The sequence below is a fragment of the Eriocheir sinensis genome, chromosome 8 (genome assembly GCF_024679095.1).
Source record: "Eriocheir sinensis breed Jianghai 21 chromosome 8, ASM2467909v1, whole genome shotgun sequence".
NCBI classification, from domain to species: domain Eukaryota; kingdom Metazoa; phylum Arthropoda; class Malacostraca; order Decapoda; family Varunidae; genus Eriocheir; species Eriocheir sinensis.
In genome coordinates this window covers 8,803,582-8,947,760 of record NC_066516.1, presented here as the reverse complement: position 1 = coordinate 8,947,760, position 144,179 = coordinate 8,803,582, and the positions used below count along the sequence as shown (strand labels likewise).

General features: G+C 43.1%; 4 protein-coding genes across 9 annotated transcripts in view; 1 reads left to right on the top strand and 3 right to left on the bottom strand.

The window, feature by feature from the left end:
* LOC126995460 (protein trapped in endoderm-1-like) overlaps positions 1-17,865 on the bottom strand; it is a 110,755-nt gene extending 92,890 nt beyond the window's left edge. For 2 of the 5 annotated variants that reach the window (XM_050855022.1, XM_050855018.1), the window contains exons 1-2: positions 17,735-17,859; positions 16,215-16,971 (exon numbers count right to left, since the gene is read on the bottom strand). The gene's annotated coding sequence lies outside the window, so the exon portion shown is untranslated. Of the gene's footprint in view, positions 1-16,214; positions 16,972-17,734 lie in introns of all 5 variants that reach the window. The other 3 variants (XM_050855019.1, XM_050855020.1, XM_050855021.1) reach the window with 3 other exon arrangements.
* Positions 17,866-39,985: 22,120 nt separating this feature from the next.
* LOC126995459 (G-protein coupled receptor moody-like) lies at positions 39,986-105,268 on the top strand. 2 transcript variants are annotated; one of them, XM_050855015.1, is made up of 7 exons: positions 39,986-40,922; positions 87,335-87,974; positions 92,393-92,510; positions 98,993-99,102; positions 100,072-100,201; positions 101,282-101,481; positions 101,662-105,268. In XM_050855015.1, the coding sequence occupies exons 2-7, from the start codon at positions 87,739-87,741 to the stop codon at positions 102,332-102,334; spliced, it is 1,467 nt and encodes a 488-aa protein (XP_050710972.1). In that variant the 5' UTR covers positions 39,986-40,922; positions 87,335-87,738; the 3' UTR covers positions 102,335-105,268. The 2 variants fall into 2 exon arrangements, with proteins under 2 accessions (XP_050710972.1, XP_050710973.1); XM_050855016.1 differs by lacking the exon at positions 87,335-87,974.
* An 11,767-nt stretch (positions 105,269-117,035) lies between these two features.
* On the bottom strand, positions 117,036-120,208 carry LOC126995339 (uncharacterized). The gene is made up of 3 exons (XM_050854819.1): positions 119,535-120,208; positions 118,913-119,149; positions 117,036-117,982 (listed from the first exon to the last, which is right to left on the bottom strand). Exons 1-3 carry the CDS (start codon positions 120,131-120,133, stop codon positions 117,325-117,327), a joined length of 1,494 nt encoding a protein of 497 aa, XP_050710776.1. The 5' UTR covers positions 120,134-120,208; the 3' UTR covers positions 117,036-117,324.
* Positions 120,209-141,066: 20,858 nt separating this feature from the next.
* The window catches only part of LOC126995458 (uncharacterized), a 122,233-nt gene continuing 119,120 nt past the window's right edge, over positions 141,067-144,179 (bottom strand). The window contains exon 5 of the mRNA XM_050855014.1: positions 141,067-144,179. This exon is cut by the window's right edge and continues 5,326 nt beyond it. The gene's annotated coding sequence lies outside the window, so the exon portion shown is untranslated.

Here is a 144,179-nt window from a genome sequence, read left to right as displayed (position 1 = left end):
AAAAAAAATGGCAAGGCGGGGACACAGGGAAGAAAAATAGAAGACAAAAAATAAGGGAAACGAAGAAAGCGAATGGAAGAAAGAAAAAAAATGGGTGAGGAACGGAAGAAAGAGAGAAAGAAGAATTGAATAAAAGAAGGTTAGAAGAAAATAAACTGTTATACGGAGAAGAAAATGAAGGGAAGTGAGTCTGGTTGAAATAAAAGGCAAGATTAAAAGAGAAAGAAAAAGAAAACAAAAGAGGAAACATGGAGAAAGGAGCTAAATTAAAGGATAAAATAAAATAGAATAAAACAAAAGCGGGAAACATAGAAAGGAAAGGTTTAAAGGAAAAAATATCGAAGGAAGTAAAGAGAGAGAGAGATAGAGAAAGTTTGCAGAGAGAGAGAGAGAGAGAGAGAGAGAGAGAGAGAGAGAGAGAGAGAGAGAGAGAGAGAGAGAGAGAGAGAGAGAGAGAGAGAGAGAGAGAGAGAGAGAGAGAGAGAGAGAGAGAGAGAGAGAGAGAGATAGATAGAGATAGAGAGAGAGAGAGAGAGAGAGAGAGAGAGAGAGAGAGAGAGAGAGAGAGAGAGAGAGAGAGAGAGAGAGAGAGAGAGAGAGAGAGAGAGAGAGAGAGAGAGAGAGAGAGAGAGAGAGAGAGAGAGAGAGAGAGAGCTGTGACGTAAAAGGGAAAATAAAAGCTGAGGTATTATGGATGACACGAGGGCCGCAGACTGTAAAAACTTGAACTCGGTAATTTCGTTTTCTTTTTTTTTCACACGCGCCCGGAATGTGTTCACGGCGCTCAAACTTTTTTTTTTTTCAGGTAGTTTTATGCAATTGTATTCCATTTGCATGTTGATTTATTTATGTTTTATTTATGATGTATCTATTTTTTGCATGACCTCTTCTTGTCATTCCAGTTTCTCTTTTTTTTTTGTTCTTACTTTTTTTTTCAACGTTCTTCTTTTTCTTTCATTTTCTTTCTTCCGTTCTTTCTTTACATCACTCATTCAATCTTTCTATTTTCTTTCTTTCTCTTTCTGTCTTTTTCTTTTTCATCCTTCCATTCTTGCTTTATTTTCTTGTTTCTCTCTTTGTTTCCTTCCCTTTCTCTCCTTCAGTCTTCCTTTTATGCCCCGGTGATAAAAAAAAACAAGCGTCAAAAATGATGAGTCAAATTTATTATGCGTAATGCTGGTGTGTTAAACTATTCGTGTGAAAGAAGGGAAAATGAGGAGGGAGGGAGGGAAGGAGGAGAGAGGGAGGAAGGAAAGAAGGAGAAGGCAAAACGTCAGGAGGGAGAGGGTAAGATGAATAAGCAATGATGGGAAGAGAGGCAGGGAGGGAAAGATACAGGAAAGGGAGCGAGGGAGGGAGGAAAGGGGGAGAGGCAGAACGTATAAGGGAGTGAGTGAGTGACAGAGAAGCAAAGATGGGAAGTGAGGAAGCAGGGAGGGAAAGATAAAGGAAAGGGAACGAGGAAAGGAGGGAAGGCAGAACGTTTAAGAAGGGAGTGTGTGAGTGAGAGAGAAAGAAGCAAAGAGGGCAAGGGAGACAGGCATGCAGGGAGAGATAGAGGTAAAGGGAACGAGGAAGGGAGGAGGAAAGGATAAAACAGGTGGGAGGAATATTTGCCAACTATCAATACTGTAAATACCACCACCACCACGATTCTTTTTCCCCACCACAATCACCACCATCACCACTACCACGCACCAACAACTTCACCTCACAAAATCAACAGCAACAATAGCAGGGTCAGCAGTAGCAGGAACAATAGCAACCAACACAGCTCGCGGAGATTAGCGGGCATGCAAAGTTTTAATTACCCGCCCCTCGACAACCCAGATAAAAATTTGGGTCTGGCTGGAAATACGAGTGCTAATGACGGCAGTCGGACGTATCAGTGACACTAAATGGGGGGTATTCGAGGCAGCAAGGATAGGAAGGCAGGAAAAGTGGAAGGACAGAGGCACGTAGAGGGAGACGGAAGGGAGTGTGTCGAGATGGGAGTGCAAATGAAGGCAGCTCGACGTATCAGTAAATCTTAATTTAGGGATTCGAGGCAGCAAGTTTAGCGAGGCATCGAGAGTGGAAGAACGAACAGGGGAACAGCAAAACAATAGGATAGAAGAGTAGAATGATGAGTGGTGTGTAGAGATGGAATGCAAATGAAGGCAATATGGCATATCCAGAATGAGGGGATTTGAGGAAGCAAGGACAGCAAGGAGTGGACAATCGGACAGACAGAAAGAGGAAGGGACAGAAGAGTAGAATGACAAATGGTGCGTAGAGCTGGGAATGCAAATGAGGGTAATATAGTGCATCAGCGACTCGTAATGAGAAATTCGACTCGGAAACAAGGCAGGGAGGAATGAACGGACAGAAAGATGGAGAAATTTGCTAGTTAAAGAGGCAGGGAGAGAAGGGTGATGACTCTGAAATGTATTAGCCGATGTACTACTTTAAGATTTTAGTGCTGGTCACGTACCCCTAACTCAAGACATGTATCCAGGAAAGGCATGAAAGAGACAAATGGTACATACATCAAGGCGCCACTATAAAATAATTCGCCCGCGCCTCTAATGAGCTGGGGCAAAGAATCATTTTCGTATCTTATCATCGCACCTCACGTACCGCTTTGATAACTCTCGCTGCACAGAGTATGTAGTGTATGACGAGCTATTGTTTATTACTATTATAGAGATCCATGAAAGAGCATCAAGGGAAAATAGAAAAGAGTAATATAGACCCAAAGAGTCCCTCGATGAGCAGATATAGAGATGAAAAAAATGAAAGAGGAAAGATTAGCACGCTATTTGTACCTCGTGTAGCCGCGAGGGAAGATGCTAAGAATAGTTACGTTTATTTACATTTTTATTAGGGTAGCCTGGTAAAGCGCGGGAGAGAGAGAGAGAGAGAGAGAGAGAGAGAGAGAGAGAGAGAGAGAGAGAGAGAGAGAGAGAGAGAGAGAGAGAGAGTGTGTGTGTGCGTGTGTGCGTGTGGGTGTGTGTGCGCATTGGCAAGAGGTAGAGAACATAGGATTATCATGTCAACTCAGGAGGCTGTTGATACTAAGTGAAGGTGTTAAAATCCACTTAGCACCAACATGGAGCTTGTTTTCCTTTCTTGTAGCGCAATGGCGAGACGGTAGAAGGGTTGTGAGGTGCTAAAAGATGTTACGAGATGGAGAATAGAGGAGTACATATCACGTTAAGCAGCAGGCTATTTGAATCTGACTAGCAATAAGGGCGTTTCATGTGACCTTGATTTTATTGGGGTATAAGAACGAGTGTGTAAAAATGTTGCGAGTTGATGCTAAAAGATGTTACGAGATGGAGGATAAAGAGGTATATAGTATGTTACACAGCAGGCTATTTGTATCACGTGGCACTAGACTAGCAATAAGTGCGAGAGGCCTTGAATTTCTTTGAGGTATAAGGACGAGAGTGTAAAAGTGTTGCGAGTTGGTGGAGGAGAGGGAAGGGCAAAGATCAAAGGAGCACAATAATTATAGCACGCCATATATCGGAATCTTTATACCACGTGGGGTTACAAGAGAAGGTTTATGGGTTTGTTTTATTTTAGTTCCTTAGGTTGTGGATGTGAAGAATGTGGAAGGTGTGAAAAGGTAGAGATTCAAGGGTTAAGTGTAGTACTGTGTGTAGCGTATACTAGACTCTATTTTTAAACTTATATCGTGTGAAGGTATACAAGGACGTGTTATAAGTTTGTTTTGTTCTTGAAAGCCTTGCAATATTACGTAGGAGGGGGGAGAGATTAAACACTGACACCTGCCTCCCTCTACACCTGTCCTTCCTTCCCCTTTCCTCCCTGCCTTCCCTCTCCCATGCCTTCCCTTCATCTTCCTCCCTCTCCCTGCCTCCCCCCTCTCTTATCACTTTGTCCCCCCTCCACACCTGCCACCCTCTACACCTGTCCTTCCTTCCCCTTTCCTCCATGCCTTCCCTCTCCCATGCCTTCCCTTCATCTTCCTCCCTCTCCCTGCCTCCCCCCTCTCTTATCACCTTGTCCCCCCTCCACACCTGTCCTCCCTCCTCCACCACCCCAGCCCCCCCCTCATCTTCCCTCCCCGTCCTTCCCTCCTTTTTTCCCTTCATTCCCTCTGCCAAATCCTTCGTGCGGACTTATGAGAGAGAGAGAGAGAGAGAGAGAGAGAGAGAGAGAGAGAGAGAGAGTGCAACTACTACTACTACTACTACTACTACTACTACTACTACTACTACTACTACTACTACTACTCCCACTACCACCCCCACCCCCACCACCACTATCACCAGCAAAAATCACTCTACACACCTGCATTCCCTATAGCAGTGCGTTTTATTAAAGTTAGGAAGATTTAAACTGAACCCTGACTGTGCCTGTGTCTGTCTGTGTGTACGGCGTTAAAGGTGAATGATGACCGATCTAATAAAAGGAACCGCCGCCACCATCACCACCTTGCCCTGTCTGCACCTCCCCCCCCCCCTTCACCTTCCCGCCCCCCTCCTGCCCCTCGCCCACCCCGTCCCCCCTGCCTGTACTCTGCCAAAAATGTTCAGGTCGTGAGTAAGTGAATGAGCGAGTGAGGGAGGAAGGGAGAGAGTGAGGGAGTGAATCGCGCTCATTTGATACGTCCAAGTACTTACGTCCTGTTTTCCTTCTTCATAACCACCCCTCCTTTCCTCGCCTCTGCTGTCTTAATTTTGCCTTCATTCCTCTCCTTCTTTCGCCCATCTTCCCCTCTCGTCACTTAACCTATTCTCTCTTATTCCTCCCTATTCTCCTTTGTTACTCCCTATCCTCTCACCTGCCCTCCTTTCCCCTCTCTCTCTTTCTCTCTCTCTCCTCTATCTTTCCTACGCTTTCTATGTTCTTCTCTTATCCTCTCTCAACACATCGCCATCTCTAGTTTCATCCTCCCCTGTTCTGTACATTCTTTTCTCCTTGTTTCCTTCCCTTCCCCTCTTCTCTTTTTCCTCTAGCATACCCTCTCTCCCACGCCCTCCCCACTCTTCCCCTCCCTCCCCACCTCGTCCCCCTCTCTCCCCCACCTTTCCCTTTAGCCTTTACTCGCCTCCCCTCGCCTCCTCCACCTCTCATCCCCTCACTGATGCAACAGGTGACCTCGAGACCCTCAGGTACGCCTTTTTGCTACAGGTATGGATCCGGTTAATTGCCCAACGCCCGGTCAGGTACAGTGAATAAAGGAGACGTTGTTTTTGGTGTGGTGTAGTTAGTCTTTTTCTTTTTCTCTTTTATTTCTTTTCTCTTTTTTCTATTGTTTCTCTCTCCTATACTTTTTTTTTTCTCTCCTATGCTCTTTCTCTCTGCTATACTTTTTTCTCTCTCTCCTATGCTCTTTCTCTCTCCAACACTTTCTCTCTCCTATCCTCTTTCTCTCTCCAGTACTTTTTCTCTCTCCTATCCTCTTTCTCTCTCCAGTACTTTTTCTCTCTTCTGTTCTCTTTCTCTCCAATACTTTTTCTCTCTCCTATGCTCTTTCTCTCTCCAATACTTTTTCTCTCTCCTATGCTCTTTCTCTCTCCAATACTTTTTCTCTCTTCTATTCTCTTTCTCCTTCCAATACTTTTTCTCTCTCCTATGCTTTCTCTCTCCAATACTTTTTCTCTCTCCTATCCTCTTTCTCTCTCCAATACTTTTTCTCTCTCTCCTATGCTCTTTCTCTCTCCAATACTTTTTCTCTCTTCTATTCTCTTTCTCCTTCCAATACTTTTTCTCTCTCCTATGCTCTTTCTCTCTCCAGTACTTTTTCTCTTTCCTATGCTCTTTCTCTCTCCAGTACTTTTTCTCTTTCCTATGCTCTTTCTCTCTCCAGTACTTTTTCTCTTTCCTATGCTCTTTCTCTCTCCAATACTTTTTCTCTTTCCTATGCTCTTTCTCTCTCCAATACTTTTTCTCTCTCCTATCCTCTTTCTCTCTCCAATACTTTTTCTCTCTCCTATGCTCTTTCTCTCTCCAATACTTTTTCTCTCTCCTATGCTCTTTCTCTCTCCAATACTTTTTCTCTCTCCTATGCTCTTTCTCTCTCCAATACTTTTTCTCTCTTCTATTCTCTTTCTCTCTCCAATACTTTTTCTCTCTCCTATGCTCTTTCTCTCTCCAATACTTTTTCTCTCATCATTTTCCTCTTCTATACTCTTTCTTTTAGCCGTTTTCTCTCTCCTATCCTCCTTCTTATTCTCTTTCTCTTATTCTCTCGTATTCTCTCTCATTTCTTATCTCTCTCTTATTCTTTTTTATTCTCTTTTTTTTTCTCTCATACACACATTTTTTCCTTTATTTTCACCCACCCTTTCCCATTACCAACATATTTCATCCCACACTTTTCGCTCCCTCTATCTGATCACTTATTTTTCTTTCATTTCAACACCCACGTTCCCTTCCCATCGAACCCATTTCATCTCATCTCCCGCAGCATCGATTCATATATGCTTCCTTACTTATGGGACTTTCTATACAACAAAATTAGGTCACTCTTTGTTGATTTATACCATAAGGTGTTGCCTCTCATGTGTTTGATGATACCTTAAACTTAACCTAAAGTAACCTAACAAAACCAAAAACAATTACTATAGGTCATGACTCAAAAAATTCATATAAGCTACCTTACCAATGAGACTTTCTATACAATAAAGTGAGCTAATTCTTTGTTGACTTATACCATAAGGTGCTGGCAATCATGTGTTTGAAGATACTCTTAACTTAACCTAACCTAATAAAACAAAGCCCCAAACAGTTAATATAGGTCTAGGACTAAAAAAAAAAATCATGCTTCCTTACTAATGAGACTTGCTGGACAACAAAGTGAGGTTATTCTTTGTTGATTTGTACGATAAGTTGCTGGCTATCATGTGTTTAAAGATACCCCAAACTTAACATAACCTAACAAAGTCATAAAAAGTTTCGATAAGTATTGACTTAGCAAAAACATAAATTCGTAATATGTGTGAAAATTTTGAAAATCTCCGAAAATTCCCAAAACTCCCGGGACCAGAAAATTCCTGGAACTTTCCGGAAACTTTCCCACCCTTTGCAACCCTACGTTTAACTAAAATGTACGCTTTTCCAGGAAGTAATCACGAAAGCAACAGGAACAACTGCAACTACTACTATTCATACTAATACAACAACTAAGGAAACACACTTACAACACCTATAACCAAACTGTACGCGATATCTTTGTCTCATGAATCGCTCAGCCACACTCATACAGACACGACCTGGTCCACATAGCCTTCACAGTCGTCTCGTGCGGCGCCTAAACCCGATTATAGTCAGGCCTTTCATTCCGCCGGGCGGAACGCTACTCGGCGGCATTCCTTGGCTGCCGTGCACTAACAAGGGTGGCAGCGGTGATCTTGTTTCCTCGCCTTTGTGGATGTGGATGAAGCTCGAGAAAGGTATATCCGTCCCCTTCCTCTCCCTCTCTCTCCCTTTTGTTTCCTTCCGACTCGTGTTGCGTTAGTCAGATTGATTGTTTGCGTTATTAAGGGGGGAAAGGGGTGGAGTGGGGCTGTAGTATGTATGTGTGCTTTATGTGTGTGTATCTGTGTCTGTGAATAGATGCTGGGTAGGAGATTCACAGTAGGAGATTAAAAGTCCTGAAGAATACTAAGTCGAGTGCTGGAAGAGCTTAGAATAGATGCTACAGAGGAGAGCCCGGAGGCTGTATGTCAAGGTTCTGTGTTGTTGAAAGGTGCCGGGAGGGAGGGATGAAAAGAGAGAGTGAGAGTGAGTGGTGGGGCGGACGTGAGTGCAGAAAGTAAGGGCTCCTCTTAACCGAAGGCGTAAAATGTAGGAAGGGATCTGTTGGTGTGAAGGGGTGAGGGGTGAAAAATGGAAGAAAAAAAGTAGTACTAGTGTCTGTGTGTGTGTGTGTGTGTCTATTTATTACCTAACAGCCATGAATGTAGTCTCGGAGCTGCGTCATGCTCTTTGATTTTCCACGAGGCTCGTTACGTTCCTGTTGCCGTCACTGTTTACTAAAAAGTCTCCTCGTCCAAAGTTTGGAAACACCGAACACATATTTTTTCGAGAATTTTCCTTCGTTTTAGCTTTATTTCACGTTTTGTTTCAGTGTGCTCAACTCTCACGTCTTAAAGCTGCATGACACACACGGGAAATAATGTGAGCTGAAATATTCATGTTTTCGACATAATTGAGATAATTTTTCTCGATAATAATTTACTTTCTGAATCATGAACCTTCGCGATTTTATGTGTGTGTGGGGAGGGGGGGATAAGGTGTTATATATATTTATTATTATTATTATTATTATTATTATTATTATTATTATTATTATTATTATTATTATTATTATTATTATTATTATTATTATTATTATTATTATTATTATTATTATTATTATTATTATTATTGTGATAAGCTACAAAAGCCTCCCTTCAGCGTGCAGATACAAGTTGAACCACACAAAATACCAAACGGTACTGGAGAGAAGCAACGGCAACGAATAATTAAGAAACTGGCCAGTCAAAGCCAAAAGGAGAAAAAATAAAATAAATGTTTCAAAAAGACATTCACACGAGACTTAAATGTAGAAATGTCTGCAGAAAGGACAATCTCATTGGGTAACTGATTCCATCGTGTCGTATAATAATTCATAGGATTAAAAGCAACATCGTTTTGACTTAGAACAAATCAGGAGTAAAAGGATCAGGCAAAGCATTGTGTAAGGGATGCCGATTATTCTTAAAAACTTTAAATAAAATGCTAAGGGCACCAACTTGACGCCGATGATCAAGATCAAGAACAAGTGCCGGAGAAATAAATTGAATTGAATTGATAGCTCTGTCAAGTAACTTTAAATGACAATTGGCAGCAGACATCCAAACAGGAGCACAATACTCAAAGTGAGGCAAAATAAATGCATAAAAAGATTTAATTACAGTTGAGTCACAAGCAAATATTTCGAAGGACTTACGAAGTAAGCCTGTCTTCTGTGCAATAGTGGAAGACATGGAACGGATGTGCTTCTCAAATGTCAGTTTAGAATCAAGAGTGACTCCCAACAAACGGATACTAGAAACATCCTTAATCTGTTCACCAAATAACAAAAATAAGGTGGATTCAAGGCACGAGATCTACTGATGGTAATGGAATGCTTTTTATTAGCATCAAGCTTCATGCCCCAAAGTTGACACCAAGCGGTGATAATTGCCAAGTACCTATTCAGAGATGCAGCAACTTCACCTCTGTTGCTAGGAGAGTGAACAGAGGAGTATAGAGTTATATCATCAGCATATGAAATAAGCTAATTTTCGAGGTTAATGCCCAAGTCAGATATAAAAATGTTAAAAAATAAAGGTTCAAGGACACTGCCCTGAGGAACACCAGAAACAACAGGCAGAGAAGCAGAGCAGGCACCATCAACAACCACACGCTGTAATCGATTAGTTAAAATTCTTTAAAAATACTGAGAAGACTTCCACCAATACCGAGAAGTTGCAGTTTATAAATTAGAGCCCTGTGATTCACAACATCAAAAGCAGGAATAAAATCAATAGCAACAACTCGAGACTCATGCCGACGATCCAAAGAAGACTGCAGGTCATGAGACAGAGTCAAGAGAGCGTCACATGTTCCCAAACCCTTACGGAATCCGAACTGAAAATCAGGTAACTGATTGAATTTATCACAGTATATGGAAAGCCATTTAGCCAAAAGCCTCTCAAAGATCTTAGAGAGGATAGGAGTAATAGAAATAGGGCGATACTCAGTAGGAAAAGTTGATGTTGGCCTTGCGCCAACAAGAAGGAAAACTACCAGACTTCAGCAGCAACCTAAATACTACAGCAAGTTTTGGTGCTAAGAACGTAGCAATCTTCTTAAAGAATAGAAGAAAAAAACAACTGGGTCCGTCCCACCATATATATCAATATCTAGAAAGTACTTTTTCAATTCACTGGATCTAAATGCAACTGAGCTAAGTTTTGGAAAGGGGAAACAAGTCAAAGGTAGGGATAAGTCAGCATCACACTGTTTGCTAATAAAAATATCAGAAAGTAAATCAGCCTTTCTTAAAGGATCAAAGGACATTGAACCATCAGACTCGCGTATTGGAGGCATGCTAGAATCGACACCAAACAAGGAGGATTTAAGAGAAGCCCACCATTTGTGTGGTAGAGTAGTTCCTGCAAGAACCTCCTGTATATGAGAATTATAAGCAGCTTCAGCTGCATTATAGATTCTCTGAGCATCAGCTTTAAGAGCAACATAATTATCCCATAGCAACTGGCATCGATTCTGTCTCCATAGGTGATAAGCAGCCTGCTTATCATCATTGGCCCGCTTACAGTCATCATTAAACCAGGCTTTTTCTCTCATACGAGATTTGATTATCTTAGATGGAACTCTGGGTCATTGGATCGAAAAATAGTATGCCACTGAATATTATCAATTTCAGAACAAACATTGTCCCAATTGACTCGAGATTTAAGATAGACCTGACGGGAAATGGTAATATCAGGCACAGTGAAGTCTAAACAGATCTTACAATGCATGGCATTATGGTCAGAAGTACCTATGGGAGCAGGGACAGAAGCCACTACAACACCAGGAATGTCAGTTAAAGCCAAATCCAGGCAGTTCTCAGAACTGTGTGTAGGTCCATGAATCAGCTGCTCACAACCAGACAGATTAGAGAAATCCAGAGCAGCAAGACCATTACTATTGGTTGGAGATACAGAACCCAACCATTCTTGGTGATGTCCATTTAAGTCTTCAACAAATATAAAAGATGCTTTGACTTTAATTGACTGTATTGAAGCCATAGCAGTTAAAAGGCAATCATGCAAGTCATTATTAGCATTTGGATTCCTATATAGGCTGAAAATATAATGATTATTGTATTTGCTAGAGACTTTGACAAGCTGCATCTCATGGCAATGATATACAAATTTAGTTAAGTGCCGTGCGCTGTAACCTGATCTAATATACAAACCCATGCCACGAGCACGAGGAAAGGAATCCCGTCTAATTAGAACTGGTTTATTAAAATTAGGAATAAGAAGCTTTGAAATATCTCTAATGTTAGAAACAAGAGTTTCTGCACAGAAACAATGTCATGGTTGACAGCAGCCATTGTAAAATCCTTCAAATTCTTATGAAGCCCACGAATGTTGGAGTAAAGGACACGGCAACTTTTAGCAGGTTGTCGGCTAAAAGTTGCTGTGTCCTTTACTCCAACATTCGTGGGCTTCATAAGAATTTATACTGCCTTCGTTTAGTTTGTTTTCAGTTACATGTCATGCAAAGAGAAAACTATCCGTGCTTCATTTATGTCCAGAGTGAGTGACAGACAGACAGGACAAAAGCTTTCACGAGTCTGATGCGCTGCTCGTTGTCCGCCTACTCCCAAACTTGTGCCGGGCGTCATTTGAGGAGACATGTGAACGTGCAGAGGCGGGAACATATCAGTTGTGGGCTGGGCAGGGAGCTAGGGATGGCTGGGTGGGGGTCTGCGTAAGGGGCAGGTTTGATCAGCCTGACGCGAACTCACACGCCGTTTCCTTGTCAGAGTGTTCATTAAATCATTGTTAACACAGAACTTAGAATCAGTATTGCGATAAAGCGCCACATTCTCAGACATTTTGGGGCTCACACACCCACACCCACACCCACACCCACACTCACATTTGATAAGGCTTTCGTGGAGCTTGTGGGTGTTTCCATGGGTAGTTTTATGAGCGTAATGATAGTTTGATAAGGCTTCTTCTGTACCGTGGACGTTAAAAACACTCATGAGAACCCGTCTAATCTCCTTTGTGGCATTTGGAAATATGGATCGTGAGAGCCGAAAGCTTCTGGGAACACGGGACTTTTTAAAGTGTCCACGTGGCCTCAGAAGCACTGTTTTTTAAGGACGCTTGAGCTGGCTGCCATTTGATCCTTTGGTACATATTACTAAACTCTTCGAAGCCTCAGTATATCCAATTCAAAAGACTCTCGCGGAAGTTGTCGGGGTGGTGGTTTCCTGAGCCTGGCGGTAGTTTTTCAAGGCTTCCGCGCCGTGAACGGGAAAAAAAAACAACACTCATGATTACCCGACGTAGCTCCTCTCCGATCTTAAAGAACAGCCGTAACGAGAACCCGAAGTGTTTGATAATAGCAGTCTTTGGCTCAGCTCTGTGCCGCTACCAAAGCTGTTACACCACATTTCCACCTTACACAGCTTTCATTTTTCTTTTTTCTCTATTCATTTCAACGTCCTTTTATGCGTGGAATTCTATGCATTACCATGAAATGCATCGATTCCAGTGCTCGCCATAAAATTTTCTCCCAGAATTTCTGACTCGATCGTATATTTCCAAAGTCATTATCCGTTTTCTGATACTTATTTTCTCTTCCCTGGAACGTGCGAGCTTTTTTCATTTTCTATCATCGTTGTAATTCTTCTTTAATTTTCACTCGAGCGATAAAAGATTCCGCAGAAGTCTATCATGTCATTAAGCCATATATCTCCTTAAAAATATTGTTATCCATAAGGTAATTACTAATCTTTTTTTTATGTAATTATTAGGATTGTCATATAGTTTTTCTCTTCGTTCCTTTTGTCGGATTTTTAAGTGTTTCAGCCTTGTGATCCCCTTAACTCACTAGAAAATTATGGAAACCTCCGAGTAATTAATTTTCCTTCATCCCTTAATTTCCTGCAGTGCGCCGCCTCTGGAAAAATGGCCTCCCGGAGCACAATCTCGTCTGCGGAGCGTTTTATTCGAATACTTTTCCCGGTGCTCCCAGCAGAAACACAATGGATCCAGAGAGCCAGCGAGGAGAGAGTTCAGTCGCGCGGGGCTAAAAAATAGTGAAGCGAGAGAACATGAAAGCAATCATATGCCACTCAAGTTCCAGAGGTGCCTTGAAGGGCGTTGTACGAGTGTGTAAAAAATACGGAAAACAAAACTCAAAGGTAACATGAAAAGATTATTACTGTTTTTATTCTTATTCTTATTATTATTCATATTGAGATCTATGAAATGGCATCAAGGTAAAATAGAATAAAATATATAAAATCAAACAGAATCCTCTCCATGAGCAGACATGGGTATGAAAAATAAGAGTCAAATAAAAATAACAAAAATAAAAGAGGAAAAAGGAAAGACAAATATAATTGCCAAGGAGTTAACAGGTGGGTGTTGACTTTTCCTTTAAAATTATCAATGTCAACAAGAGAAAGAATCTCATCTGAAAGCACATTCCACTTTCTATTCAAATTACGGATAAACGAACATGAAAATTGGTTAGTTGCGCAGAAAATTAGTTGAAGAACACACTTATTTTTTTTTTGTAAACTATGATGTGCACGGCGAACAGGAGACTGAGCCGGTAACGCGTCATGAAGTGAGAGCTGATTATTTATTAATCTGGACTTTCCTTCTGTTTTCCTTTGTTGGAGCGGCGTCTAGCAGGCCTTTTTGTTCCTGTTTTTTTTATTTTTTGCCCTCGAGCTGCCTCCCTTGCTCTCAGAAAAAAAAGTCAAGGCACCAAGCATTCGACGATGACAAAGTTGCATGTTGAGGTTGGATAGTCGAAAGTATATACAGTTGTTGAGGTTGGATAGTCGAAAATATATACAGTTGTTGAGGTTGGATAGTCGAAAGTATATACAGTTGTTGAGGTTGGATAGTCGAAAATATATACAGTTGTTGAGGTTGGATAGTCGAAAGTATATATAGTTGTTGAGGTTGGATAGTCGAAAGTATATACAGTTGTTGAGGTTGGATAGTCGAAAATATATACAGTTGTTGAGGTTGGATAGTAGAAAATATACAGTTGTTGAGGTTGGGTAGTAGGGAACACATACAGTTACACGATCAGCTATCAGACATTTGAGTGCGAATGCCTTGTGGCCCAGTGTGACGGCAGAGTGCTGGGTCGAGGGTAGCAAGCTCGGAATAGCAGTAACCATGAGACTATCAGTGTAAGATAGTAATGACGGAAAATTGCAGTAGATTGTGAGGGATTGGGGGTAATCCGCTTCTAGGAGCAGCTAAAGGAAGGGAATTTATGAAAGCAATATTCTCTGACTCCACCCTGTCGAGAGGAGCTTTGGGGCCAGAACCTTTCGGGAATGGATTAGAGACAGAACCTTTTCGAGATGACCCACTTAGATCGCCATATACTTATTAACATATATCTAAATACCAGACCGAGGGAGGCACACAACTTTTAATATAGTCAAGAGCGTTACAAATTGAGCTTCTTCTTTTTCTTTTTCTTGTTCGTGTTTTCCTTTTTGTTGTTATTGTTGTAGTTTCTTCTTCTTCTTCTTCTTCTTCTTCTTCTTCTTCTTCTTCTTCTTCTTCTTCTTCTTCTTCTTCTTCTTCTTCTTCTTCTTCTTCTTCTTCTTCTTCTTCTTCTTCTTCTTCTTCTTCTTCTTCTTCTTCTTCTTCTTCTTCTTCTTCTTCTTCTTCTTTCTTCTTCTTCTTCTTCTTCTTCTTCTTCTTCTTCTTCTTCTTCTTCTTCTTTAGACTTCCTTATATTCCCAAATGAGGTTGGTATGGACGGGTCGATGAAAACAAATGGACCGTCAGTGTAATCAGTAAAACAAAGCTAAGACGTAGTAAAAAAAAACGATAACATTAACCAGACCTTTTAGTGTCGTCAAGAGACTAACAGATCGATCGTGAGTGTAATCCATCAACTAAAAATTGAGTCACAGTAAGAAAACGTTCAGAAATCCTGCGTAGGTCTTCTCAGTACATCTAACACTGATACCAATGACGCAAGTTAGTGTGGCGCATATACTCGGGGGGGGGGGCGGGGGGGGAGGCAAATTATCGTGCGTGTCTAAGGGGAATGCGTCACAGTCACGACCTTTTATGTGTGTTTGTGTGTGTGTGTGTGTGTGTGTGTGTGTGTGTGCGTGTATGATTAGTAACTTTGGATAACAGTAATTTTAAGGAGATATATGGCTTAATGACGTGATAGACTGCTGCGGAATCTATTACCGCTCGAGTGAAAATTAAACGAAGAATTACAACGATGATAGAAAATGAAAAAGCTCGCACGTTCCAGGGAGGCGAAAAGAAAAGAAGAGAAGAATGTATGTAGGTGCATGTGTTCTCCGTCCACCAGAAGTACATAGGACAGGGGTCGGTATTCTGAGACACTTTTGGCACTCACAGCACATATTTCCAAAGGTCAGAAAGGAGATTAGTCGGGTTCCCATGAGTGTTTTTTTTACGCTCAAGGCACAGAAGGCTTGTTAACTATCACTAGAACAACAACAACAACAACAACAAAGAGAACACGAACAAAAAAAAGAAAAAGAAGAAGATCCATTTGTAACACTCTTGACTATACTAAAAGCTGTGTGCCTTCCTCGGTCTGGTATTTAGATATATGTTAATAAGTATATGGCGATCTAAGTGGGTCATAAAACTACCCTTGGAAGTACCCACACCCTCTACCAAGGCCTTACCAAATGTGGATGTGTACGTAAGCCCCCGAAATGTCTGAGAATATGGTAAAGGGAGTATAAAAAAGGATAATATTCATACTAACAAAAAAAGGTCCACAGGAATGTTGTTTTTTTACGGCTATAGACGAAAAGTAGACGAGAGAGAGAGAGAGAGAGAGAGAGAGAGAGAGAGAGAGAGAGAGAGAGAGAGAGAGAGAGAGAGAGAGAGAGAGAGAGAGAGAGAGAGAGAGAGAGAGAGAGAGAGAGAGAGAGAGAGAGAGAGAGAGAGAGAGAGAGAGAGAGAGAGAGAGAGAGAGAGAGAGAGAGAGAGAGAGAGAGAGAGAGAGGAGAGAAGAGGAAAGTAGAAAAGAAGAGAGAAAGACAGAGAGAAGAGAAAGGAAAATGGAAAGGAAAAAACAAAAGAATAGAGAAAGGAAAGGAAAGGAATGAAAGGGAAAAAAAGGAAAAAGAGAAGAGGCGAGAAGTGAAGTGAAGAGAAGAGGAGAAAAAGAGCGAAAGAGTCAACACATCCTCCAGCTCCCCTTCTTCACGCTTCTCGTCTTGCTCACCAGCACTCGACTCTTTTATGTAGGACGTAGCCGGTTAAAGAGAGAGAGAGAGAGAGAGAGAGAGAGAGAGAGAGAGAGAGAGAGAGAGAGAGAGAGAGAGAGAGAGAGAGAGAGAGAGAGAGAGAGAGAGAGAGAGAGAGAGAGAGAGAGAGAGAGAGAGAGAGAACGCTTACCAAAGACTCATACTGAACACACACACTTTGGTTCATACTCACTTCCTTTCTCTCTCGTAGTGGAGGCGTGGAGGCCGTCGCTGTCTTCCTTCTTACTCCTCAAAACACTCTCTCTTGGCCCGGCGTACGTTCCTCTCACAAACACACGCACAAACACACCCGCCAGCACACAGACGCACACTAGAGTTTGTTGTTGTTGTTATGGACACGGAATGCAGTAAGTGTTTATTATTAAGTATCTGTATATAGATTTTTTATATATGTTTTTCCACTGATGTTTTATTTCACAACGTATTCACTCCTTTGACGTGTTTTGGGTGTTTTTATGTTTTCCTTTTTTTCCTCGTAACTTTATTTCATGTTCATTTCATTACTTCATTTTTTTATCTCCATATTTAATTTCCTCGAGTGGATACTTTATTTTCTTATTCTTTTTTTAACTGCACAAGACTTTCTATATAACAATGGCTCTCCTTGTCTCTTTTTCCTCCTCCGCAGTACGCATAAAAAAGGAATAGCGGGGAGAAGGAGGAGAACCAAAGGAAGGGGATGGTGGGAAGAAAGGATAGAGGGAGGGACAGTGGTAATGGGTGAGGAGGGAAAGGAGGACCAAAGAGGAGGGAAGGATAGAGGAAGGGATGGTGGTGATGGGCAAGGAGGGAAATGAATTGTGGAATGGGGCTCTAGGGAGGAAGAAAGGCCTGGATGGTTTCTGGTAAGCGACGCGGAGAAACTGAAACAAGGGAGAGAGGAGAATGGTAGCGAAGAAGATAATGTGAGGTGAGGATGAAGGGGAGAGCTGCATGGAAGGATTAGCGAAGGGTGAAAGAGGAGGAGGAGGAGGAGGAAGAGGAGGGAAAAATGAGGTGATTAGAAGGACGTCACGAAGGGGAAGGAGAGAATATAGTCCATGATAGTTCGTGATGGAAGAAGGGAAGGAGGGAAGAAGGAGAAGAAGAAGAAAATGAAAAGACGAAGAAGAAGAAGAAGAAGTTGAAAAGAAAAGAAAAGGATTGAGAAGAAGAAACAAGAAAAAAAGAAGAGACGGAAACAAAAAGAAAAAGAAAAAGAAGAAAAAGAACAAGAAAAACAAGAAAAATGAAAGAGAAGAAGAAATGGAAGGAAGAAAGAAGTAACAAAATAGGAGAGAAAGATGGAGGGGTGTAGAAGGAGGAAAGATAGATAGACAGAGAGAGAGAGAGAGAGAGAGAGAGAGAGAGAGAGAGAGAGAGAGAGAGAGAGAGAGAGAGAGAGAGAGAGAGAGAGAGAGAGAGAGAGAGAGAGAGAGAGAGAGAGAGAGAGAGAGAGAGAGAGAGAGAGAGAGAGAGAGATATGAGAGCTTCTTCCAAGTATCAAAACTCGCACTCTCAATTTATCAACAAGTCTCAGGTCTTCACACACACACACACACACACACACACACACACACACACACACACACACACACACTAAAAAAAAAAAAACTTAAATCATTCAAACGTTTCTTATCTTTCCCTTTTTTTCCAAGTCTGTGCGATAACGTTCTTCTCTCTTCCTCCTCCTCCACTTCCCACGTTTCTCACCCCCTTTTCCCTCCTCCCTCTCCCTCCTCCTCCTCCTCCTCCTCTTCCGTAGCGGCTGGGTGTGTCTTGGGGAGTGTGAGGGAGAGAGAGGGTGGCGCAAGTGCTCCTACTCCTCTCACGGTCTCTGCAATACTGGGCCACGCCGGGCTCTGGCACTAACACTCTGGCAGCTGCAGGGCCTGTCCCGGCTTGGTTAGGTCTGACCCCTCCCTCCTATCCTACCCATCGCTCTCTCTCTCTCTCTCTCTGTCTGTCTGTTTGTCTCTGTCTGTTTCTTTTCTCTCTCTCTCTCTCTCTCTCTCTCTCTCTCTCAATTTGCATGTTATCTTCTTTCAGTGCCGTTCGGTTTCTCGTTTTCTTGCTCATCTCGGCCCTTTTCTATACCGGATTGCCCGTGTCTTTCTTCGTCGCCTGCTGTGCTTCTGTCTGCTTTGAATCATTTACCCCTGTGTGTGGGGTGGGGTGGGGGATGGGGGTCATATTTGCCCTCCCCTCTGAACAGACTCATTCATGCCTTTGAGAGAGAGAGAGAGAGAGAGAGAGAGAGAGAGAGAGAGAGAGAGAGAGAGAGAGAGAGAGAGAGAGAGAGAGAGAGAGAGAGAGAGAGAGAGAGAGAGAGAGAGAGAGAGAGAGAGAGAGAGAGAGAGAGAGAGAGAGAAATCTATTTTAGCCTTGTTTATGTTAAATATATCTCGGGGGAGCGACGAAAACTTGTGTTGCTCTCTTTTCGTGGGTGTGTCACTTATTCCCTCACAGTCTGATCACGTGCTTGGTGTGTGTGGGTGTGGGTGGGTGGGTGGGTGGGTGTGGGTGTGGGTGTGTGTTCAGTATTGCGATGAGGCGTTTCGTACTGTTCAGTAGGGACTTCTTATTTATGTTCTACGAAGAAAAAACGAATTAAATTAAAACTGAACATAATGAGCGAAAAAAATACTGAAATAAAAAATGCACAACTACTAAACAACAACAATTACTACTACTACTACTACTACTACTACTACTACTACTACGACTCTTACCCCAAAAGAAAACTAACTTCGATCCTAATCAAATCCTCTATATGCACGAAGGTCTGGTATCAGGAATTTCTTTGTAACAAGGTATATTATATTGCTGATACGTTTGCCTAAGCCCTCGAATGTCCTTCCCTTTTTTGGCTCCAGTATCTCTTTTTATCCCTACCCCTTCTCGTCAGCAGCTCCAGCATCTCACTTTTTTCTCATCCAGTCCCGTCCGTGTATCCAGCATCTGTCATTTTCCCCCTCCCTTCCTGTCAGTGGCCCTGCAGCATCACTTTTCCCCCTCTCTTTCCATTCGTGTCTCCAGCATCACTTGTTTGCCCATTCCTCCCCGTCCGTGGCCCCAGCATGTCTTTTTCCTCATCATTTCCCGTCCGTGTCTCCAGCATCTGTCTTTTTCCTCCTCCCTTCCCGTATGACTCTCCAGCTTCTGTCTTTTCTCTCATCCCTTCCCGTCCGTGTCTCCAGCATTTCTTGTTTTCCCATTCCTTCCCGTCCGTGGCCCAGCATCTATTTTTTCCCCATCCCTTCCCGTCCGTGTCTCCAGCATCTGTCTTTTTCCTCCTCCCTTCCAGTATGACTCTCCAGCTTCAATATTTTCCCTCATCCCTTCCCGTCCGTGGTTTCAGCATTTTTTTTTCCTTCTTCAAAGAGGATCGCTGTGGTAAAAATGAGAGAGAGAGAGAGAGAGAGAGAGAGAGAGAGAGAGAGAGAGAGAGAGAGAGAGAGAGAGAGAGAGAGAGAGAGAGAGAGAGAGAGAGAGAGAGAGAGAGAGAGAGAGAGAGAGAGAGAGAGAGAGAGAGAGAGAGAGAGAGAGAGAGAGAGAGAGAGAGAGAGAGAGAGAGAGAGAGAGAGAGAGAGAGAGAGAGCGGTAAAGGAATGATCTTAGGAGTGGAGGAAAAATGGGGGATAGCGGAGGGAAAAGTGAGAGGAAAGAGAGAGGCTTTTCCACTTCATTACTCATCCCAACCTCTTGCAAGAATACGCAGAAAGACAGACAGACAGACAAAGACAGACAGATAGAGACAGACACAGATAAGTATATAGATAGAGACAGACAGAGGGACAGGTAGACATATATACATATATACATACATACATACTTACATACATAAACAAACAGATAAAAAAAGACCGACAGAAAGATACACAGAGAGCTTTAGATATTTAGGAAAACGGACAGAAAACGTATAGACAATAAGCAGACAGACGGAAAAGCAGAAAGAATTACAAACACAAACAAGCACAGACATACAAATGAACACAGTCACAATTACACAAAAAAGGAAGAAAGGACATGAGGAAGGGAGGAAGAAAGAAAGAGAAAGGAAGGAAGGAAGGAAGGAAGAAGGAAGGAAGGAAGGAAAGAAGGAAGGAAGGAAGAAAAAAAGACTGAATAAAGTTAAAAGGAAACAAAGTAATACACTAAAAGGAAATAACTAAAGGGAAAAACACTGAACAAAAATAAAGTATAGAAAGAAAGAAAGAATTATGGGAGGGAGGTAATAAAGAAGGAAGGAAGCTGAGAGTTTAAGAAAGAAAGAGTGAAAGGGAAGAATATAAAAAGAAAGAAACATAAATAGATAGAAAGAAAAAAAGATAGATAGATTGATAGAAAGAAAGACATAAAAAAAGAAAGGAGAGAAAGAGAGGAGGAAGGTGTAAGTGGGTTTGGAAAGGTTGCTATCTGGTTATCAGCAAGAGAATACTTGAGGACGAGGGGAAAACTTTCTTGAGTTATCCCTCGTAAATCCTTTGTTTGTCCCCTCCCCTGTGTGTGTGTGTGTGTGTGTGTGTGTGTGTGTGTGTGTGTCTGTCTTCCTTCCTCTTTTCCTTTCTTCCTTTCATTCTTTCTTTCCTCTCTCTCTCTCTCTCACCATTATAAAAAGGCTATATCATCATCTCTCATCATCTTCCAACATCTCTCATTACGCCGCAGGCACCGGGGATGTATAATGTTACTGGAAGGCTGTTAAATGAACGAGGAGAGAGAGAGAGAGAGAGAGAGAGAGAGAGAGAGAGAGAGAGAGAGAGAGAGTACGGTGTACGGTGTACTGGAGTACGGTGCCCTGTGCTGGATGGCGAGTGCTGCCACCCACATGCAGAGGCTCGACGCAGTGCAGCGACGAGCACTGCGTCTGGTGGAGGCCAGCGAGCACCTGGAGGAGTCGTCTGCCACTGTGACATCGCTGGAGCACCGCCGTGATGTCTCAGCACTGGTGGTGTGTCACAAAGCCCAGGTGCAGGGGGTTCCCCACCTCAGCAGCTTGAGGCTCCCTCCACGCGCTGCTCAGAGGTTCACCCGGACTACACTCTCTGGTGACCAGCTCGTGGAGGTGCCTCGATCACACTCCAGGCAGCACCAGCGCACATATACAGCCAGGACCACACGCCTGTGGAACATGTTCACGGCAGCCACTCCCCAAGTGGAGAACATGAGCACGCAGCAGGTAAAGCTGGCTGCTCACAGGTGGCGTGAGGGACACCCAAGTGCGCTAGTGCTATAAACTATAAATATGAAGTGACAAACTGACGTTATTCCATATTGTTTTTACATGTTTTTCTTTACTTTTTCGTATTTTGTATTTGTATGCTTGAATGTTTCAACATTCGACAATTCAATTTGTCCCATACACAGGCTCTTAGAATAATTATACCTAAAAAGTGTAATTTTGAGCCTCCTTTTTTTTGTAAAAATTTGTTTAAATAAAAAAGAGAGAGAGAGAGAGAGAGAGAGAGAGAGAGAGAGAGAGAGAGAGAGAGAGAGAGAGAGAGAGAGAGAGAGAGAGAGAGAGAGAGAGAGAGAGAGAGAGAGAGAGGGAGAGACACGGTATTAACAACGCCGGAAGGAGGAAAAAACGGAGGACAGAAGGAGTGGGTACGAAAACGGCAGCTAATGAAGAAGCCGAGGTTATAATTATTATAAGTGCCTTGGGAAGCGTCTGTTGGGCTGGAGCGGCTCGGGTCTTGTGTTGGTTCTTCGGTGTCGCGGGTTCGTTAGCAATGACCTGTCCGATAGCAATGACCTGTCCGATAGCAATGACCTGTCTGATACCAATTACCTCTCCGATAGCAATGACCTCAATTTACCGATAGTGGTGGGCTTGAGAGTGTCGTCAAGCAGCTAAACCTCTTGGCTCATCATAAGTATCGAAAGTTTTGTTTTCCGTGACTTTTAGCTTCCCCTTTCGCCCTCCCCCCTCGGACCACCTCCAGAAGTGTTTTCCGCACTTCGAATTATTTTTCATTTTAACTCAATTTCTACCCTTATAAAATACTTTCATCCCTATATATAATGTATTTGTGGGTTTGTTTGTGGTTGTAATTGGACTTGGTAAAATAAAATACCGCAATCTTCAAACTTTTTTTGTATCGACGCAAGTTTATTATTGGCATTTCCCTCACGACCCATTGTGAAGTTTCGTGATAGTACTAAAAGACGTGTAATTCCCATCAATTGGCATTCTTATTTATCTATTTGTAAAGAAGTGGAGACCAACCTCGTTAGTATACTCTTGCTACCTTGTGATGGGATGCAGACGTACTTTGAAGAACAATGTTATAAAGTCACATTTATCATACCCGCCATAATACCTGTTATTACCTACTTCCCAGGCGTTCAATCGTCGTTTTGGTACGTCAACGTCAATTGAGATAAAAGAGACAATTTGGCACCTTTGACGATATTTTGTGTGTGTCCTCCGCAGACTGATGCAGAGCCGTTTGCACACCATGTCAGGCCGTGGGCGTCAGGGGTCAACGCGCCCTCGTGACACACCTGAGTCTTCTTCCGAGAAAAGGTATTTATCATATCACGCTCCTAGGTTTGCTCGCGTGCATGCATTCTGATGTCACGTATACTGATGACTTGATTTATACTTATTTAGGGATTCATGGCGTCCTAAGACTGTGTAGCTCTAGGAACACACACACACACATACACACATACACACACACACACACACCTCACACACACACACACACACACACACACACACACACACACACACACACACACACACACACACACACTATATCTAACTCTATCTTTCTATCTATCTATCTTTCCAATTGTTTATCTATGTGTCGCGTTTTCTCGGTATTTCTTTTTTTGTTTATTCCCAAACTTTCTCATCACGACCACAGGATGTCGCAAGAGATATTGATGGAAAATAATGAGTAATTCCTGCGGGGGAGACGAACGCGGTCAGGAATGAGAGCGTTAAAAACACTTCTCGGAATCTGTGTGCGTGTGTGAGGGGGAGGAGAGGTGTGTGTGTGTGTATGTGTGTGTGTGTGTGTGTGTGTGTGTGTGTGTGTGTGTGTTTTGTGTGATGCTAAACCTATCTGTCTCTCTCTCTCTCTCTCTCTCTCTCTCTCTCTCCGGTATGCTGCTCCGGCTTCGGACAATTGGTAGGGGGAGCCACAGCGACAGTACCGTAATTGTGCCTATCAATCGCTGGTGCAGGGGAAGTGGACACGAAATTTCCCCTGACATCGCTATCGCCTCGCCGCTTCACGAAGTTATGTGTCCCGCTGGATAGCCAGTGTGGTTGTTCGGGTTGCAGTTGGGGACGTACGTTGGCGGTGTAACAAGGAAAACTTTGCGGGAGAAAACTTGTTAATCGAGTTGAACCTCAGCCTGACGGAAAAATTGCCACTGCTGCACATGGTTGATTCTTTAAGGACCACGAACAAGGAATTTTTTAAAGCGTATGATTATTAGTTTCTTCATTACAGCCTTCTTCTGCAGTGGTGGTGATGTCTGTATAGAATCAAATCTGTGCTTCAAAATCTGACTTTGTTTTGCTAATGAAGCTGAAGTATTCTTTCTTTTATATCGGACCTGTTTAGAAATATTCAAGGGGGAAAATTTTTCATACTCTCATTTGTCTTCACGTCAAGACTGGTACGTACGTGATTAGTATTAGAATATGACGTTCCTGAGGTACCTAAAACTCGGCTCTCTCAACTGTCAAAAGCTTGTTGAAAGTATATTGTTATCTCTGAATTGGAGATTTCGTTCATCGGCCTTTAAGCCTTCACGCCAATGAGACTATTGTAGACTTCTGAAAGAAGGACTCACGCCAGTGAAATTTCTACTTGGTATTGTAATACTTATATAGTTGTGGATGCTTTCTGAGCGAATCGATCATGCTTCTTAGATGCCGCGCAAACATGTTAACTCTGTTGAGAAACTAATTCATCACGATTGCAGTTCATGGCTGTATTGGCTGCTTCGAGTTTAGTCAGACCAATGATCATGATTCAGGAGTGGGAGCGACGGTCAGGGTTATATATAGGGTATAACCAAGAAAGAGGTTTATGTACACATTTTGTAAGTAAACACACAAGTAAATACCTCCAGACTCCACCTGTAGTCAGCACGATGCGGCATATGTCTCCAGGCAGCACGTGAGGGTTCTGTTTGCGTTGGCGAGAAAATTCTGGGGCAAACTGTCGATGTTGAAGAAACGCCCTGTTGAGAAAACACGGGAGACACGAGTATTAGGACGCTGAGAAAGTGTGGATGTGGGTGTGGGTATGGACGGGTGGATGGGTGGGTTTTTGCGTTTATGTGTGAAATTTTGTCCTAGCACGAGTCATGCAATAATGCACATAACAAAACAATGTCCATGGTTATGTATGAAAAGTGGCGTCTTTATTGCGCAGAGTTTTATTTTTGGTGAGGAGATTCTGTTCTCTACGTGGCTGTGCAGAAATTCGTTTTGCACTAACGGTAGCGACAGCAGCAGCAGCATTAGCAGCAACAATGAAAACGGAAGAGCAGCAGCAGTAACAACAACAACAACAACAACAACAACAACAACTTTGCCATTTTCAACGCAATTAGACCCTCGCAACCCCGCCAACACATGTTACAAAGCACCCTGAGGAGGAGACGCCGCGGCAATGCTAAGCCTCTGGCCCTCCTGTTACTCCTCCTGGTGGTGACCCGCACCTCTTGAGTCGCCCAACAGTCAGTCCCTCCTCCTACCGGCCGACGCAGCAGCTTCCTCCCACACAAGTGACGTGATGGAGCGCTGACGTGGTGTTAAGGGAAGGAAGGCGACGTGAGGTGATGAGACGATGACGTGATGAACAGTGTAATATGTAAATGATGTAATGTGTAAATGTGTAAATGTTGAATGTGTAATATATGCGTAATTGTGTAATGTTTAAATGGCCTCTCGTTCTTTTTTCTTTTGTTTGGAGCATCGTCTAGCTGGCTTTTTTTAAGTTTTTTGTTCTCTGCCCTTGCTGTAAAAAATATGTGTTATGTGTAATGTGTGGTGTAAATGTAATGTGTAAATAAACATGTAAATCAGTCAAGAATCATAAAATATCAACTCTTGCTTAGCTGCTCTTTCTCTTAGATATGCATTTTCTTCCTCTTCCTTCCTCCTTCGATATTGGCTGACGTCACCCACACTGTCCGGGCTTGAGGTGCCGGAGCTACCTGGTTTGCCTTTCTTTCGTGGTCCAGATTATCATTCAACAGTAATTTCAACGACTTTGGTCAGGAGAATCCCCTGGGGGCAGCATGGACCGAGCAAGAGTCATATATCACGGCAGCTACCTGAGTTATAATTCACCCACGCCACTAGAGGAGTGAAGCCAACTACCAGACCCCATGAGAAAATCTACCGGCGCTATGGCCTGCACGTATACTAAGAAAAAATGATATATGAAATTATGAGGGGAAATTGGAATGAAGAAAAAGAAGAAAGTAAGGAAAAGAAATGGAAGGAAGGAGAAAAAACATGAAACAGGAAAAAAATATTAACGTTCAGTACAGAAAAAAAATGACAAAGAAGTACTGAAATATTAACCTTGAACTGGTATAGAGTGCAAAGGAGAGGAAAAATAACGTGAAAAATGTAGATGGAAGATAATTTTACTAAAAAAAAAAAGAAGAATGGACCTCCTAAAGAAAGATTATAGAAAAAAATATTATAGAAAAGGATGAAGTGAAATTGAGGAGAAAGTGTGAAAGTTAAAAAAAAATACACTAATAGAAAAAAAATATGTTGAAAATAGCAGAATGGCCGAGGAAGGGTATCAGGTGTAGTCCAAAGGTGTAAACTGCCATGCGAGGTGCCACGTGAGGCGGAGAGAGAGAGAAACACATGGATAAGGGAAGAGGGTGAAGGGGTCGGGAGGGCGGTGTTGTGGCGGCGTGGGTGAGGGGGCGGTAGGAGGGATGACGGGCAAGTTCCAAGGGTTGAGTGTTGTGGCGGAGGTTGTCACATGGCTCGGAGCGTGAAAGGTAATGTTTGTTTAGCACTCACCTGGCGGCCAATCACGTGCCGGCGGAACAGGTATAAGAAGGCTTTGCGTAGTGGGCGTCTTGCTATCAGTGTGTCAGAAAACTTGTCTATTAATTATTCCACCAGTTTGTGTCCTTAACTTTTTCTTCCTTTCAATCATTCTGCTTATCTAATATTTATTTTCTGTGTCATTCACTTTATCAGGGCTTGAGGTGTCGGAGCTACCTGGTTTGCCTCTTTTTCGTGGTCCAGATCATCAATCAACAGTAATTTCAACGACTTTGGTCAAAAGAATCCCTTGGGGGCAGCATGGGCCGAGAAAGTCATATATCACAGCGGCCATCTGAGGTATAATTCAGTCACGCCACTGAATGTCTGGAGCCAACTACCAAGCCCCGCAAGAGAACCTACCGGCGCTATGGTTGCATATATAAAAAGAAAAAATAAAATATGAAATTACAAATGGAGACTGGAGTGAAGAAAAGAACAGAGGAAGAAAAAAAAAGGAGGGAAGGAAGAAAGAAAGAAAGCAGGAAGGAATGATAAGATATAGTTCACCACAGAATAAAAGGAGAAAGGAATATTGGAAGATCAACTCCAAACAAATATAGCATAGAGAAGGAAAATGCCATGAGTGGACCTACCATAGCAGTGTTATAGAGAATGAAGAATAAAATGAGATGACGTGTGAAGGAGTTAAAAAAAACACGAATAGGGAAAAGTGATGCTGAGGAAGAAGTATTATAGAAAAAAGAAGAATGAAGTGAGATGAAAAAAACGGTGTGAAAAAGTTTAAAAAAAGATGCACGATAAGGAAAAAATATATATTGAAAATAGAAGAATGGGCGAGGAAGGGGAACAGGTGTAGTCCAAAGGTGTAAACTGCTATGCGAGGTGCCACGTGAGGCGGAGAGAGAGAGAAGCACATTGATAAGGGAAGAGGGTGAAGGGGTCGGGAGGGCGGTGTTGTGGCGGCGTGGGTGAGGGGGTAGTAGGAGGGATGACGGGCAAGTTCTAAGGATTGTGTGTTGTGGCGGAGGTTGTCACATGGCTCGGAGCGTGAAAGGTAATGTTTGTTTAGCACGCTCACCTGGCGGCCAATCACGTGCCGGCGGAACAGGTAAGAGGGCTTGGCGTAGTGGGGGTCTTGCTATCAGTGTGTCAGAAAGTTTGTCTGTTAATTATTCCACCAGTTTGTGTGTTTATATTCTTGACATTTTCTTCCTTTCAATCTTTCTGCTTATCTATCTGTTTATTTTCTGTCTATATATCTATCTCTGCATTGTTATATCTATTTTTTCATTCTATTCTTTGTTCATATTCTTAACTTTCTTTATCTATCTTTCTGTTTATCTATCTATGTATTTTAGGGCTATGTATCTATCTCTGCATTGTTATATCTATCATTCTCTATCTATATTTTGTTTCGTTTAAGTTAATTTATCTTCTGTTTGTCCTTTTCTCGCTCTGCTTATCTCCTTTCTTTTTTTACTTTTATTATCTCTCGTCACCCAGTCTCTCTCTTTTCCATTTATTATATCATCTCATCCTGTTTCTTTATCTCTCTATCTTGTGTTATCTCTTACCACCCCGTTTCTTTCTTTCTTTCTTATTCCTCTCTTTATCTTTCCTCATCCTGCTTTTTTCTTTCTTGTTTTATTTTCTCTTCTCTTTCTCCTCTTTCTTTAGCTGTCCTCGTTACTCTTACATGCATTCTCTTATTCATTTTCCTTGTTATTTTCTTCTATCCTCACTAGTTTGATCGGATTGCGTAATTACAGGAGGACGAACATAATTACCACAGTTCTCTTCTTTCCCTGCGTCGTAACTTGAGCGTGATGAGAGACTCTGGCAAGGCAGCGGTCAAGAACAGGACAGGGACGAGAAAATTAAGTCGGGAGTAAATTACGGCCGAAGAATTATAGTTTTCCCCAGTCACGCGAATGCTGTTTACGTTTTCTCTGGTGGCTTATACGTAGCTTGCCTGTGTGTGGTGTGCGTGTGTGTGTGTGTGTGTGTGTGTGTGTGTGTGTGTGTGTGTGACGTCACGAGGGCAATAAACACTCACTCAAGCGGTCGTTAATGAACACTGACGCTTCCTGCTCCATATTGAATCCTAGCATGACGGACTAACACCTCTTCCATACTCTTCCTTACCCCGCCTACCTACCTACTTGCTTTACCTTATCTTACCTATCTACCAACACACAATTGCCCTCCGGTACCTGCCCTCCTTATACCAATCCATTTACTCTCTCTGGATCGCCCAATCAGTCCATCAACCATTTCTATATATACCAATGCCACTGCCCTCGTCAAGCCCTTATCAGTCAATCAGTCAGTCACCTCCACATCATCGCCTAAAACCCTCTTCAACATCATCACAAATGCTCTCCCTCACTGCATTCCAATACCTGCTCTCCCTTCACCTATGCAACTGATCTCCCCATTCTCCAATCAATCAGTCAGTCAGTCCCTCACCTCCACAGCACCACTTAATATCCTTGCTACGTCAACACACAACTGCTCTCCCTCATTCCCCTCTAATACCTGCCCTCCCTATATCACTGTATTTGTCCTCGTCAAGCCCCAATCAGTCAGTCGTCCCTCACCTCCACACATCATCACACAGTTGCTCCGCCTCACCTCATCGCCATCACCTTCACACCGTCCATCCAAACACTGCCGCCTGCCTTGCCATCATCTTCCTTCCTTCACCTTCATACCCTCCCATCACACCTCGTCCTGCAATGATACACAGCTGCTCTCCCGTTTGGCCTCCCTCACCTCCACATCATCTGCCCTCACCCCATCTCTCTCTCTCTCTCTCTCTCTCTCTCTCTCTCTCTCTCTCTCTCTCTCTCTCTCTCTCTCTCTCTCTCTCTCTCTCTCTCTCTCTCTCTCTCTCTCTCTCTCTCTCTCTCTCTCTCTCTCTCTCTCTCTCTCTCTCTCTCTCTCTCTCTCTCACACACACACACACACACACACACACACACACACACACACACAAACACAGAAACGCACACACGGGCACATTAGATCAGTCATCCCTGCAAACAAAGTCCCACACACAAAGTTAGACCGGCGCTGTGTTTAACTTGGTACGCAAAAACACCGCCAAGAGAAAAGTTCTGCTGCTGGCTCACTTCACACGTCGATGCTACGGAGAATCGTCTCGCTGTGTTTATATTGTATTTTGCCGTGTGTGTGTGTGTGTGTGTGTGTGTGTGTGTGTGTGTGTGTGTGTGAGGACAATCCAACGTCATTAACATTATTAGTGAAATTTTAGATATTTTTTGTAATTTTCTGAAGTTAAATAAAAAAATAAAAAAATGGTTGTAAACAGATAACTTTTTGGTCGATGAAAATATAATACACCGAACCGCCGAATAGTTCTAAACATCAAAGCAAAAGTCCTATAAGTAAACAGTTGGCAACCAAGCTGTTACTCTCGCTTTGTCACGTCATCCCCGCACCCTTCCGTCCATATCCCCAACGACCCTCCGACGGGAAATTCCTCCGTGCGGGGCGTCACCGTTTACCTTTCGTGCTAAATCAATTATACGCTGCAAAACTTTGCCGTATTATTTTTCTCAAGGTTTTGTGGCCTCGTCACTTCCATGAAGGGCCTTATAAAGAAGGTGATAAGTTTCAGTTCTTGGAGCAGTTTGGGGGAAGTTCCTGTCCAGTGTCTTTGAAAGTGCTAAAAAGTCATCAGCACGACACTGAGCGAATGATGGAGCAAACCCAGTGAAACTCTTCTCTTATAATGATACGTTATGAAGGACTATGAAAGTATACACACGTAGCTCTTTGTCATTTAAGATGAGAATTAAATGTTGTGAATGATAACAGTGCAGCAAAATTCTCAGAAAAATTGATAGCCTAGACTTCCCCTTGACTCACATCCGACACCCTTCTCCCCCCCCCCCCCACGCCATCCTCCCCCTCCCCCGGCTCCTTCCCCCACTCTCCCCCCGGTTCCTTCCCCCATCCTCCCCCACGTCATCCCCCCTTGCCCCCCTCCGGCCCGGCACCTTTCTCACCTACGCCACGCCATCCTTTGGCTTTCAAGTCAACCACGGGAGCTACCTATATGGCGTCCTGTTGCTCCTTGTTCTCCTCCATGCCGCCACAACGATACTTTTCCCCCACGATAATATCCCTCACACAAGCACGTACCTCTTCCTGCCCCCCGTGGCCAGCGCCTCCCCTTGGTGTTCTCACTCCCGAGCCATAAACACAACTTTCCCTCCACATTATAAACCTGACTCATCTATTGGTACCTGTGCTGAATAATTTGGAATACGTCCCAATGACCCTAATTGAAGGATCTCTGACTTTGCATGTAAAGTGATCGGGGCCGCCAACACGCGGCGCACATCTTTCCGGGAGCTGGTCACTAATGTTATGGACCTCCAGCAACCCTTGGCGGACTTTTTTTATGTTCTTAATCTGACGCGAACATTTGATCTTCCCGAACGTCAGATCACATTAAACGCACTTGAGTGAAGGTGACGAAGGGAGGTGGAAGCGTTACAGGTATCCGTTACATGTGTAGGGGTGAGAACAGACATGACAGGCACGAATTCACCCACTCCGTCACATGCACTGAGTAGAAAACCATGCAGGGAGTTGGACGCGTCACATGTGTCCGTTACGTGTGCAAGGGGTAGGAGTAGACATAACACGCAAGACCTTACCTGCTTCGTCATATGCATTGGACGTAAAAACCAGGGAAATGCTTGTAGTGTGATGTTAAGTCGCCGTGTACAGTTGCTTCCTGAGTCTGATGACGTGTTGTTCGTCGTTCGTTTGATTTTCTTCTTGGCATGGCCGCGAAGCGAGGGTTGGCTCTATGCAATTATCCTATTTCGTCACATGTATTGGACGTAAAAAACAGGGAAATACTTGTACTGTGTTGTTAAGTCGCCGTGTACTGTTGCTGCCTTCGTCTGATTATGTGATGCTCGTCGTTTGTTTAGTTTTCTTCTTGGCCTGGCGTGTAGCGAGGGTAGACGACACGCAAGACAAGCAGAAGGAACTGAAACAGCGATCGGAGAATCTATGTCGTTATGACGTGGTTAAATTTCAGTTTCCTATTTGTAATTGAGCGTCTTGGAGACAGGCCCAACACACTAGACCTCTTCCTTACCTCTAACCCTTCTGCTTACTCTGTCAAACTGTTCTCTCTGTTGTGCTCCTACGATCACAACCTTATTTCTGTATACTGTCCTATCGCTCCTGTACATCCTCTGGACCCACCGAAGAGGCGATGCTTCTGGCATTTTGCTTCAGCTCGGTGGGACGAACTGAGGATGTACTTTTCCGATTTCCAGTGGAATGATTCCTGCTTCCAGGAGCCAGACCCCTCTGTGTGTGGCCAGCGCATCACAGAGGTGATTGTCTCTGGAATGGAGGCATACATTCCACGTACTTTCTTTACTTCCCATGCCTTGGTTTAATCACGCTTGTTCTCGTGCTGTCAAAGATAGAGAGGCAGCTCACAAAAGATACCAGAACCTTAGAACTCCCGCTAACCATGATCTTTACATTTCCGTCCGGAATCGTGCCAAATCTATTCTTCGACTTACCAAAAACTCCTTTATCCATAGCAAATGTCAACACCTTGCTTTCTCTAATTCTTCCAGAGACTTCTGGCACCTAGCCAAAAATATCTCCTCCAATTTCACTTCTTCCTCTTTCCCGCCTCTTCTTAACCCAGACGGCAGCACTGCCGTCTCATCTATCTCTAAGGCTGAACTCTTCACTCAAACTTTCTGTAACAACTCCACTCTGGACGATTCTGGGCATATTCTTCCTACTCATCCCCCCTCTGACTCCTTCATGCCTGTTATTAAGATTCTTAAGAATGATGTTTTCTATGCCCTCTCTGGTCTCAACTCTCAGAAGGCTTATGGACCTGATGGAGCGCCTCCTATTGTCCTTAAAAACTGTGCTTCCGTGCTGACACCCTGCCTGGTCAAACTCTTTCGTCTCTGCCTATCAACATCTACCTTTCCTTCCTGCTGGAAGTACGCCTTCGTACAGCCTGTGCCTAAGAAGGGTGACCGTTCCAATCCCTCATACTACCGTCCTATAGCTTTACTTTCCTGTCTATTTAAAGCTTTTGAATCAATCCTTAACCGGAAGATTCAAAAGCATCTTTCCACTTCTAACCTTCTATCTGATCGCCAGTATGGGTTCCGCAAGGGGCGTTCTACTGGCGATCTTCTTGCTCTCTTAACTGATTCTTGGTTATCCTCTCTTAGCCGTTTCGGTGAAACTTTCTCAGTTGCGCTAGACATGTCGAAAGCTTTCGATAGAGTCTGGCACAAGTCGTTGCTTTCTAAACTGCCCTCTTTCGGTTTCTATCCCTCTCTCTGTTCCTTTATCTCCAGTTTCCTTTCCGGCCTTTCTATCTCTGCTGTGGTAGACGGTCACTGTACTTCCCTTAAACCTGATAACAGTGGTGTTCCACAGAGCTCTGTTCTATCACCCACTCTCTTCCTATTATTCATCAATGATCTTTCCATAACAAACAGTCATATCCACTCATACTCTACATTATTCAACTTCCTTCAACAGAAGACCCTCTCAACAGGAATTACATGACTCCAGGCTGGAGGCTGCAGATCGCGTTACCTCAGACCTTACTATCATTTCCGATTGGGGTAAAAGGAACCTTGTGTCCTTCAATGCCTCAAAAACCTAATTTCCCCACATATCAACTCGACACAATCTTCCAAACACCTGTCACCTATTCTTCGACAACACTCAGCTGTCACCTTCTTCAACACTAAACATCCTCGGTCTATCCTTAACTCAAAATCTTAACTGGAAACTTCACATCTCTCTCACTAAATCAGCTTCCTCGAGGTTGGGCGTTCTGTATCGTCTCCGCCAGTTCTTCTCCCCCGCACAGTTGCTATCCATATACAGGGGCCTTGTCCGCCCTCGTATGGAGTATGCATCTCACGTGTGGGGGTGCTCCACTCACACAGCCCTCCTGGACAGAGTGGAGTCTAAGGCTCTTCGTCTCATCAGCTCTCCTCCTCTTACTGATAGTCTTCTACCTCTTAATTTCCGCCGCCATGTTGCCTCTCTTTCTATCTTCTATCGATATTTTCACGCTGACTGCTCTTCTGAACTTGCTAACTGCATGCCTCCCCCCCTCCCGCGGCCACGCTGCACACGACTTTCTACTAAAGCTCATCCCTTTACTGTCCAAATCCCTTACGCACGAGTTAACCAGCATCTTCACTCTTGCATCCCTCACGCTGGTAAACTCTGGAACAATCTTCCTTTCTGTATTTCCTCCTGCCTACAACTTGAACTCTTTCAAGAGGAGGGTATTAGGACACCTCTCCTCCCGAAATTGACCCCTCTTTCGGCCACCTCTTTGAATTCTTTTTAGGAGCAGCGAGTAGCGGGCTTTTTTTTTTTTTATTATTGTCTCCTCTTTTGTGCCCTTGAGCTGTCATCCTTCTTCTCCTCCTCCGGTCATCAGTGGGGGAAGGTCGTCAGGTGGGTGTTTCACTCTCTCTTTCGAAATGTGAACGTCATTGTTGTGCTTGGCTTTGCATGTTGTATCTGCTGCGTGGGAGCTTGCTCGAGGGACCGTCGGCAGTGGAGGCGGCGAGTGAGTGAAGCGACGCTCCCCCAGGTATATGCTCCCCGTTAGTTAGTTAAATATTATACGGCAAAGACAGGTGTGTGTGTGTGTGTGTGTGTGTGTGTGTGTGAGTGTGTGTGTGTGTGCAAGATAGGGAGCGAATGTCATAAACAGTTTCGTGATTCTCCCTCAAAGTTCTGGGCAACCGTTTAGAAGCCACATCATTGTCAGTATATCGGGTCTTTGGCGTACGTGCTGTTCCTGCCTTTAACTTCCCTTTCCCCTCTCCTTCCCTTCCCTTCCTTTCCTTTCCCATCCCTTTCTTTCCCTTCCCTTTCCTTCCTCTCCTCTTCCTTTCCTTTCCCTTCCCTTTTCCTTCCCTTCCCTTCCCTTTCCTTCCCTTCCCTTCCCTTTCCTTCCTCTCCCCTTCCCTTCCCTTCCTTTCCCTTCCGTTCCCTTCCCTTCCCTTCCCTTCCCTTCCCTTTCATTCCCTTCCCTTCCCTTCCCTTCCCATCCCTTCCCTTCCCTTCCTTTCCCTTCCCTTCCTTTTTCTTCCTTCCTTCCTTCCTTCATGCCTACCTTCCTTCCCTTCCATTCCCTTCCCTTCCCTTCCCTTCCCTTCCCTTCCCTTCCCGTCCCTTCCGTCCTTCCTTCCTTCCTTCCTTCCTTCCTTCCCTTCCTTCATTTGCCTTCCCTTCCCTTCCCTTCCCCTTCCTGTTCCTTCCCTTCCTTCCCTTCCCTTCCCTTCTCATTCCCTTCCCTTCCTTCCCTTCCCTTCCCTTCTCATTCCCTTCCCTTCCTTCCCTTGCCTTCCCTTCCCTTCCCATCCTTTCCCTTCCCTTCCCTTCCCTTCTCATCCCATATCTTCCCTTCCCTTCCTTTCCCTTCCCTTCCCTTCCTTTCCCTTCCCTTCCCTGGTCTTGGTGAACCCTTCCGTTGTGACTGCGTTGCTTTGAGCCGCCGTTGCTGTAATTGGCTGTTTGATCGTGTTGACAAAAGGCTTGACGCTACATGAGGAGGGCGTGGCCAATCACCCCGACTGCATGTACAGGCGCGACCCGCCCCCTCAGACCGTCCTGCTGCGTCGTGGGCTTGAGGGGGGAGGGGGGCGTGAGTGTGTGAGTAAGGGTAATAAAGAGTACGAGTAAGAGTAAAGATCAGTGTGTGTGTGTGTGTGTGTGTGTGTGTGTGTGTGTGTGTGTGTGTGTGTGACTAAATCGTTGCCCGAAGCACAAGCTCCTTACACTTTTATGGAATTTTATGATGTTAGAATCTGAATCAGAATAATTAGTTTAGTTTAATTACCATATAAATGGCTGTTCACTGTATTTGTAACATAATGCATACAAAAGCAAAAACATAACTGCTGTGTGTGTTGTACGCATATTCGCCATCTGGCCAGGGTGCGCCCCTTGTTGACATAGGCCAGCACCCATTCCCAACATTGTGACAGGAAATATTCATAAAACTTTTTCTTGCTTACATTTATTGCGTCCCTCTTTCACGGCGACTAAAATCCATTGGCGCCCCATCCAGATAAATAAGAAAGTGTCCTCTCATAATCCTTTTACCCAAACGGATCAACACCTCGACAGTACTTCGTGGTTTTCATGCCTCGAAATAGCTACGTTGCGCACTATGGCATGCACACCCGAGTGGACTTTTGTCAGCGGTATGTCCTTCCGAGGAGGCATCAAGTTCACGCCGAGGCTGGAAATTGACTTAGGGCCAGTTCGACAGTCCAACACAGAGTCTTTGTAAGCACCCAAACCAAACTATATTCCCCACAGTGATCCGTTATTTCTATTTCATTCTATAACAAAGAGATTTCCCGTGGGGTTTACTATAGTTTCCTTGTTTTTATATCAACGCCAATCACTATAGAATGAATTTTCGAAGTTGTTTGTGTTTGGTTGGTGAGCTTACAAACTTGCTGTACTGGACCGTAAAACTGGCCCTTAGTCCTTAATGAGCACCTTTACAAATTTGTGTTAACGTGCAGCTATTGTATAAAAGGACTGCGACAAAGTGTGAAGTTTATACATTTTATTATATCGCTCTGGCTCTTCGGTAACTTTGATCTATAATCAACTCCGAAATAGGTGTTAACTAAAAACAAGGTATCATCTATTTTCATTGTTATTATTATAATTATTATAATTTTTATTTTTATTACTATCATTATTAATAGATTATTATTATTATTATTATTATTATTATTATTATTATTATTATTATTATTATTATTATTATTATTATTATTATTATTATTATTATTATTATTATTATTATTATTATTATTATTATTATTATTATTATTATTATTATTATTATTATTATTATTATTATTATTATTACTATTATTATTTTTGTCATTAGTATTATTATTATCGTTATTTTTATTATTTTTATTTTTATTATTTTTATCATTATTATTATTATTATTATTATTATTATTATTATTATTATTATTATTATTATTATTATTATTATTATTATTATTATTATTATTATTATTATTATTATTATTATTATTATTATTATTATTATTATTATTATTATTATTATTATGAGTAGTAGTAGTAGTAGTAGTAGTAATAGTAGTGGTAGTAGTAGAAGTAGTAGTAGTTGTAGTAGTAGTAGTAGTAGGTATATAAGAAAGAGTACGTGTGAGACAAAGTAGCCGAATGGGTGAAGGAAATAGAAGCTTTGTCTGCCATTGCCAAGACTGAGCCACACGCTGCCTACTCAGCGTACACCCACGGCATCCAACATCGGTGGACGTTCCTGATGCGCACCATCCCCGGCATCAGTCCACTCCTCCGACCACTGGAAAATGCCGTCAAGAATGTATTCTTGCCGGCGCTGGTGAAATCTCATGCTTTGGGGGAGGAGGAGAGGGATATGCTAGCACTTCCCCCAAGACTGGATGGGATGGGGATCACCAACCCTGAGAAGCTGGCAGGTAAGGAGAACCAAAACTCCATCAGCCTTACCAGGTCACTCATCAACAGGATCATCGCTCAGGAGGCAGAGGGCGAGATAGACCAAACAGAAATAAGAGATATTAAAAGAAAAATCTCAGAGGAAAGGCAACAGGCCCAAAAAGACGAGCTGGACCGTCTGACACACCACCTGTCCACAGAAATGGGTAGAAAAATACACGCAGCACAGGAGGCAGGCGCCTCTAACTGGCTGACGTCATTACCAATCAGAGCAAAGGGCTTCAGCCTCAACAAACAAGAATTTGTCGACGCCATTGCTCTGAGATATGGCTGGCCGATTGAGGGACTGCCTGATCTCTGTGCATGTGGATCACCAAATGATGTCACCCACACCATGACATGTAAAAAAGGAGGGTTCATCTGTATTCGACACGATGAAGTGAGGGATCTGACAGCCAGCATGGTCGGGAGGTATGCCAAGACGTCACCACCGAGCCGGCACTGCTTCCCCTGGACAGCCAATACCTCACAAGAGGCACGGGTTGATGTAAGTACCCGCGGATTCTGGGTGTGCGGACAGCGGGCGTTCATGGACATCCGCATATTCGACCCGATGGCTGCCTGTCACCGTGAGCTGCCCCTGCAAGCCGCCCACCACAGGAACGAGCAGGAGAAGACAAGGGCATACGGTGAAAGAATCCAACATGTGGATCAGGGCAGCTTCACCCCTCTCGTCTTCACCACATCCGGCGGGATGGGTCCCAGGGCCCAATGCTTCTACGCACGCCTCGCGGAACTAATCTCAGAAAAGAAACATCAGCCAAGGAGTCACGTTATCGCCTGGATGAGGTGTCGCTTCTCGTTCTCCCTGCTCAGGTCGGCCATCCTATGTCTCAGGGGCACCAGACACTCTGGCCCAAAAGCCACCAACATCTCCAATATGGACTATGAAGCCACAGTGGTGGAGAATGACATTAGGGTGGGTCGGGAGTGACTTGAGAAGGGAAGGAAAGGGGGATCTAGACGTAATAGATGATGGGTGATTTAGTGTCAGGTAGTATTAGTGATATGGTTGGATGCCACAGTCATTAGCGAACAGAGTTGGGGCTAATGACCTCTGTTATGGAGCCCTCCATGATTATGTGTCATAGTAATAGTAGTAGTAGTAGTAGTAGTAGTAGTAGTAGTAGTAGTAGTAGTAGTAGTAGTAGTAGTAGTAGTAGTAGTAGTAGTAGTAGTAGTAATAGTAGTAGTAGTAGTAGTAGTAGTAGTAGTAGTAGTAGTAGTAGTAGTAGTAATAATAGTAGTAGTAGTAGTAGTAGTAGTAGTAGTAGTAGTAGTAGTAGTAGTAGTAGTAGTAATAGTAGTAGTAGTAGTAGTAGTAGTAGTAGTAGTAGTAGTAGTAGTAGTAGTAGTAGTAGTAGTAGTAGTAATAGTAGTAGTAGTAGTAGTAGTAGTAGTAGTAGAAGTAGTATCGTTATTATTCTCATTTTATTTAAATCGTGTTTATTCGCCATCTCCCCCCTCCTCTCCACATACAGGCACACACACCACTAATGGGACATACAGTTAAGTAAAAACCTGTATCGACCTAAGCTGTGTTGCTGGATAACACTGATTGCCGGCCCCCAAACCCCTCTCTGTGGCCTGTTCCGTCCCTCCCGTCCCCTCCCCCAGTTTCTGATCTTGTCTTGTCTACCCACCCTCACTCTCCCCATCCCTAGCTCCTGCCGCTGACCCCACTTTCTCTCGCCTTCAAATAGTTTTCCTAGACGAGTTCTGATCGGAAATTCGAGGAAATGTTCAAGCAACTCGTTTCTTAAATGATTATGTTTTCCTAGTTTAACACCTTAGGCCGTGTCCTATAGAAAAAAAAGACAACTTCCGCAGAAAGTGAAAGTTGTGTATTTTCTATGAGAAAAAAATATCAATATACCCTTTATGAGTAAGTCGTATATAACTGATGTTATTAACCAATCTTCTGAATAAATTCGTTGCTAGGGACACTTTTCTAGAGGAACGAAACAGTCGAAATTATTTTGTAATTATTACGGAAAAAAATAAGGAAGTATATATCTCTCTAGATTAGTTACTAATGAATCTACAACTCGAGTCCATAATAATTACTGTTTCCAAGGGAGCACCAGAGAACTGTTTACACCGCGGAGCAGGAACTGTTGATGTCAGGTGACGGTGTAAGTCCACGAGAGGAGACGCGATGAGCAGCACTGCCAGTTGTGCGACGATCGTTTTGACTTGCGATAATCAAAGCGACTTCAGTAACTTTGATTTACCCATTACACACATACAAAATAAATAAGCAATCAATTTAAAACACAACAAATAGGATTGGATACCGCTATGTGTGTGAATGCCATAAGATGAGGGCAGAAATCAAAAATTATTGTGTTGAGTTCAACAATAAAGACGTTTGTGACGCGACGAGGATAATTCCACGGAGCAATGACATTAGTTTCCTTTCTGCTGTCTGTCTGTGGCCGGCAGAGGCGTCATCCCAGGCAACTGCGGCAAAACTGTGACGATTGGCCTCTGTCCCTATATACTGACGCGGAAGGTCTCTTATTTATATCTGCCTTCTGGAGGTCCAAGCCGCCATCTCGATGCAGAACCTGCCCAGGTTCGCCGAAGGTAGGACATAGAGCCGGCAAGTCGGTGGTTGCTCTACTCAACGCCATTCAAAAGAGCTGAAACGTGACTGAAACGTGACAAGTGATCCCCTGCGACCTTCTGGTACATTTTGGTGCATTAAATTATACAAGTCGATATCTCACAACCTTACCGTGCGTGGATACATCTAAACGGCTTATGTATACCCAATAAATTTGTAGGACCGCCGAGATGGTTACCGATTACTACTTACTCTGAACATAATTTTACTCATAACTATTTAGTGTTTGATCGTCACCAATAACTTAAGACCAGAGTTGTGACTAAAATTGGAGCTATCAGGTGAGTGGTTCTGATAATTATTAAAGATAGGAGTGAAGTCGGAAGTTATGAGTTATGAGGTGGGGATAAGGCCCCTAAAAGTAGGTCTTCGTTTTGCCGTATAAATGTAAGAAAAATATGCGTCAGTCAACAAAGGTGCATTATCAGCCACGCTCCATCACTTTCCTCCTCCTCCTCCTCCTCCCAGTATGTCTTTCTTATCCTGAAAAATTACCCGCCCTCAATGTAAACACCATCCAATCTCCCTCCCCATCCCTTCTCCATTGCCCCACTTGATCTCTATCTAACCCACACATCGTCTGCCAAGCTAGCCGCGCCCCGCCCTGCTCACCTGCCTGTCCCCTCCTCACCCCACACCCCTCGCCCCTGGGCTTCATGTTCAGCCTCCTCATTGCCTTGGCCTGGCCGTCTGTTTTGCCTCAACCCTCTGTGGCGCCGCACGCTCTTCCTCGACTCATCACTGCCGTCTTTAGTCTTATCTTGCGTTCTAACAACTGCGGCTCACAAAAATCCCTTCGTCAGTCCATCCACCCACTATACTCATTATTTCTTCCTTTGAATCAACACTGAGCCGCTATTAAGTCCTCCCTTCCTCCCTTCCTTCCTCTCCTCATCCTGCCGCGTAACCGTAGACAAGAGGCTGCAGTGTGTACGTGCTCAGTGAGTGGCCAGTGAGCGGTGATACGTGCGGCTCGTCGCGAGTGTCCGTCTGCTTCCAGAGTATAGTCCACGCGCATGCCCGGTCAGACCTCGGCTTTCGTGTGCCGTAGTCAGTGTCCACGCAGCGAGGCAGGCAAGTCCCCGAGCGCAGCGAGTAACTAATGGGCTACGAAAGGATAAGAATGGGGGATTAATTGTGGTTTAGTCGAACGTGGATGTACGAAAGGTTTATAGAAATGTAACATCTTGAAAACACTGAAATATAAGTTTGAATGGAAAACAAACCCAGAAAAACAACAACATAAAGTGTGCCCATGAAGTTATGAATGAAACCAAGTTGAAACGGAAGATCTGGACCGAACTGCAAATGTAAATCTGCATCTACAGACTCTTTTCGTGTTCGTAGTGTAGAACGCGAAAGACGAAACAGCTAAAGAACACTCCTACCACCAGAAAAGAAGGAAAATAGTAGTTATACTTATGAAACGAGAGAAAATGGAATGCTGTCATGGAAAGTGAAAGTGGTTTCAGTCGCGGGTGTAGTGGCGGAGGAGGCGCTGCCCGGCTGCACTGTGATGCCACAAAAAGCAACGCTAGCGCGCCCCGCTCGAGGGACCCGCCTGATCGTCCGGTGCTGGAGCCAGGCATAAGTTCCCCCAGTCTGCAGTGAGTGAGTGACCCAGGGACGCTGCACGAGTAGTAGTAGAGGTGAGAACTGGACTTGTGGGTGGTGGTGTTAATTTTAGAATTCTGCTGTGGGGATAGGGGTGGACTACTACTACTACTACTACTACTACTACTACTACTACTACTACTACTACTACTACTACTACTACTACTACTACTACTACTACTACTACTACTACTACTACTACTACTACTACTACTACTACTACTACTACTACTACTACTACTACTACTACTACTACTACTACTACTACTACTACTACTACTACTACTACTACTACTACTACTACTACTACTACTACTACTACTACTACTACTACTACTACTACTACTACTACAACTACTACTACTACCATAATAGCAAAAGTAGTAGTAGTAGCCCCGTATCCCTCGTTCAGAAAGAGGACGTACCAGAGACAGATTGCTGAAAGAAAACAGATGAAACTGAGTAATGCATCAAAAGACATCGAGGGAACTTTGTTATTATTCATTCGTGTCAGGCTGTCTTAAGCGGTCCTCGGTCAGGCGGCGTTCCCACACTCCCGCCACAACACCGCCACTCCCTCCTCAGCCTTCCCCGGTAACTCCCCTCGTGTGGCCGCGCCCGGAGTGTTTACCCAGTTGTGACGCACGGACTGACGGGCTTCCGGACGTTCCATCTATTACCATTGTGTTCAGTGTGCATTTCTTTTTTTTCGTTTTAATACATCTACATAAACTCTTTCTCGTAACTTTGACACCATTAAAGTACAGTGTGCTATTTTTAGTTTTCCGCCTTTCGTTTATTTTTTCCCTCATTCTCCTACGGCTTCTTGTCTTCTAGTACTGACATGATTTGCAGTATTTATTTGTGGTGACATCCGTATATTCATTTTAGTTGCTTTGATGTGGTAATTCTTCATGTGTCCCTTGCGTATTTTCTCTATTTCCTTCCCTCTTTCATCCTGTTACTGTATCTTTTATTATTTTATAGTATGTTCGTTATATCTTCCTCGTCGCTCAACTACATACACTTTTTTCTCCTTTAGTAATCTTTACATGAAAATACTTAATGTTCTCCTTGCAGATTTCCTCCAATTTCCTTGTTTCCTTCCTTCTTTCATCCTGCAATTGTTCCTTTTTTTTAATATTGAAAGAATATCATTATATCTTCGTAATTCAAACATTCGCTTTCTTTTGTAACCTTTACGTATGCCAGTTGCCGTCCTGTCTTCCTCCTTTGGCTGTTCCCTGCCGCCGCTTTCATCCTGCGACCGTTTCTCTTCTTTTCGCTCGCCGCCTTCGTAACCTTGACATCCTTACCGTTCCTCAGCTACGCCGCTTTCTTCCATTGTCTCATTTTCCTTTTCCCTCCATCCTGCTCGTGCTCCCTTTCCTCTCCTTTGTAATCATCTCTCATTTGCGTTTTGTCATTTTATTTCACTTGTTTTTTCTCCCTCGGTTTTAGGTTACAAGTCTTTCCTATATCTTTTTTCACACCCTCTGCTATTTTTTTTGTTTCATTATATCCACCTTCACCCTTTTCCATTCATTATCTTTTTTTTCACCTTCATTTGGTTTTATTTATATTGCTCGATCTCCCATGACCTTTTAATATATATATATATATATATATATATATATATATATATATATATATATATATATATATATATATATATAGATATATATATATATATATACTTTTTCCCACAATACTTTATTTCTCTTTTTTTCGTTACTCCTTACACCGGATTTCCTACTCCCTCTCCCTTTTTTTTCTCTCTCCACTTGTCTCATCATTTTCCTTGGTGATTCAGTCCTCCCTTAACTACTTCATAAATAGGGTAGGCAGTGGCTGAAGTGGTAGCGTGCTGGGCCCACATTCACCACGTGATGGACGACACGAGTGCGAATTCCCACGCTACCACCTTGGATTTTTCAGTCACCGCCGATTGGCTTAAAACTACCCACATGGTGTCCTGAAGACCACCCATCAACCTGGACTCTAGAGGAAACCGTCCAAGAATCAAGAACGAGTTCTGGGGGGCAGCATGAGCCAAGAGAAGATGGCGCCACTATAAACACTTGCCTGCGCCATAACGGGCTGGGGCCGAATACCATCCAGGCCCCTCAAGCAAGCCTACCGGCGCAATAGGCGGAGACGTAAAAAAAAAAAAAAAAAAAAAAAAAAAAATGGTTAACCTTTCGCCTTTCCTTCGCCCACATGTGCTGCTAACCTTCCCGTCACCTATTCCTCCCTTTTCCAAGAATCCTTCCTCTCATTGCTTTCTCTCTCCATTTTTCTTACCCTTCTCAAACGACCTATACCTTCCCTTTGCCAGCTCCCTTCCCATCTTCCCTTAACTGTCCTTGCTTTCCCTTTATATACTTCATTATCTTTACTCCACTATTCCCCTCCTATCCACCCTTTACTCAGTTCCTGCCTCCCCTCTTCCTGTTTTCGTCTTTCCTTTACATTCTAGCAATAATCCACCCTCCTTTTACTTTCTCTCTCATCCATTCTGTATCATCTCTTCCTCCGTGTTTTCTGTCTCCGTTCCATCCGCCTTGTATTATCATGTCTTTCCCTTTTATCGCCTTATCGCCTGTTTACATAAGAACATAAGAACGTAGGAGTCTGCAAGAGGCCGGCCTTCCATGTTTCGTCTCTCCTCCATCCGCTCTTTATCCTGTTCCTCCCTTCGTTCCCTTCTCTCTCTCTCTCTCTCTCTCTCTCTCTCTCTCTCTCTCTCTCTCTCTCTCTCTCTCTCTCTCTCTCTCTCTCTCTCTCTCTCTCTCTCTCTCTCTCTCTCTCTCTCTCTCTCTCCGTACACATTACCTCCCTACCGTCCTTCTCCTATCCTATCCACCCTTTCTCCCGTCCGTCCCTACCGCCGTTCCCTCCACCTGCTCCCTCTCCTCCGCTTTCTCATCTTACCCTCCCTTCATCCCTCCGCCCTTGGGTAAACAATCCTCCCACCATTAATTGTTTGTTTGTTTCTCTTGCGAAGTGTGATAGGGAAAGAGAGAGAGAGAGAGAGAGAGAGAGAGAGAGAGAGAGAGAGAGAGAGAGAGAGAGAGAGAGAGAGAGAGAGAGAGAGAGAGAGAGAGAGAGAGAGAGAGAGAGAGAGAGAGAGAGAGAGAGAGAGAGAGAAAAAAAACGTGTTTATCCTTCCTCTGGTAAACACGTTCCTCTCAATCCTCGTAGACCAAATTTAGGCTTTTTTCTGCATTTTCAACCCCCTTACACACACACACACACACACACACACACACACCTTCAGTAAGTAGTCTCCTCTATTACACTGGGTCAATATACTCGCGCCGCTCATCCTGTTGACCCATCCTGACCTGCCCATCACCACCTCGCTCCACTTCCTGACCCGCGCGCTGACCTCATTTCTATAGCCCGCCCGACGAACCTTCATCACCATCGTCATCATCATCATCGTCATCGTCAGTTCTTCGCGGATACGGATACTGCTTCTAGTGTTACGACTACTGCTGTATATTATTCGGTCCTCATCCTCCTCCTTTTCCTTCCCCTTCTCCTTTTCCTTCTCCGTATACCACTTGCTCCCTGTCAGCTCTACCGAGTGGAGGTGAGGTAAGTTTCTCTCTCAACCCGTTCGCAGAGTCAGGTTACGATGCCAGTAGCAGCAAATGTGTTTCAGCTTAGATAAATGTAAAGTAATGCAGATAGGTGAAAAGAACCTAACTTTAAATATCAGATTCAAGGACATGAGCTCAGCGAAGTACGACTTTTCTCGTGTGCCAAGCGAGGACCTTCTCAGGCGTTTTAGAGAATTGTTAGGCAGGATACGTGACGCTGGTGGGTCGCCAGTAGTGTGTGGCGTCCTGCCAAGGAGGGGCGTTGGCGATGGATGGCTGTCCAGGGCGATAGCAGTGAACAGCAGACTTGCTGAGCACTGCGAGCGCAATGGGTGGCTGTTCGTCGACAATTGGGACCTCTTCTTTGGCAACGACGCCCTCTACGCCCGTGACGGGATACACTTGACGTTCAAGGGTGTTGAGGCTCTCTCAGACTCCCTTGAGCGAGCACTTGGTACCCTGAGGGATTTTTTAGTATAGGCGAGGGGGGGAGGAGTAATGGGAGCAATGGGAGGAGTAATGGGAGGGGACATCTAGCTCATAATATAACCAGGCAGCTTAGAAGTAATTCTAGAGGAGTAACAGAGGACGGGCTAAGAATCTTCTATACTAACAGCAGGAGCCTCAGAAACAAGATAGACTTACTAAGGGGTGAAGCTTGTTCAGAAAATTTTGACATAATAGCGATCACTGAGACATGGATAGACACTGCTAATAGAAATTTTAGATCAGAATTTGAAATAACGAGTTATCAGATGTTTCACAAAGACAGAAGGGGCAGAAAGGGAGGTGGAGTTGCGCTATATGTTAAAGACTCACTTAAATGTTTAGCTAACAACTCAGTCAAAACTAACATGGATTCAGAATCAGTTTGGGTGGACGTTTACAAAGGGAAAGAAAAACTAACTCTAGGAGTTATATACAGGCCACCCAACCTTAACAGGCAGGACACGAGTATATTACTACAGGAGATTGGCAGGGCGAGTATGAGTAGAAATGTCTGCGTAATGGGGGACTTTAATTATAGGAATATAGACTGGAAAGATCTAGTGGGTGACCTGGAAGCCGAGGACTTTCTTGAAGTTATACAAGATAATTTCCTTAAGCAGGTAGTTACTGATAATTTCCTTAAGCAGGTAGTTACTGAGCCTACCAGAGGAGATAACATATTAGACTTAGTCCTAACCAATAATGGGAACTTGCTACGTGAGTTGGAGGTGGGCGGAGAGTTAGGAAATAGTGATCACAGAACGGTTCGTTTTAGCTTAGACTCATGGCGGTAACCAAACCCAGTGTTAGTGCCAGATTTTAGAAGAGCAAACTACGAGGGGCTTCGAAGACATCTTGAAGGGGTAAACTGGGATAATTTAGGGATTCATGAGGGCCAGAACTGCGGATTGGAGAGCCAGGAGAACCAGGTAGAAATGTCTTACAATAATTTAGTTAGAGTAATAGTAGAGGGGCAAGAACAGCATATACCACAGCGAACACTTAGAAAAGAAAACAATGATCCTAAGTGGATGACTCGTGGACTAAAACACGAGATTGGGTTAAAGAAGGAATTTATCAGAAAATAAAGAATGGGGAAACCCATCTCAGGGGCCGGTACGTCGAACTATCTAGATTAGTTAAGAAAAACACCAGGATAGCAAAAAGAACTATGATATCAAAGTAGCAAATGAGGCGAAAAGTAATCCTAAGGGCTTCTTTCAGATGTATAGAACAAAACACGGTAGAAAATTGGACCGCTGAAAACAAACACAGGGGAGCTAGTAGAAAATTACGAAAATATGAGCACATTGCTGAACGACTACTTCCTTTCAGTATTCACACAGGAGGATCGAACGACTATACCGGAAAGAGTTCAGGTGTACGAGGGCGGGGATGGCGATAAATTGAGGGATATAATCATTACCAGGCAAGTAGTTCAGGATGAGATAGATAAGTTTAAGAAGAACAAGTCGCCAGGTCCTGACGGGGTATTTCCGAGGGTATTAAAGGAGTTAGGTGATATAATCAGTGACCCACTAACCGACATCTTTAAGATGTCGGTAAATACTGGCTATGTGCCGAGCCTATGGAAAGTAGCTAATGTGACTCCGATTTTTAAAAAGGGGGACAGGTCAGTTGCTTCAAACTATCGCCCAATTAGCTTAACATCGGTTATAGGGAAGATACTGGAGTCCATAATAGCCAGGAACATTCGGGAGCATTTAGAGAAACACAGCTTAATTCACGACTCGCAGCATGGGTTCACAAAAGGTAGGTCATGCCTCACCAATCTCTTGTCCTTCTACAATAAAGTATTTGAGGCGGTTGACAGAGATGAAAATTATGATGTAATCCATCTTGATTTTAGTAAAGCGTTTGACAAAGTTCCTCACCAACGACTGTTGCTTAAATTACAGGCTCACGGAGTAGAGGGTAAAGTTTTGAACTGGGTCAAGGCGTGGCTTAGCAATAGGAAGCAAAGAGTGCAAATCAATGGTAAAAGATCTGACTGGGGATGTGTTACGAGTGGGGTCCCACAAGGTTCGGTATTAGGTCCACTTTTGTTTATTATTTATATCAATGACTTAGACACAGGAATTAGTAGTGATGTTAGTAAATTTGCAGATGATACCAAGATCGGTAGAGTAATTGAGTCGGATCAGGACGCTAGTATTCTCCAAGGTGAACTCAACAGATTATATGACTGGGTGGATAAATGGCAGATGGAGTTCAATGTAGGGAAGTGCAGTATTCTGAGTGTAGGTAGGAACAACCCTCACATAACTATTGCTTAAATGACACTCTCATCAGTAGGTCTGGGTGCGAGAGGATTTAGGGTCTTAGTGAGCTCTGATCTCCGTACAAGGTCACAATGCATTAAAGCTAGAAATCGAGCTAATAGGGTACTGGGATTTATTTCAAGGAGCGTAAGCAACAGAAGCCAAGAAGTCTTCCTCAAACTATATTTAGCATTAGTTAGACCTCATCTTGACTATGCGGTTCAGTTCTGGTCACCCTACTATAGAATGGATATCAAAATGTTAGAATCGGTGCAGAGGAGGATGACTAAGATGATTCAGGGGTTGAGAAACTTGCCATACGAGGAAAGACTCAAACAGTTAAACTTGCATTCTCTAGAAAGGCGAAGGGTGCGTGGAGACATGATCGAGGTTTATAAATGGATGAAGGGCTTTAATAAGGGAGACATTCATAAGGTTTTGTTGGTAAGAGAACCGGGTAGGACACGAAGTAACGGGTTTAAACTGGATAAATTCAGATTCAACAGGGACATAGGCAAAAATTGGTTTACTAACAGGGTGGTGGATGAGTGGAATAGGCTTAGCAGTCATGTGGTGAGTGCCAATACAATTGTCACATTCAAAAATAGACTAGATAAATTCATGGACAGCGATATTAGGTGGGGTTAGATACACGGGAGCTTAGGGTCAAAGGAGCTGCCTCGTACAGGCCTACCGGCCTCTTGCAGACTCCTGCGTTCTTATGTTCTTATGTTAAGTAAAACAAGAAAAAGATCTTGGTGTCATTATCAGTAACACTCTTAAAATGAGCGATCAATGTACAGCGGCGAGTAAAAAAGCCAATACGATGTTAGGATTAATCTCAAGAAACTTAGATTATAAATCACCCGAACTTATGAATAGATTATATTCAGCATTTGCAAGACCACATCTAGAATACGCCGTCCAGTTCTGGTCATCGAATTATATCAAAAATCAAATTTTGCTAGAAAAAATACAGAGACGAGCAGCCAAACAAATTCCAGCGTTCCGTAACTTGCCGTATGACGAACGTTTAAAGCGTTTAGATATGTTTTCCTTAAAAAGCGAAGGGTAAGAGGGGACTTAATCGAAATGTTCAAAATCCTTAATAAATTCGAAAACATTAACCTAAAAAGTCTATTTCAGAGAGACCTCAACACAATAACACGCAGCAACGGTATGAAGTTAAAGGGAAACGGATGTAACACATTGGCGCACATATATAAGTTATTTCAATAATAGAGTCGTCGATCACTGGAATAGACTCCCACCGTCAGTAGTTAGCGCACAGAGTATCAATAGCTTCAAGTCTTCATTAGGTAAGTACTTCAGGGATATAAGATTTTACTGACACACTGCAGCACGGCGCCAACCTGAAGACTTAATAATTTCCCCCACAGCTTAGGTCACTAGTAGCGTAAGTTAAGGGTAGTAATTTCCTCTTATTTCTCTTTTTACTGTAAAATTTCCATGTCCCTTTCTTCCTTAAAGGCACATGGTGTTCTCTTCTAACTATTTCCTGCCGGCACGTTGATGGAGGGAGAGGTGGGTGGGGAGGAGCCTTCATCTATTCTATCCTGTTCTACCACACGTATATTACTAGTAGTAGCGGTAGTAAACAGACACCCTCGCCATAGACCGCCAGGTCTTCTGTTGTCTGTTCTTCCTATGTATTCCTATGTATTCCTTCCTCTTTTACTGTTTATTATCGTTGCTATATATTATCCAGTCTTTCTCCTCCTTTTCCTCCTCCTTCTCCTTTTCTTCTCAATCTCCTCCTCCTCTTCCTCCTCTTTTCCCACCTCCTTTTTGGTTCTCAGCCTCCTCCTCCTCCTCCTCCTCCCCTTGTACCAGTATCTTCTGCAAATAACTGCGGCTGAACAAATTCCCTGAAGACTGAAGACTGGCGAACGTAACACCGAATAAATATTGAATGAGATCGGTAGTAGTAGTAGTAGTGGTGGTAGTAGTAGTAGCAGTAGTAGTAATAGTAGTACTAATAGTAATGGTAATAGTAGTAGTAACAGTTGTAGAAGTTGCTCCCCCCATTCTCTCTCTCTCTCTCTCTCTCTCTCTCTCTCTCTCTCTCTCTCTCTCTCTCTCTCTCACACACACACACACACACACACACACACACACACACACACACACACACACACACACACACACACACAGCATGTTGATTCCAGGAAAGGAACGATTCTATTTTCATCCGTTCGTATTTTCCTGGACTTTCACTTTCGGAGTTCACGTCCCATTGATTTTTCCCCGTCAATTATTCCTACTCATGATATTTTCCTTGTCGGCTGACTTCAATTTTTTCCTTGTTTGCGGTCTACTAATATACCGTACCCGTTTCAGTTGCCTTTTGTTTTCCTGGAACGTTTTGTGTCTTGACTCATTTCCTTTATCTGCATACATACACTTTTTTTTTCCTTCTTGGTTACGTGTTGCTCGTCATGATGAGTCGAGGCACTCTAGAGCATGTCCACCAGTTGTACCACACCCTCTTTGCCACTGTGAATGCCGGCCTCTTCCTTCTCCTCCTCCTCTTCTTCCTTCTCCTCCTCCTCCTCCTCCTCCTTCTCCTCCTCCTCCTCCTCCTCTTCCTCCTTCTCCTTTTCTTCCTCCTCCGAAATGAACAAGAAATACAAAAATAACAATATAGCGATTCAATGAAAGCAATATAGTACAGATATCGGTTTCAGGTTTTTTTCATCTCTTTTTTGTATACGAACCGAATTAACCTTCAGTGAAATAAACGTATTGATGGAGTACATATTGCGAAAACTATCAGCCCGGAAATTGTATTGGCCGATACTTCGTTATATCAGCATTGAATCGTGCACTCGTATTGACAAGTGATTAAATTTGTTCACGAGGTTACTGAGGTGCGGTAGAAAGAGATTAAATTATTGAACTACGCGGCCTCGGTATAAGCCAGCTATTTCTTGTGTCCTCTTCTATTTTTTCATGTTTCTCTCAGTTTCCTATAACTTCCTTCTTGTCATTCTTTCCTTTTTTCCCTTTATATACTGCTTACCTTCTCTCCACTATTCCCCTCCTATCCACCCTTTATTCAGTTCCTCCCTCCCCTCTTCCTATTCTCGTCTTTCCTTTACATTCTAGCAAAAATCCACCTTCTTTTTGCTCTCTCATCCATTCTTTATCTTCTCTTCCTCCGTTTCCTCTGTCTCCATCCCATCCACCTTGTATGATCCTGTCTTTCCTCCCGTATTTCTTTTTCGCTTTCTATTTCCTTTTCCTTTTCTTCCCCTCCATCTTTCTTCTTTTTCCTTTTCTTTTTTCTCCTCCATCTTTCTTCTTTTTGTTCTTTTTCCTTTTCTTCATATCCTCACCGCCATATTTCTTCCTTTTCGTCTTTTTTACCAGTTCGTTTCCTTAACCTCCATCTTTCTTCTTTATCTTTTTTTCCTTTTCTTTTCCTCCTTCATCCTCCTTGTTTCCTTTTCTTTTCCTCCTTCATCCTCCTTTTTTCCTTTTCTTTTCGTCCTTCATCCTCCTTTTTTCCTTTTCTTTTCCTCCTTCATCCTCCTTTTTACCTTTTCTTTTCGTCCTTCATCCTCCTTTTTTCCTTTTCTTTTCCTCCTTCATCCTCCTTTTTTCCTTTTCTTTTCCTCCTTCATCCTCCTTTTTACCTTTTCTTTTCGTCCTTCATCCTCCTTTTTTCCTTTTCTTTTCCTCCTTCATCCTCCTTGTTTCCTTTTCTTTTCCTTCTTCATCCTCCATTTTTCCTTTTCTTTTCCTCCTTCATCCTCCTTGTTTCCTTTTCTTTTCCTCCTTCATCCTCCTTGTTTCCTTTTCTTTTCCTCCTTCATCCTCCTTTTTTCCTTTTCTTTTCCTCCTTCATCCTCCTTGTTTCCTTTTCTTTTCGTCCTTCATCCTCCTTGTTTCCTTTTCTTTTCCTCCTTCATCCTCCTTTTTTCCTTTTCTTTTCCTCCTTCATCCTCCTTGTTTCCTTTTCTTTTCCTCCTTCATCCTCCTTTTTTCCTTTTCTTTTCCTCCTTCATCCTCCTTTTTTCCTTTTCTTTTCCTCCTTCATCCTCCTTTTTTTTCTCCCTCCATCTTTCCTCTTTTTCGTCTTCCTTTTCCTTTTGTCTTTTTCGCTCCCTCCTTCGTCCTTCTTTTTCTTCCTCTTCTTTTTCCTTTCCTTTATATCCTCACCTCTTCACCTCGTGCCCCGCCCCTCGCCCCTCACCCTTCGCCCCTTCGCCCCTCACCATTCGCCCCTCGCCCCTCACCCTTCGCCCCTCGCCCTTAGCCCCCCGCCCTTCGCCTTTCGTCTCTCGCCCTTCGCCCCTCATCCCTCGCCCCGCTCCCTCTCCTCCCTGACACCAGTGATAAGTTGCGTCATAAATTCGTGTCGTTAGTGGAGAAGTTTCCGCCACTGGAGAGACGTTAGGGAAGGGAAGGTTGCCGGGAAGGAGATAAAATTAAGGCGAAGACAGAAAGAGAAAGAAAGAAATGGAAGGATGAGTGAAGGAAAGGAAGGAAGAGAGAAAAAAATGAATGAATGATAGAAAGAAAAAGCATAGAAAAGAATGAGAGAAAAGTAGGAGTAGAAAGAGAGAAGCTTCTGGAAAATCGCATGAAAGATAAAGAAAGAGAAATCTGGAAAAAAAAAGTGTGTGTGTGTGTGTGTGTGTATTCTCTCTCTCTTAGATCCACTTGAAATCTCAGGGTCGCATTATTAACATTTAACTTTTCAGATACATTTTCCCTCTTCAAATTTCCCAGAATGTCAGTAAAATAAGTAATTCAAAGGGTTGGAGCTTGACCCGTCGAATTTCATGAAGGTTCCATTAGCTATCGCCACAAACAAGAAAACAATGCACAAAGTCTCCTAAATGAAACAGTGTGGAATTATTGGCTGGAATGCTCCGTTGGCGTTCAAGGTCGGTGCATATATTACTCTCACTTTTTGAGCGAGTCGCCCCAATATTCGGTGAGGCACAAAGGCATTCACCAATTCATCAGTGCAGTTATGCGTACGCCCCTCTCCCCCTCCCTCGTTTACCCTCCCCTGCACCTCTAATCTTTAATTAATTAATGCATTACGAGAACTACAATTATTACCAAAGCATTTCCTGTATGTAAAAACTCCGGCGTGTGTGTTGTGTTGGTGTGATCGGCCCCCGAGAACGCCTGAGTGTGTGTTGTGTTGGTGTGATTGGCTCCCGAGAACGCCCAAGTGTGTGTTGTGTTGGTGTGATTGGCTCCCGAGAATGCCCAAGTGTGTGTTGTGTTGGTGTGATTGGCTCCCGAGAATGCCCAAGTGTGTGTTGTGTTGGTGTGATTGGCTCCCGAGAACGCCCAAGTGTGTGTTGTGTTGGTGTGATTGGCTCCCGAGAATGCCCAAGTGTGTGTTGTGTTGGTGTGATTGGCTCCCGAGAATGCCCAAGTGTGTGTTGTGTTGGTGTGATTGGCTCCCGAGAACGCCCAAGAGTGTGTTGTGTTGGTGTGATTGGCTCCCGAGAATGCCCAAGTGTTTGTTGTTGTGTTGATGTGATTAGCCCTGAGAACGCCAATGTGTAGTGTTGTGTTGGTGTGATTGGCTCCCGAGAACGCCAGTATTTGCTGTTGTGTTGATGTGATTAGTCCTGAGAACGCCAATGTGTAGTGTTGTGTTGGTGTGATTGGTTCCTGAGAACGCCAGTGTTTGCTGTTGTGTTGATGTGATTAGCCCTGAGAACGCCAATGTGTAGTGTTGTGTTGGTGTGATTGGGTCCTGAGAACGCCCGTGTTTCTGTTGTGTTGACATTATTGCCTCCTATGCCGGTGTAGTGTGTTGATATGATTGCCTCCGTGCCGGCGTGGTGGATGCCGCAATGATATGCCTGACGCAACACTCCGCCCAGGGAAGACCATGACTCGCATGACCTTGAAAGTCATCTCAGCCTGGGAGTGAAGATGCTCATGTTATTGTTTGTGTACCTTGGGAATGACGGCAAATGAGGCGTGATCAGGTGTTTTACTTTACAGACTTTCAGAGCTTTTAACATACTTTCTAGAACACTTTACATACTTTCAGAACACTTAACAGACTTTCAGAACATTTAACAGATTTTTAGGACACATAACAGACTTTCAGGTAATTTACTAGACTTTCAGGACATTTACCAGACTTTCAGGACATTTAACATACTTTAAGGACATTTAACAGACTTTCAGGACATTTACCAGATTTTCAGAACATTTAATAGACTTTCAGGACATTTAACAGACTTTCAGAACATTTAACTGACTTACAGAACATTTAACAGACTTTTAGAACATTTACCAGATTTTCAGGACATTTAACAGACTTTCAGAACATTTAGCAGGCTTCAGAACATTTTACAGACTTTCAAGGCATTTAACAGACTTTCAGGACATTTAACAGACTTTCAGGACATTTAACAGACTTTCAGGACATTAACAGACTTTTAGGATGCTTAACAGACTTTCAGGACGCTTAACAGGCTTTCATGACATTTAACAGACTTTCAGGACGCTTGACAGACTTTCAGGACGCTTAACAGACTTTCAGAACATTTAATAGACTTTCAGGACATTTAACAGACTTTTAGGATATATACCAGATTTTCAGGACGCTTAACAGACTTTCAGGACGCTTAACAGACTTTCAGGAAATTAAACAGACTTTCAGAACATTTAACAGACTTTCAGGACGCTTAACAGACTTTCAGAACATTTAATAGACTTTCAGGACATTTAACAGACTTTTAGGACATATACCAGACTTTCAGGACGCTTAACAGACTTTCAGGACATTTAACAGGCTTACAGGACATTTGATAGACTTTTAAATAATTTAACAGACTTTCAGGACATGTATCAGACTTTTAGAACATTTAACAGACTTTTAGGACACTCAATAGTCTTTGATATATTTCTGATGCGGACTTTAAAGTATTTTTATGTGGGCTAATGTATTTTTTTTCCTTTGATCAAGTGCACAAAATTTTACTCGCATTTTTTTTGGCTAAATAACTGTAATGTCTTTTCTTAGAGGGGATGACTTGCATACATTCGCCGGTGTGTGGGAACATTTTGATGCTCTCCCAAGGCCTTATTTATGTTTATGTTAGTGCTATATATAGATATTCCTCGTCACTCCGCTCTGAAGCCGTGAATATTATCGCGCCTCTCGTGATAAGGGCCGATAGGAAGGTGACGCTGGATAACAATGGAGGAGCAGAACTCTCGCCCCTGCTCGAGTTCCTTTCCCCTTTAGATACATGACAAGTACATCTGTTCCTCGCGCCTCTGCATGTTATCCACCTACCCGGGTTTATGCAGGATGTAACTCTCATTGCTGATGTACATGTGAGGGAAACATGGAAACATGGAAATGCAGGCAACAGAAAGTCTATTGGCTCATTACGAGGTTGCCCGCTTTGGTGATTTAATCTGCTCGACAGCCACTTGGGGTCTGGGGAGCAGATGAAAGCACCTCGATGTTGAGGAGCAGATGAAAGCACCTCGATATTGAGGAGCAGATGAAAGCACCTCGATATTCAATTTACTCCCGACGCAGCGAAGTGACGGTCGATTCTATATTTGAAGGAGTTGATGGTATTCGCATTTACTACTTCTGAAGGAAGATTGTTCCAGTGGCGGATGACTCGGTTTGAAAAGAAACTCCTTGCGATGTCTGTGTTACATCGACTAGACTGAATGGGTAAACCGTTATTTCTAGTTCTTAGGTTGGTTTGCAGTTCAAAGAATTTGGAGTAATCGACGTTATTGATTTTTTTCAGATACTTGAAGACTTGAATCATATCCCCTCGTAAGCGTCTTTTCTCCAATGTAAAGAGGTTGAGTCGCTTGAGTCGTTCCTCGTACGGTTGAACCCTTAAGGTTGGTATCATCTTCGTGGCGCGTCGATGAATCCTTTCCAGTAAATCAATGTCCTTTCTGTAATTAGGAGACCAGAACTGCACTGCATACTCGAGGTGTGGTCTTACCATGGAATTATACAAGGATAGCATCACGTCTGGCGTTTTACACTCGAAGTTCCTCGCTATGAACCCGAGCATAGTGTTGGTTTTGTTGTATGCTTTTTTACAGTGATTCGCGTGTTTCAGGTCACTGCTGACAGTGACTCCAAGATTCTTTTCCTCCTGCATCGCCTGCAGAGGTTTCCCATTCATGATATATGTGTGGTTACTATTTCTGGACCCAATGTGCATGACTTTGCATTTGTCAACATTAAAGGACATTTGCCATTTTTCCGACCATTCGATAATGTGATTGAGGTCTTTCTGAATGATTTCGCAGTCGGTCTTTGTGAGGGCCTTTCCACCCACCTTGGTGTCATCAGCAAATTTCGATATTGTGGATTTCAGTCCTGATTCTAGGTCATTGATATATATGATAAAGAGGATGGGTCCCAGCACTGACCCTTGAGGCACTCCACTAGTGACTGGAAGCCAATCGGAAGGCTGTCCGTTGAGTAGTACTCGTTGTTTTCTGTCGGTGAGCCAATCTCTTATCCACGCGATCAGATTGGCTCCAATGCCCGCTAAGTGCAGTTTCTTAAGGAGTCGCTCGTGCGGTACCTTGTCGAAGGCTTTCTGAATGTCCAGGTATATAACATCACTGGAGATGTGAGCATCCCAGTTCTTATATATACCTTGAAAAAAGTCTAATAAATTCTTTAGGCAGGAGCGCTTGTTTCTGAAGCCATGCTGGGTGTCGGAGATTACATTATTGTCTTCTAGAAACTTAACAAGTTTGTCTCTAATAATCTTTTCGAGTATTTTTCCTGTCACTGATGTCAAACTTATGGGCCTGTAGTTTAATGCAACGCTTTTGTCTCCATTTTTGAAAATCGGTGTTACGTTCGCCATTTTCCAGTCTTCCGGGACTTTGTTCAGTTGAACAGACTGGTTGAATATGTTAGTGAGTGGCTGAAGTATTTGTTGTTTAAGCTCTTTTAATAACCGCGAGGACAAACCGTCAGGTCCTGTTGACTTGCTCGTGTCGAGTTTATCCAAATACTTTTTCACTTCTTGGTCGCATATTGAGTCAGTTTCCAGGGGCGTGATTCTCCTCGGCGGGTCAGGGCCCTCGGGCATGGTTTCGATGTCCTCGACTGTGAATACGGATGCGAATTTACTGTTGAGGATTATGGCCCTATGTTTACTGTCCTGTGTTACAGATCCAGTCTCGTCTGTCAGGGGACCAATAATGGATTTTACTTTCTTTTTCGATCTGATGTATGTGAAGAATATTTTTTGAGTTTGTCTTGATGTCACGCGCTATTTGTTTTTCGTAGTTGCGTTTACTACTCCGAATAAGGGTACGACAAGCTCTGAGGCCGGTGTGGTAGTGTACGGGGTTCGGCCGTGTCATTCTCTTTCATTAGGTTATAATTCCTTTTTTTTAAAGTTTACCGCCCTTTTTATTTCTCTGGTCATCCACGGTGGATATACGGCACCATTTACTCGCCTGTGTTTCGTAGGCACTGTAGCCTTTTCTACTCCCAAAAGCTTATCTTTGAAGTCGTTCGACACGTGTACATCCGAAAAAAGGTGTAAATACTAAATCATTCATTGACTTTGGTATTTGAGGATTAGACTTGCCGTGTGCTGCCTCTTCCTCACTGACAGCCCATCCCTTACACGTTGGCTCCTGCACTCTCAGTATGATGGAGGGTAACATTGCCTCGTCACCTGGCCAAACAAGGGATGGGAGGACGAGTGTGAGACGGATGGGAGGAACCGTAGACTTGTGTGGTGAATACTAAACGAGGAATAGATAGAGAAGAACGAGAGATAAGAGTGAAGGGACACTTGACAAAGATAAACAAAATAAAGAGAAAGAAATCGAGGAAAGGGATGCAGAGAAAAAAGTAGATGTAGATGTCTATAAGGGACATGAAGAATACTAATAGCCAGGGAGGGAAGCGAGGTTACAGGAAGAGGAGTAGGAAAAAGGAGAAACCGGGTACAAGGGAAAGAGAAACGGATTAATGAAACATAGAAGAGAAAAGCAAACACGATGAAGCGACGGAGAGTTACGGGTAAAAGGTTATAGAAGACAGAAAGGGAGGTAGAGAATGACAAAATAAGCATATCGAAGAAGAACGAAGGACAGTGAGAATTAGAGGTAGACAAGTAAACGATGTGCAGCGGATGAAAAAGAAAAAGGGAAGAAAGAAAACGGAGCACTGGAGGGAGATACAGAAGGAAATTTGTCTTCACGCGGCATACTCTTTCATGTTGTCTTGAGAGAGAGAGAGAGAGAGAGAGAGAGAGAGAGAGAGAGAGAGAGAGAGAGAGACCTTAAAAGCCTCTAAAGGAGAGGAGGAGATAAGGAGAGATAATATGAGGTGCGTGGCATAAACCGTGAAAGTGTTTACTAAGCGGGAAGGAAAGAAAAGAAGCTGCGTGAAAAGAGAGAAGGAGGAAGAGGGGAAGGAGAGGAGTCAAAGAGAACAAGGAAGTGAAAGAGGAAGAGAAAGATAAATGGGAAGAGGAAGAGAAGAAAGTAAGAAAATTATGTGGGAGAAACCAAAGTAAAAGGATATTTGAATCGGAATAGAAAGAGGAGAAAGAAGAGAACGAGGAGGAGGAGGAGGTGGAGGAGAATGAGGAGGAAAAGACGCAGGAGGAGGAGACAAATAAGATGGAAATGGGATATATAGGGAAGGGTTCAGACGTGGAATTTTTACCGTTTGAGTCTCCTCTTTCACCCCCCACCCCCCCCTCTCTCTCTCTCTCTGATGCAGTGCGCCCCAGTGGCCTAACGCAGCTCCCCTTTCCCCCCCTCGTGGTCCGTCTTTCCTCCCCTCCTGACAGCCCTCGTAAAGCATGTGGCCAAGGCTGTGCGGGGTCACTACGCTGCGCCAGACGAGGTCACACTCACACCCATAACGCACACGGGCCCTTTTGGTGACTTGAGCGGTTGGATGAATGGATGGGTGGGTGGTTGAGGGTGTGGGTTGGTTTGGGAGCTGAGGCAAGATTGATTGGTTTGGTTTTATTTAATCTATATTGAAGGGAGAGTGAGAGAGGAAGGAATGGATGGAGGAGAGAGGAAGGGAATGAGTGAGGGAACGGTGAAAGGAATGCGTTAAGGGTGGAGAAAAGGAAGGAGTAGGTTGGAGGAAGTATGATGTCGAAGAGTAATTGTTTTGTGTTGTTTTGATGTGCTTTTTTTGTTTTGTTTTGTTGTTTTTGTTATCACACGAGTCATGGTGTTGGTGTTGAAGGTTGAGGTCCAGCATGGTGACTTTGCGTTTCTTTCTCATTCTGAAGGGACATGATCTTTTTTTTTGTCTCTTTTTGTTGTTGTTGTTGAGCCTTCCTTTGTTTTCTGTGTTCAGGGTTTGTTCCGGCGTTGTGATTTTGCGCTTTTTATACTGTAGGAGATGATCTTTTTTTTGTCTCATGTAACTGTACACTCTATTTTATTTTATTCATCCTTTTATCTTCTATAGCGGTTATCTTTGTTGTGAGCTGAGTAATTGTGTAGCGTTTTACGTCTGAGTACATACGAAGAGAGAAAACGAAGTGTCGGGGAGAGAGAGAGAGAGAGAGAGAGAGAGAGAGAGAGAGAGAGAGAGAGAGAGAGAGAGAGAGAGAGAGAGAGAGAGAGAGAGAGAGAGAGAGAGAGAGAGAGAGAGAGCTACGTTCACCCAGGGCATGACTTGGACTTGTGCTGTTGAGAATTTTAAATATATAAACGTGCCATTCATTCTTACCATCTCTACCTGCTACTACTACTACTACTACTTCTACTACTACTACTACTACTACTTCTACTACTGCTACTACTAATACTACTAATACTTCTACTACTACTACTACTACTACTACTACCAAACATTTATTGCACTATAGTTCGGAATCTAAACCTGTATAAAGAAGACTTAGGGAGCAAGCGATTTAAAGGCACTCGAGAGAGAAAATAATAAATTGTGGTTGTTTACTGTTATATGAGAACCGGTCTGTTGCATAGACGCCCCACCTGTCGGAGGAAGAATTGGAGGAAGAGGAGGAGGAGAAGGAGGAGGAGGATCTGTGTTGTTGTTCTTGAGTGATTGGTTATAGTGGATGATAGAGATAGGGGAGGGAGGAAAGAGGGGGGGAGAGGTAGGGGTGAGGAGGAAGGGAGGAAGAGGGTAAAGTGGTGTTATCTGTGGTATGGGCGATAAGAGAGGCGGTGATTTATGAAAGGAGGAGGAGGAAGAAGAGGAGGAGGAGGAGGAGGAGGAGGAGGAGGAGGAGGAGGAGGAGGAGGAGGAGGAAGAGGAGGTGGAAAAAGTTTAAGAGTATCTGACAGAGATGAGTGAGAGAGAAAAAAAATATAACACGTTTGATAGTGGAAGCATCTTTCTTTTCCCTCCTTCTCCTCCTCTCCCTTCCCTGCTCCCCTCTCTCTCTCTCTCTCCTCCTTCCCTTCTCATCTCGCTCACGTCCACTCCACTTTCTCCACTTCTCGAACTTTCTCTTCTTTCTCCTATTTTCCTACAATTTCTTAAGGGCGAGGCGCGGAGAGAGAGAGAGAGAGAGAGAGAGAGAGAGAGAGAGAGAGAGAGAGAGAGAGAGAGAGAGAGAGAAAGGGGAGGTGGAGAAGTCGGTGGTGTGGGAAGGACAGGGGGAGAAGGGGGAAGATTTGAAGCAGTGACGCAATGGCAAACTCTCAAACTTGGACTAGAGGGGAATTACCGCTGATCTCGAACGTGGCCTTGAGGATTAGACGAACCTTTAACGCGCTTCTCGTCCACTCCTCGGTGCGTGCCTCCACCCACCTCCCTATCGGTCGTTGGCCTAACATGTGTGTTCCGATAATGTCCTTTTATAATCTTTTTTGCACGGTGGAACAACAAAAAAGATGAGTAGGTAAAAAAAGATTAAAGCGCATTGCCAGGAGGGAGATAAGTAGAGTGTGAACGAGAGATAAGAAAAAAAATATAAGGAAAGACAGATAGAAAGAAACAGACAAACAAATAACGTAACAAAGGAAAAGCGCGAGCACACAGAGAAATAAGGAATTGTTTAAGAAAAATGTCTAAAGAGAAGAAATGTACCAGAAAAAAAGAAAGGAAACGAAAGGAAAACAAAGGAAAAAAAAGAGCAGATAAAGTTGAGAAGAACCAAATTAACACACTAAAAGAAATAAACTAAAGGGAAAAACACCGAATAAAAGTAAATAAAAGGAAGAAGGAAAGAAAGGAAAGAATGAAAGAAAGTAAGTAAAACAAAGAAAAACAGAACAAACTAACCAAGCATGCAAGCGACAGAAAAAAAAGAGAACCCATTTTAAGCCCCACCCAACACACGCATTTTTGAGCGGAACTGGATCACTCACGGTCGTCAAAAGGCAAGCAATAAAGCGGCAACAAGGCAAGGTCAGGTCAGGTCAGGTCAGGTCACGTGTCCTTTTTAACCCCGCGAGAAATATGACTGACACACAAAACAGCTGCCGGGCCTTTTTTTTTTCCCCTGAAGTTTCCCTCGAAGTACGTCTTTCTCTTGCCTGTGTTGAAGGTGACGGAAGGGGAACCACCGAGAAGGACAGGGCGAGGGGGGGAAGGGGACCATGAGGGAGAGGGGGGTAGAAGGGAAGGGTAGAGAGGAATGAGGGAGAAGTGAGGCTGGTGCGTAAAAGAGGAAAGAAGGCAGTGAGTGGAGGGATGAAAGGAGTGATAGAGGGAGGAAGGGAATGGCTGAAGGAGAAAGGGAAGGAGCGGAGAAGGGAGGAAGGGAAAGAGTGAAGGACCGGACGGGGAAGAGAGAGAGGAGTGAGGATGGTCAAGTAAAAGAGGGAGGAAGGGAATGAGTAATAGAATAATGAAGGGAATGAATTAAAGATGGAAGAGGGAATAGATAGTGACAGAAGGATGAAAAGAATGAGGGAAGGGGGAAGGAAGTGAAGCGGTAAAGCGACCAGTAAGGGAGAGGAAACAGAAAAGAAGAAGAGAAGGAGAGAAGATAGGAAGATAGACACAGAGGGAGGAAATGGTAAGGTGGTATGCAATTAATGAAGATATCAGAGTGGGATGAAAGGAAGGAAAAGAGGAGAGAGGAAGGAATGGAAAAAAAGTAAGGAGAGGAATGGAGTCAAGGTGAGAGATATTTGGGAGAATACGCGCAGAATAAGAAGAGAAGGGGAGGAAGAGAGTTCTGAGGGAAATATTTCTTAGAGATGCGAGGAAGAGAGAAGGATTAGGATAAAATAAAATAGAAAGAGTAGAAACTTTTTTTCAGAGAGGGAAGGAGATACTAGATACATGTAAGGGAGGGATGAAGGAGGAGAGAAAGGAAGGTAAAATAAAATAAACAGAGTAGAAGCGTTTTTTCAGAGAGGGAAGGAAATACTAGATACATGTAAGGGAGGGATGAAGGAGGAGAGAAAGGAAGGTAAAATTAAATAAACAGAGTAGAAGCGTTTTTTCAGAGAGGGAAGGAAATACTAGATACATGTAAGGGAGGGATGAAGGAGGAGAGAAAGGAAGAAAGAAACGAATGGGAGGTAGTAGGATGGTATAGTAGACATGAGAGGAAGGAGAGGGAGGGAAGGAAGGAAAAAGACAGACCTTCCTTTTTAATACACTGACCAGGAAGAGAACGAACGCGCCCATGTTATTACTGAAGTGAAATCAAGCTAAGCAAAATGTAAACAAACAATCATCATGAAGTATTGGTTCTCAGGAGGCGCCTTGCGTTAGCCGACTGGCCTCTTTTTTTTTTTTTTAATACCCTTTGTTCTTGCGCTAAAAAAAAATGTATTCACGCAAACAAGTAAAAGAAAAATAAACATGTAGGGGCAGTTTACTCCATGATTTTTAAGTGTATTTTGCGCTTGCTTTGTATTAACTCACCTGTTTGCCTGTTTGTCTGTGTGTTTACCTGTGTGTTTGCTTGCCTCCCCGTATTAGTTTATGTTTGTTTGTGTGTGTGTGTGTGTGTGTGTGTGTGTGTGTGTGTGTGTGTGTGTGTGTGTGTGTGTGTATGCTAAATTGACGTTGTTTGCCTTCTAAATTTATTCTTTGGGGCATGTTTATCTGTCCTGTTTACTTCCCGATCATTATTCAAAGGTAAATATTGCATCAAAAAAACGTCATATCTCCTGCTTCGATTTTGCTGGTTGCTGTGTCTTTCCTCCGCGGCGCAGAGGTTAGCACAGCGATCTAGCAATCAACAGGCTAAGGTTCGTTCCTGGCCTTGAAAATTGGCACCCACCTCACCCAGCTGTCCATCATCCCTTTACACCGGGTAGATAAATAGGGAAAGCTGGGGAAGGTAAACTGTGGTAACCTGAGTGTCGCTCTTGCCCTGTGTCCCCGGCTAATGGGTTCTGCCCCGCTACTTGCTCGACGGTCGATGAAACAGAGATGAGCACCGAGGCCACGCGTATGCCCTGAATTTAACCGTGCTCTTTCGTTTTTTCTTTGTTTCTGCTTAGTGTTTTTGTTCTGTAATTATTTCGTCATTCTTACGTTACATTTTACTCTTTGTTTCGTGCGTTTTCTTTTGTCCTGTTTTCTTTTTCTCTATTCCCTCTGTTGTTTTCTCACCCGCTTTTCGTTTTTTTCATTTATCATCATCAGCATCAGCATCATTGTAACTGTTATCATCACCACCATTGCATCACCATTGTATCGACATTGCATTATCATTCCATCATCATTTCATCATCATTGTTATTATTTTTGTTATTATCATCATTCTTCTTCTTCTTCTTCTTCTTCTTCTTCTTCTTCTTCTTCTTTTCCATTTTCTTTGCTACGGTTTTCATCACCAACAACAACAACAACCGCCACCATCACACCTCAACATTTCTCTTCTTCCTTTCATTTATTTGTTTATTATGTTCCACTCTCGAAATTGTTTATCCTAATGTAATTCACGCTGTAATATTCTTTCTGTTTGCTCAGTTGTATAAAAGCCACGTGCGCTCCTGCTCCCCCTCCTTCTCCTCCTCCTCCTCCTCCTCTCCTCCTCCTCTTCCTTCTCCTCCTTCTCCTCCTCCTCCTCCTCCTTCTCTGACGCAGCGCATTTTCTCTATTTTTCTGCACACTGGACCACTCCTTATTGCCGAACCCTATGTGTGTGTGTGTGTGTGTGTGTGTGTGTGTGTGTGTGTGTGTGTGTGTGTGTGTGTGTACTTCCCCTTCAAGGTTATCTCACCCTTTGTGCACAGACGCTGGCATGTTGACGGAGAGACATTAAGATGAAGAAATAGTGGAAGAGCTAAGGGTGCTCTCCAGGGAACAATGACTGACAGGAAGGTAAAGGACTGTCACGAAGGGGAAGACAGAGATGGGCGCGGGCTGGCAGGGGAGAGGTGAGAGGAAGGGAGGAGAACGCAGGGATGGATACTGGCAGGGAAGAGGAGAGGTGGAAGGAGCACGGGAAGGAAGGAGAGTGTGGATATTGGTACTGGGAAAAGAGGCAAGGAGGGATGGTTAGGTCACTGGCAGGGATTGACAGCCGGGAAGGGATCGGTTAGTTGGAAGAGGAGGAGAGGAAAAGCAGGAAGAAAGGGAGGCCGTTGACGGGACCTGGAGTGAATGAAAGGAGATAACTGACTTGGGTCAGGAGAGGTTGAGGGATGAGTATTTTGAAAGTGTCGTCAAGGAAGGAAAGAATTAGTGAATATGGAACTGAACGATGGAAGAAGAGAATGAGTCAGGAGAGAAGGAGAGAGGAAAGGAATGAGTGAAGGATCAAGGAAGGGAACAAGTGAGAGACGGGTGAAGGAAAAGAACGAAGGAAGGAGTAAAGGAGGGAATGAGTATAAGAGGAAGGAAGAAAATAAATTACAGAAGCAGGAAGGGAATCAGGGAGGGAGAGAGCGTGGCAGGGACAGATATAAAGGTGTGTGCAGGCACTGAGGATGTAATAGGAGACGAGCATCACACACCTGCAGTCACCTTATACCTGTTACCACCTGAGCGTCTGCGGGTCATTGTCAACGCATAACCTGACGTACGTATCTTGAGCTTCCACTTGTAACTTCGAGGAAAAGGTGTGTATCTTGATGCTCGACCTTTAGAAATACGTAGTTCCTTTAGTGATGGTTTGGGTATTCCTTCTCTTCTCTTCTTTTGTTTTTGTTTACTACGATGATTTGTGTTTGTGTGTTTGTGTTTGTGTGTGTGTGTGTGTGTGTGAATTATGTGGTAAAGGTAATATGTGGCAAAGATGATACGTGTAATGCGAATGGAAATGAAAAGGAAGAAAGAAAGAAGGAAGGAAGAGAACAAGGAAATAATTCGTATTGTCACACTGGCCCTGTATCCCGGGGTAATGGGTTGGTTCTCTCCCACCACAGGCTCAGAGGGGCTAACGGAACGGAGACAAGCGCCGCCGCCACGCGCAGCTATAACATATGCTCTCGACTTTACCTTAGTGTGTTTTGCGTTCCGATGGGCGTCACTGGGCAGGAAAAAACGAGATGGACGTGGTGAGCCTCAGAGGGACTAACTGGCGGACTAAACCTCCCTCGCTCCTTACCTAAGCGAAGTCATGCTGGCTGTGTCTTAATTACGAGTCTTTCAGGTTGATGTGCGTAATATTTTAATCTTGGCTTAGCGTTAGGAAGATGTTGACATAATTAGAGCGACAAGGGGAGGTTCGTTACACTCACTTGCTCAGGTGTATAAAAGCCACGTGCCCTCCTCCTTCCCTTCCTCCTCCTCCTCCTTCTCTGACCTTCTCCTTTTTTACCACGCTGAATCATGCGTGTAAATTATGTGGCAGAGATGATGTGTATAATGTCAGTGAAGAAGGAAAGAGAGAAAGAAAGAAAGAGAGAGGAATATATACAGAAATAAAGAAAAAAAAAGAGAACGAAAAGAAGAAAAAAAAAGGGAAGCATAAAAATGAACGAAAGAAAAAGAAAAAAAGAAAGAAAATAGAGAAAGAAAGAAAGAAAGCAGAAACAGAAACAACGAGTATGTGAAAGGAAAAAAAAATAGTAGATGAATATGCATGTAGAAAAGTACCGGAAAAAAACCCCAGTCGGTTACAGAAGTTACATAAAACATTAATAACGAAATACGGAGACGAAACTAAGCCCCAGGAGATATCAAGATAAGATAGAGGAACAGCATTACGGCATATTTGATTAAGAAATGCTAACAGTAACCTATCTCAACCCCCTCCCCCCATAAGAAGTTAAACCTGGAGCCTATAAAATGACTGAGGGTAAGCATTTGAATATCACCATAGAAGAATGTTAATGAAAAGTGGGGAAGGGAGGAAGGGAATGAGTGAAGGAGTGAAGGAAAGGACTAAATGAGAGACGGATGAAGCAAAGCACAATAGCGAATAGCAGTAATAGCAAAGAAGAGAAACAAAACCAGAAGGCTCTAGTGATGAATTTAAATATTTGAACATCACCGTATAAATCTGTTTAAGAAAATAAATGTTATAGATATAGTAACCTCGCTTCCAATAATCAAATAACAACAGTAGCGAAAAACAGAAACGCAACCTGAAACCTTTATGCAATGAATGAAGTGAATTGACCTCCACCCGGATTTTTTTTTTTGACCTCTCCTTTGGCATCTTTTTTTTTTTCCAGGAGCAGCATTTAGCGGAGTTTTTTGTTATTGTATTTTTGTTGTATCTTTTCCCTTGATCTGCCTCCCTTGCTGTAAAAAGGAACTGAACAACATAGAGTTTTATTCGGTCATACAAGTTTGGGGAAATGAGTGTTAACATTGCTCTCACATCAACTATTTTCAAAGGCCAAAACGATCAGTCGGGTCCTCATGAGTGTTTTCTTAGGTTCACGGTACAGAGGAAGGGTCAAACCACCACTAGGGTCATAAGACTACTCCTGGAAATGGCCCACACAGTAAGGTACATAAACAAAACCCGAAACCTTTACACAGTGACTGAGGTGAGGTATTCGATGTAATCATAGAAGAATGTTTAAGAAATGGTAGCCGATACCTTATTAATAATCCTATCGTTGGGCTGAAAGGCTCAGTGCTGTGGAGACTATGAAACATTCCTCTTGCCGGTGAAGATAACGACGCTCAGTATAAAATTCCGAGTACCAGGAAGTGAGAAGAGACAACAGATAAAAAGCGTTTGGTCATTGGAGGGAGAACGAAAGGATGTAATGGAAAAGATGCGGTTAAAAAATGTTTAGGCCAGTTTAATGAGGCCAGAAAGAAGAGTAAGAGAAAAAGTAACAGAAAAAAAGCGCTTAGGCATTTGAAAGAGAACGAGAGGATAAGATGAAAAATAAAATGTTGAAGAAAAGATCTAGGCTTATCTAGTAAGAAAAGAAAGAAGAGCAAAAACTGGTTGAACTATAATAAAAAAAACCCAGAAAAGCACATAGAGGAAAAAACATTAAAAAAGAGTAGCACGACGTTAATGAAGGAAATATAATAAGTGGAAGAAAGAAAAAGAGTAAAACTTTAGAGAATAGAGTAAAAGCTGTTTAAAATCTGTATAAAAAAGAACTGAGTAACAGAAAAGCGTTTAGAGAGAGAGAGAGAGAGAGAGAGAGAGAGAGAGAGAGAGAGAGAGAGAGAGAGAGAGAGAGAGAGAGAGAGAGAGAGAGAGAGAGAGAGAGAGAGAGAGAGAGAGAGAGAGAGAGAGAGAGAGAGAGAGAGAGAGAGAGAGAGAGAGAGAGAGAGAGAGAGAGAGAGAGAGAGAGAGAGAGAGAGAGAGAGAGAGAGAGAGAGAGAGAGAGAGAGAGAGAGAGAGAGAGAGAGAGAGAGAGAGAGAGTCATTTGGTCAGTTGAAAGAGAGCGAGAAAGCAGAGATAAAGAGAGATAGACAGATGATGCTGCACTTTCCATCTCTTCATTTTTCTCCTTTGATACCGTGGCAGAACCGCTTCTCAAACCCTCGCTCGTGATTGGTCGGCTTCCAAGGTAATCAGCTGACGTGTGTACTGAAGGGGAGCAGCGTTGAGGTCCGTCTTCTTCAACACTTCGGCCCCCAATCACACGTATTTGACGAGGTTTTCATAGAAGTGTGGAGTCATTTTCAGGAGTGGCAGACCCCTCCTCTTAAACCCTCGCCCGTGATTGGTTAGCTTTCAAGTTGATCAGCTGACGTGCGTATACTGTGTTCTGAAGGGGAGCAGTGATGAGGGCCGTATCCTTAATCAAACATTTCGGCGCCCAAAGCACACATATTTGACAAGGTTTTCATAGGAGTTTGAAGCATTTCCAGGAGTAGTTTAATGAACCTGGTGGTAGTTTGACCCTTCTTCTGTACCGTGAACCTAAGAAAACACTCATTAGAACCAGATTGGTCTCCTTTTTGGCCTTTGGGAATAGTTGGTGTGAGTGTTGGAAGCGTTTAAAAATACCATCAGCCAACCAGCCTCAGCTTTCCCCTTTCCCCTCCTTCCTTCCCACCACCCTCACCCCAGCCAGCCTCAGCTCTCCCCTCCTTCTTCCTTCTTCCTCATCATCCAGTCCCACCCCTCAGCGTTTTATTTTTGTTTGACAAGGATACAGAAAGAATAGAAGAAAGAGAAAGAGAAATAGGAAAAGGAAGAGGAAGTGGGCCAATGGAAAAGGCAGTAGGAGCGTACAGTTTATGGTGCAGGTTCGTGTTTTGGGTATGGAAAGACGAGAAAGGAAGAAAAAAAGGAAAGAAAAGAAAAAGGAAGTGGTTTAATGGAGAAGGGCAGCAAGGAGAGGAGGAAAGACCGTGGGGGTGTACAGATGTATGATGTAGGTTCGTTAATTGTTCTGATGTAGGAAGTGTTTATTGGGCACCGTATTTCAGCTACTCTTAGTCTCCTACTACTATTACTACTACTACTTTTTTTACAACAAAAGAGCCTCAATATATATATATATATATATATATATATATATATATATATATATATATATATATATATATATATATATATATATATATATATATATATATATATATATATATATATATATATATATATATATATATATATATATATATATATATATATATAAAGCCCGCTATTAGCCGCTCCCACAACAGAAAAAAGAGCAGCCAAAAGAGAGGTCAATTTCGGATGGAGAGGTGTCTTGATACACTCTTCTTGAAAGAGGACAAGTTATAGGCAGGAGGAAATACAGACAAAGGAAGGCAGTTCCAGAGTTTGTCAGTGTAAGGGATGAAAGAGTGAAGATGCTGGTTAACTCTTGCATAAGGGGTTTGGACAGTATAGGGATGGGCTAGAGTGGACAGTCGAGTGCAGCGGGGCCGCGGGAGGGGGGGAGGCATGCAGTTAGCAAGTTCAGAAGAGCAGTCAGCATGAAAATATCGATAGAAGATAGAAAGAGAGGCAACATGGCGGCGGAATTCAAGAGGTAGAAGACTCAGTAAAAGGAAGAGAGCTGTTGAGACGAAGAGCCTTAGACTCCACTCTGTCCAGGAGAGCTGTGTGAGTGGAGACCCCCCACACATGAGATGCATACTCCATACGAGGGCGGACAAGGCCCCTATAAATGGAAAGCATCTGTGCGGGGCAGAAGAACTGGCGGAGACGATACAGAACACCCAACCTCGAGGAAGCTGATTTAGTAAGAGAAGAGATGTGAAGTTTCCAGTTGAGATTTTAAGCTAAGGATGGACCAAGGATATTTAGTGTTGAAGAAGGTAACAGCTGAGTGTAATCGAAAAATAGGGGATAGGTGTTTGGAAGTTTGTGTCGAGTTGATAGGTGGAGAAATTGGGTTTTTGAGGCATTGAAGGATACAAGGTTCCTTTTACCACTACTACTACTACTACTACTACTACTACTACTACTACTAGGACTACTATTTCAAATGCAAATAATAGCAACAACAAAAACAACCACCACATAGTAACACTGTCAACGAAAACATAAACAATACTTTTAAAACCACTAATAATATCAACCCATATAACCATCATTATCAACAACCCAAACATTATTCTTATCATTATCAGCAACAGGAAGAGAGAAGGAACACGATAATTAACGAGATTAGACGATTTACTCTTAACATAGAAAAAAAAAATAGACTAACTCATTACATTACTTCAGACAGCATCGAAAAAGAAAAAAAGAAAAGGTGACTGATCGACCCCCCGTGGACAAAAAAACGAATAAATGAAGAGGCAAATAAATAAATCAGGAAACAAATATAATAGTAAATAAATACGTGCAGATTCATGAACGATTAAAAAAAAGCTCTTGCGCAGCCCGTCACCTATCAGTCAGTGTTGAGCTCGATTAGTTTATCAGAGTGACGGGAGAAGCATTTCCTGTCCGAGAGAGAGAGAAAAATATTACTCAAGCACTCCCCTCTCGCATGAAAAAGATGCAGGCAAAAGCTCAGGAACCAAACATAAATTAGTAATTGCGAGGACGCAGGTTATAGTCGTGTGTTGGAAAGATAGACAAAGCATCGTCAGGCTGAGGCAAACAGGCGGTTCTCGCTGGTTCAACTAAAGTCGAATCGATCACCTCAGGCTGGGCGTCTGTCTTTTTGAGGCGATCACTATGCACAATTTCATATGAATTAAAAATGAGATCATAAAGCTCAAATTTGTGACCATCTAGTTGTCTAACTATCTGGCGTGGGTCCACGAATTTAGAGGACAACTTCGAATGTCTCTCTGGGACTCGAATCATAACAAAGTCACCCACTTTCAAGGAAACAGGGGCGGCACGCTTGTGTTGCTGCAAGCACATAGCCGCAGATGTCGCCTGTAGTCTCTCTCTGACGTTTCTATGAATATCTGTGAAAACTTTGAGTTGAACCTTAGAATAATCATCTACATTATATACAGGTGAATGAGAACTACTAAGCAGGTCATATGGGAGTCTCTTCTCAACCCCAAAAACTATGTAGTGGGGAGATTGTCCCGTTGACTCACAAACACGGCTGTTTATGCTTGCTGCAACATATGCTAGCCAGTCCTCCCAGGTATGCTGAAGTCCGCTAACGATCGGGCGCAAGACATCTAAAATCTTCCTATTCGCGCGTTCAACAAGGCCGTTGCTGGCTGGGTGATAACTGACTGTAAAAGATTGTGTCATGGCAAACTGTTTGCATATTTCTGCTAAAAGTTGATTTCGAAACTCGGTTCCATTATCACTGAACAACACTCTAGGTGTGGAGTACTGACAAATTAGATGAGTTATTAGGGCATGAGCAATGGCCTTAGCAGATTTATCTTTCACCGGGGCTAAAACAACGTACCGAGGCAAGTGATCTACACAGACTAAGAGGTACCTAGAGCCCTGGTGGCTGGCGGGAAGCTGTAGCAAGTCAATAGAAACTACATCCCAAGGCCGGTCAGGGGGCCGGTATTCTAGGATCGGCGCAGGCCTAGGCACCGTCCCTTTATGTTTGGCACACTTGACACACTTAGCCACATGCGCGTCAATATCTACACGCATAGTTGGCCAAAAATAGACCGCTCGGGCCGCTGTTAGTTTGCGCTCCTTCCCCGGGTGACCAGCAATGACCGCGTCATGAATTAAGTTCAGCACCGCCGGTACATAACACTTCGGTAACACAAACTGTGCGACAGACTCCTTTTTGCGGGGCCAATAGCGGCACAAGACACCGTCCTGTGACAAGAAAAATTGTGAAAAACACACAGGTAGCTGTGGGAGACTTGTTTCGTCACCCGATTCCAGAGCGTATATTACTTTACCCCAAATGTCATGGCGACGCTGGGCTGCTGCTAAATCCTTTAGACTGAAATTTTGAATTTCAGTAGGCGCTTCTGCCACTGAGCCAACAGGTACGTTTCTAGACAGGGAATCCGCGACGACATTCGCGCGGCCAGGTAAATACTTAAAGGTTGGCCCAAACTCCTGGATAGTCAGGTACCACCGTGCGAGTCGACCGGTGAGGTTTCTACCCTTAAAAAGCTCGGTGACTGGCGCGTGGTCCGTAAAGACAGTGATAGGATAGCCAAGGATAATATCCCTAAAATGTTTAAGAGCCCAAACAACCGGTAGGGTTTCCTGATGGGGCACTGAATAGCTCGACTCAGCCTGGTTTAAAGTACGACTTGCGTACGCAATAGCGCGATTTTTACCGCGAGCAAGACCCAGGGCTGAGGCATCTGTAAAAAGTGTAAAAGGGACGTTGTAGTCCGGGAATGCCAAGGCTGGAGCGTTGATTAACGCTGACTTCAAGTCTGTAAAACTCTTGTGTTGTTTGGCATTCCAATGAAAAGGGACCTCTTTCTTTAAAAGTTGCGTTAGAGGCGAAGCAATTTTGGCAAAACCTTGTATGAAAGGCCTATAGTAGCCGGACAACCCAAGGAAAGACCGAACGTTTTCGACGGTTTGGGGTTGCAGAAAATTCTTTATGGCCGATATTTTACCGTCCATCGTGTGGATACCATCTCCATCAACAGTGTGGCCTAAAAAGGTGATTTTTGGCTTTAAAAAATCACATTTAGTCAGCTTTGCCTTAAGGCCAGCGCCTCTAAGTGGGAACTGGCGCTCCGTCTTTCTCCTCAATTTTTGTCTTGATTTTCAGCACGAAATCGTTCAACTTGTCAGCGGGGCCGTAGGCTAGGGATAAAGAACTTTTTCGAAACTGGCCCTTGATGACAGCCATGTATACAAAAAATTCCAAAAATTTGAGAACATTAGATAGAGACATATTATCTCCCTCTGTCCACCCACCAGCTCTCAAATATTCTACCGGCTTCTCTCCGCACAGGAGCGGCCCGGTGCAGCAGGCTTGCTGAATAAGCACCGTTCTCACGGCAAGGAACACTTCCTAAGCACAACCTATGCCCTGACGTGTTAATAAACATCCTCCTAGGCGGCTATGCCATGGCGTTGCGACATACATTCACACATTCACATGTATGTTATAATATACACATTACAAGAGAGAGAGAGAGAGAGAGAGAGAGAGAGAGAGAGAGAGAGAGAGAGAGAGAGAGAGAGAGAGAGAGAGAGAGAGAGAGAGAGAGAGAGAGAGAGAGAGAGAGAGAGAGAGAGAGAGAGAGAGAGAGAGAGAGAGAGAGAGAGAGAGAGAGAGAGAGAGAGAGAGAGAGAGAGAGAGAGAGAGAGAGAGAGAGAGAGAGAGAGAGAGAGAGAGAGAGAGAGAGAGAGAGAGAGAGAGAGAGAAACTGATTGAATGATCGATTGATTGAGCTTTTATTCACCAAGATTATCCACATTTAAGCATGGACCCAGTTTTGGCACCATTTATCTTACTCTAACTATATACATGGTTAGTAGTTAAGCGTTCACGTACCGTTATAACAAAAACTGGGGTGGGCGGTAGAGAGGCGGGGAAACAGAGGGGTGGGGGAGGATAACCATGGAAAAATATAAGGTTATTGAAGGAGATGGAGTAAATATATGGGTAGGCGGTGGCCGAACTGGTAGCGTACTGGACCCACATTCGCCGCGTGATGGACGACGCGGGTTCGAATCCTCACGCTACCACTCGGATTTTTCAGTCACCGCCGAGTGGCTTAAAACTACCCACATGCTGTCCTGAAGACCACCCATCAACCCGGACTCTAGAGGAAGCCGTCCAAGCGAATCAAGAACGAGTTCCGGGGGGCAGCATGAGCCAATGCAAGATGGCGCCACTATAAACACTCGCCTGCGCCAGAACGGGCTGGGCCGACCATCAGGCCCCACCTGGAAGAAGCCTTGGGCCGACCATCAGGCCCCACCAGGAAGATGCCTACCGGCGCAACAGGCAACGACGTAAAAAAAAAAAAAAAAAAAAAAAAAAGGCTGCTTGGTGTGGAGGGGACTAGGAAGAGGTACAAAGGGGGGTGGGTATAGCGATGAAAAAGTATAATGCTGGTTAGGTTGAATGGAGTTATGTAAGGAGGTGGGATGCAGGGGGTAGCTGTCATGAAGAGGAGCAGGAGGGAAGGGGGAGGGGGTAGAGACTACTAGGAGTAACATCAGTAGTAGCAGTGGCAGCAGCAGTAGTTAAAGGAGTTGCAGTGGTAGTAGCAGTAGTAGTACCAGAGTAGAAACACAACACAACATCACACACACACACACACAAAAAAAAGAACGCAGACAGCACCACTCGCGCTACATATCCTGCACGGCCGTTATCACAAGGCTACTGGAAGCAGAATTCAACGTCTTCTTTGGTGAACTTGAACGGACAGAGATGCGGCCTCAAGATGCTCTCACAGATAACCCGCAGACGTGGAGTGCTCGTGGGAAGCCAGCTGATATACTCGCGTCCCTATGTGTGCTTCGGTGTCCGGCACATGTTCGAGGACTTCTACTTGTTCGCGGGTTTTGAGTAGCCGCGGTCCTTGTCTTAACATGCCGCTATCTAAGATACCGTTCGCGAAGGTTATCGTCATTTCGCTGCTCTCTTTATCGGCCTCCTCCTCCTCCTCCTCCTCCTCCTCCTCCCGTTTATCAGAAATGCGTTGCTGCTAATGTGAAGGAGCTGTCTGTGAGGAAGAGTAGCTATCAAGACTTCTGTGGTTCGAATTTTTGAAGTTTTTCTTCTTGAAACTTCTTTCGTTTTTCTTTAATAGAAGTAGGATATTGCAGGCAGAATGTTTTGTTGTTGTTGGTTTCTTTGGCTTTTGTTTTGTCTCATATATATATTTTTTTACAGCAGAGGAGTCATTTCAAGGGCATAAAAAAAAGGTAACAAATGTAAAAAAAAGCCCGATACTCACTGCTCCTAAAAAGAGTTAGAGGAGTGGCCGAAAGATAAGTCAATTTCGGGAGGAGAGGTGTCCTGATACCCTCCTCTTGAAAGAGTTCAAGTAATAGGCAAGAGGAAATACAGAAGGAAGATTGTTCCTGAGTTTACCAGCGTACGGGATGAAAGAGTGAAGATGCTGGTTGACTCTTGCGTAAGGGATTTGGACAGTAAAAGGATGAGCTTGAGTAGAAAGTCGTGTGTGGCGAGGCCGCGGGAGGAGGAAAGGCATGCAGTTAGCAAGTTCGGAAGAGCAGTCAGCGTGAAAATATCGATAGGAGATGGAAAGAGAGGCAACATGGCGGCGAAATTTAAGAGGTAGAAGACTATTAGTAAGAGGAGAACTGATGAGACGAAGAGCCTTAGACTCCGCTCTGTCCAAGAGAGCTGTCTGAGTGGAGCCCCCTACACGTGAGGTGCATACTCCATACGAGGGCGGACAAGGCCCCTGTAAATGGACAGCAATTGTGCGGGGGAGAAGAACTGGCGGAGACGGTACAGAACGCCCAGCCTCGAGGAAGCTGATTTAGTAAGAGAAGAGATATGAAGTTTCCAGTTGAGATTTTGAGTTAAGGATAGACCGAGGATGTTTAGTGTTGAAGAAGGTGATAGCTGAGTGTTGTCAAAGAATAGGGGACAGTTGTTTGGAAGATTGTGTCGAGTGGATAGGTTGTTAGCCTTTTTGTGGAGAAACTGTGTTTTTGAGGCATTGAAGGACACCAAGTTTTTCTTGCCCCAATCGGAAATAATAGTAAGGTCTGAGGCTAAGCGTTCTGTCGCCTCCAGCCTGGAATCATTTAGTTCCTGTTGGGTGGGTCTTCTATTAAAAGAAGTTGAATAATGCAGAGTAGAGTCATCGGCGTAAGAATGGATAGGACAGTTTGTTTTGGAAAGATCATCAATGAACAACAGAAGAGGACAGAACCCTGCGGAACACCACTATTAATAGGTTTAGGGAAGAACAGTGACCGTCTACCACAGCAGAAATAGAACGGTCAAAGAGGAAACTGGAGATAAAGGTACAGAGAGAAGGATAGAAATCGTAGGAGGGTAGTTTGGAAAGCAAAGATTTGTACCAGACCCTATCAAAGGCTTTTGATATGTCCAACACAATAGCAAAGGTTTCACCGAAAGGGCTAAGAGAGGATGACCAAGAATCTGTTAGGAAGGCAAGGAGATCACTAATAGAACGCCCCTTGCGGAACTCATACTTGGGATCACATAGAAGGTCAGAAATGGGAAGGTGCTTTTGAATCTTCCGGTTATGGATAGATTCAAAAGCTTTAGATAGACAAGAAAGCAAAGCTATAAGACGGTAGTTTAAGGGATTGGAACGGTCACCCTTCTTTGGCACAGGCTGTATGAAGGCATACTTCCAGCAGGAACGAAAGGTAGATGTTGACAAGCAGAGGCGAAAGAGTTTGACCAGGCACGGAAGCACAGTAAAGAATAGGTGCTTTCGAAATCAAATGTAATAGTTTTTTAATGGGTGGGGGAGGAAGGGTATTGGATCTCAAAACTCGTTCAGCTGTTTTTCGTGACCTATGAAATTAACGAAGTGCAGCTATATTTGATATTTTTGGGGGGGAGGGGTGGAGGGGGGATCTTAATATTCGTTCCACTGTTCTTCGTGAATAATGACAGAAAGTAAAAACGGCAGCATTTGATAGTTGTTTTTTAATTAGTTCTTGTTTAAAACCTAATCGTTTATGAGGATTTATATAATGCTTCTCTTGAATGATTAGTATTTGTTTTCTTTATGATGGCAATAATAGGTTTTTGCCAGCATGTAAAGATGTAAACTGTGAAAGAAGAGGAGGAAGTCTACATAATACGGTGTGATTGGGAGGAAGGGGCGACGAGGCTGATGAAGAGAGAAAAGTTAAAATTATAAGAGTCCGAGAGACATGAAAGACTGCTATACAATATATATATATATATATATATATATATATATATATATATATATATATATATATATATATATATATAGAGAGAGAGAGAGAGAGAGAGAGAGAGAGAGAGAGAGAGAGAGAGAGAGAGAGAGAGAGAGAGAGAGAGAGAGAGAGAGAGAGAGAGAGAGAGAGAGAGAGAGAGAGAGAGAGAGAGAGAGAGAGAGAGAGAGAGAGAGAGAGAGAGAGAGAGAGAGAGAGAGAGAGAGAGAGAGAGAGAGAGAGAGAGAGAGAGAGAGAGAGAGAGAGAGAGAGAGAGAGAGAGAGAGAGAGAATATCAATTTATTCGTATGCATTTCTTCCTTAATCATCATCAGGCCTTGCATCTCCACATCTCGCCTCCCCCCCCTCTCCCCCCTGCCCCCTCACCGCGTCCTCCATATCTGTAAAAGTAGTTTGACGTCACTCCTACACCGGCAATCTCCGTAATCTCTACAGCCTCTTGTAAGGTCAAATTGAAGAGATTATTTGTCTTTGTTTTGGGTTAGATTACGCCTGAACGGTTGGTTTGTTTTGACTGGGGAAGGCTGGCTGTGTGTGAAAGAATGACAGGGCTCATCGGTGCGTCAGGAGTCTCGCTGAGGCCGGCGAGGGGCATTTCATGTTTATGTCCTTCGACTTGTTTACCAAGTCCTGAAGAGTCTCTGCTCATCTCTCGGGTGAGCACTACCCAAAGATCAAATGGTTGCCTCGTGAGTGTCGTGACAGACATGGAGATAATCGTTGAACAGACGACCCAATAGCCGGATTTCAAATAGTGGATGCTGACCCAGCCGTTGACGAAACCCCACCCTCTCATGACGAGGTCAGAGAGGATATGACAAAGGTGAGAGGTGGAAAGACAACTGATGTTTGTAACATCAATGCAGAGCTGCTCAAAGCTGGAGGTGTGGCTATTATTCGTGGGTTGCATGTCGTCCTGTCTGCCGTATGGCAATCTGATGCTCTTCATTAGGACTCGAAGAAAGGAGCTGGTCGTCATTACATAGAAAAGGAAAGGGGGCCGCTAGAAGTTCCACAACAACCGCTGAGGATGACGGGACGTGATGCTAAGATTAAATAATCGTCTATTTGAGAGATTGGGAGAGTGAGGTTGAGGCTAAAACTATGTGTGACGCTGACTGAAAACATCCGAGTGTTAACGATGGGCGATGATCGCTACCATACACGAGAGGATGAAAAGAGGAAAGGAAAACTATGAATAGCGCAGCAATTTAGTTTTCAGAGCAGCGGCCAACAGGCTGACTGCGGGGCGGGTGTAATTTTCAGAAAGCCGTCCTGATTGGGGCAAAATGTCCTGGTGCTCAGTGCCAACGATTTTTAAGCAGATCAGTCAAGCAATAATGGAAATAATGCACTTTGTGCCGGAAGAGCTTTTAGGGAGAATTATTTCATCACATCTATGAGGTAGAGGGTGACTTGATTTCAGAAATTTATAGATAAATACATACTGTAGTGAAAACAAACCACCAACATGATGGCTATTCTGACAAAAATGACGGATTTGTTTACGGAGATCATCGTGATCATACCATTCTGGGGATTAATCCTTGCACGGGATCCGCTGTGCCCGGAGTCTCTTTTGTTCACGTGTGGGTGTGGGGAGGGGAGTGGATATTATTTTCCCATTCTTTTGATACCACCATAATCTATAAATTAATGCAACAATATATCATGTTAAGTATGAGTAGGTACCGCCATTCGTAACTGCATGTTTAGCAATCATTGCTAAGCTTTTCTTAGCACCATCCACCATAAAACTGCCTTTTCACTTTTTTGTACATGCTTCAAGCCTACGTCAGTTGTAAACAGGGGGGTGCGGCGCCAAACACGCCACGGCGGTGCACTCGTGTAATAGTACGCCACTCACGTTTGTTGAACCTGACGTGGTAAATGTTAAACAAATCCGACGCGTCTCACTTAGATTAATTAAATCATACTTGTGTACACAATCTAATCAGACTCATGTTATAGCTTAAGCTCCCCCCGACCCCGCCTCCCCCCTCGCCTCTTGCATCCACCCAGAGCCTCCGCCGTCTGACTGCCGTTATACGGGGTTTCCGGTTGAGTGACGTGCGTTCCTCTGTCTCGGAGGCCTGTCCTGTCCTGCCCCTCACACGCCTTGCGCAATGACCTCCTGATAACCGGCCGTCACTGAAATTTTCGGGTGATAACAAAACATTGAGAATAAAGTACGAGTAAATGTTGATGATAAGGAGGAAGAGAAATATAATCGATTGCCAAAATATAATAAAATGCAGTAACAGCAGTAATGACATCAGCCACCACTACTGAAACCATTGCAACAGCAACATTTGAAGCATTTGAAACATTTATTAATAGTCCATCAGGTACAGTTACATATGTTGTTGTATGTATTGTTAGAGGCCAGCCTTTATATAAGCATAAGCTTTTCAGGCAAGAAACAACAAAAATGGCAACAAAATTACGACAACAACAACAACAACAAGAAAACAGCAACACAAAGCAACAGTAACGACGGTGAAAAATACACATAAAACCAACGACGGCTACACAGACAACAGGACAAGAAAATAAAAGTAAAATCAACATCAAATACAAGAACATCAAGGAAAAACAACAGGACATGGAAAGTGGAAAACAAAACAAAACAAAAATAAACACTCACAACGAAGCAAACAAACAGGAAGGAAGGGATGAAAGGAGGCATTAGGCGTACGTGTTTGCTTTTGTGTATTTTTATTTATTATTTATTTATTTATTTATGTTCTTGTTGGACATGACCGTACGCCAAATATGAAGGGCCTCGAGGTTACCTTATCTCACACTCTGGTATTAGGAGGGATTAAGGACGCTATCCGCCTAATCAGCAGGTACCGCATACGACACACACACACACACACACACACACACACACACACACACACACAGCAACACAGAGCTATCAGCGTAGTAATTTGTTTTTATCTTTTAATTTCCGGTTACTAACACGCACTAGATAAGTACCACAACCTTTTTCTTATTGGTGTCTTCATGATCAGTTACTCTTCCCTTTTGTCTCCTCCTCCTCCTCCCTTCCTACTTGGTGTCGCCCGAAATCAAATCACTAATTATTAAAAAAAAAAAAAAAAACGTAACAGGTATACATTTACATTAATTTTCTACTACTGCTCTTACTACTACCATTGCTTCTACTACTACTGCTACTACTTCTACTACTACTACTACTACTACTACCTCTGTTGTTCCTGCTGCTGCTGCTGTTGCTGCTGCTGCTGCTACCGCTACTGCTACTACTACTACTACTACTACTACTACTACTACTACTACTACTACTTCTACTACTACTACTACTACTACTACTACTACTACTACTACTAATAATAATAATAATAATAATAATAATAATAATAATAATAATAATAATAATAATAATAATAATAATAATAATAATAATAATAATAATAATAATAATAATAATAATAATAATAATAATAATAATAATAATAATAATAATAATAATAATAATAATAATAATAATAATAATAATAATAATAATAATAATAATAATAATAATAATAATAATAATAATAATAATAATAATAATAATAATAATAATAATAATAATAATAATAATAATAATAATAATAATAATAATAATAATAATAATAATAATAATAATAATAATAATAATAATAATAATAATAATAATAATAATAATAATAATAATAATAATAATAATAATAATAATAATAATAATAATAATAATAATAATAATAATAATAATAATAATAATAATAATAATAATAATAATAATAATAATAATAATAATAATAATAATAATAATAATAATAATAATAATAATAATAATAATAATAATAATAATAATAATAATAATAATAATAATAATAATAATAATAATAATAATAATAAAAATAATAATAATAATAACAGATATAATAATAATATATAATAATTACGTTTATTCTAAAACTAATACCTTTGTGAGGAAAACAAATCCTTCCTGAATCCAAGAAACATATTGTCTGGCGTAGGACTAATCCCTTCTGATTTTCTCCTCCCAGTAAATCCGATAACAGGCCGCTTAACACGGGACGATCTTATACGAGAACTCATTGCGAGCCACTCTTTGATAGTCAGCCTGCCTCCTCTTCTCTCGTCCTCCTCCTCCTCCTCCTCCTCCTCCTCCTCCTCCTCCTCCTCTTCCTCCTCCTCCAATAACAACAACAAGGGGATAGGAATATTGCGCGCTATTTCTGATCGCGAAAGCATTAAACAAATATCTTGGTAAATGTTATTCAGCAGTTCAACAAAGGGCTGGCGTGTTTCAACCTTGACAACCGCCGTCCTCCCTGTTTGGATATTGTTTGATGTTTTACTAAGAATTACGAGCTTCATGAGTGATGTATGAGTTGGTGCCGCCCGAAATCAATTTACTGAAGATTGCCAAAGTTTCTAGCACTGCCACATTTTTAGTTCTTTGAAAGTCTCAGAACAGAAAGCAAGGTAAACTAATACGTAAGGCGCTGTTGTACCGCTCTCACACTGATTGTATTGATGGCTTCGTCCCTCTTCACGAGTATGCTCTCATCCCCTCCCCCTACCCCAAATATACATGGGAGACAAAGAGCTAAAGAGAATGGCATGATGGCGACCACTTGATATCCCCCTGCCCTCCACGTGATCAGCAATGACCATGATGACCGTACAATAACAGTTGTGTGATGCAGTGCCTGGTGTCCTTCAATGCCTCTAAAACTCAATTTCTCCACCTATCAACTTGACACAATCTTCCAAACACCTATCCCCTGTTCTTCGACAACACTCAGCTGTCACCTTCTTCAACACTAAACATCCTCGGTTTATCCTTAACTCAAAATCTCAACTGGAAACTTCATGTCAAGGCTCTTCGTCTCATCACGTCTCCTCCTCTTACTGATAGACTTCTTCCTATTAAATTCCGCCGCGATGTTGCCTCTCTTTCTATCTTCTATCGATATTTCCACGCTGACTGCTCTTCTGAGCTTGCTAACTGCATGCCTCCCCCCCCTCCCGCAGCCCCGCTGCACACGACTTTCTACTCATGCTCATCCCTACACTGTCCAAACCCCTTATGCAAGAGTTAACCAGCATCTTTCCTCTTTCATCCCTCACGCTGGTAAACTCTGGAACAATCTTCCCTCATCTGTATTTCCTCCTGCCTACGACTTGAACTCTTTCAAGAGGAGGGTATCAGGACACCTCTCCTCCCGAAATTGATCTTTCTTTAGGCCACCTCTTTAAATTCTTTTTTTGGGAGCAGCGAGTAGCGGGCTTTTTTATTTATTATTGTTTTCTTTTTTGTGCCCTTGAGCTGCCTCCTTTGTTGTAAAAAAAAAAAAAAATCATCGTCATCTCTGGGCGTTGACACTTTTGGTTATTTTATCAGTAGCCACTTGAACGATGTTGAAGAAATTTTGCTGGCCTTCTCATAGCTGTCGGTAAGGGATGTTCATTGCCACAGTTTACAAAGAGACACTTCACTGAATACATTTGCTGAATCCAAGAGTCCCATTGGTCATTCTTCCCTTGCTAAAGTACAAACAACCGCTTCTCTGGCAATACTTAAAGTTCAGTATTTGAATCCCAGGGCCCTGTTGATAGGTACTCACCCTATTATAGCAAGCCCCGGGCGACTTCTCGTGGTAGTGATCACTGGGCGTCTCCTGGAGGCAACTATAATGTCCAGTCTCTATAGTAGTGGGCTAGCATTTATATATCATTCATTATCTACAACTCCGCCTTCGACTTCCTGTTTGTGATGAATGGTTAACGTTTTTAGTAATGCATCAAGCGCTATTTATATTCCGATGAGTACATTAATGCTATTTGTCGATCATCCGTGAAATCATGCCGCAGTACTGGCTTCCAAAGTTAATAAGGTGGACTTTCGAAGAATTAGTTCATTGCCGAAGGAAAATTTCTTACAGAGCTCACCTCTCAGGTATGAATTTCGTTTCTTACGGTGCTAGTGAATCTTGTGCCAAAAACGTTCAACATACGAGGTGAAGTGATGCGAATTGTAAGTGGAAACAACATCTCGTGGCCATTCTCTGAAAAATCCTAAAGTATGGGAAGTACAGATCCGCTCGCAAGATAACAATTTCCCTTCCCGGATTTATCTCAAGAACTTTGATAATGTTAGATGACGTCACTTAAAAAAAAGCGGTGCAGTTCTTGCACTCACACCACGTAGAAACATCGAATTGCTCGAGGCACTCCAAAGACACGCCAAAAACTAACTCCTTCGATGATAACCAAATCTTGCGGCGCTTCAAGTCTTCTTCGTCTCTGTCTCTTTTGCCCAGAAAAGAGACTACGAAAAGAGGAACTTGACACAGGTCTTTGTGTTCCGCTGCAAGTGTTGTGGTGGTGAACGCTCCGAATGATAACACGCAGAGAATGACGGCTTACTGATTTACGCGGGGCGATGCCTCACAAGTATTATCAGAAACGGTTGTTGAATTTTTTTTTTTAAATAAAAAAAATCGGATTTTTATAAAAAAAAATTATAGAAACGAAAATAATTAAATGAATGTAAACCTCAATATTTTTTACATTAGTTTAAAACACATGTTGGAGTATTCTTGTATCATATTCCGTCATCATAAGTAACACGGTTGGCAATTAGAGCCAGTCCTAAGACTGACCAGCCGCAGCCAGCCAGCAAATGGCCAGCACCACACCACAACTCTATAGTATGTTAACAGTATAACCAGATAATGCCATGTTTTGAACATGTCCTTACTGAAATTGCACAAAGAAAAATGACAACAGCTTCAAATGAAAGTATCAGAAGAGACTGTGAATGATCCATGTGTGTATGTGAAGTGATTCTTTGAAAAATAGGGGTATATGTTTCAAATATTTCCTTTACTGCCACTTCCTATAGTTGGTGATTTTTGTCACTTTTAATAGCTTTTCTTTAATTCACTTGAGTGTTTGGAGGGGCCCAAGACTACCCACAAGTTGTTCTGATGATTGCCTATCAATCCGGACTCCAGCAAAACTCTCTATAGAGGATCAAGTGAAGTTCGTGGGGGGGATTAGTCAAGCAAGAGTAAAGATGGGGGCATACGCAATAGCTGAGCGTGGCCGCAGTGCTCATCTCCGTAACATTGGCCCAGGAGCCTGTGGTGGGAAGAACCCATCACCCCGGGGCAGGGCCAGCGTGACATCCAGGTTACCACAGTTTAGCTTCCCCAGGTTTCCCCAGGCACCCATTTATCCACCAGCCCGAAAGGGAAGATGGGCATCTGGGTGAGCTCCACGCTGACCGCCCAGGTTGGGATTCGAACCCAGGACCATGGGTTCGTAGTTAGCCACGCATCACTGGACCATGGAGGCATAAAAAAAATATATATCTACGGGGTGAGAAACTTGCTATATGAGGACAGACTTAAGCATCTAATAAAGCCAATGTCAACTAGATAAGAAAGCAATTACAACAAGCAAATAAACTGAAGTTGCTAACCCATGGTTGCCCTGCACACATTCTAAATGTTTTGGCTCATGATTTGGAAATTGGTAACATAGAAGAACATGTGGTTCACGTTGTAAGATACTTTTGAAACTATCACTCTGTCTCAGCAAGATACCGTCAAAAAGGCGATCAACGTCTTGTTCTTGTGACTTGACGGACCATGTGTGGCTGACTGATGACATATATCTATATCAACTCAGGAAAATTTGTGAAGTTGACAGGGAAAATATTGATATCAAAGTTAGAGAGTGTTTTCTTTGTTTATTTTTCCATTCTTTGGTGTTGCCCTGCAGTAAGATCAAGATTTAAGTCATTTATAAAAAATAATTAGATTTAATCTTGATTTGAATCAGTGATTTAAATCAACTTGATTTAAATCAAACAACCCTGTCAGAAACCTTTCCCTTTGCCAAAGTTTTGTTATTATTGAATTGAATTCGCGCAAAAAATGCCATAGCAAAAATGAATAATATATAAAAAATGGCTTAGCTCAATATTTCCTTACGAAAGGAATAACTTGAAAGTTCCTGTGTCGACGCTCAACACCGCTTCACGCTTTTCGTCAAAAGACGAATTATTATTATTATTATTATTATTATTACAATTATTATTATTATTATTATTATTATTATTATTATTATTATTATTATTATTATTATTATTATTATTATTATTATTATTATTATTATTATTATTATTATTATTATTATTATTATTATTATTATTATTATTATTATTATTATTATTATTATTATTATTATTATTATTATTATTATTATTATTATTATTATTATTATTATTATTATTATTATTATTATTATTATTATTATTATTATTATTATTATTATTATTATTATTATTATTATTATTACAATTATTATTATTATTATTATTATTATTATTATTATTATTATTATTATTATTATTATTATTATTATTATTATTATTATTATTATTATTATTATTATTATTACTATTATATTCAATAAAATCATTAGTTGTTACATGTTTATAGTTCATTAAACTTTCTCCCCGTCTGGTCTATGACAATTTCCATGTCTTTCTTTCCTTCAGCAGGCTTGGGGCTGGTGTTCTGGACGTTCTTTCTTTTGTTGACGGTATGCTAGAGGGAAGCGCGATCATTGCAGAGCTTCCTGCCTGTCTGTCTTTAATTAGCACTAATAGCAATGACGAAAGGAATAGACTAACACAATAAACCAACTTGATTCGTTGTAAGTCAACAGGCTCTGTGTTGTCTGCTCGTCCATATTTTGATATTTCTTTCATCGCTTTCTCTTCATATTTTCTCTTTTTCGTTACCCGTTCTGCCTCTCTCCTTCCCCATCTTTACCTTTTTTTTTTTTTTTTCTCTCACTTCCTGTCGCAGTCTCCGTATCAGAGTGTCTGGACGAGGGTTTTCGTGATGCTCGACGCATATGACGTCAATGCACTTCACGTGGAGGACCCAACACAATGCACAGGGGTGGGAAAGGCGTTGGTCCCTCCATCCCCTGGACACACTGCACGCGGCGTTACGCAATACGTTGTCCCCGAAGCTTCCACCTATAGACTCATACAACACGGTGTCGCGCAAGGTTCTGATCTGCCTCCTCGACACATCACACGTCACGGGGTATTTTATGTAATGTGTTGATCTCTGCCCCCTTCCCCAAACACGCACTGCAGTTGAGGGTGAAAAAAAGATGCTGATTTCTAACCCTTGCTCAGATCCTTGGGGACACTATACGTAAAAGGATACGAAAGGAGCTGTCCACCCCTTCCTCCCCTGACAAGATGCGTTACGTAGAGTGGTAAAAATAGTACCCTTTGTTGCTGGCATAGCGAAAGGTACCGACTCACACTGTTTACGATGAGCTGCTTCCTCAGTCTTATACTCTCCGGCCCAGGGAAAACGGAGGTCCTTGCCGGAATGCAGTGTATATACCTTGTCATGAATTCATCATTCAGGGAGTGGCCTGTGGCCGCCCTGTGGCCGCGGGAGTCCCCGCCATTTTGATTGAGAGAGCGGGAAGAGTCACCGATCACGCGGGAAACAGAAGCTTTTCAAGTAATTTCCTTATTACGGCCAACGCTGAGATATGTGTGTGATGCATGACCCATTATGACCAATTGGATGCGTTAGGTTATTAATAAATAACAATTCTATAGCCGTTAGGGCGTTTTAGCGTAAGTGTTGCACAGAAAACGAGATGCCGTATGGCGAGAGCTGGTATCTTGACCGCGGAACCCGGCCTGAGCATTGTGGGACGGCCGCCATCTTCCAACCATCTCCTGCCCAGACTCCGCCGCGAGCACACGTCCCTCGCCGTCCTCCCATACCACGTTGAGCATCGTGGGGTTTTCCTGCCTTGTAGTATCTACAATTCCAGAGTGACTGAATACTCAGGAATTGTGGATACTGTTTGTTTTGATCTTCCAAATTCTCTCAAAGGTGTTGAGTCTAGTTGTTTCCCTCAGGAAGCGACTTTCAGGCTCCATACAGACACCGGAAAAGCTCCAATAAGAAATGACAGGACTATACCACATCACCTAAACTGTTTACGTCGTGTATATGAGAAATGTTCTAAAAGTTGACTGGAGGATTACGGAAATTTAAATAGGAAATGAGTGCTTAGATTTGCATATGGCATTGCCCTTTTAGCAAGACTATTGCCGAACTACAGTGTATGGTAGAACTAAACGGTCCAAGTCTACAAAAGTGTAGGTCTAATAGTGAACAACCATGGTCACATCAAATAACCTGCCATCCAGGCTCCAGAACCAATACATTAATGTGTATACTTACGTAGGACAAATGATAGACAAATCCCTCACTGACAGCGGAGAAAAAAGACGTATAGACGTTAAGAGGTTCCCAATCGCTGTGCTCTCAGCAAAGAGTTTTCAGACAGTGTGTTCTCCCCTTCATGACAAGTAGATCAGAGACAAGGGCGTTGAGGAAGTCTGTCCTTATAGAAGGATGAAGATGTTGATGCCGGAAAATATTATAATGGATAATTAAAAACATTTTAAAAATATTGATAAAAGAACAAAAATAGATGATATACGACAAACTGTAGGCCAAGACATGTGCAAAAGAGAGGACAACAGATGGACAAAAAGTTATAGATTTGAGAAACAATTGATATATAGCAACATAATGGGAACTGTTCCGTGGCCTAGTAGTCAGTGTGCCTGGCTACCACTCCGCGGACCCGGGTTCGAATCCCGACCCAGGCAGTTAAAGGGCTAACGGGTCGGAGTTGAGCACCGCAGCAACGCGCAGCTATAGCGTATGCATCCACCTTTAGCTTTACATTAATACAAAGGGAGATTATTCAGGAGATTGTGAGATGAACGTTTACATTAAAGTTGCAAATTGGAGGCAGGGGGCGGGAACGAGTGGAAACGCTTGGAAGAGGTCACTGTTCTGCAATGGAATGTTATTTTATGGTATTATGGTGCTCGTGTGTGTGAGTGAGTGTTGTGTGTTTTTTGTGTGTGTTGTGTATGTAGTGTGTGTGTGTGTGTGTGTGTGTGTGTTTTATGGCTCCTTGATGAGGCGGCAAGAAGAGGAAGTGTGCATGTGTGTGTTCGGGCGGGTGGTAAAGCATGTAAGCAATGTTCCGTTTGTTATCTTAGTACGTACCATGACTCAGGATGATGTGTTGGCGGCATCCTCTGGACACACTGCGGAGCAATTACATTTTTGAGGCAAAGACACTAAACCGAAAAGACAATAAATGCTCGCCACATGTTCTCTCCATGATCGAGGACCGGAATGTAAGGAATTCTCAATGGATCAGCAGCCAGCCTAGTTCTATACGTGTCTTGAAATTCCCTTAGAGAAACTTCCATTACTATATTATATTTTTTGCTATTTATTTTGCTTCTCCAAGGGGCGACGCATAACCTGAGCACGCTCTCTCTTTCAGGTTGTGACACTGACGCCTGAACGGTTGCAAAAGAAGAAAAACGGCGAGGAGTTAAGGAACGAAGAGGAGAAGGAAGCTGTCTAGTAGTGGGTGATAAGAGCGCTTCAGAACCTTGTCGCGTTAGTAACTTGACTGGCACCTCCGCGGCTGCATCACCAGAGAGCTGGAGACGGGGTTGTGGTGTCCCCAAGGTGCTCTCATGTCGCCGGAGCTAAAGTTTTGAACATTGTTACCCCCACTGGATGAAGTAGACATGACTCTGCTCCTATTATCATAAGCTCAGAAACAAATGTGAAGAGGAACGTAAGCTGACAGTGAGTTAGTCCCTTTTTAACGGAGTGTTGCAAATTTTTCAAGCTGCAGGACAAGTTGAAGGTCAGTCTCGGTGCTGTGTTGCCTTAGCCATGGAAGGGACAGTGCATCACCCCTCATTTGTTTTATTTGCGGTGATGATTATCAACTCGACGTCCGGGCTGGAGGAAGGAAACGAAAAAAATTCTCCGGAAGAGTCTCCACCCAGCGACAGCTTCCTGATCCTGGGCATGACCGTGACGATAATTGTGATGGTGGTGGGCTCCTTGGGGAATCTGCTCACCCTTTGCACCCTGGGTCATCAGTTCTACATGCCCCGAAAGGCCAGGTAGGTGCATAAAGGGGGTTATCGACCACTCTCCCATCGGCGATAAGCAACTTTGCTCTTGAGGCTGTCACACTTAGATAGTTCTTTTTGTGTGGGTGTTACAAACGGTTGCAGTTCACGTTTAGTGGCAGGCCTGTTGAAGTGAAGCAAATCTTACAAATTCATATCTTGCAAGAATGTAGCCTACTATCAGAGCTATACTGAACGACCTCATTTTCAGGTCTTTGTTCTCTGGAAATCATGTATCTTTACCATAGATTAATAGAAAATTATTAATATCTAAATAAGCATAGCCTGGAACATTCCGAAGTTTATAGAAAGAGAGCATAACCAGCAAAGTGCTAGGTCATTAAGGGTTGAGTAATGGCACGTGTGTGTGTGTGTGTGTGTGTGTGTGTGTGTGTGTGTGTGTATTTTATGCAAACTACAAACACAACTATTGTCATGAGATGTGAAGGTCGTCGGGGAGTGGGGGCGGGGGGAGTTCATGCCCTCCACACGCTGTCCCTCACACTAGGCGATACGACAGGCATGCCGCCCTCACTATCAGCTCACCTCTTCCCGTCTGGCGCTCCACTGCCACCTTCTCGCTATCGCCGTCACGTTCAAATACATCTGTTGTCCAGTAGTGTGATTATTTGATGGCGGCGAGGCTGGTGGTGAGGCGCCCCAGCTGAACGTTGTGTCTTCAGGGCAATGCATGAGTTGATTCCTTCGCTCACCCACGTTGCATAGCCTCTGTGAAGTCTAGTCCTTTGAGAAAATAAATCCTATACCCCGTAACGTGAAGTAATTTAAATATGGCTAATGACTTATATCCCGTTTACAGTAAGCAGAGTTGTTTTCGCTCACTACCTACTTCGTTCATGAGGTGGTCGATGATACCGCCGACAAGTGTACTGTAGGGGTTCTAAGGGGGATGCATATGGAGAACTGTTGTCAAGGTGAAAAATGTTGAAATGCAAGAGTAAACAAAGCATGCCTTCCAACCCTAGGGAAGGCTGTGGTGTAAGTTATTAGAGTATAAAAGCTACTATCTTGCTGCCATCTTCCACCTGTATGTAGCGGTTCTTCCTTTAGTTTTCTTCATGTATTTAGTAAGTATCGATATCATGAACTTATTATAGTAGGTTTCTGGGCAGCAAAACTTATTTAATGTTGAATTTGTTGTTGATGTTTTTGTTGTTGTTGTCACCGGTTATAGTGGGGGTGGTGGTGGATGTGGAGAGAGTGATTGTGTTGTTGTTGTTGTTGTTGTTGTTGGTGGTGGTGGTGGTGGTGGTGCGGTTCCTTTGAAGTAAGTGACTCTCACACTGAGCCCACTACAGAACATTCCACATTGTTGTGAGACTTTTTTCCCCTTTCAAACGCATGTTCGTATATACAGCCATGACATTACCTTTTGTTTTCAATGACATTTGTTTACTTCAGAGTAGTTAACTTTAATACCTACGTAACTGTTAGTAAATATAGACGATTTAGCTGTAAAGTAATTTTGTTCTGTCTTGAATAGGATTTTTCTTTGAATCAGAAGGAAAAAATGTATATTCAATCACTTGCCCCTTGTGGTGGCTACGTGTGGAGAACAAAAGACGTAACGCAGCTCACTCTGCACCACTCACTCAGTCTAATGCACAGGCTCATCTTTTTGGCATACTTGACCCTTAGAGGCAAAGATACGAGAATACAAAATCTTTTCCTCTTTAATTACAAAGAAACACAAAGGAAGAACAAACAACAGCAGACCTGCTGGTCTTTACGAGGCTGTTTGTGACAAGCTACACTAACTATCTAATCAAAGGTGGAAGATGAAGGACAGCAAAGGCGAAGGCTCCTCCCCACCCCCCCATCCCTCCAGCCAAAGCTGGCAGGAAAGGAAAAAGAACCATGCAGCATGGAAAAACTGCATGGAAATTATGTAGGAAAGAGGAAAGAACTACCATTACTGCTATCACTAACCGGGCGATAAAAGCGGACAAGGACACCAGTATTCGAAAGAACTTAACGTTATTACGACAATGAGTAATATCTTAGTTGCTGGTTGGATTCAAAACACTTGTCTAATCTATTCTTGAAGGCCGTAACTGTTGTACTATCAACGACATCACAGGGTAGAGAGTTCCAAACATTAACAACTCGATTGAAGAAGAAGTGTTTAGCTTCGTGCGACGAGAATCTTTTACCACTTATCTTCAAATTGTGATTTCTTCTTGTTCTATTTGATCTATCAATTGTAAAGTAATCTTCCGCATTAATATCACTGAATCCTTTAAACATTTTAAAAACTTCTATTAGATCGCCTCGCATTCTTCGTTTTGATTGACTGAATAAATTTACTTCTTTAAGCCTTTGTTCATATGATAAATTTCTCAACCTAGGAATCATCTTTGTTACTCTTCGTTGAACCCGTTCCAACTTTTCTGTCTTTTCTGTAGTAGGGAGACCAAAACTGTACACAGTACTCTAGACGGGGTCGAACCAACGAATTATACAGTTTTAATATTACTTTTTCCGATTTATTATTAAAGACTCGTCCGATGAAGCCAACCAATTTGTTTACAGTTTTAACTACCTCTGAACAATGCTGACCGAGCTTTAAATCGCTTGATATAGTGATTCCAAGATCCTTTTCTTTACTTACTGCAGAAAGTTGTTTGCCATTCATTACGTACCGAACGCGATTGTTATTTTTTCCGATGTGCAACACTTTACATTTGTCAACGTTAAATTTCATTTGCCATTGATTGGCCCAACGTGCAAGTCGATCTAGATCTGATTGTAAAGCTTCTTCGTCGAGTGTCGCAGTTACTTTATTTGCAATTTTTGTGTCATCAGCAAATTTTAATACTTTGCAAGTGAGCCCATCATCGATATCATTAACATAAATTAAGAAGAGCATGGGGCCAAGCACTGATCCTTGAGGTACGCCGCTTCTGACGTCGAGCCAGTTAGATGTAACACCGTTTAGAACTACTCTCTGTTTACGCTCAGAGAGCCAGTCCACAAGCCAATTGTGAATGTTACCCGAGATACCGTGCGCCAATAGTTTGCTGAGCAATCGTTGGTGGGGGACCTTATCAAATGCCTTTTGAAAATCCAGTTATATGATATCTACTGATCTGCTTTCATCGAACACCTCAAAAATATAATGAAAAAAATCAAGTAAGTTAGTTAAACAAGAACGTTTACTACGGAAGCCATGTTGCGAATTATTTATCATATTATTTTCTTCGAAGAATTTCACCATATTGTCGCGAATGATAGTCTCCATTAACTTACAAACAATCGATGTCAGGTTAATTGGTCGATAGTTTCCTGGATGGGACTTGTCCCCCTTTTTGAAAATTGGTGTGACATTTGCAAGTTTCCAATCCGACGGAACTTTTCCAGCTGTTGAAGATTTATTGAATATGATGGAGAGCGGTTTACAAATTTGAGGTTTGATTTCTTTTAAGACCCTAGAGGTAATTTTGTCTGGACCAGGAGCTTTGCTTACTTTAATCTTTTCAATTGTGCGTAAAATGTCACACTCTACGATGAGCACGCCACTTAACATCTTTTCGGTCCCTCTAACCTCCGTCGGTTGAGGTGATAAACAATCTTCGTCGGTAAATACGGATGCGAAAAAGTTATTTAGGATTGTAGCCATTTCATTTTCATCGTTCGTGTGGTTACCATTATCATTAGCAAGCGGTCCGATACCACAAGTGAGTGACTTTTTATTATTTTCATAGCTAAAAAATTCTTTAGGATTAGATTACTCGTTTCCGCTATATATTCTTCAAGATTTTTCTTGCTTCGTTTTATTAATTTCTTGGTTTCGCGGCGGATTCTGTCCAACTCTAGTTTGTCAGCCTCACTCTGAGTTGATATGTATCTACTGTATACGCGTTTTTTAAGAGATAGGCTATTTTGAATTTCGTTATTCCACCATTTGGATTTCTTCTTAAAAGCTGAACGTCTGTTTCGATAGGGTACGCATATGCTTATGGCATTGTTCAATATTGCGGTGAAGTCCCCTCAAGATTTATCAATATCTGTTTCCGCCGAGATTTCAGTCCAGTCAGAATTATTTAGAATTGATCGGAGTCTTACGAAATTCGCTCTCTGATAATCAGGCACCTTTTCTTTACTAGGAGTTACTTTACTTTCTTTCATATTGATGCTGAATGTGATTGTTCGGTGATCGCTAGAACTAAAAATTGAAGCAACATTTACTTCGTTAACTAGATCAGCTGTCGTTGAAAAGATAAGGTTAAGTATATTATTTTCCCGAGTCGGTTCTTGAACGTGTTGATGTAATTACTGTCCCGCTCAAGCACTCAGGGCGTAGTTATTGGTGACTGGTTCAGAAAGTGTTGCTTTTAGCGTGTGTACCTGACGTAGTAGCAGATTACTAACTCTCCCCCTCCCGGCAGGTACATCAAGGACCTGACGCCCGACACGGTGCTTATCATCAACCTGGCCCTCGCGGACCTCTTCTACAGCGCCATCAGCCTCCCCTTCATGTTCGCCACCTACTACCGCCTTAGCCAAGTGAGTGCCGCGGCAGGAGCTGGGGAGTCGGTCAAAAGGAAGGCTGTTGATATATGTCAGGGTTATATTATTCAATAGTCTTGTCTTGTTAGATCGCTCATAAGGAAACATGATAGATAAATGTGAATAGTCTGCCTTGCCCATCCCTCCCTCGGACATAACCGGTGTATATTGTCCAACTTTCAAAAGCAAAACTTATAATCAGTATCTTCACTCTTTCATCCCTTTTACTTTGAAATAGCTTCCTTCGCCTTTATTTCCAACTCCTTTTGACTCTTTCAAGAAGGGAGCATCAAGACACCTAGCCAAAATTGATTATTATCCTTCGGTACCCTTTTCTGCATCCATTTTATAGGAGCTACGTGTTGTGCGCTTGTTTACATTAGTTTGTTATTCTCTCTGCCTGCCTCTTATCCGTAAAGAAAAACTTTGCCCATGAAGAACAAATATGATCATTTCGCATAGACTAGAAAAATGAGCATGTCAGGTGATCTAGCGTGAGACGGCATCGTAAATTAGCAATCTGTTGTACACAAGGCAAGATTAACTCGTGTTGATTTAGTAGGTGCCGAGGAAATGCTCGTGGATGTGTTTGTTATTTTACCTAGATGTGTATCTTCGTTCTCATCCCACACACTTCCCATGCAGATAACTCCTATCAGTCTTCAATTAATAACTCCTGGCTATCATTCTTCGCCCACTGCCTAATTGTATATACGTGTTGGTACGACTCTATCTTCGACCCACTTATCTCTTTGTCACTACCCATCGTTGCGTCATTCATCATATCTCTGTGGGGGTCACACCTCTTCCTCCCTTGAGTGGCTCCCCTTTGCACCTGCACAGGTGGAATGTATGCCACTGTAGACCCCTTATTGGCATGATAAGAACAATTACTGGAAGGAATTGTAGAAAAGAAACATATTGTGGCTGCACGTGACTTCCCTAACATTACGGACCATTCCCCAAGAGCCCGCCTGCACAATCGGCGCCCCATGACTCGGAGTATCCCGTTGCGTTTATACGCAGCCTCTTACAAAAGCCAGAGATAGAACAGCAACTCGTCTTCCTACTGGAAAAAATCATCAAGTCCTCCTTCCGATCCTCGCCCCTAAACTATGATATACTAAAAATTATTATCGGTTTCCCATCACGTTACGCCGTACCCGACAGGTATTTGCCACACGCGCAACCCTTTCAGGTGTGCCAAAGCAACTCAGTCAGGTGTGCAAGAACATCGGTTGAGTTGGTGGCAAATCCAACCAGAAGAAAACTTTTATCTTGGCTACGGTACCACAAGATTGAGCCCAGGGTTGCATTCACTATTGATTATTATTATTTCTTATTTAATTTGATATCAGAGTGATTGTCAGAGAGACTGGGAGAGGGGGACTGGGAGAGGGAGAATGGGAGAGGGAGAATGGGAGAGGGAAAATGGGAGAGGGAGAATGGGAGAGAGAGAGTGGGAGAGAGAGAGTGAGAGAGGGAGAGGAAAAGTGGGAGAGGGAGAGTTGGAGAGGGAGAGTTGGAGAGTGGGAGAGGGAGAGTGGGAGAGGGAGAGTTGGAGATTGGGAGAGGGAGAGTTGGAGAGGAGAGTTGGAGAGTTGGAGAGGGAGAGTTGGAGAGGGAGAAAGGGAGAGAGAGAGTGGGAGAGGAAGAGTGGGAGAGGGAGAGTGGGAGAGGGAAAGTGGGAGAGGGAGAGTGGGAGAGGGAGAGGGAGAGTGGGAGAGGGAGAGTGGGAGAGGGAGAGGGAGAGTGGGAGAGGGAGAGGGAGAGAGGGAGAGTGGGAGAGGGAGAGTGGAAGAGGAAAAGTGGGAGAGGGAGTGGGAGGGAGCGTGGGAGAGGGAGAGTGGGAGAGGGAGAGGGAGAGTGGGAGAGGGAGAGGGCGAGAGGGAGAGTGGGAGAGGGAAAGTGGAAGAGGAAAAGTGGGAGAGGGAGAGTGGGAGAGGGAGAGTGGGAGAGGGAGAGGGAGAGAGGGAGAGGGAGAGAGGGAGAGGGAGAGGGGGAGAGTGGGAGAGTGGGAGAGGGAGAGGGAGAGAGGGAGAGGGAGAGTGGGAGTGGGAGAGAGGAAGAGTGGGAGAGGGAGAGTGGAAGAGGGAGAGGGAGAGTGGGAGAGGGAGAGTGGGAGAGGGAGAGGGAGAGTTCGAGAGTGGGAGAGGGAGAGGGAGAGAGGGAGAGTTGGAGAGGGAGAGAGGGATAGTTGGAGAGTTGGAGAGGGAGAGTTGGCGAGTGGGAGAGGGAGAGTTTGAGAGTGCGAGAGGGAGAGTTGGAGAGGGAGAGTTGGAGAGGGAGAGTTGGAGAGGGAGAGTTGGAGAGGAGAGTTGGAGAGGGAGAGTTGGAGAGGGAGAGTGGGAGAGGGGAAGGGAGAATGGGAGAGGGAGAGAGAGAGTGGGAGAGGGAGAGTGGGAGAGGGAGAGTGGGAGAGGGAGAGGGAGATTGGGAGAGGGAGAGTTGCAGAGGGAAAGTGGGAGCAGGAGAGGGAGAGTGGGAGAGGGAGAGTGGGAGATGGAGAGGGAGAGTGGGAGAAGGAGAGTGGGAGAGGGAGAAGGAGAGTGGGAGAGGGAGAGTGGGAGAGGGAGAGGGAGAGTGGGAGAGGGAGAGGGAGAGTGGGAGAGGGAGAGTGGGAGAGGGAGAGTGGGAGAGGGAGAGTGGGAGAGGGAGAGGGAGAGTGGGAGAGGGAGAGTGGGAGAGGGAGAGTGTGAGAGGGAGAGTGGGAGAGGGAGAGTGGGAGAGGGGGAGAGGGAGAATGGGAGAGGGAGAGGGAGAGTGGGAGGGAGAGGGAGAGTGGGAGGGAAAGTGGAAGAGGGAGGTGGGAGAGGGAGGGAGGTGGGAGGGAGAGGAGAGTGGGAGAGGGGAGGTGGGAGGGAGAGGGAAGAGTGGGAGAGAGGGAGGTGGGAGGGAGAGTGGGAGAGGGAGAGTTGGAGAGTGGGAGAGGGAGAGGGAGAGTTGGAGAGTGAGAGAGGGAGAGTGGGAGAGGGAGAGTTGGGGAGTGGGAGAGGCAGAGTGGGAGAGGGAGAGTGGGAGAGGGAGAGTTGCAGAGGGAGAGTGGGAGGGGGAGAGGGAGAGTGGGAGAGGGAGAGTTGCTGAGGGAGAGTGGGAGAGGGAGAGATGCAGAGGGAGAGTGGGAGAGGGAGAGTTGCAGAGGGAGAGTGGGAGAGGGAGAGGGAGAGTGGGAGAGGGAGAGTGGGAAAGGGAGAGGTAGAGTGGGAGAGGGAGATTAGAAGAGGGAGAGTGGGAGAGGGAGGGTGGAAGAGGGAGAGGGAGAGTGGCAGAGGGAAAGTGGGAGAAGGAGAGTGTGGGAGGGAGAGTGGGAGAGGGAGAGGGAGAGTGGGAGAGGGAGAGTGGGAGAGGGAGAGTGCGAGAGGGAGAGGGAGAGTGGGAGAGGGAGAGTGGGAGAGGGAGAGGGAGAGTGGGAGATGGGGAGGGAGAGTGGGAGAGGGAGAGTAGGAGAAGGAGAGGGAGAGTGGGAGAGGGAGAGGGAGAGTGGGAGAGGGAGAGTGGGAGAGGGAGAGTGGGAGTGGGAGAGGGAGAGTGGGAGAGGGAGAGGGAGAGTGGGAGAGGGAGAGGGAGAGAGGGAGAGGGAGGTAGGAGAAGGAGAGGGAGAGGTAGAGTGGGAGAGGGAGAGTGGGAGAGGGAGAGGGAGAGTGGGAGAGGGAGAGGGAGAGTGGGAGAGGGAGAGTGGGAGAGGGAGAGGGAGAGTGGGAGAGGGAGAGTGGGAGAGGGAGACTGGGAAAGGGAGAGGGAGAGTGGGAGAGGGGGAGGGAGAGTGGGAGCAGGAGAGAAAGAATTACATAGAATTACATAGAATTACATAGAAAATCAGACCACACAGACCCCATGGTCCAGACTTGGAGGTCTGTCCTTAAACCTAAGTGATTTTACATTAATCAGAAGGTTCCAAAACGTTGCAGTTCTACTCTAGTTTATATTAAGTTGAAGGAAGTGTGGAAGTGGGAGAGAGAGAGAGAGAGTCTACGGTATCTTAAAGCTGTGATAAGAGAATCAAGAGTGATTATGGCGGTGATTACAAGTGGAAGATAAAGCCGTCCCCTCCGCCGCGGTGATTTTTTTTATTTTTATTTATTTATATATATTTTTCTTTACGTCTTGGCCTATTGCGCCGGTAGGCTTCTTCCCGGTGGATCCTGATGGTCGGTCCAAGGTTTCTTCCCGGTGGGGCCTGATGGTCGGCCCAGCCCGCTCTGGCGCACGCGAGTGTTTATAGTGGCGCCATCTTGCAGCGAGAGTTTCATCATTTTTATATACGGTGATCTGTTTATGTAATTACTTTCTGCAAAAAGTCTCCAACACCCACGGGCCTCTGGAATAGAATTTGAGCGAAATCTGTAGACACGGTGTTTTGGGTGTTATATATATATATATATATATATATATATATATATATATATATATATATATATATATATATATATATATATATATATATATATATATATATATATATATATATATATATATATATATATATATATATACATATATATATATATATATATATATATATATATATATATATATATATATATATATATATATATATATATATATATATATACATATATATATATATATATATATATATATATATATATATATATATATATATATATATATCTATATATATATCTTCCAGTGGGGCCTGATGGTCGGCCCAAGGCTTCTTCAGGTGGGGCCTGATGGTCGGCCCAGCCCGTTCTGGTGCAGGGAGTGTTTATAGTGGCGCCATCTTGCATTGGCTCATGCTGCCCCCGGAACTCGTTCTTGATTCCTTGGACGGCTTCCTCTAGAGTCCGGGTTGATGGGTGGTCTTCACGACAGCCTGTGGGTAGTTTTAAGCCACTCGGGGGGGTCTGAAAAATCCGAGTGGTAGCGTGGGGATATATATATAAATATATATATATATATATATATATATATATATATATATATATATATATATATATATATGTATATATATATATATATATATATATGTATATATATATATATATATATATATAAATATATATATATATATATATAGATATATATATATATATATATATATATATATATATATATATATATATATATATATATATTATATATATATATATATATATATATATATATATATATATATATATATATATATATATATATATATATATATATATATATATATATATATATATATATATATATATATATATTAAGAAGAATATGTGCCAATCACCCACGGTCTTGTCACGAGCTGGAATTTTGATTACCAGCAATTAGAGTTCACGAATGAGTTTCTTAGGCTCCCTGGACGGTCTAAGATTATGACTGAGACGTCACACACACACACACACACACACCGCTACGGTATAGCTCATTGGTAAAGCTCTGTGCTGCCAGGCTTCACGGCTTGGTAGGCGAGGTTCGAGCCCCGCTCTGGTCAGGATTTTTCCGCTGACAAGTTTTTACTGTCCCCTCTTGAGCAAGGGGAATGGGATGTGGCGTGTGTGAAGGTTCCAGTAGTACCCTGAGATCGACTATAATGAGCCTTGCTCTAATCGAGAGGGTACTTGCTGGCGATGACGAATCCAGCTCGTGATCAGGACGTGGTGAATTACACACCACATCCCCACCCATCCCCATTCTTCAACTAAGGACAGTAATCGCTTGTCAGTGAAAAACTCCGGTCTGTCAAAGGTGCTTCTGTGCCTCCCGTGTGTGTGTGTGTGTGTGTGTGTCTCTCTCTCTCTCTCTCTCTCTCTCTCTCTCTCTCTCTCTCTCTCTCTCTCTCTCTCTCTCTCTCTCTCTCCCCCCCCCCCCCTCACACCAACAAAGATAAGCCGGCATGCTTTAAGATGGGATAAGGCGTCGCGATAACCCGCCATCCTATCGCTGTGATGACATCGAAACCTGACATGCAGCGAGGTGCAGCTTTTCACAGCTGTACGGGGGAGGAGGTTTAGGGCATAGAAACTAAATAAAACTCTACGTCATGTGCAGCGAGATGATGGCAGGATGCGGGATATCTTTATAGAGGAAGTCATTACACATCCATATATCTTTATCTCCTTCGTCCCAATTTATTGTCTCATTCCCTGCTGCTGCCATTTAGATGTAACCATTGTTCATTAATTTCTAACCACCAATTTCCTACATATCTCTCTTTTCCTAAATACTTTCTTCAATCCTCTACCTTTCATTCCCTTTGCCCTTCCATCCCACCTTTCCTACATACTTTCTTTCCTCCTATGCCCCTCACTGTTTTCCATTACTCTCTCCCCTTTCCAAAATAATTTCTTGCCTCGTCTATCCCTCGCCACATTCTCCGTTATTTTCTCCCCTTTCATTTCACCTTTTCTTCCTACTTTCCTTCCTCTTTCATTACTCCCTCCCTTTTCCTAAATACTCCTTTCCCTCCGCTAACCCTCATTCCACACTACTCCCTCCCCTTCCATCTCAACACTACGTTACTTCTCTCCCAGCACGAGGACCCGTGGGTAGAGCATCCCACCGCCTGCCAGGTCTCTGCCTTCCTCCGCTACACCAACGCTATCGCCGAATGGACCACGCTGGGGCTCATGGCGTCCGAGAGGTGGGTGTTATGGAAAGGGTCTGGACGATCTAGATAAAGGTAAAGTTGAATGCTTACGCTATAGCTAACGTCAGTGGGGGGAAGGGCCTCTACGCTCTAGCTTGCATGATTTTGTTGGTATTGTTTATTTAAAGTGGTACGAATGTTTCTTATCTTAGCGGTGAAGAGCCACATAACGTTTTTTATATGCGTGAGAGGAAGAGGGAGTGAAAGGAAGTGATAGGAAGTGAAAGAATGAAGGCTTGAAACTTAAGTACTTGTATATTTTTATTAGTTTGCATTTTCTTAGTTTCAGCCGTCTTTGTCTGTTTATCTGATAATATGCCTTTTTTTTTCTTTCCCTCTAGTTGGCTTTATTATTAGTCTGCATTTTCTAAGCTCCAGTTGTTTTTGTGTCTGTCTATCTATAAGTATGTCATTTTTTTTCCCTCTCTCTTCACCTTAGTTAGTTTCAGTTATTTTTATACCTGTTTATCTATTAATATGCCATTTTTTTCCTCTCTACCTCTCTATTAGTTTGCATTTCATTAGTCTCAGTTACCTTCATGCCTGTCAATCTGTAAATATGCCTCTCTCTCTCTCTCTCTCTCTCTCTCTCTCTCTCTCTCTCTCTCTCTCTCTCTCTCTCTCTCTCTCTCTCTCTCTCTCTCTCTCTCTCTCTCTCTCTCTCTCTCTCTCTCTCTCTCTCTCTCTCTCTCTCTCTCTCTCTCTCTCTCTCTCTCTCTCTCTCTCTCTCTCTCTCTCTCTCTCTCTCTCTCTCTCTCTCTCTCTCTCTCTCTCTCTCTCTCTCTCTCTCTCTATCTCTCTCTCTCTCTCTCTCTCTCTCTCTCTCTCTCTCTCTCTCTCTCTCTCTCTCTCTCTCTCTCTCTCTCTCTCTCTCTCTCTCTCTCTCTCTCTCTCTCTCTCTCTCTTTGTCATCCATATACCCAACCCCCTCTCCTCGCCTCTCACACCTGTCCCCCGTCACAGGTGCATCACAATCTACAACTTCCGCAACTGCCGTGTCCCGAGTCGCCTTTTCACCACTTACAAGACGATCTGTTACTGCTGCGGCATCTGGATCGTCGCCATCCTCTTCCAGCTGGCTACCTTGACTGGGGTGAGTAGCAGCTCCTCCCTCCCCGTCTCTGCGTTACCAGCTTGTCGTACTTAGCCTCTTATGTTTTCCGATTCCCGACCCACAAACCATCTCTTCCATCCCAATAACCACATTTATTTATGGTTACCGTTGAAAGGTTTAATTATTAGTGTCTTTTTGCGATAGTTAAGTGTCAAAAAAAGGGTAAATACAATGGTGGATACGATAATATGGAGACGCTGCGGCCCGTCTCCCCTTTCTCTTTCCCTTTTATTGTTGTTCATCGTTTACTGAATTTTGCAACTTCATTTTTCTTTTCTTGCCGGAGCATTTCTTCATCTTCCGTTATAATATTTTTCGCTGACTCTCTTATTTCCTCCATTCATATTCTTCTTGGTTTGGTTCTGTTATTTCTTTTGTTAACGTTGTTGTGGTTGATGTTGTTGTTGTTGTTGTTGTTGTTGTTGTTGTTGTTTTCTACTGTGCCTCCTCCTCCTCCTCTTTCTCCTCCTCTTTTTTTTTCTCCACCGGATTTAATTAACTTTTGACGCCGCGCATTCCTGACTATTATTTCTTTTATCATTCCATCCTCGTTATCACATGTAATCACGCAGCAGTTGTAACGAGAGGCTGCCCCACCCGCGGCTCCTCCACTTTTGTTTCGTCAGGAAGTTAATCCCTTACACGTGCCCTTGGCGGCCCTCAGCAACCTTAACCCGTGCCCATGCAGTAACGCGGCCGTGCCAGACTCAGGGACACACACACACACACACACACACAAACAAACAAACACGTCACTGGCCAACTCGGACGCTCGCCAGCTTGGACCCTCGCCAGCTTAAACTATTTATATCACTTCACTTTTGTATGCTTGGAATCTGGTTTGTATTATGTGACCATTGAGGGTTTACAAATGTTATCTCGTTTACAGTTTGTTTTCTTGCAATGAAACTGCCAAATTGAAAACAAAGAAAATCACGTGAATAACTTTTTGTTGCGGAACGCGCCGATGGCTGTTTTATAAGTGAAAAGAATGTTTATTTCTTCTTAGAGTGAGTTTACTGCCTGATTGACTGACTCATCCTCATGTACCTTTTACAGAACTTCGGCTCGTTCGGCTACAACGAGCTGTTTGTCAAGTGTGACTTCGTGCAGGTCAAGGAGGGGTCCTCGGCTAGCATCACGCCCCGCATCGTGTTCTTCGCCCTGGAGAGCGCCGTGCCCTGCGTCCTCATCCTCATCGGCTACCTGGTCATCCTCTTCCAGGTGTACTCCTCCTCCTCGACCCTCAGCTTCTTCGGGTACGCATAATTCAGTATCATTCTTAATCGCTAGCCTCCCTTCTCCTATCCTTCCTCTTTTCTCTTCTCTTAATTCTCCTTGTCTTATTTTTATTATCCTTTTGTATTGAAACATCTCCCGCTGCCTCTTCCTTTTCCTCCTCCTTAAGCATGTCGTATCTAGCATGGCATCGTCCGCAGGTCGCGCGACTGTCAGCGCATGGTCGCCGTTCGTCGGTCTCGCACGACGCGGGTCATCGTGAAGCTGCTCTCCGTGTACCTGGTGTGCGTGATCCCCGTCTGTGTCTTCAACCTGTGTGAAGGGTCCAACCCAGGCAGGCACAAGGACATAGGCATCTTCCTCTACTGCATCTACTGGCCGCAATACTGCGTCAACAATTTCATCTACGTGGTGAGCAACGGACGTTACCGCTGCGCATACTACCAGTTTCTGTGCTTGGTCACGTGCCGCCGCGTGTCCTTCCCTGCCACGCCCAGCCCGCACTGCCAGCCGCCACACCGCGGCCAGATCTACAGCATCCACAGCTCCAGCACCCTGCAGCAGCCCCTTGACTCACGATTCAGGACACCGTCGGAATGCGAGGAGGCGCGGTGTCGGGTAGACAGCTTCTTCTTCAGCAGCTTCTTGTCTGCTAGGAATAGTGACGACAGCCTTAAAGAGGCCGTTCACCCCAATCTCTGTGTCAGTGTCAGCCCCGACAGCTGCTTTTCGTCTCACTCTGCCAGCCTCAGCTCCACCTCCAGCCTACAGACGCTCGTCAAGACAAAACAGCGCCCCCGCCACCTCAGCCACTCCGTGAAGCGGGACCTGAAGGCGGCGGGGCACAAACTGAGGCGAACTTTTTCCTTTTAAGTGTTCCTCGGGGGTTCTAGAGTCCTCAGGGACCCACGCCTTTACAAAGTTATGTCATCTGTCATCATCATCCTTCTCGTCGCGCCCGTCGTGGTTCACTCACTCATTCATATTGATTTTTATTACCCTGTGACATATTATCTTTGATGTTGTGGCTTAGTAACAAGCAGGTCTTTGTTCTTCACAGTAACGGACCTTTCTCAGGCTGAAAGCACGAGGCTCCCTCTGTGTGACTCCCGATGCTCTGCAAGTGTCGAGGTGATTCGAGGTAGTGCACTGAAAGGCCTCGTCCCTGCATGAAGGGGAGTTGTTCAAATCGATTGCATCACTCAGGTAAACGAGATTTATAAGGTCGGCAGAATGTTTTGTAAAGTTCATTTATATTTTCTTTCGAATATTGTCATCGTTTACAAACATCAAACGTTCCTTAGTTGAATGTAAAATGGCCGGGAATCTAGTATTTGTGACAGTCAGTCACACAATGGGACGACAACGATATGTTGTCTGCCTTCACGTGCATTTCATACTTCCTCCCCTCCTTCCCGCGGCCACCCACGCTCGTGGCTCAAATGCTGGCGGGCTTCTGTGTTCCTGTGTATTTATGGCGAGCTAGAAGCAAAAGAACTAGAAAGATTTTTGAAGTTTGTGGTTGGAGCATCTCTTCTTACCTCTGCTCTCCTGTGCACACAATGTCGTGCGCGGATCAAGTGCGTGGATCAAGTGCGTGCGTCGCGCGGTGGCAGATCTGTGAAGGCGCTCACTTCTTTAATAACGCTTGTGTCCACACACGTGTCCTGATCAGGCTCGTCTGCACAGTTAGGCTTAGTGCTGCATCCCATCTATAAATACTGATGCTAACTTCGCCTCCAGACATCCTGATGCCCATTTGTGGGACGGAGGCTGTTCCTGAGACGGCCTATAGCAGGTTGTTACTGCGTGGAGGCTGCTGATTGGTTAGCCACGGTGACAGATAAGTAAAAACTCAAGAGACAGATGAGAACAGTGTCAGATTGAATTGTAGCCACATTTTTTCTCAATAGTCTCCTCTGTCAGGTTATCTTTTCTTACCTTTATGAAAACCGATAAAAAGGATGCGAACTGACAGCTTTAATGACGCATTACGCTGCCGACCTCAAAGGGCTGCGCCACTCGATGGCGTAAACTACTTAAGTGGGTGACGGCTGTACTGAGTCTGCTCGGCCCTTGTTTTTTCTCCTCTCCTGTTCCTCCCCTACATCATCTCTCACATTGCTCTTCCCCCTTCGTCTCTTCCTCTCTCTCAGTATGTTCTTCTTGTCCCATTCCCTTCCTCTCCCTAAGTTTATGTTCCCGTATCCATTTGTAACATGCCCCGCACTCTCCCTGACTCCAGTCCTTTGAATCCGCTCCTCTTTTTCTGACTGTATCACCTCCCAACTTTTCATCCTCATCCTTTTTACTTTCCCTCCTCATCCTTTTTGCTTCTCCTCCTCATCCTTTTCTCCTCAAATACGTTAATTTTCTTTCTCTCATCTCTCTTCCGTCCGTTAGTATTTCTGTTTACTTCTTGTCTCCTCTACACACAGTACACTCTCTTGTTCTCACCAGCAGCCTTTTGTCCCATCCTATCACCGGTTTAACGCCTCTCACACTGCGCCTCGAGTGGTGATGAGCCCGACTTTTCAACGATATACCTCAAATAGCAATAGGATTCTCGCATCGCTCGCTCGTGTGGATGCTTCAATGCAATATATTTTTCTCTTATACAACCTGGCTTTGATTTGTGAGGAGAGTCCACTTCCCGTATATAAAAGGTTCGTCGTTGTTGTTTACGTCGTGAATTCTTTTTTTTTTTAATGCTGTTATCGCTGATGTTAGTATTACGGTATTCATGTGAGGCTCAGGACGGTGGATTCTTTTCAGGCATTCCCTTTGTTTGGTTATTCAGCGTGTGGTGTGTTTGGGTGGAGGCCTTGTGGGTTGGCCTCCGTCTGGCGTCAAGGGAAAGATGTCGTCCCTTTGTTTTACCATAAGTTGCCGGGGAATCACTCGACAGCTTTCATTGTACTTATCATTTTCATCATCATCATCATCATCATCAACCATCACCATTACCGCCACCGTCATGTGTGTTGATTCATGTACCCGCCAATCAAATGAAGGTATATTGCATTACTCATGGTTTAGGCCTACTGGTTAACACGTCTATCTACCAAGCCGCTGACCCAGGTTCGCTTCCTGCTCGGGTAAATGGCGCCCAGCTCGCCGAGTTGTTTATTCTTTCTTTCGGGCGGGGCTCTAAATGGGTGCCTTAGAAAATTTGAGTCATCTGTGGTAACCCGGATTCTCCCATGCACTTGTCATGTGTCCGGGGGTAATGAGTTCTTCCCGCCACAGGCTCAAGGGCCGATGCGACGGAGATACAGTAAGAACCGAAACCACGTGCAGCTTAGCGTGCCCCAACTTTACTTTACCTGTAGTGGACTGACAGGTCGACAGCGCACTCCCTCACGCCACCCCTCCTTCCTACCTCCAGCCCTCAACGCATCCACATAACCTATATTAAGAAAATCTTGTATTTATTCTTAATTTATGTGTAAATATAGGTCAGAACGGTGATATGCATTCCAACCCGACTCGACTGTCAACTAACTTTATCTCGTGCCAGCAGACCAGGTTTTGGGACTTGTTTAGCATACTGCAATCTGGTTTTCCATTTACTGCAACTATTTTCCCATTTGTTCTTCTGATCTTCACGCTCACCCCCAGCTCTTTCCCTTCTTCCACCTCCTTCATGTTTCTGTCACCTCCTCTCACTCTCACTTCCTTTTTCAATCTGTTACTTTCCCTATTTCGACCTCCTTCACGTTCTTGTCACCTCCCCTCACTCTCACTTCCTTTTTCAATCTGTTACTTTCCCTATTTCGACCTCCTTCACGTTCTTGTCACCTCCCCTCACGTTTTCAATCTGTTTCCCTCCTCGCCACCCACTTTCCTCCGTGTCCCTTTCGTGTCCCTTTTATCTCCAGCATCTCTTACTCACTTCCTTCCTCTACCACCTGCTCTTTCTTTTCCTCTCTCCTCCTCCTTCATCTCTTCCAACCTCCCTTCCTGAAATCACCTGCACCCATCACAAGTCATATGCACCTGACTTGCCTTGGTGTTCATGTCTTATACTCTATGGTAAATTTTTAGAGTGTAACGTTTAGATGAAAGAAATATGCGGTGTCTTGTGAGTAACATGTTAACTATTTGATGAAAACCTCAGCCTTGTGCCATTAACTATTATTTTGTCCTTCAGTCGGCCAGGCTATAAAAGTGCCTTAATTAATTAGACACTGTTCCATGTACCAACTAGTGATCGTGTGGGTTGGGGATCTAGTGTATGCAATGTTACCAGTCAGATTTTCTTCTGCATTTAGGGGTACGCAACTCTACTCTCCCTTACTTGTTTTATACACATACGCGTACATAAAAAAAGGCAAGAACAGGATTTTCTCCTCCTCGACCCTACCCAGTCAATCCATTCAGGCTCCCCATACACGTCCAGTAAGTAATTTGTCTTTATAACTTATGATAGGCAAGGAGCTTTGTCGTGGGTGCCTGTTTTGAGGCATAGGATTCTACTGTTTTTGGGCTGCGTTCCTACTGTGGCACCGCGTTCGGGCCGCCCAAATGCTCCCCTAACTGATAGTAGTGGATCTGTGGTGAGCCTCGGTCTCGGTACCAATATTGCAACGTCGTCTCGGTGAGTTGTTAGCCTGAGGATGAGAAGCAAGTTCTTTCATAATTGCGTATGCAGGACTAGGTATATGAGGAAGCCCATACATATACAGCTAAATGTAAAAAGTAAGCAAGTTTAAGTGTCTTGTCGTGAACAGGTAGGAGTGCATATAGTCATAAGTGCACAGTGGTTGTGACGTGTCTTTTGTGTAAAGTTAAGTTCCCTCATCCAAGTGTCGCCCAAGGACGCAGCGCTCGCCACAGGGTGTCGGCGCACAGCAGGTTCACACGTCCGCCGATTCTCGACACAGCGATCTTTAAGTTCAAATGTCCGCCGGCTTCGTGTTATTATGTTTAGCGTTAAGATCTCTTCGGACACGTATCAGTTCAATGAAATCAATTCCGTCGCAATATGTATAGATGTTATATACTTTTATGTATTATACTAAATATAGGAAAATAATTATTTAAGCATTGTTGGTTGCCTTATTGACGACTGGTGCCCCGGGAAATAAAAAAGGTATGAAATCAATATATAACTATCTGATAGAGGAAAGGTGAGGCTTAGGTGGGCCTGCAACCTCGGCACCTCCGTTCTTTGACTGTCAGCCCTCGTTCCCCCTCTTTCCCCAGCTGTGCAGACACGTTCAGGAGCCATCTGAGTTAAGGCTGGATGGAGCATCTTTCCTTTTACTTGGCTGACGGGAGGAAACGACCGTAAATTTACATCGAGGCATGGAAGTTTGCTCTTGATATTTTCCTGTTGTTTCTTGCTTGAATTTCAAATACTACCATTCTTATGTATTGGAGAAAAGCTTGTGCTGAGGCAGGTTAGGAGGCAATGAGTCTGAGCGGCACAGATGCAAGATGATGTCTGAGGAGTCCACCCCAGACTCCATACCTGACCCTACCTACTTACCGACCTACCCACCTATATACCTACCTACCTACCTACCTACCAATTTATCTACCTACTTACCCCTGACAGGACGATGAGTTCTTACCGTTCGGTGGCTTTCCGTAGACTCATTCGGCCGCTGGTCCTGGGATGCTGGCATGGCCTCTCGAAGGGAACCTGTGAACCGTATCAAAGGACCCGTGGACTAAAGACGTGGCGCCGTAAAAGGTGACCCATGTCATTTCTAAGGCCAGAATGATATAGCGTTTTAGCAGTGTCCTTTAGAGACATATAAGAGCAGACAGCACTGTTCATATTCCTTCTATAATGTGCAAACAACCTCAAATGACATGCACAGACTAAATTACCTAGTGCAGTATTGAACAACTAATGAAAGGCAACCAGTGCTCTTATCGCCACAGAAGTAATACCTTATTCGTTAGTGCGCTTAATATTAGTAAACAAAAACAGTTTATCAACACGAACCGCTATCAGTGACGTCATCGAACCGTATCGCCTCCAGCAGACTGAGCCACGTGACCGAACACCGCCACAGCAGGCACCCTCATGAGCCAGTGACCCCGGTGTGTGTGTGTGTGTGTGTGTGTGTGAGAGAGAGAGAGAGAGAGAGAGAGAGAGAGAGAGAGAGAGAGAGAGAGAGAGAGAGAGAGAGAGAGAGAGAGAGAGAGAGAGAGAGAGAGAGAGAGAGAGAGAGAGAGAGAGAGAGAGAGAGAGAGAGAGAGAGAGAGAGAGAGAGAGAGAGAGAGAGAGAGAGAGAGAGAACATCTCACTGCCGTCAGGGCGTAACAGACAAGCCCATTATCGTTGTCAGGAGAATGAGAGGCGGCGGCAGGGAGGGGCAGAAAAAGATAAAGGGGAAGGGGGAAAGATAGCGAATAAATAAATAAAAGGAGTAGAGTTAATAAGGCAAAGGAAGATAAAAGGGGAGGAAAAGAGATAAAGGAGAAACAGGAAAAAGTAAAGATAAAAGGGAAGAAAGATAATAGTGGAGAGGAAGAGATAAAGGAGGAGACGTAAGGAGTAGAGTGAACAAGAGGTACAAGAAGTCTGAAATCAACCACACAGCGAATGACCAGTGTTGTGTAGTTCTCCAGACTGAAATTGAAAGAATTCGTAACATGACCGATCATGGCTATTAATTAGTGCTTGTACTCAAAGATAAATTGTGTGTGATGAATGCTCAGTGTGGTGAAAATGATCGTTGGATGTTAAATTGTGAAACTATAACGAAAGTATCAGACATGAAAACTGAACCAATGGATATTTGTGATTTATTCGTGAAACCAATTAAGACACTCACTCACTCACTACGATGTTTGAGAATAAGTGCATTGAAGACTATTATTGAGGCTAACATTGTAATTGTTGACGGCCCTCGAGAGCTCTGCATCAGCGGCGGCGCAGGGCCTGAAACTTCATCAACGGTAAACAAAGAAAGATAAAGTACAAAGTACAAAGTACAAAGGAAAACCAAACAGCAACATACCTCTTGGTCCTAACTAGGGTGTTTGTTGTTGCTACCATCTACTCTAATCTACGAGTCAGAGACACAGGACAGCAAAGATGAAGGCTCCTCCCCTCCCACCAGTCCCTCCAGCCGAGGCTGGCATGAAAGGAAAGAATACCATGTAGTGTAGAAAAACTACAATGGAATTTTACTTGGATTGAAGGAAGATCATACACGACAAGTAAGCTAACACTACTTTCTGTTAGACCGCCGCACACGACTGTCTACTCAAGCTCATCCTTTTACTTTCCAAATCCCTTACGCACGAGTTAACCAGCATCTTCACTCTTTCATCCCTCACGCTGGTAATCTCTGCATGGAACGATCTTCCTTTATCTGTATTTCCTCCTGCCTACGACTTGAACTCATTCAAGAGAAAGGTATCAGGACACCTCTTCTCACGTAATTGAAAATAAATATCTTAGATTAGACCATAGTGTGTGTGTGTGTGTGGAGAGAGAGAGAGAGAGAGAGAGAGAGAGAGAGAGAGAGAGAGAGAGAGAGAGAATGAGATGCAGACATGGAGAGAGAGAGAGAGAGAGAGAGAGAGAGAGAGAGAGAGAGAGAGAGAGAGAGAGAGAGAGAGAGAGAGAGAGAGAGAGAGAGAGAGAGAGAGAGAGAGAGAGAGAGAGAGAGAGAGAGAGAGAGAGAGAGAGAGAGAGAGAGAGCTTTCACGTCAGCGCATCCCGTATCAGAAATGAGATGCAGATAATTATGTGGAGAGGGAGAGAGGGAGGGGGAGTGGAAGGTGGACCTCATGGAAGGAGGATGGAGAGGAGAAGGAGGAAAGAGGGAAGGATGAGGTGGACATGGAGGCGAGGCAGAAGACAGAGGAAATGGGGAAGGAAAAGGAGGAGGAGAGAGAGAACAAGGGAAATGAAATGTTGCAAAAAGAGGAGGAGAAGGAGGGAATAAAAAATAAATAAATAAATAAAATAAAAAATAGTAATAAACAATAAAAAGATAAAAAAGAATAATGAAAAGTTGTCAAAAGAGGAGGAGGAGAAGGGAATAAAACACAGTGAAGAAATTGAAGAGATTGCAAAAACGGGGATTCAAGAGACGGCCTATTTTCTGTAGGTGGAAGGGAGGTATAGCGAATGACTTTTCTTTAGGTGGAAGGAATATATAGCCAATGATTATTCTGTAGGTGAAAGGTAAATAGAGCGAATGTATTTATCTGTTGGTGATAGATATAGCGAATGGATTTTTCTTTAGGTGGAAGGTAATCATGGAGTTTCTGTGAAGGTATGATAGAGCTTGAGGAAGAAGAGGACTGCTGTGGCTGTCTGAAGTAAGGAGGGAGCATGAAGGGAGGTTGGCAACAGCGCTGGCCAAGGGTGAGTGAGAACCGACGAGAGCTTTTCCGCCTCCTATATATGTTAGAGCGACGCGGCGAAGCTTCAAGTCAGCATCTCAGTGACAAAAATAAATAAATGAATAAATATAACAAAATAAACTCAATCACAATCAATTTCTACATAACAGTTCAGGTCTTGAAACTTCGTAGGAGCGCAGTTATTTTTTTTTTTGTGTGTGTGGAAGATAAAAGCTGAAGAAAAAAAACCCTCCGATTCACGTCAACGCCAGATAAGTAAAAAAAAAAGAAAGAAAGAAAAAAAAGCTCACGGCCTTCACAACGTATTACAGTAGGCTATCTCTTTCGAATTAAATAACTAACAATTACTAATATGAGTCCAATAACAAAAGTATACAGGCGAGGGTGGGCAGACAGGCTTCCACGATTAAGGAGCTAGCGTACCTAACTCTGTGGTGGTGTACGATAGTCTTCCGCTAAGTCCGCTCTGTCTCCCAGGAACTCGCGACGGCTAGCACTTGACGAGCGTGGACAGTAACGAGGAGAATAATCAAACACGTCAATGGAGTTATCTTGTCGGGCTGCCGCTGCGTAATGTGGCTGATAAGAGCTGGGCGAGGGCGAGGAGGTAGAACTGCTGTTTTGCTCACACTCGACATACTTAGCACTTTTGTTTTTTCCTTTTCATAATCTTTTTCCGCTTATAATCGAACACTCTAAGAATTCACCGCTCATTCATTGTAAAGTGTGACTCTTTAACAATACAAAGGGCTTGATATCACTCTCGTAAGGACACTTGTGAGGATGTAAAGAAGATTATTTTTGAGTGACGACTGGCGATCTAACATACTACTACTACTACTACTACTACTACTACTACTACTACTACCACTACTACTACTACTACTACTGGGGAGCTTAGCGATCCACAAATGGTGAGCCTTTAAAGGTTTTCTGACTCTCTGAATTTGTAGATTGTCAAATATAGTAAAAAAAATGAAGACTGTCTTAGATATGGTCAAACTCGCGTTACTGCTGACATGTTCTCGGGCAAATCTAGTTATCTTACACACAAAGTTTCTCCTTAGAGTAAACACGTGATAAACCTGATCATGGGATTAGCGCTATGCAGACAGACTCATTGTTTAGTATGCTTGACGGCACTGCTAGTAGAGTAGTGACCCCAAGATCCGATTCTCCACATACGACTTGCAGATCCTTCCCGGGAATGACGTACTTAATGTTACTATTTTTGTCTCCACAGTGAACGGCTTTGCGCTTTACGAGGTTGAAAGACATCTGTCACTTTTCAGACCATTGAATAGTCTTATCAAGGCCTTTTGGATGGCTTTACAATTCGCCGTGGCAATAATCTCTTCCCCTCCTCAACGGACTTCCAAAAGGAGGGGGAAAAGAGAAGTGGGAGCAGGAGGAGGATGAGGAAGAGTTGGAGGAGGAGGAGAAGGAGGAGGAGGAATTAAGAGGAGGAGGAGGAGGAGAAGAAGGAGAAGAAGGAGGAGGAGGAGGAGGAGGAGGAGGAGGAGGAGGAGAGGAGGAGGAAGAAGAAGAAGAAGAAGAGAAAGATCGATGACACAAACATTAAAAGAGGATTCACAAATATAACCGAGAGAAAAGAATGACATTAAAATATTCCTGAAGCCCTTTTTTTTTTTACGATGAAATGTTATACGGTTTATTTAGTTATGGCAGCCGTGAGGATGAAAATATACGAGTTAGATACATTTAAAAGCAAAGTGTCTCGTTAGGTGTTCCTGAATTCCCCTGCCATGTAAGAAAAAATATGATTTAATATATCTTCTTAGAGTATTTCCCAAACTTAAGGTTCCGTATTTCAAAATAATGCAAAACCCAAACCAAACTCTTACGTCTTCTTGTCCTAAGCCGCCAAGAGGTATACAGATAGAGGTTCGGTACGGTGTGTGTGTGTGTGTGTGTGTGTGTGTGTGACATCCATCTTTCTGGAACGTTATGTGAAAAATCGTATTCGTCACACAAAACACAACCGTAGTTTTTGTAATTCGATTCAAGCCACTTTTCCTGCGGTAAACGAGGCGAGAAAAGATTAACGAGTCAAAGAAGTGAATAATTAGGTGAATCCATACCAGAAAGATTAATTGTTTTCAACTTTTTAGATTAGCAGTTTTTTTTTAAAGTGCGGACCGCGATGACCATTCGAGACTTACTTATTCGAATTCTTATTTGAAAAGTGGAGACTGGATCCTTCCGCCTGGGTGAGCAGGCGTGGCTGCGGCTCTCAGCCAATATTTCCATGCAGTGCCCCGTGGGCTGAATAATTCCATGTCCATTTTCTTATATTTCTGAGTGAATGGCAAATATTCCATCTGGTTGTGTAGCATTGCAGGCGTTCCTCTGATCGGACCATGAAGAGTGATTCAGCCACGTTAATCTAAACACAGTGCTTCTGAAAGGTTGGCAGCACCATTCTGAATGTTGGGCCATTTTCAGATTGCACTTGTCCCACGAATAAATGTCAATTGAGCTTATAGCTCCTCCCTCCACAGCCATAAGCTACCAAGAAGGGTACTGTCTGGCGATCACGAGTCCAGCATATGTATGTATGAACAATGTACAACACTTGGTCAGCGTGAGTACGAGGTCACCTATAATGAGCGTTATGTTTGCTGCCACTTGCACCAATGAGGCAGTTCTTTCATAATATTTGTCTACTAATACATTTTATTGAAATAACTGCATTGCTTGAAAGTAATTATTCACAATGTCCGAATCGAAGGTAACAAAGTGAGGTACAATTGTTTACAGTGACGTCACAACGGTGCTGCCTCAGGTGGCGGGCGCCGCGCCAGGCCCAGGTGCCTTGTGTCCATTCGTCTTTCCGTTGGGCGGGCGAGTGTGGGAGGGTGATGTGAAAACCCTTGGTCATGGCTTACTGTGGCGAGTCTCGGACAAACAAGAACTGCCGCGGCTACTTTGTGCTTCCGTGTCCAAGCAGAGACGGGGAAACTCCGGACCACTCATACCTGTGGCCGGGGAGGAGAGGAGCTGTGGAGGGCCTGGGCGCCGGGGGTGACGCCATGGAGGGAAGTTACGTTTGAATGTTGTGTGTGTGAGGAAAGCTTAGTTTGAGGTGTCATTGTTATTGTTCACTGTTTTTGCGAGCTTTAAAGGGTGAAGAGAACATGCCAAGAAAATAGCAGACCTTGATTTAAGAGGAAATATACTTATTTCACTAATAGGCTATTATGAAAAAGCAAGTTATGTGTCATGGGGCACGGGACCACCTAAACATACATAGTTGTAATTTAATCCCTCAGCACACTGGTTAGTTAATATGGGATGTCAACCAACTCTTTACATAGATAGGTTAGGCCAAGGGTTCTCCATCAGTAGGTATCCTAATTACTTCTTCAAGGGTAATATGTCCACTTAAAGGGGTAATGGACCCTTTTGTAGTTAGCAATGACAATGTACTGTTATAACAAGCAATAGTATATACTGTAACCGTGCAATCTAAGAACCATGTATATGAAACAGTCATTGCTGTAGTACTTCGCCATTTTCGGTGCTGCCGTGGGCTTGGTGAGTGAGCACGGGCAGGGTGTGTAGCGAGGGTCGGTGTCCCAGAACCCTCGGCAGGCTGTCATGAACTACCATCGCCTTGGCTCCAGAGTAGATGTTCATCTCTCATTTGATAATGTGAGACAAATTGGGATCATTGTATTATGGGGCGGGCCGTTATTAGTGATTTGATAACCTCACAAGAACCATGTTTTTTGTACTTTTAAATTAAACTACACATAGGAAATACCAGTTGACAAAAAAATGAAATTGAAATTATGGTAATTGTGGAGATTGACTCCGCGCCTCCAAAATACGAAATTACGCACGCCTCCATATTATAGTTAAAGGACGAAATACATGTCCCTCAGCTATAAAATGAAGGCGCAAGTACTTAAAAGTAAAGAAAAAGGCCTAATCCCCTTCCTCTAACGATCTTGGGGGTTAGGTTATGTAAAGTTCGGTTGGAGTAGTTTAAATATGTTCCCCCACCCAAAACCCCCGATTTCCCACGGGTGCCTCAAGATCGTTAGGGGAAGGGGATTAGGCCTTTTCCTTTACTTTTAAGTACTTGGGCCTTCATATTATGGTTGAGGGACATGTATTTCGTCCCTTTACTATAATATGGAGGTGTAATATCGTATTTTGGAGGCGCGGAGTCAATTCTCCACAATGCAGTAACATAGACACCGGAGGGTACTGGGAAGTGGGGCGGACAGACATTGGCAGTTTAATGTATGTGCCATCGTTTATATTTTATCCTTGTTTACTTTATATTCTGGACTTGAGGTACGTGACCAGCACCAGCAGACTCCACGTGCTGCCTCTGCTTATAGATATTGCGAACCATTTGTCTACTAGTTAAGTGCTTAATATAAACAAAGAATTCTGATTTTCAAAATTACCCATACAAAACCTATGCTTTATTTATTAGAAAAAAACAGACTACGATGGAAAGGGCTTTACGTTATGATTTTCTTCATAAGCTACAAAATTATTAATTTCGCATGTGGAAGGCCAGATTTCGTCATGCATGTATGAAAACTGAAGTCTGCCGGGCCTGCAGTGGTGGACAAGGTCATGAGGTCATGTTAAAGTTGTAGCCCCATGGCATTTATTAAGACCCTGACTTTGGTCCTGATCTGAACATCACGGTAGAGATGGCAGGATGGTCGCAAATGACTCCAATGGACAAGACAAACAACTTACATTCCGACAAAATTTGGCTAATGTTAACGGTTTGGTCTGTAAAAATGGTCATAGTTCAGAAATATGGTGCAAATGGCATCTTTTTATGGCAATTAGACAACTTTGACCATTTTTACAGACCAAACCGTTGACATTAGCCAAATTTTGTCGGAATATAAGTTATTTGTCTTGTCCATTGGAGTCATTTGCGACCATCCTGCCATCTCTACCGTGATGTTCATATCAGGACCAAAGTCAGGGTCTTAATAAATGCTATGGGGTTACAACTTTGACATGACCTCATGACCTTGTCCACCACTGCAGGCCCGGCAGAGTTCAATTTTCATGCATTAGCAAACACAAGGACCATTGCTATATGGGTTAGAATTTGTTACCTTTCCAGCTAGGTTGACCCCTCCTGGCTCACGGTCTATACCTCGTCAGTCGATGAAATTCTATACTTACTAACATAAGAAAAATAAATTACTCACTCTCCTCCAAGATCAGTATTCAGGTTGACGTCTGGCTCACCCATTTCCATGTTAAAAGGTTCAGTCATGCATTACTCCGGAGGGTACTGGGGCCGTGCTGGAATCTTGGGTCTACCAGTTGTCATTCCTCAGTGAAGCTCTAGAGTCTAGAGATAGATGTAGCATGGAATGGGCCCAAGTGTGCCCTCTGAAGCCTCTGCCTCGATTGTCCCTTTCTTCCCGCCATCAGCTATCACAACTCTCGAGAGTAGGTAGAGATCAACTAAATCCAGTATTCCAGCCTGCAGGCGCTCATTAAATATTTGATTACTTAACCCCCACACGATTGCCCCAACGCTGGATTTGATACCGAAAAGAAATTAACATCGTCAGTGATATTAAGGGTATGTAAAGATGGGAGCATCCGCTATAGCTATGCGTGGCGGCGGCGTACATATCCGTCCGGCTTGTGCTCTGAGCCTGTGGTGGGAGGGAACCCTTAGCGCCATTGAAGCGGCTCCTCATACGTTCACATTGCGTATGGTACAGAGTGGCTGGGGAAACGTTACTCTAAAAGAAAATACCGCTAGGCACACACTCAGAGATAACTTTTAGATTATGTGATTTCTCCCGAGATAAGGAACATTTTTATGTTCTCATGTAAAATGTATCTACAATAAAATCAATGTATGCATCTTCAAATTCCCAGCAACACACTGGAAATATTATCTGGCTGTGCTGTTTATTGAATAGAAAATATGAAATTATACTTTATTATTAGATTACATCGCATGTATACATTCATTTAACATGAGTTAGCTCACATCACACAACCAAGACCAACGTTGAAGGGTTCACGGCTCCCATCCAGCACGCCGCGGCCTCGGCCCAAACCTTCAACGCTAACAACCAAACACCCTGAGGAGGGAGCACACATTGTACTCAGTTATGTTGAGCGCATTACTGTCGTTGTTCTTTAAAGATTTTGTCCCTCCGTGGAGAGAACATGGGCCTTTGTCGGGTGACTGCCCATAAAGAGGGTGCCGACAGACCGACTATCGCCTGATGCCGACCAAGTCGGTCTCTCGACGAAGACTGATGTGTCTGTGAGCATGCCGCTCAGTGTTGAGGATATAATAAAAATATTGCGGCGCCTCTCAAATAAAGGAATATAAGATCTAGGTCAGCTTCTTATCTGAGAAGTGGCAACCATAAGTCCCACGTTTCCCACGGTACTGTTAGTGAATCTTGTTCGGTGCTTTTAATCCGAATCTAACTAAGAATACAAGTTTATCGAATGACCGGAGACATTATAAACGTCGAGTAATAATGAAATAGCCTGCCCTCTATAGTTTTCTAGTATGAAAATAATATAGAAAATGTAAGGTTTAGGGCTAACCATTCAACCTCAATTTGAGCGACTACTTTAACGTTCCATTATGTCTGGGTCTTAGTACTAAAACTACTAATACAGTTTGTGATACACAACCATTCAGACAAAGCAAGGACACTTAAGTAAATTAATAAACACAGAAATGGCTCCTCAACTGACTTAAAAAAAGGGACTGAATTTACATTTAAATAAATATAAATTGTTCCTAAGGTGAAATGGCTAACATAGCCCCATTTACCCTAGTCCACTGAGGAACAAGCCACAGACACTCGCACCGCTGATGAACATACATGCACACACTGGACGCAGAGAGGAGGAGTCAGGTGGCGTCCGCCTCCAGCGCTCCAGGAACTACGGACTCGCGTCACAGCGTCGCGTGCTCTGACGCCTCCTCCTGTTTACCAGTTTCGTGACCGATTATCTATGTAATCAGTCATCAGTGGTACTGCAGTGGCGCCTGTTGAGCTCAAGGTAAATTATATATAGACTATTAGCTTTAGTAAATAGATAAGGTAACACTTGCTTCAGGATATGAGATACCTCAAACGGTGCTTGATTCCATAATGTAAAAACAAAATACTGTATGACAGAGGTAGCAAATACACCCGCATACACAGTAGCAGTAACAACACTTATAAAAATGAAGATGATGATGATGATAATCATAATGATGCTATAAATAATAACAAGTAATGTAACAAATTACAATAGGCAGAATTATAAGATGCGTAGTATTTACGGATATTCTTTTTAATTCATGTTGTAACGAGTGGTTCCCTAAGAGAGTTTACACTACCAACTAATCATGGTAATGTGTTCATCCGCTCACCAAGACCCAACAAACCTACACAATAACTAAAACAGTTCAGCGTACAAATGACTATGAAAATAAATGCCTTGGTCACACACTCCTTCCTTTCTGTGGGTGCCGCGGCCTACAGGAATTCACTCATTGAAACGCACGTCACAAGGGTGCTCGACGAGTCCCAGGAGGCTGAGGAAGTAAGGGACACTGTGCGGGAGGGAAAGGGGAAGGAGGAGGAAGAGGAGGAGAAAGATGAGGCAGAGGAGGAGAAGGAGGAGAGTTTGAAGCACCCAACGCTGAGACCAGACGTGATTTGGTCCAATGAAGTGTTCCAATCGTTTTCGTCACCCTCCGGTGTGGTTCGAGTTGCTTCCGACGTGTCTATAACATTGACGTCGGGAGCAGAGAGGAAGAAGATGTACCCTGGCAAAGCTGAGACGTCCTGTGAGGGTGTCAGTGTCCTAAGCCTTCTGTGGCGCCAAGGGGCTGACAGACGGCAGCAACAGCACAGTGCCTCCCCGACCGCCTTCAGGAACTGTATGTAAGCCTCCCGGAAGTTACTGTTCCCAGCACCGTAGAAGAAGAAGTTGATGCCGTACTGCACCCAATAGAACATGAAAGTGATCAGGGCGGCGGGAGCGTTGGCCGCCGCGTTGGAGTTGATGATGCTGACGACGTTGTACACAGCGTTAGGGATGACGCACAGTAGGAAAATAATCAGCAGGCACAGCACCAGCGCCGTCGACCGCCACGTTGATCTGCTTCGCTTTTCCACCAACTCTCGGGGCCTGACGGAGGAGGAAGAGGAGGAGGTTGTGGTGGTAGTGTTGACCCGTGCAGCTGTATGATGAAAATAGTTGTTCAGTCAGGACACACACACACACACACACACACACACACACACACAAATACACACAGACACTCACAGACACACTCTCTCTCTCTCTCTCTCTCTCTCTCTCTCTCTCTCTCTCTCTCTCTCTCTCTCTCACACACACACACACACACACACACACACATTTTTACTGACCACATTTCACAATGCGTCATAGCACCGCCGCTCGTGTTCGCGTCCGCACTGCTTGGTTACTTTGTATATACAGAGCGTTCATGAACTTGTATAAATGTTCTTATCATCGCCTTTTCTTGGGGCAGTGGTTGTCCATCTTGCTGTGGCGTGTAAAGTGCCCGCAAAGGGAGGGAGCACGGTAAACGTTGATTTAAATATTCAAACAAAGATGTAATCAGCTATAACCTAACCATATACAATGTTTTTACCAAAATGTTACTTCAACTTGGCAATTTTGAAGTGACTCCCACAGTAAGAGAATGCGTAGAGGCATGAGTTTTTTTATGTGAAATGTCGCGTCATCCATCATCAAATAAGAATATACTACCATGAAAATTAGTGCAAACTGAAACCATCATGGTTAGTGCAATACTCAAGAGGTTCTTTAACGTCCCCTTTGACTTCTGTGACTAACACGTGGACATCAACACATAGAAACAAACAAAGAATAAAAACGAGGTTAGGGGATCCTTAAAACTCGTTTCCGGATTCACGCAGCGAGCGTGTTTTTGTCACTGGCCACCACAAGGTGTGAGCCGCGCATGTTGACGATAAGTAATCAAGAAGCAGGAACACGAATACGTCCTTAATCAATGCGGCGATAAACTTAGCACCTCCCTCTCACATCTGTCTGATGCAAGTTACTTACATGTCAGCCGCGATGAGGCGCCGCTTGTTGCTCCACACCTGCCAGATGATGCTGGCGGCGCCCGTCAGCATGAGGCAGCACGGCAACGGCGTCTCCAGCGTGTAGAAAAATATCTTGCCCTTGCCGTTCTTCATGTCACACTTGTAGGTCTTGTTGTCGAAGTAGTACTGATCCTGAGGGTGGTGGAGGCGGCGGCAACGGTGGCGAGGATGGTGGCAGGTGTTAGGAGAGGACAAATGGAATTATGAATTTATTATTATTGCCATACAGCATGAAACTTAATTGTTTGTCATTTTATGTTATGGATGAATTTTAGTCTGTCAGTGCTACTTCAAACACACTCATCCATACCCGCGGAAGACTGCCCTCCTACTGACTGACGCCGCCTCGTCACTTACCGTATTTCATGATTATTGCATGTCCACAGACGATGTTGCTCGTTCATCATTGGCACTCCCTTGTGCTCACGTCCCCAGGCATGCAAACTCTCTCTACCTCAACAATGCACTCCTTTTAGCTAACGAGACAAGTCAGTGAATGGCTTAAATCTTAATTGCGGGACTCAGAATTGGCTCTCAGAGAGCTGAGTTTTGGCACAAAGCCTTGGCACCCGGGTTATCACCTGTGATTGTGCGCATCCTCTCTACTGCACACACTCACCTTAACAATGGGGCCCACTTGCAGAAGGAGTGCAGCCCCCCAACAGCTGGCCAGGAGGACACACGTCTTGGTTGGAGTAAATATTCGGTTGGTTCTGACGCGGCCCATGTCGAGGCAGCGCTCCACTGCCAGCAGGCCCAGCGTCATCCACTCGACGATGGCGTTCAAGTATCGGAACACGACAGTCACGGTGCAGAACTGCTCACTCGGGTATTCGGAAGGGGGAGCGCCAGATAAAGCGAGTTCGTAGTTGACCGCGATTATGGGCAAATTGACGGCACAGTAAAGAAAGTCACAGAGGCTGAGATGGAGCAGCAGCAGAGTGTCCGCCTCCAGCCTGATGGCGGGCATGCCACGGCGCTGCTCGACGGACTCGTGGCTCCTCCTCCTGTCCTTCAGACACAGCTGGTGGGCGCTAGTGGCCAGGGTGAGGAGGTTGCCCGCGCTCCCTAATACACATATAACCCACGCCCACACCTGCGCCACCCGGAAATATATTGCGTGTTCACAGGGCAGCGCCCTCGTGAACACATCGCCCACTGACCCCCTGGGGAAATACATGTTCACAGCTGTCCTGGCGCTGAGGCGAAGCACGGGGGGATCACTTCACTTCATGCCTTGAGTGTTTTCATGGATCCTATAGCATGGGCATCCTTAAAAAAAATATTATATAGATAATATATACTATATATATATATATATATATATATATATATATATATATATATATATATATATATATATATATATATATAAGTTTGTATATAACTCGGACCTTTCCCCTATAAACGATGGAGCACCTCGCACGCTAAGTGGCACACTAAGTGGCAAGGCGACCTACGCGAGAGAAGGTTGCTCAGCGACTGCTGATAATTCATGTGCCTTGCAGGACAATCAGTCGGCCGCTACAACTGAGTCTCAGAGAGCGTCAGGATATTTTCGAGAGATGCTAGAATGTTGACGTTATCTGATGGGAGTGGACACAACGTTAGAGGCGGCGCGTTTGATGAGTAAGAAGAGAGGGAGGCGCGGCTGTGTATAAATATATATATATATATATATATATATATATATATATATATATATATATATATATATATATATATATATATATATATATATATATATATATATATATATATATATATATATATATATATATATATATATATATATATATATATATATATATATATATATATATATATATATATATATATATATATATATATATATATATATATATATATATATATATATATATATATATATATATATATATATATATATATATATATATATATATATATATATATATATATATATATATATATATATATATATATATATATATATATATATATATATATATATATATATATATATATATATATATATATATATATATATATATATATATATATATATATATATATATATATATATATATATATATATATATATATATATATATATATGACGAACTATGCGGGTAATATATGTCGAATCAGTGTCACGGAGTAGTCGCTGGTTTGACACAGTCCTTCCAGCGGTATTCTATGATTCTGCGTAGGCATGTATTACCAAAGGCCTCTCTAAGTCCCTATTTAGTGTCCATGTCTCACAGCCATAGAGCTATACAGGGAGCACAAGGAACTGAAAATCCGTATCTTTGTCCTTCTACACAAGTATCGACAACACCGTATACTCGTCATGGTGAGCGAGTCCATAACACTGTGGGCCAAGCCAATCCGCCGTAAGATTTCCTGGCGATACTCATCGTTGTTGTGAACTATACGCTACCAAGGTATGTGAAATTTTCTGAGATCTCAATGTCCTCGCCACACGCATGAGCAGACTGTACTTTTTCATCTAGCAAGCCTCGATCTAAACATCTGTACCTTAGTCTTGGCCCAGGAGATCTGTAGTTCCAAGGGTTTCACCTCCTCGTGCAGTACCTCGAGACTTATTACCAAAACCTCCAGCGACTGCACAAGGATTAGGGTACTGCATCATCGGCAAAAACAAGGTCAGTGACCCTGGTTTTGCCGGCAGATGCTCCACAATGGCTCTGGTCCATAACTCTGCCTATAATAATGAAAAGAGATATATAGATAGATAAATACAGATGCATAAGTAGAGATAAAGAATGGAACTAAGTTAAACACATACATACAGAGACTGGTAGAATGATAGACAGACAAATTTTCTGATACACTGATAGGAAGAACCCACTAACTTAAGCCTTCGTACCTGTTCGTTCATCACGTGATTGGCCACAAGGTGAGAGTGCTAAACAAACATTATCTTTCACGCTCCGGGTCGTGTGACAACTTCCGCCACAACACACCATGAGAAACACGCCAGTCCTCGTCGACAGAGCGACTTGGTTGGCTACATTCCGGACGGCCGATAGAGTCGGTCTGTCGGCACCCTGCTACGGACCATCATTGGCCAAGGCCCGTGCTTCCGCCTATAGGGGAAAAAAAAACATGCTCGGAACTTGCCCGCAGTACCGGTTCTACCCTTTCTGAGGCCCTAAGCTGGCTATTTTTAGGAGCCCCCTTTGTTCACTTTTATTTTCCTATGTATTCTCCCCACAAGTTATATCCCTGTCCTAAGCAATGTAAATATTTTTTTTGAAATTATATATTATCATTGTTTATAGAACCTTTTTACGGGGGAATAATAAAAACACCATCTCGATATGCCCGCTTTTATTTATTTTGATTTTTTTTAAATACACATCCTAAGGCCCACCCCCTCAGCGATCGGAGGCCCTACGCACTGGGCGCAGTGAGTGTATATGGCACTGCTTGCCCACCATTCCACCTCACACACCGTCACCCTCGCCCCCACACCGTCCCCTCCCCCATCCCCACCCCAGCAACACAGTGAGAATAACAGTGCATTTCAAAGTTCTATCACTCCGTCCGACGTGTCTGCCTCGCTCGTCCACCAAGCCCGTGAGGACAGAGTCACACTCTACATTGTTTTTGGCACTCATTGCATCATTCAGTGTGTAACGCTCCATTATGGACGGGTTCAAGCCATTGGAGGGACAAAAATTACAATATTATAACGTCTATAGTGAATAACCTCTAAATACTTTTTGTCTCCCCTACAATACTTATTTTCTTTGAAAAAGTTTTTCATAGGAGAGGGGTAACTAGTGTAAATCTGGTAGTATTTTTTATTTATTTATTTATTTTTTATTTAATTTATCAACAGATTGTCCATCTTGTTGTTGTAGTTGTTCTCTTCAAGTTGTTTTCCTGGCTTACCCATGCATTGTAGACATGACATTGTATAATAATATTTGTTAGCCCTGATGAACCCTACAACATGGCATTATAAACAGTGCTTTTTTTTTTTTTTTACGTCTTGGCTGTGGCGCCGGTAGGCCTTCATAGTAGGGCCTGATGGTCGGCCCCAGCCCGTTGTGCCGCAGGCAAGTGTTTATAGTGACGCCATCTTTACTTCTCAGCATTTTTCATTTTAGACCCCTAGTTGCATAATATAAATTGTTGGGGGGGTGTTGGTTGAAGGGTCATGCGACGCCGATCTAGCACAGTTTTTGTGCTATTAACACTTGTTTATTTTTTGTAATGTCAGGAAGGAATAGGTGACACCTGATGGTGAGATCACCCAAGGGATGTGTAGGGATAATATTTTTTTTAAGGTAGCCATCTTGCGCGAGCTTAATACTGATATTATGTGTTGTATTTTATTTCTCTGGATGCAGCTCATTAACTATTTTGATACCGTCATGAAAATTATAGAAACTTCAAAATATTGATGTAAAAAGTTTGAGGGCAGTCTAGCAGACCATACAGCAGCAGGGTCATCAGCTGGGCTAGGATAGGTGTGGTGGTGGTGGTGGTGGCAGTAATAGTAACAGCATTGTTTGAAGTTTTTATTGTATCTTGCTTCGAAAGATAAGTAATTTGATTTTTTTAGGTGCTGCCTATAGCGCCGGGGTGTGTGGTGTTATCTGTCATCCCGTATCGTAAGACATCCCATCCTTAATTTCGCATCGCGGAACCCAATCTTTACTATCACAGAGTAAGTAAGTGAAGCATATAAGTGCGAAAAAAGTACCAAGGAGGACCAAAAAAGCGATGCAAAGAGGAACAGGTCACAAGAAGAAAAAGAGTGATTGTTGATGTCCTCCTAGTTATATACATACATACGTCATCATTTACTTTCATAATAATATAAATAAACGTGGGTGGGACAGATCCCGACAAGCAGTCGACAAAAGACACGGTACCGTGTCGAAATTCATGTGTGTATTCAGGATGGGATGTCTCACGATCTTGGGATGTCTCATGACACCACACCGGTAGGCCCTCTTGAAGGATCTCTTGGACGACCCCAGCCCCTCAGCGGCACAGGCGAATTTTATTTATAATGGCTATCGTGATATTTGATTTGATTGGTCCATGCAGCTCACCGGGTCTCCTCTTAACCGAAGTCACTGAAGTTAGGATTGATTGAAGCTTCTAGGCAGCATGTGGGTATTCTTCCGACACTCGGCCATGGTTGAAAATAAGAGCACTGCACCTCAGCAACCCATGATGAAGTTGGCCAAACTCTTTTCTTCTTCTTCTTATTATTACTATTATTGTTATTATAATCATTCTGAAAGACGATGACAGGTAGAGAGGGAGGCGTGCGGAGACTATACGTTGCCTGTTCAGCAGCCCCCAAACATCTGAAACTCTGAGAAAGAGAAAATGAAAATGTAGGCGATAAGAGAGGAGAAAGAGGGCGAGAGGATTGCGGAGAGTGACAAACTAGGTCCTTCACTCTGTTACTTGAACTTTTGCTGCACCGCAATCATCTCGCCTTCTAGTTCTTGAATCTAGAACAAGATGATCATTTGCTGTCAAGCTCATTCGCCTTTTGACAGGTCCTATATTTCGTCCTACTGGGCGTCTACAGTCATCCATCTCACTGGATAGCCCAGTGGGGGAGCCGGTTTAGTAGCCGAAAGTCCGACCATGCAAAAGGTAGCACTGGATTACGTCCGCCAAAGGTCTGACCCAGCCTTCAAAACATTGACACAGCCTTTTGCTTAAACGGTGTCCTTCTGATATTTACATACGAAAGTGACACAGGAGTATGTTAGTAATGCATCCATAGTTCCTTACTTCGTTAACAGCTAGTATATATATATATATATATATATATATATATATATATATATATATATATATATATATATATATATATATATATATATATATATATATATATATATATATATATATATATATATATTCGGTCTTGGAGACCGGCCCAACATTCTAGACCTCTTCCTTACCTCAAACCCTTCTGCTTATTCTGTCAAACTGCTTTCTCCGTTGGGCTCCTCCGATCACAATCTTATTTCTGCATCCTGTCCTATCGCTCCTGTACACCCTCTGGACCCACCTAAAAGGCTTTTGGCATTTTGCTTCAGCTCGGTGGGACGATCTGAGGATGTACTTTTCCGATTTCCCGTGGAATGATTATTGCTTCCAGGATAGAGACCCCTCTGTGTGTGCTCAGCGCATCACAGAGGTAATTATCTTTGGAATGGAGGCATATATTCCACATTCTTTCTCTACTCCTCACGCTAAAAAGCCATGGTTTAATCCCGCTTGTTCTCGTGCTGTCATTGATAGAGCGGCAGCTCACAAAAGGTACCAGAGCCTTCAAACTAATGCTAATTATGAACTTTACATTTCTGCCCGGAATCGTGCCAAATCTATTCTCCGACTAACCAAAAACTCTTTCATTAATAGAAAATGCCAAAACCTTGCTTTCTCTAACTCTTCCCGTGACTTCTGGCATCTAGCCAAAAACATCTCCTCCAACTTCACTTCTTCATCTTTCCCTCCACTCTTCAGTCCTGACGGCAACACTGCCGTCTCATCTATCTTTAAGGCTGAACTATTCTCTCAAATTTTTTCTAAAAACTCCACTCTGGACGATTCTGGGCATATTCCTCCTACTCATCCCCCCTCTGACTCTTTTATGCTTGTTATAAAGATTCTTCAAAATGATGTTTTCTATGTCCTCTCTGGCCTCAATCCTCAGAGGGCTTATGGACCTGATGGAGTGCCTCCTATTGTCCTTAAAAACTGTGCCTCCGTGCTGTCACCCTGCCTGGTCAAACTCTTTCGCCTCTGCCTGTCAACATCTACCTTTCCTTCCTGCTGGAAGTATGCCTTCATACAGCCTGTACCTAAGAAGGGTGACCGTTCCAATCCCTCAAACTACCGTCCTATAGCTTTACTTTCTTGTCTATCTAAAGCTTTTGAATCAATCCTTAACCGGAAGATTCAAAAGCACCTTTCCACTTCTGACCTTCTATCTGATCGCCAGTATGGGTTCCGCAAGGGGCGTTCTACAGGTGATCTCCTTGCCTTCCTAACTGACTCTTGGTCATCCTCTCTTAGCCGTTTCGGTGAAACCTTTGCTATTGCGCTGGACATATCAAAAGCTTTTGATAGGGTCTGGCACAAATCTTTGCTTTTCAAACTACCCTCCTACGGTTTCTATCCTTCTCTCTGTACCTTAATCTCCAGTTTCCTTTCTGACCGTTCTATTTCTGCTGTGGTAGACGGTCCCTGTTTTTCCCCTAAACCTATTAACAGTGGTGTCCCACAGGGTTCTGTTCTATCTCCCACTCTCTTTCTGTTGTTCATTGATGATCTTCTTTCCAAAACGAACTGTCCTATCCATTCCTACGCCGATGATTCCATTTCTTTTAATAGAAGACCCACCCTACAGGAACTTGACGATTCAAGGCTGGAGGCAACAGAACGCTTAGCCGCAGATCTTACTATTATTTCCGATTGGGGCAAGAGGAACCTGGTGTCCTTCAACGCCTCAAAAACACAGTTTCTCCACCTATCCACTAGACACAATCTTCCAAACAGCTATCCCCTATTCTTTGACAACACTCAGCTATCACCTTCCTCAACACTAAACATCCTCGGTCTATCCTTAACTCAAAATCTCAACTGGAAACTTCATATCTCATCTCTTACTAAATCAGCTTCCTCGAGGCTGGGCGTTCTATACGTTCTCCGCCAGTTCTTCTCCCCCGCACAGTTGCTGTCCATTTACAGGGGCCTTGTCCGCCCTCGTATGGAGTATGCATCTCATGTGTCGGGGGGGGGTCCACTCACACAGCTCTCCTTGACAGAGTGGAATCAAAGGCTCTTCGTCTCATCAGCTCTCCTCCTTATACTGATAGTCTTCTACCTCTCAAACTCCGCCGCCATGTTGCCTCTCTTTCTATCTTCTATCTATATTTTCATGCTCACTGCTCTTCTGAACTTGCTAACTGCATGCCTCCCCTCCTCCCGCGGCCCCGCTGCACACGACTTTCTACTCATGGTCATCCCTATACTGTCCAAACCCCTTATGCAAGAGTTAACCAGCATCTTCACTCTTTCATCCCTCACGCTGGTAAACTCTGGAACAATCTTCCTTCATCTGTATTTCCTCCTGCCTACGACTTGAACTCTTTCAAGAGGAGGGTATCAGGACACCTCTCATCCCGAAATTGACCTCTGATTTTGGACACTCCTTTAACCTCTGTTCGGGAGCAGTGAGTAGCTTTTTTTTCTTTTTTCTTTTCTTTGCGCCCTTGAGCTGTCTCCTTAGCTGTAAAAAAAAAAAAAAAAAATATATATATATATATATATATATATATATATATGTATATATATATATATATATATATATATATATATATATATATATATATATATATATATATATATATATATATATATATATGTATATATTTACTATTCAAATTCGTAGCATCTCTTCTGTTGCTTGATTGCTAAAATCACTCTGCTGGTAGAATGATAGACACCATCGTAGTGTATCAACAGATTCGACATCGTAATTCAATATTTCAAACACCTACTACAGTATTACTGTGCTAGTTTTACTTCATGTAGCAAAGTTCATAAAACTCAACCATTATGTGAAAAATTATTATCATCATTAAATGTAATTACATCAATATTGAGTAATAATACTCTTTATTTTGTACACTTGAATGTTTTCCTGTTTTATATATGTCGCTGGGCAAACAAAAAAATATTATTATTATTATCATTCTTCTTCTTCTTCTTCTTCTTCTTCTTCTTATTATTATTATTAAAGGCATGCATCGTATGTCAGACACTGATCGACGTTCACTACCGCAAGTTGCTTCACCGCTGCGTTAGGTTCGGGGGTCAAGAGTACTCATTTCCAAGACAACGCCTCAAAGCTCCAGCCTCAGCACGCTATTGTGACATTTGGCAATCGGCAGGTCCCGTTACTCTTGCGTCATGTGATGAAACGTTCTCTGCAGGTCGTTATAGCGTCATGGGGGGGGTGCGAGGCGTGGGCGGGAAGGCACTAGATTAATTGGAAGGAAGCAGCAGCGTGCGGGGAAGGAAGGAAGAAGCTTTCATTAGAGGAAGGGCAAGGATAAAACATGTGGTCAGAGTACCTTCGTGTGGTTTGTCAACTCTCTCTCTCTCTCTCTCTCTCTCTCTCTCTCTCTCTCTCTCTCTCTCTCTCTCAAATATTCGTAAGTCCGTTTTTAGCTAATATCCCAGCAGTCTTCTTCGGCACTTTAACAAATCTCTTCAGTATTCTTTCCCTAAAATAACTACATGCATCAGATATTCAAATAATATTCTGACTAGTTACAATAAGTTTTCCTTAAATTGTCTTTCTCTGACATAATCTCTCTCTCTCTCTCTCTCTCTCTCTCTCTCTCTCTCTCTCTCTCTCTCTCTCATCATCATCATTATTATTCCTGGAAACATGTATACATCGCTGGAATTCCATCATCACGCGTGAGTCACGGTGATGCGGGTGCTCACTCACGTAACCTAACTTTTGCCCTCACGTTTTTCATTTCGCCTACCTGGTGACACATCCACCGCCTTGACCACACTTACGCATCGGCACATACATATATTTACTTTGTACTTGCTCACTCATAATAGCTACATAATCTGGGGCCATAAGAGATTGTTCCGTGTGGCGATATCTAGCACGTAACGATGACGTCATTGGGTCGGATTCCAGGAACACTGAGTAACGTTTCTCCATGGTTTACAGAAAGCTAAATTTCGTATCCATAACGAGAGTTTTCCACACATATCCATGGAAATGACGACGAACGATGCCCGTGAAAGTAATAGTACAATTTAGATGTTGTTTTTTTAAGTCAGAATCATCGTGTAGTCATTCCTAAGAGTATCAAAAGAATGGTTTAACCTACGTATGAGCCTCCATAAAAACGAGCATCATCTTACACCGTCATGGCGCACCGTCCCGCCGTTCGTCAGAGCTCGTCGGGAGAAAGTTTCCGTGAGTTAATCCAAGAATCCTGTGGACAATACCGATTACCTTCACCTCACCTACGTCCACTAAGAACCTGTACCGTGCAAACTAATCAAATGTCTCAGTTTACCGCCATGCCGAGGGAGAAAGAACGCAGAGGAATGTTGTTTGTACGTGTGGCAAGGGCGTCATTCATCCCGGTGTGGTGTCGTCTGCCACCCCTTATCGTGAGACATCCCATCCTGATCTGCGCATCGCGGAACCCAATCTTTCCTATCATAGAGTAACTAAGTGAAGCATCTAAGTGTGAAAAATACCAAGGAAGACTTAAAAAGCGATGCAAAGCGAAATAGGTCACAACAAGAAGAAGAGTGATTGTTGATGTCCTAGTTATTTACACACATACGTCATCATTTGCTTTTATAATAATATAAATAAACTTGGGTGGGACAGATCCCGACGAACAGTCGACAAAAGACACGGTACCGTGTCGAAATTCATGTATGTATACAGGATGGGATGTCTCACGACACGGGGATGTCTGACGACACCACACCAGACTTGTTTTGTGTGTCATGTGGGGGAAGGGAGGCGGTGAGGAGGGAGGAAGGGCGTGGGGTCGTGATTGCGTGGGCGGGAGGAACAGATACACAGGGAGGGTGGAGAGGCAAGAATAGAAACGCAAGTCAAGGCAGTGATATTGTTGCATAGTGAGCGTTATGAGGGAGGGAGGGAGGGAGGGATGGAAGGGGGGGGAGGTGACGTGATGCGTGGGCGGAAGGAAAAGACACGAGGGTAAGAGGAGGAGGAAGAGAGTAATGTAAGTCAAGGGAGATGCAATTTCGTGAGTGTTACGACGGGAGAGGAATGGCTGAGAGGGGAGGTGACTGCATGCATAGACGGGTGCATTAGCTACATTAAAGGGGGGGAGGTAAGGGTTAGAGAGTACAGCGGATGTTGAAGTCATGGGAGAGGGATGGTTGTTCCACAGTGAGAGAGTAAATGGCTCATAGTGAAAAATATAGATACTGTAGGGCAGAGGGTCTCAAATTAGGGTGCATGGTAGAATTTCAGCGGGTGATACGAAGATTTTACCGATTACATAATTTTCTGAATAATTTAGAATCTCTTCTCATTTCGTATTTTGATTTCGTGCACTGAGTTAGTAGCTTGTCGAGTTCTTGCCTGACATTGAAGGACCCAAGGACAGACAGTCAAATGGAGGGTGTGTGAATTTTCGAACTTCTGTTTTTGTTCATGACGCAACAGTGTGAACGTCTCGCCGCTCTCAAGGCCTCCGCGTCCATAGGGCAAGAGTTTAGTTATTGTTCAACCGCAGTGTATATCTTAGAAGGTTCAATTAAGTGATATAAATGTTGTAGGGGGTCCGAATGTGGATCGAATATTTCCTAAGAGTGTGATGCATTGAAAAGTTTGGAAATCACTGATACGGGAAAACGGAGCAGGAAGAGGCAGGACAAGGAAGAAAGGAGATTGGCGTGGAGGGATGAGTCGTTGTTGGTTACTAATATATAATAAATATCGGAGGCAACGGCTTTAGGTAAGAAGACGTGACAGTGATGAAAGACTCAGATAGGGATGTAGAGATGGAGCAGGAGAGGAGAGAGGAGTGGAAGAGGGAAGAAAAAGTAGGATATAAGAAAAAAATATGATGAAAATAAAAAAAAACTGGTTAAACTCTAAAAAATATGACCATGGAGTCAAACAATTAAGTAAGAGAGAGAGAGAGAGAGAGAGAGAGAGAGAGAGAGAGAGAGAGAGAGAGAGAGAGAGCAAAGCAAAAGGAAGAACGGAAGAAAGAAGGGAGGGGGAATGGGGAGATATGAAATTAGATGAAGAGAGAAAGTGTGGGGGGGGTCGCATTGTTGTAGCGGGAGTGGGCGGGGGAGGGGGTGGTGATGGGGGAGGGGGAGTGAGACAGCCGGCAGCGTTCATTCATAAACTCGGGAGGAAAAATCTCGTACCGCAGCATGACTCACCACTTCCTCTCCTCCCCTTCGCCTCCCTCTGCTTCCCTCCCCCCATCACCATCCTTCCCTCTCTGTTCCTCACGCCCCGCCCAGCTTCCACGAATCACACAACAACGTTGGAGCCATATTTGGTAGCGTCGTGACAACAATTGGAACGTAGTGACAATGTGGGACGGTGCAGGAGGTGGGAGGGAGTAGGAAAGTCGTGAGGCGAGGGCGGAGAAAGGTTGTGGAATGGCGACTGAGTCACCAATTAAGTCAGAAGCGAAACGTGCAGGTCCCTGTGGAACGTGAGGGAGCGAGGAGGGATAGATTTGTTGATGGCCTTACAAACGGACTGACAGACGGACGGTCTTCTTGTCGAGTTCTTTCCTGACATTGAAGAACCAAAGGATAGACACACAAACAGTTACATGAATGCACTAACGGTTAGTGCAAACTAGAGGTTAGTGACTAACCTCTATTTTTGTTCATGACGCAACAGTGTGAACGTCTCGCCGCTCTCAAGGCCTCCCCGTCCACAGGGCAAGAGTGGCGTGCTTGTATGGTGTGTGTGTGTGTGTGTGTGTGTGTGTGTGTGTGTGTGTGTTGTACGAGCTACACAAACAATATTACCTCATCCTCATTCTTGTGAGATAATTCATCTCGCTGCTTGAACTTGAACTTGAACTTGGGCTTGAAATTCACCCACTCCACTGTCGGTGTAGCCTTTGTAGGCGTCGTCTTTTGTCGCTAAAGGTTGAAGGACAAAATAAGTAGCAGATGTAAACACCGTAGACTAAATCTCCACAGAACAAAACCTCCGTTCAATAAAATGCTAAAAGCAAATTCCTCACAGATAAAACCTCCTTTCGTGTTGGCATTACCGAGGTCATCATACTTTTTTTTGTCAGTTAAAGACAGTTTCCTGATTTATATATCCACTTTCATGTTAGGGTTTTGTAATTGAAAGTTTTGTCCAGGTCCCGCTGAGACGTTGACTTGCCTCAGCCCCTCAGGTCGTGACATTTAGGTGTCTTGGCTGCAGCCTCAACACGCCGTCAACGCAAACAGTGTTAATGTAGAGACACTTTATGGCAGGGGTTTTATTACATGATTGTTGGTTAATAATATCTCAAAGCATACAAATTCCAATAACATTTGAAACAAAATCGTGATCCATGTATGAAAATACTTGAGTCGTATATATATACAGTATGTATATATATATACATATATATATATATATATATATATATATATATATATATATATATATATTTATATATATATATATATATATATATATATATATATATATATATATATATATATATATATATATATATATATATATATATATATATATATATATATATATATATATATATATATATATATATATATATATATATATATATATATATATATATATATATATATATATATATATATATATATATATATATATATATATATATATATATATATATATATATATATATATATATATATATATATATATATATATATATATATATATATATATATATATATATATATATATATATATATATATATTTTTTTTTTACATTTGTTCAAGCTAATGAAATGGCTAGAGTTTAGAAAGTAGTTTTGTTTGCTTATCATTTTTTTATTGTGCCTCCGAAATATTTATCTAAGCCCGGTGGCAGTCAACGCGTATATTATAGCTTCAGCTCGGCGTGTTGAGGCTGCAGCCAAGCCACCTAACTGTCACGACCTGAGGGGCTGAGGCAGGTCAACGTCTCGGCGGGACCTGGACAAAACTTTCAAGGACAAAACCCTAACAAGAAAGTGGAAAGTATGATGATCTCGGTAATGCCAACACGAAAGGAGGTTTTATCTGTGAGGAATTTGCTTTTAACATTTTATTGAACGGAGGTTTTGTTCTGTGGAGATTTAGTCTACGGTGTTTACATCTGCTACTTATTTTGTCCTTCAACCTTTAGCGACAAAAGACGACGCCTACAAAGGCTACAGTGACAGTGGAGTGGGTGAATTTCAAGCCCAAGCCCAAGTTCAAGTTCAAGGTCAAGCAGCGAGATGAATTATCTCAAGGATGAGGATGAGGTAATATTGTTTGTGTAGCTCGTACAACACACACACACACACACACACACACACACACACACGCACACACACCTTACACCTTTGCACACCTTTGCAGCGATCAGACGTGCCTTCCAATTCCTCCAACTCTGCCTCAGCCACCAGTCATGGATCTTGAGGCAGTGAAAGTGCTCCTGGACTCTCAAGAACGGGCCTTTCGTTCCGCCATGGACTTGGTGGTGGAACAGCTCAATAAGCGTACAGAGTTGGTTGAAGGTACAGTGACTGATCTGATCAAAAGTCTAGAATTCTCACAGGCCGAAATTGTGGACTTAAAGAACAACATCAAAGTGCTTCAGAAAACGCTAAATGAGAAATAAGTGATTATTGAAGGACTTGAATCCAAAGTCTCGGAGACGGTACAGCGACTCAACTACAACGAGGACTAAAGTAGACGCAATAATCTACGGATCACTTGCCTCCAAGAACAAGCGGGTGAAACATGGGAGAACACAAGCACCAAAGTATCAAAGATGATCAACGATAATCTAGAGCTTCCCCCTGTGAGTCTCGAACGTGCTCACAGGGTGGGACCGGTCAACCCATCCCGCCCCCGGCCAGTCGTTGTACGGTTTGAGAAGTACAGCGACCGAGAAACAGTCATTAGGAATGCAAAGAAACTCAAAGGAACCGGCATCTACATCAGTGAATATCTCTGCCCTGCCTCTCAAGAAATCAAGATGAAGCAACTACCTCTACTGAAGAAAGCGAGAGATGAAGGTAAAATCGCGTACTTCCGTCACACGCGATTGATCATCAAAGAAAAAACTGGCCAACAATCATCATTCTCAACCATCGCAGCTGACCCGACACATCGAGGCGCTGGTCCGACTCCTTGCAGCTCTGGCGGGGGCGGGGCGGCCCACAGTGCTGGGACTGGGACCACTGGAGGCGTAAGTTCTGCTGCGACTGGAGACTCCCAGACTAGTGCTTCGAAGACTGCTACTTCCCTGACTGGTGCTCTGCCGAAAGTGCCTAGTGGTGGTGCTGGCGGTGCCTCCTCGTTGCTGCCTCATGTTGGTGCTGACGGGATGTCGACTGAGACAGGTGTTCAAATGGGAGGAGGAATGGACATAATGGGTGGACGTACCCAGAAGAATCTGAGAGAACGCAGGAAGAAGTAGATAAGTAAAGTCACTCAACATTCTTCAACTTCGATTTCACTAGCATGATATCAGTACTCTTGTTTTCATTCATGTCACCCAAAATAGTTTATTGTTATTGTGCAACCAATTGTCACTCCTGTGACCTTTACTTAACACTTCAGGACTACCATTACCTCTACTTCAACTATATTTCTTCAACCATTAATTTACTACTACCAATACAATTACTACTACCTCTTGATATTACTTATTGCTACTATTGCCATTACTACTACTACTACTACTACTACTACTTCTACTACTGTTGGTGCTTCTATTACTGCTACTACTACTACCATTACTGCTATCACTACTACTACTACTACTACTACTACTACTACTTTTACTACTACTACTTTTACTACTACTACTTTTACTACTACTTTTATTACTACTACTACTACTACTATTACTACTACTACTGCTACTGCTATTACTCTTACTACTATCATTGCTACTACCACTACTGCTACTACTACTACTACTGCTACTACTACTACTACTGCTACTACTGCTATTGCTACTACTGCTACTGCTACTACTGCTATTGCTACTACTGCTACTGCTACTACTGCTACTGCTACTACTACTATTGCTACTACCACTACTGCTACTACTACTACTACTACTATTGCTACTACTACTACTACTGCTATTACTACTACTGTTACTACTGCTGCTACTACTACTACTACTACCACTACTACTACTACTACTACTACTACTACTACTACTACTACTACTATTACTATTACAACTACTACTACTACTACTTCAGCTACTGTTGTTACTTCTACCACTGCTGCTACTACTACCATTACTGCTACTACTACTACGCTAGATAACTACATGTTTCCTTTTAATAATGTTTCTGATGAAGATTTGATGGATGTTTTTAATTTCGATGAAATATTCAGGCAAGAAATTTATGAAAGCTTTGATCCCTTAAATGTGCAAGATAACAATTATAACAATGATATCGATGTCAATCAGTTTTATATAAGATCTAGAAACATTAACTTTCCTAAATCTGAATATATTTTTCTTGATAATTTATCTTCTCTTTGTAACAATAGTGATTTTAATTTATTAACACTGAATGTAAGATCCATATCCACCAATTTCCAATATTTCAAAGACACTGTACTGTCTGACAATGTAATTTATGACGTGCTTGGTTTCACTGAAACCAGGCTCGACGCAGGCATTTCTACATTGTATTCTTTGACAGCATATGAAATGTTCACAAATAACAGGAACAGGTATGGTGGGGTGTGGCTGTTTACGTCTCGAACAGGTACACAGGTCATAAAGTAATTGAATTCAGTCGAATGGAAACATTTATTGAGAGTGTGGCAGTGGAAGTAAAATTTAATGGTAAAATATTTTTATTTATATGTATATATAGACCTCCTCAAGGTAATGTGAATAATTTTCTTAATGTTCTCAATGAAATTTTAACGACTGCAAAAGACAAAAATCCTAGTGAAATATTTATTTTTGGAGATTTAAATATGAATTTATTACATAATAATGACGGTAACATTCAGGACCTTATGAATTTAATGTATAGTTATTCCCTGTTTCCACTGACAACCCTGCCAACACGAGTTACGGCCACATCCGCCACCCTTATAGATCACATTTGGTCCACATGTGTTGAGAACAACGTAGGAAATTATGTAATCAAAACTGATATTACTGATCATTTTCCAGTGATATCTTTATTTAAATGTAATAATATTCCATCTCCTCCCACATTCATAACGAAAAGAACGTTCACCCAGGAAGCTTTAGACACATTTAGTGCTGCACTTTCTCACACAGATTGGTCTGATGTCATAAACTGTACATGTCCTAACAACTCCTATAATCTATTTTACAACAATTTCAAAACAAATTATGATAATTGCTTCCCTAAGAAAACAATTAAAGTTAGTAACAAAAATAATCGCAGTCCACACATTACTCCAGCATTAAAGAAGAGCATTAGAGAAAAACATAGACTTGAAAAACTAGCATATAAATGGCCTTTAACTTTTCGAGAGCAATATAGGACTTTCAGAAATAGACTAACATCACTTTTAAAAGAAGCAAAGAAGAAGTATCACCAAGACCAACTATTAGCTAGCCAAGGCAACCCTAAGTCTCACTGGAAGTCAATAAATAACTTATTAGGTAGATCTACAGATGGTAAAAACAGTGAAATTGAGCTACGATCAATTTGTTATAACATTCATGATAAATTTAATGAACATTTTTTGAAAGCAAGTCAGCAAGCAGCAGAAACTGTAGGTAATGAATTTTTAAATTATTTACACAACTCTCCCAATTTTTCTATGTATTTATTTCCTGCCACAAACTTAGAAATTGAAAAATATATTACGGCATTTAAAACTTCTTCCTCCGGATTTGATGATATTTCCCCAATTGTTTTGAAACGCACAGCTAATAATATATCCATTCCATTAACACACATAGTGAATCTGATGTTAAAAACTGGAATATTTCCGGATGCACTGAAAAAAGCCAAAGTTGTACCACTACTTAAATCAGGCAGTAGATCCGATATTAAAAACTATAGACCTATTTCAATACTTCCAGCATTTAGCAAGGTGTTTGAAAAAGTTATTACTTCCCGTCTTGTAAATTTTTTTGAAAACAATAATCTACTCACAGACTACCAGCATGGGTTTAGGGCAGGTCGTTCCACAGAAACAGCTATTTTACAGTTCATATCTAATGTATATCAGTATTTAGAAAAGAAACATTATTTAATTGGAATATTTTTGGATTTATCTAAGGCATTCGATACATTGAATCACAAAATTTTATTGAGTAAGCTAAGTCACTATGGCGTTAGAGGTATTCCCTTAAAACTATTTGAAAGTTATTTAACCAATAGGTCACAAGCTGTATATTGCAACGCCACGTATTCTTCTTTTAGGGCAATCAACAAGGGTGTACCGCAGGGGTCAATATTAGGACCGATACTCTTTCTCATCTATATAAACGACATTGTTAATGTAAGTTCTAAATTCAAATATACGATTTATGCTGACGATACAAATCTTTTATTAAATAATGTAAACATTAACGATCTTCATATAAATTTAGTTACAGAACTAGAAAAAATTAATTATTGGACTAAAATTAATGAATTGAGTCTGAATATTGCAAAAACTAATTACATATTTTTTCAAAATCGTTCATTACAATATAACATTCCTCCTATAACCATAGAGGGAAACACATTAGACAGAGTAAATTTCACAAAATTTTGGGTGTTTACATAGATGAGAATATGAATTGGAATCAACATATTTCATTTGTCACAAATAAATTAGCAAGGATGTGCGGTATGTTATACAGAGTCCACAATAATCTCACACCTGAATCCCTCACTAGTATTTATTACACACTTTGTTATCCCCATCTCACCTATTGTGTATCAGTCTGGGCCTGTACTTGGCAGTCTTTCATTAAGAAAATATCAGTAGCTCAAAATAAAAATTTTAGGTGTATATTTTATATGAGTAGGTTTGAGTCAACACGAAATATAATTAATACACAAAATTTTCTTAGTTTTCCAAATATTCATAAATATTTTTTATTGTTAAGCATTTACAAGTGCCTTACACAGTATTGTGGAGGTCAACCTTTCAGACTGGTACACACATCATACAACATTCGAGGTAATGATATCAATCTCATATGTCCACAGTTCAGAACTTCTCTCTTTAAGCACAGTATATTATACTCAGGTCCCCAAATGTGGAATTCATTGCCTCTACATATTAAGACTCTTCTCAATCATATAAATTTATCCATTTTTAAAAAATCTGTGAAAACTTATTTATATAATTGTCAAAGTAGTAATCAATTGTAGTGTGTGGTATGAACTTAGTTTCACAAGTGTAATGTTCATTATTATTATTATTATTATTATTATTATTATTATTATTATTATTATTATTATTATAATTGATATTGTTATTGTTATTCTCAGCAACATATTATTATAATTATTCTTATTGTTCTATACGTTAGTTATTATAATAATATATTAGGTACCAATTTTGTGCCAATGTAAACATTAAATAAAATAATATAATTCCATGTCTGTCGGGAAGCTTCGGCTTGACAGGCTGTGCCATTGCCATGTTTTATGTTATGTTTATATAACAATATTCTTATATTTTAAAGGCAATAAATATTTACTTACTTACTTACTTACTTACACACACCATACAAGCACGCCACTCTTGCCCTGTGGACGGGGAGGCCTTGAGAGCGGCGAGACGTTCACACTGTTGCGTCTTGAACAAAAATAGAGGTTAGTCACTAACCTCTATTCTGCACTAACCGTTAGTGCATTCATTCTCCATTCCACAACCTTTCTCCGCCCTCGCCTCACGACTCTCCTGCTGTCCAAGAAATTAACCATGAATGACTTGCTGCACCCCAGTTTCTCTCTCTCTCTCTCTCTCTCTCTCTCTCTCTCTCTCTCTCTCTCTCTCTCTCTCTCTCTCTCTCTCTCTCTCTCTCTCTCTCTCTCTCTCTCTCTCTCTCTCTCTCTCTCTCTCTCTCTCTCTCTCTCTCTCTCAAGGCCTTAGAACAGTGGTGCCCAATCTTTTTTTTTCAGGCGACCCTAACCATGCACCTCTAGACATGACCAGGACCCCACTAGTTTAATTGTATATGTGTTATTATATTATAATAACACTATGTTTGATATTTTGAGGTCTTGGCGACCCCAGGAAAAACGCTTGGCGACCCCAGGGTTGGGAAAGGGGGCCTTAGAAGGACTAAAGTTCATAAAGTCTTGCTAGTACGATTTTCACAATGTCGTAATTCCAATTAGGACGCCGTACTTCATTGCTCCAAGTCGGCTATAGTAAAAGTATGATCTTCATGTATACTACCCTTGCACTGTACTAATCACATTACATCATTGACCAAAGTCAGTCACAAGGATTATTTCCGTGATAGTCCATTCTCTTGTTTGAAAATCCATGAGGCAAACCGTTGCTTGCACATTTATAATCTATTCAATTAAGGCACATATCTGTCGTTGGTCTGCCTGACAAACAAGTAATTAAATTTTGTTCGTGGAGAGGAGCTCAGTGACTGGCGCCACGCACTGTCTGGAGGCTGCGTAACTCCTTCCCCTGAGGCATATGTAGGTACTTTCTTACAACATTTCATGGACTTGAGTTTTTATCACTCAACATCACTTATTTTGCATCATTGGTAAAAGAAAAGATGGTAATCATTCGTACTCTGCACCTAACACTCCCTTGTTCCCCCTTCTCTTCCCCCTCCCTCTCCCTCTCCATCCAGGCTATCCTATGCCTCGTTTCCACCTCGGCCACCACCGCCACCTCGGCACATCTGCCTCCACCACCACCAGTTATACTTCGGCCGAATGATGTGACAGTCTTATAAATACATCTACCAATGTCTTGAGAGCCTTAATCATCATTATTTATATATATATAAAACACAAGAAAACAGAGACTAAACAAATCGGAAAATATGTAACTGCATCACTGGCCGCCAGGTGTCATCGAGGCGCACACGGCAGAGTGTTTGTTGGGCAAGTGCTTACGCGCAGTGATTTATCGGCGGTTATCGGTGTCATCCAGTGAGGCGGCGACCTGATTTCTGTCCCTGATGACGGTGAGTGTTGACAGCAGATGTTAGGGGCGTGGGGCGCGGCTAGAAGGGCGTAGCTTGGCCAGGATTGCATGTGCTTGGAAAAAATATGTTTGGTAACATGACGCCATGCCCCGGGGGAGGATAAGTATAATTTCATTCACCGTTTTTCTGTGGCATATCGGTTATGAAATGGTCTGTCCCGTTGAATAGTAACGCACCAGAAGGTTAGGGAAACTCAGGACAAGTATTCGTGTAGGAGCGTATTGAGGGCGGCGGTGACGTGTGGAAAGTAAGGAGCGCGTTGATGAGTCAGTCAACCAATCAACGATAAATCTTTGCCCAGAGAGTGTATCGTCATATCATCATAGACACCCATGCACTGTGATGTTTAATAAGAGCTTGCCGGTATTGATGAACTATATATTCGTGAAAAGAAACAAGCACTAACAAGAGTCCAAGAAAAGGGAGGGAGGGAAGGGCAGCCATGATCAGCTGACCGGCGCGCGCAGGCTGCCTCTCCGGGGGTGGGGGTCTGGGGGAGGGGGGGCCTAGATGCTTCACTGCTCACTCGCGGACTCGGAATGGAAGTCTAGAGAGGTTCAGGTTATGCCGGAATGGAGGTAAAAGCGTATATAGGTTAAGCTGTAGGATTCTTTATACTGTGTACATATTTCCAACGCCGTGCTAGGTTTAACATACGGGTGTCTTCAATCCTTGCCATTCTGTGGAGTTGATTTTCTCTCTCTCTCTCTCTCTCTCTCTCTCTCTCTCTCTCTCTCTCTCTCTCTCTCTCTCTCTCTCTCTCTCTCTCTCTCTCTCTCACACACCAACACCCACACACCTGGAGTTTAAAGAGACAAATAGCTGCCAGATTGTATTACATTATAAAGGAAGAACAAAACATCTTTCAACGACGGAATTTTATGCAGGTGTGTACAGAGAATGATAACACTTATACGTACAAGAGACAAGACTTAATTAAACATCCCCCACCTTCCTTCCACAGGTAATACTGGCACTGTGACCCCCTTCCCCATCACCCCCACCCTCCACCAGGCATATAGAGTAGCCTGCCAATCATCTTACTAGCTCAAGAATTAACTCCTATTACTATCCAATTTAATTTAATTTCCAACACCGTAACTCCTCTTTTACCATATGTTTTCTCAATATCTATTTGTTACACTCAGCATGGGGTTATTTGGACACACACACACACACACACACACACACACACACACACACACACACACACACACACACTTGTTGGTCAGGTCAGGTCAGATCAGGTAAAAAAAGACTCCAAGTATTATAATTATCATTTAGACTTACAATTAAAGTACATGAACGTTTACCTTGCGACGACTGATTACAGACAGTACAGGTGAGAGGGATATGAAGGGGGAGGGGCGTATCACTAGGTAGGACGAGGTTGAGGTGTAGGAGAATAAGGTGTAATTACAGAGTGGTCAATTATAAAATGCACCCTATACATTTAACAACAAAATGCATCATCAAGGAGGTAGTAACATACTTTGACAGACATGCTAAACAATAGATTACTTCTGTTTATGTGACCTGAATCCTTTGTTTTGAGACGAAGAGGACAGTTAGGGTACTTTGTCATTTTACATTACTCAGTGGTTGTCATCTTCACCGTCATTATCATTATTACCATCATTTTTATCAGCATCGTTGCTATATTTTCGACCGTCGCAAGTAGCTTCCATTCATCGCTCTCACCCCTGTTACAATTCAGGGCCAGTGAGGCAGCGAAGGGTGGCAGGAACAAGAAAGTGAGGCGGCGAAGGGTGGCAGGAACAAGAAAAAAAGAAAATCTGGGTACACGTTGTCATTGTAAAAGAACTGATCCACGCTAACAGTATGAGGGACCTGTCGGATACATAAATATTGCCACGAACACACACACACACACACACACACACACACACACACACACACACACACACACACACACAAGAAGATAACAGTAAATAGTATTACATACTCCTATCCTCATGTGGAATGTGGGTATCTTCCTCCTCTTCTTTTTATATCATCATCATCATCATCATCATCATCATAATAATAATAATAATAACAATAATAATAATAACAATAATAACAATAATTAGAACAACAAGAGTTCAAATAATGAGACAGCCTTTTAGTGACAAGAGTTTTTTGACACCTCTACAAGATAACTAGACAACAACATCCTTACAGTTCAAAACATGTTGCTCGTTATTCATATATGATAATTGTAGTTCCATGAAACACCTCCTTCGCCTCCTCCACCTCCTCTTTCTCCTCCTCCTCCTCCTCCTCCTCCTCCTCTTTCTCCTCTTTCTCCACCTCCTCCTCCTCCTCTTTCTCCTGCACCTTTTCCTCTTTTCCAATCTATTCCTTGTCCTTCTCCTCCCACTGTCGCGTTGCATTGCTCATTTAGGACTCTCTCTCTCTCTCTCTCTCTCTCTCTCTCTCTCTCTCTCTCTCTCTCTCTCTCTCTCTCTCTCTCTCTCTCTCTCTCTCTCTCTCTCTCTCTCTCTCTCTCTCTCTCTCTCTCTCTCTCTCTCTCTCTCTCTCTCTAAACAAAAGCATATAGGTTTAAATCCTCTTAGTAGGGCATGGGGTATCACGAGCTAAAGGAGACCTCTTTCTTATGGGCACCAATTCTAAAGCTTGCCCTATAGTTTGTTATTTCTCTCTCTCTCTCTCTCTCTCTCTCTCTCTCTCTCTCTCTCTCTCTCTCTCTCTCTCTCTCTCTCTCTCTCTCTCTCTCTCTCTCTCTCATTCATCCACGTCTATTACTGTCACTAAACACAACTATAAATTTATCACCGGGTCAGTCAGTCTCCTTGACAAGCGTTCATTCACCAGGTCGGTCAATTTATCTCTAAGAAGCCCCATTTGCCTCAGTTTCCCTTACTATTCATTACCTTCTATCGCCATTCGTCACCTTAAGATCAGAAAAACCATGGACAATGTAATAAAATGAGGCTCAAGCCATGTCTATACAGCGCGTGGCTTCTCTACAGCACCGAAGCGTAACTCGGAGCTGCTGCTAGGAAAATAAATCTACCAAGAAGTCAGGCATCCGTCAAGTCACCGAGACACACTAAACATGAACGAACACGATAAACGTTTGAAGGCAGCACTATAGATGACAGGTAATGCTACACACACATAGAGAGTATAAACGCCTTATCGTAGCATTGTCAAGACATATAAACACAGTACGCGATTGGAACGTGAAGGTATTGAGCACTAAAGGTTTCAACGCACTACCATCCTAGCTGACGTAAACACAGCACACGTGAACATTGTGAGACATCGGAGCGCATGCTGAATGGCCAACACCAAGACACAGAGAAGGATTTTTCGTTATATCAGAGTGAAAATACTGCACGAGAATGTCCCTGACGCCGGAACATTAGATAGATCAAGCATTCACTCCATTTGATTGCCCTCACGTCCTCTTCAACAGTACTAGTCACTCCGTCCCTCGCCCATCTGATCCTCAATGCCTTCCTTCTGAGACTGTGACGTCGCCATCAACATAGCCGTGACGAAAACACTGAGAGATCGAGATTAACTTGGTGTACTGGTGAATGACTCAGAAAAGCACCCGTTTGTCAGGAGATATGACGAAACTCATGTTCTTGTTATTTTACATGCAGCGTTATGAACACAAATTTGCTAGGGTTGATCTGATATGTTATTAAGTGGATAAGACGTGAATTCATGGACTAAACAAATTACAAAAATGTCACAAGTTGTACAAATTTTGTACGAGGTGGAAAGTAATCTCCACAAGGTCAATATTGCACGGTTTGAAAGTCACTGTATTAGTATCTTTGTCTTCTAATCGTCGTTTTGTACTGATATAAAAGAAATGTTATAATCAGTTCCTTACACTAAGTCTACAGGGAAATGTTATCTTTCCCGTTCATTACTATCCTGAGAATCAAAAGAAAAACTGTTAGCAATGAGAGTTGCTTGATACAGCTGAGCAGCGGAGGCAGCAGGAGGTGGAAGAGCTCACAGCGTCCGCTCCTCCCCGCCAGGTCAGTTTTTCGCAACTCCGAGCCGCCGCCTTAACGTACTGAGATCTGAGTGAAGCTGATTGTGGGAGAGGAGGCTGGCGGGGCGCAGGGGGTCCAGGCGGGGTGCGAGGCGGTGGAGGGACAGGAGAGGGGCGGGCTATGGCTGCTGGGCTTTTATGATATTTTTTGTTCTTCGGTTCAGTTAATGACGCGCGGTATAAATGTTTCCTTCTGTGTGATGTCTTGTAATGGTTCCTTTGTTGGAGGCGTGTTCAAC

Excerpts from the sequence above, each read along its gene's own strand:
- LOC126995459 (XM_050855015.1), top strand. The coding sequence starts at position 87,739 with ATGGAAGGGACAGTGCATCACCCCTCATTTGTTTTATTTGCGGTGATG. Across the intron at positions 99,103-100,071 it reads GGGCTCATGGCGTCCGAGAG|GTGCATCACAATCTACAACT; the intron begins GTGGGTGTTATG and ends CCCCCGTCACAG. Across the intron at positions 100,202-101,281 it reads AGCTGGCTACCTTGACTGGG|AACTTCGGCTCGTTCGGCTA; the intron begins GTGAGTAGCAGC and ends TACCTTTTACAG.
- LOC126995339 (XM_050854819.1), bottom strand. The coding sequence starts at position 120,133 with ATGTATTTCCCCAGGGGGTCAGTGGGCGATGTGTTCACGAGGGCGCTG. Across the intron at positions 119,150-119,534 it reads GAGGATGCGCACAATCACAG|TTTGTCCTCTCCTAACACCT; the intron begins GTGATAACCCGG and ends TTCATAATTCCA. Across the intron at positions 117,983-118,912 it reads CGCCTCATCGCGGCTGACAT|GCCCCGAGAGTTGGTGGAAA; the intron begins GTAAGTAACTTG and ends CTCCTCCGTCAG.